Source organism: Taurulus bubalis, assembly GCF_910589615.1.
Source record: "Taurulus bubalis genome assembly, chromosome: 12".
In the NCBI taxonomy this organism is placed as follows: Eukaryota; Metazoa; Chordata; class Actinopteri; order Perciformes; family Cottidae; genus Taurulus; species Taurulus bubalis.
Window position 1 is genome coordinate 5,046,356 of NC_136600.1, and position 144,179 is coordinate 5,190,534.

The window sequence follows — 144,179 nt, forward strand, 5'->3', positions numbered from 1 at the left end:
CCGCCCTCGCTAAGCTATCAACGGATAAATAAATAAAAAGGAAAAGTCACGGAGGAAAGTGAAGCGTTTAATTCTGCGTGGACGTATTCATTTGCTTTCACTGCCAATGATGCTGCTGACCTGTCTGCTTGATATGTGGCGAGAAATTAGCAAAAAAATAAAAATGTAATGTTGAAAGACTCTTCCAGAACAATTTTACTTTCTTGATTCTTGTTGTTCTGAGTTTGTACTCAAGGTTGAATACATGTATTGTAAGTCGCTTTGGATAAAAGCCTCAGCTAAACACACACACTCACACTCACACACACAGACACACACAGACACACACACAGACACACACACACACACGTTGTATCCAAATATCTTTCTGGTCCCTCTGTCCTGCAGGTTGGGAACACCTCACGAGCTGAGCTCCTCCAGACAGAGCGTTTCCAACATGGAGGACTCTGTGCTGCTTCCTTCAACCCACTAAGAGCGAGATGATGCAGATCACCAGCAGGAGCTGCATGCCGAGTCCACACAGTCAGGTCTGAAGGGGGAATCCTCTCTCTCTCTCTCTCTCTCTCCCTCTCTCTCTCTCTCTCTCCGTCTCTCTCTCTCGCTCTCTCTCTCTCCGTCTCTCTCTCCCTCTCTCTCTCTCTCTCTCTCTCTCCGTCTCTCTCTCCCTCTCTCTCTCTGTCTCTCTCTCCCTCCCTCTCTCTCTCTCTCCGTCTCTCTCTCCCCTGCCTCTCCCTCTCTCTCTCTCCCTCTTTCCCTCTCTCTCTCCCTCTCTCTCTCTCTCCCTCTTTCCCTCTCTCTCTCCCTCTCCCTCTCTCTCTCTCCCTCTCTCTCTCTCCCTCTCTCTCTCCCTCTTTCCCTCTCTCTCTCCCTCTCTCTCTCTCCCTGTCTCTCTCCCTCTCTCTCTCTCTCTTTCTCCCTCTCCCTCTCCCTCTCTCTCTCTCTCTCTCTCTCTCTCTCTCTCTCTCTCTCTCTCTCTCCCTCTCCCTCTCCATCTCTCTCTCTCTCTCTCTCTCTCTCTCTCTCCCTCTCTCTCTCCCTCTCCCTCCTATCTACACTCCCCTGTTGCATGAATGCTCTGATGCTCCTCAGAGTCTCTCTCCAGCTCCTCTGAGCCGGTTGTGGGAGGCTTTCAGTCACCGCTGCTGCGAGAGGTGAGTCATTCTTTATTTCTGTCTCCCCTCTCATGATGGATCTCACCTCAGAAATTCCCCAAAATGTGTTTTGTCAAAACAGTCATTTAGAGAGTATCTGGTAACACACAGTGTGTGCAATTCTATAGTGACATCATCATAATTGATTATTGCTTTTGTCACTGAACTTGTCTCTCTGCATGGTATTTTCAAGGTTTTGTTGTTATGATATTTAGACGGTATTTTTCTTTTTGTGAGGGGAATCTAGTTGACCAGAATAATATGTCACTACAAACACCTTCATATAAACCTAGAAACCATGCTATGTATGAATCTTATTCTCAACTTCTAAATCCCCACATCACCAGTTAGGATATAAATTGGGAAGGCGCTCGTCTTACTCTCGTAGCCAACAGGGATCATTCCCATTGGGTATGAAACAGTTTTTTAATATCTTTTTGTGTGATGGACTGGAAGCTGTGCAGCGTGCTCTGATGTGCTACGCCGGCTCGTGGGCGACGACACTGTGTGGTACAGAAGCAAATGAGTGACAGTGAACAGTGAGAGCCCTCATTTATTGGCATTAAGAAAATCTTTCAAGTAAAACCCCCGTTACTAACGCTTTCCCTGCTCAGTCTAATTGTCACGGTGATAGCGGTCTCCAGAAAATATAATGTTCTCGCAAAGATTAGTCCGCACAGTGGCAGAGCAGTAGCAGGGAGCATCCTTTGTAGGCGCTGACCTGGATTTGGATCCACATCAACACACAGAAACCCACCTGATTTCAGCTATTATTTCGTGTTCGTTGTGAGAGTGTGAATGCTTCTCGGTGAGATGAGTTAAGTCCCTAAATTAAAGCTCTTATAATTAGTGACTCATAGGACTCAGCTGCTTTGAGCAGAACAGAACGGCATCGGCTCCTTGTGGGTCTCCAGCGGTAGTTCATCCAAAAGATCACCAAGACACACATGACTGGTTTCACGGATGGTTTTCAAGGAAATACCATCTGTGATCGTGTCATGATATAAGATTACAGACGTATCCATATTGAGCTCTTCTAGGTCCTCGTGGATCTATTTTGTCAAATATTTTTGTAAATTTTAACATTATATTGAGTTGTTTTCTTGTTGATGATGTTGCATTCAAGTTAAGAGAAAAGCTTAATCATGACTTGAATGGTGATTAGTAGGCCTGCTCCCAGTAAATGTATTGTTCCTTACAATCAATGTACTTCTTCAAATTAAAGAGGAATATTTGTCTTTTTGAGGAGGACAACTAGCCGCTGTAACACATTGAAACAGAGTGGCTATTGTGGACCTTAACTGTACAAGTGTATAAGTCTATCACATCAGATAACTTTAAGCGTAAAGTATCATTATGCAATTCCTTTCATATTAAAATAGTTTCAAACCGCAGGACCTTCAGTGGCCGTTCTGGTCACACCTTTTGAAAATGTCTGCGTCTCGGAGGAAGTAAATGCCATAAAACAGAGCCTTTGTGATCGTGTCCACAGCAGCCTTTAAAGAGGTGCTCGTGAACATAATGTTTTGTATCGTCCGTGTCATTATCATTGGAAACAGTCACATCATGAGATGGGCTGCAGATTGAGATCTGATCCGTGTGGATCAGATCTGCCCACGTGACGAGCCGCTGGATCCTGATGGACAGAAGACATCGATTGCCCTCGATTTTTAGCAATTTGGATAATACAATGTCATGTAGAAGAACCTGAAATGATACAGGCTTTTATAGCTGTAGCATATGGAGCCCCAAAACAGACAAAATGTATGATAATAATTTCATTTTTAAACATACTTTTCTTTCAAAAGAAACTCAGAGTGCCACAGAGCCAATATATAGTAAAAACTAATAAAAACATAGTTAAAACGTGGTTAAAGCAACCCCTAATAAAAATAAATAAAATCCAAGGTTATCAGATCAAATCCTATCAATATCAATCAATATACTTAACGAAATACATCAAATAATAGGCTCCTTATAAGTTAAATAGAGTGTGAAAATAAATACTCAGTTGATAGAATGAATAACAGCCTTCGCATACGTGTAGCATCAGTGGAGGGATCGGGAAGCTCATGTGAAAATATAGCTGATCGCTTAAAGCTAAAGCAAAGTCACGCTGCGTTCCATTGACCTCGGAAATTGGAAGTCTGCGGTGAGAATAATGTCACACTCAGCACAATACGTGGAGAAAAACATAATGCCGTTTGCTCCAGCCATGTTAGCCATTGTTAGCCATACCTGTTGAACGCATTACGCCAGTATTTTGGGCCTACAAGCAACAACATTTTCCAGCTGAGCTCCAGGCTGATGACCTGTTTCCTGAACCAGTGGCGAGGCCAGAGAGCAGTGAGGGTGACCTGCTAAGTGCATCGGGACACGAAACACAGTTGAGTTGATTGGGTGTCCCTGTAGCACTAGTCACTTCACGACAAACAAATGTGATTAAAGTAAAAGTATATATTCATTACACTCCAGCTACAGTCTCTCTGATAACCTTCATTACAGGTAGTCAGTCGGGTTCTCCTTCTTGCACATTGTACGTTCTTATGTCTCCATAAAGCCACATGAGAAGAAGCCTCGCAACACCCTGTGCAGATCACACTCACAGCGGCGAGATGATCTGTTCATTGTCATTCATATGCTTGTTAATATTAATATTAAAATAGGACACAACATCATACTATTGGCCTGTTAGCCAGTTACTTCATTGCCTTCCACATACTGTATTGTGGTGGATGCTCTCAAGTTGATGTTTTGGTGTGATTAACATTTCCAAGTGATTGTGTTGAATTATATGTGTTGTGCTGTGCATAGATGATGAATTCCTGCTCTCTGAATTAATAATGCAGAGAACATCAAACATAAACCTACACCTGGGATACAGTCCTCTGTTTTTTTAGATTTGGATTTCAATTCCCATGGAAATGAACCCCCACGTGTTCTATTCCGTGAGCCTTTCCATTCACAATAATAAAAAGTCTTTATTTATAAAAGCTTCATTTGGTCATAAATCCCATCCACATGTTCTTCTTTGAACCCGTTTTGATAACGTCTTTGAAGACAATAATTATCTGTCAGCAGCTTCAAGAGGTTCTCTTCTTGGTTCTTAGAAACAGGACCGATCTTGTGACGTCTTCTGTATATTTGGGAAGAATATCGTATGCTATTAATAATGAAAGATAATAAACAGATGTGAGAAACTGGTTATTCCCTCTGAAAAGACTATGAAGTAAATATGGCTCCACTGGTGAACATAATTAGACCTATGAGTCTTTCAAACAGCTTAAGATAACTTCTGCGTCAATTAGTGCCGGGACCAATTCAATTCCAATTATGCAGATAGGATTCATATTTCCTGCAATTATTGTGTTCAAAGTGCATACATAACAGCGGCCACATGTCATACGCATGTCTGAAACATAATGGCTCTTGGTTTGGCCGTGCAGCAGAGCTTAATGGCTCCCAATGCACTGCTCAGAGTAACTTTGAGAAGGGGTTTGGATAACTGCATTCTGCTCACACGCTGCAGTCCAAACAGGGGTTATGAGGCGCATATTGGAAAATTACGTTTATCGCTCAACTTTTGCTTGGATGGCTTTGGGTTGGCTTTCCACTCTTGATGTTTTCTTTACTAGTTTTCAGCAGCACACGGCTTGAGGATTGTTCAAGTAAAACAGTTTACATGACCTCTGTGCAAAAATTATAAGCAACTCTAATAGTGAAGGAAATACGTAGTTCACCCACAAAATGACCATTTGTGAACCAATTACTCACGGATTGGGGTAGTAGGGAAAAGACTCAGGCGCAGATGACATACACAGTCGAGGTGAGGCCAAGCAAGGTGTTCTCCTTGGCATAACAAAGTAACACAAAACACTGTTGGTCGAAGGCGATACACACGAGGAGTTTAGAAAGACAATCTGGCAAACGACAAGGGAAAGCAGGGCAGTATGTATGTGAGGGTTAACTACAGGTGTAGGGAATGAACAATCAGAAGACACACACACACGGGAGGCAGGGGCTGAACAATCAGGAAACACTGTGAAGACACACACATGGAATACACAGCGTGTTACACTCACGCCGTGTGGCCGTGTATCCAAAACAAAGTGGGGTGAGAAATAACATAAATGGTCATTATGTGGGTGAAATTCCTTAAAAGCTATTTATGGCTTATCTCATCACATCTCGTCAGCTGAGGCCGACACACTGAGGCTTCCTTGTGTCCCATTCGCAGCTGAGTCGTGTTTCACGACCAATAGATGAAAACAAACTTCAGTGCTTTTTGGTTTTAGTTGATGGCTCAAAAGTTTTGGAAAAGGCTATTTTATTGACTGTTTAAAGCCTGATTTATGTTTGCCGTATCCGCGAGGGTTGCAATGTCCACATGGCCAAAGTGACGTCACACCATCAGACACGCCCCTTTGACCCTTCTGTGCACATCTATCATTTACCTCAACGCAGACGGGTGGAGAAAAATGTAAAGCGTTGAGGACCTTTGTGATTGCCTGTTTGCCGCGAATAGAAACCGCTCAGAGTATAAAAGATGCTACCGTTTCCTCGTCAGCTCATGTCCGTGCCATCGTCCTCACGGAAGGTATCACCGCTGATATACTGTCATCGATGGCTGACTCCTCGCTCCTCTTAAAGGGCCAGTAGCGCAGCAAGTGATCAACAGCTGCTTCAGTAGCCAAAAGCATTTACAATGGGCTTGGCTATAAACAACCTCTTTCTAGTCCGCAGGCCACATTTCGGCCTTTGTTGTGGCTCAAAAACTGGCATCCACTGTTTTACATCATTTTATGAAGGGAATTACCCAGAAATGTCCATTTCCCTCGTCACTAAAACTATTGACTCCTGATATTTCAATTTATCCAACCAAATCCAATGCAACAGTCTCTAAGTCATTTTAGGGTGACAGGTTTGTGAATTGTGTAAATGGGAAAGTACAATAGGAAGTCTAGCCTCAAAGGAACAGGTGAGAAGTAGATGAGAAGATTTACCTCTGGCTTGTTAGTATATTAAACTGGACGAGTCTACGCATGTAGCTACCACCAGCAGTGGCTTAGCTTAGCATAAAGACTGCAAGTATATAATATATTGGCATCCATCAATCAAGAGAGGTGTGTGTCCTTTTGTAAAATAAAAAAAGTATAAGGGACAGAACATTTGATCTGAGCTTTAGTCAAAACCTGAGAATATGACACCGTCTCACCTTGACGTGTGTTTTCCTTTGCAGCCCGCTTGAAAGATGGCATCCACAAGAGAGCAGCAGTGATCTGACGCAGCCACAGCAGGGATGAATCTGTCTGATGAGTCCTCCTACCAAGAGGAGTTGCTGCTGGGTAACTTCACCTTGGGCTACTCCTACTACCACCAGAACTACACCCAGGCCCCCACGCTGCATCCAGACAAGACCATCACGTCCAAACCTGCGGCATGCGAGCAGGTCCACATCGCTATCGAGGTACGAACAGGACGCATGCCACTGAACACCAAAGGTTTTGTTTTGTTTCATTTTCTTTTAATGTAAAGAAGAGGAGACACTACAGGTGAATACAGTCAGAACGGTAACTTATAGAGAGCACCATGGAACTTAAAACATGAAAGTATTGTATTACAATTTTCCAAACTTTGTTTGAATCACAGACGAGGCATTATCTCATCAAATACGTGCTAATTTGTATACATTTCCAGAACGGAAATCTGAACATTGAATAAAGACAGGTTAAAAATATGTGACATATTAGAAGCAAAGGCGTTAATAGAAGAGCTTTTGGTTATCTCTTTTTATCAGTCCATAAATCAGAAGATACTGTCAACAACCATTTAAAAAAAAGCCATGTTTCAGAGTATAAATGAAGTTATGAATGCGTTGTGAACAAACCCCTCTGCATTAACCCTCAGAATATATGTAGAAATGAAAGAGTACAGTTATATCAATGAGGTTATGAATGAACAAACCCCTCTGCATTAACCCTCAGAATATATGTACAAATGAAAGAGTACAGTTATATCAATGAGGTTATGAATGAACAAACCCCTCTGCATAAACCCTCAGAATATATGTAGGAATGAAAGAGTACAGTTATATCAATGAGGTTATGAATGAACAAACCCCTCTGCATTAACCCTCAGAATATATGTAGGAATGAAAGAGTAAAGTTTGGTGATGTCAGAGCTGCTGAAGTGAGATTTCTGGATCAGAGTCTGAGAACAAACTCATGAGAGAAAACGAGATGTTTAGTTACATTACATCATGAATAGGGTAAAATATTTAACAAATTGGTATCAACATGAAACTTACCCAGTTGAAGACAATAATTGTTTGTGTCACAAGTTTTCTGAAAGGTTATATTTAAATATGCAAATGAAGCCCTATCTAATAGTAACCTCTGGTGCATTTGGGGGGAAAGCTACAGATGCAACTAGACACCTCTATGTGTATTTTGAATGTTTTATATATATTTAAAAATCTCTTGTGGTCCACAGTATTTTATTATTATTTATATATATATATATATATTATTTTCTGCTATACCCAATTGCCCATTCTCTATTACCACCTTTCTACTGTACCTCTTACCTTAATACTCTACTTCAGTGGTTGAGAGTGACTTGGCCCTCTCATATTGATTATTTGTAAAGTATTATTTTCTCTTGTTCGTTCCCATCTTGCTAACTGTCCCGTCATCCCTCAGATTGATCTTGCTGTGGGGGAGTAACAACGACTGTCCATTCTTCTCTCTTACGCAGTGTTCTGCTCTCCTCAGGTCTTTCTGATCCTCGGCATCATCTCCCTGCTGGAGAACATCCTGGTCATCACAGCCATAGTGAAGAACAAGAACCTGCACTCTCCCATGTACTTCTTCGTCTGCAGGTAAACGGCTCAGCTGTGGAACACACATCAAGGAATATAGAACGTAATAGATTAAAAAACATTTTAAGAGTCAACTTTCCGTGCTGTTACGATTCACCAGCGCTGCAGGATTGAACTCATCCTCAGACAAAGTACGACTTCTTACGAGAAGTTATTTAGTTATTTTCCTACAAAGGTCCAGTAACACGAGAGATCTGTCTGTGCACGAGCCCCAGCAGCGCTTAGGAAACACAACTATTGGTGAGGTAATAAAACACGTGGCTTCACTTTCATAGAGAGGTTTCTTGACAAATAAGCAACATTGTCTTGTGGTTCTTTTTGTCATGTTATCTGTCCTGGCTCACGCTTACGTGGATTACATATTAATTGATTACGTGGGTTATATATAAAGATTATAGTGCATTCTTTGTTATAGTCGTAGCTATGAACAGTGTAGTACTAGTTTATCAAACTTTCTCAAACTAGTTTATCCTATAACTTGATGTGATACGTCCAGTTGTACTAATGCTGTAATATGATATCATTATAATATATAATAATATGATAAACCACAACTTCCTTTGGGATTATGCACCATGTAAGAAAAACAATAAAGGCCTCAGTAATGCAGGTTTCACCTTGCCCTGGTCATCTCAATTCATATTGTGTGTGTGTGTGTGTGTGCGTGTGCGTGTGTGTGTGTGTTTTATGAAAGCATCACATATAACAATAAAAGATTCATTCACACAGTAAAGTGGGTTTATTTCTAAAAGTGGAGATAATTTGCAGCTTGACAGAAACAGAGTTTTAAAATATTGTGATATACTATTATAATAATATTGTGAATACTCTGCCTATTCGCTTCGCTTATAGAAATATCACAGTATGTGTTACCCAGTGGCGGCCGGCCAATAGAGAGCCACCCACCTTGAGCCACCACAAAAAAAAAAGATATTTATAATTTTATTAATGTCAATATTTGTGTTTTTGAGCTATGGATTATACCCGGTAATATTTGTAAAATAGGAAAATTGCAAAATATCTGTTTTTCCTGCTTGTCCTCTCTGCTAGTGCACCTCTCTGCTGCCCCGTGCACGTCTCTGCTGCTAGTGCACGTCTCGCTGCTAGTGCACGTGCTGGGGCCAGATCGATTTTTCCCAAGGAAGACGGGCCTAATACGCAGTTTAGCCAATCACTGATTAAAGATATGAATGATGGACATGTAATGTATCCAATCAGCTCCCTAAAAAAGACTTCCGGAGGGGCCATTCTCAGTTGGTGCGTGTTCACGGCTAGTCTCTCTTCTCAACTCGCGTGTTCTCGTCTTGGCGTCTCTTGTAGCGCCATTTTAACGACATGACAATGGAACATCCCAGTACGAGCGCTACTCTTGCAAGAAGACTCAACCCTAACTCGATCAAATCTATCCTCCAATACCCGTTTGAGAGAAGAACTTTTGCTGCGAAACTCCTGGTAAAACAACTGGGCCCAGATCAGCCTCCTGAACTCAGCATAAGACAACAGACCGGCGTGAAAGGGAAGCTAACGTCAACGTCAACATCACTATCCAGAATGCGACCGCGGACACCATCGCTACAGCGCTTATGGGCAGGCTGAGCACCATACGGACAAACTTATCGCCCAAGCTTACGACGGGCTGCTGTAATGAGGGAAGCCACCAGCGGAGTGCAGCGTTTTTCCTGCCATTGCCCTCCGGAACCAAGCAGCGGGGAGGCAGAGGCCAGGGCTAACGTTAGCTAGCGGGCTAACGTTAGCTAGCGGGCTAACGTTAGCCCGCTACCACTGCTACACAAAGAGAAAACGGTTGTTTAGTTACAGACGGGGCCACTGTACAGGATCATGCCAAATGTGGACATGCTTTTCAACCAGCTGTAGAAGAGGAACATCGACCCGGTCTCCATTAAAGGACTTGTCCAGAGGTTCACAGACAGCATTAAAAAGGTAAATAACTATATTTACTACTAGCTGATAAAGCTTTTGTTGTTAGAAAGATGAGTTGCTCACGTCCAACAGTCTGTAAAAGCCTAAATGGGCCTAGTCATCAAAGTGAATGATTATGATAGAAAACATCAATGATATTTGTTTAAATTTTTTAAAAGGAAAAAGATCAGATTTCTATATAAATGCAGGTAGTTATTAAACACAATTTATAATACCATGCTTATTTAGATGTCCACCAAATCAATTTCTAGAAGAGGCCTAGTTGTTTTTGAAGATGGCAAGTTGCCAACTTAAACTTTATTTTTTGGACCAGGGCCTCCATTTCCTCCCTGTGCATCTGACCAGCAGCAGCAGCCCAAAAGCAGAGGATGCTGGGACCAGAACAACAGAGGCTGGCTACAGAGGAAAGTTGTGATGTAGTTGTCAATATAAATACTTTATACACTCACACACATACATGTACTATGTGGGTGTGTATGCACAGCACATGCTAATGACAGAAGTAGTCAAATATTCAATTACATAGTCAACTGTTTTGTTTTCTGAAAGGGGACAAGCGGGTAACTTACCGTCTGATACATTTTGATGATCATCTAAAGTTATTTGTAAGAGTTTACATACATTGTATTTTTAAAATAATTGACTAATAAGCTTGTGTTCAATCAGAATCACTTTCATCAAAATAGCTTTATTGCAAATTTAAGTTGATTTATCTTTTACAGGTATGTGATACCATCCTGATGCAAGCCAAGGAGCGGTTCTCCTTCACCCAGCACGTCATCATGAGATTGCCAGCTGTGGAATGAGTGGTTGTCCCGTATCCACATGGTAGCTTGGCTATGCTCTCATGGAGAAGAAACTTGTCAGGAACATGCCTGACTTCAATAAGAAGGTCATTGAGAGGTTTGCCACTTAGAAGGGCAGAAGAGCAAAGTTTCTTTACAAATGATCTGTCATAAAAACATGCAGGTTTCCTCACCACACTGATTGGGTGTTTCCCCAACAAACAAGGTTCATAGGGGCATCTTAAAATATAAACTTGCTCTATTAGACTATATATATACATATGTGATATTTATATATTTTTTAAATATGTTCATGATATTTATATTGTATATTTATGACTATATTATATGGTATTTTATACTGAATATTATTATATGATATACATATATATATATATATATTAATATACTGAATTGTATGAATAAGATGTCCTTATTATGTCAGTGTTGGAATAAATGTTCAATATTTAACTGCAAAGTAGTAATGCGTGTTTGATACATATTTGTTGCATTGCATACTAGGATGTTTGCTGAAATTGATTGGATGGCCCTACCCAAAAAAGAATCCACCAGCCGCCACTGGTGTGACCAGAAGAAATGAATTAATTCCGGAAATTGTCATAAATCCCCAATACAAAGGGAAATAATGAAATGCCATTAAAAAGCCTGAGGCCTTTCTGAGATTCTTATTCTCTGCTCACAGTTCATACATCATTCTAGTTCTACACACTTTGATTTTCTTGTTTTCTCTCCATGGTAAATGGACTGTGCTTATACGGCACTGATGGGAGGAGCTACCATGAAGGTACCACCTGTCCATCAGGACTATCTAACATTCACACAATGTAGACACAGATAGGGAGACATTTAGGGTTAAGTGTCTCGCCCAAGGACACATCAACATGAACTAGCGAAGCCGGGGATCGAACCACCGATGCTCTGATTGAAGGATGACCCTGCTCACCACTCTCCTCATTGGGAATGAATGAAAAGAGACGATTGCGCTCATAAAATGAAAAAAAATTGTGACTTAATTTGTCCCAGAGCCTTATGACATAGAAGATTTAATCCCCTGCTCAAAACCAAGGCAAATGCCGTTTCTCAATCAGCGTTCTTCTCTGTACTCGTGTTCTCGTGGACTCGTGAAACGTCATCAGTCGCGGCCCAAGTACTGTTCCAATTCAAAAATCCGCTTCTCGCCAAGCACGGTGAAAATGCCCGGATGTGACTTGATCCTCCCATTTCACCGGGGACGCATCAGAGCAGACTTGAGCGTACTTGAGAGCCAATATCCCAGAATGCATTTCTGAACAGCAAACGGGGAACAATGGCGGATGAGAAAACTCATAACTGAGGGTTGACATTCTCTGAATACTTAAACCGCCAAGAGCCGCCTGATCTCGGCTGGACTTTTTGAAATGATCTGCTGGCTCCGATGTCTCCGTATCGATTAAACATGAGATATACTTCTGTTTTGAGGATCTAACAAGCAATCATTATTATTTTTTCACAGTCACATTAAATCAGTTTGACTGAGGGAAAGGTTAAGATTTATAACTTAAGATTTTAATTTCACTTCTACTTTGAACTACAGCGGTGTCTTATTACTTTTGACCGAATTGTTTGCAATTATATGTGTATCTATATAAATATATAAGTATATACATAATGCATATTTATAAAGATATTATATATACAATTATATGTGTATCTATATAAATATATAACTGTATATATAATGCATATTTATAAACACATATATATACACAATTATATGTGTATCTATATACGTATATATACAAAATACATATTTATAAACACAATATATATATACAAGGATCTGTGCATCTGTGTTTGTGTATATATATATATATATATATATATATATATATATATATATATATATACACACACACACATACAATGATATGTGTATCTGTGTGTATATATATGTACTGTATATAAAATATATATATATATATATATATATATATATATATATGTATATATATATATATATATTTATACACACAATATATGTACAGTGATATGTATGTCTGTGAAACCAGTGCAAAAAAAGCAGGGTTGTCATATTTTGTTTGACTGTACAAATACTTTACAGTGAAGAATCAGAGTTACTCAGGACAACAACAGCTGAGGTGGTGACGTCATCAAGTCAGCTGCTGTTCCAATTGCAGAAAGACCGTCCTGCGTCCTCGAGTCCTTCAGAGTCTGGACTTCTGAGTCCAAACTCCCAAGTCCAAACTCCAAAAGTACACAAGTTAGCGTACTAGGTATTGAGAAACGGCTAAAGAACTCTCAGCTGACACGCCAGAAGCGGGTTGGAGGACAGAGCAGACATGCAGGTCCATGCAGAGTTTGGTCAGCAAAGGTTACGCTTCCATTCATATGGTTTTGAATGATTTCTCTGAGGCGACGAGAGTGAGCCCATGACATGGTGGAGAGGGTCTAGACATGAACTCAGCATTTCTTATGTATATATTTATATCTAAGAATAAATAAGCAACTTTCCCACAATGAAACAAAATAGCCGTCGCAAAAGTAGCTGATTTAGTTTGAACTCGCTTAGGTGTGTTTGGTGCTACTGGGTTAGCTCGCTGAGCAGCGGCTCACACTGGTTCTCTACCAGTCTACCATAAATAATCATATAATAACATAGTTTACGTTAAAGGTTCCTTGGTATAACCACAGCAGCATGAAGACCCTCTTCTCATTCAAGAAGACTTTGATGTGTCTGGTGACCCAGACTCAGCGTTTGTTGTCTGGAAAAAAGCATACACTCTCAGTTAGAACAACATTATGTACACAGAAGTTCACATGAACAGTCATGTCTCACAGATATATAAAGAGATGTATAAAGAGGGTACATACCCTTTTTATACAATCTGTGAGACATGACTGTCTCCATAGTATGCTGTACTGCGTAGTGGCAGAGGGGTTAGAGCCTAGATCAATGTCCATTGACCTTGTGAGAATGACAAGGTCAGCTGTTCTGCAGTGCAATGCATTTGGCAAGCAAGTGCAATTCATGTTACATTTCTGCATTTCCAGTAGTGCTTAAAAATGCATTTTTAGCTTTCGGCATTCACAACGCATTTTGTGCAGGAATGCGTTTTCGAGTTAAGTTGTTGGTTTTCCCTGTGACATGAATGTGTCGTCATGCAGGAGGAGGGCTGGTACCCTATGGGCTCCTGTCCATATTTATGAATGTCTATGCATATGATCAGAGCGTAACCTAACTTTTTTGGTTGTTGCAGTCTGGCAGTAGCGGACATGCTGGTGAGTGTGTCCAACGCCTGGGAGACCATCATCATTTACCTCCTCAACAACCAGCAGCTGGTGGTGGAAGATAACTTCATCCGGCAGATGGACAACGTGTTTGACTCCATGATCTGCATCTCTGTCGTGGCGTCCATGTGTAGCCTGCTGGCCATCGCTGTGGACAGGTAATGATGGAGACAAAACCATCTGAATCAAGACTAAACCCTGACCAAGACCAGAGTGGAGACCAAAACCTTTAGGGGTTTAGACCAACTCAAGACCAGAGTAGAGACCAACACCTTTAGGGGTTTAGACCAACTCAAGACCAGAGTAGAGACCAACACCTTTAGGGGTTTAGACCAACTCAAGACCAGAGTAGAGACCAACACCTTTAGGGGTTTAGACCAACTGAAGACCAGAGTAGAGACCAACACCTTTAGGGGTTTAGACCAACTCAAGCCCAAGACCAGAGTGTAGACCAAAACTTTGAGGGGTTGAGACCAACTCAAGACCAAGACAGGGTGAGACTAATCCAAGACCAGACCAGTGCAAGTCCCACACTGCATGACAAATTTACAATAAAATGCGGAACATGCCAATCTGAGGCAATCCTCAAAAAGGTCTGAAAGATCCACATTCCCATAGAAGATTCAACTTCATTCACCTTTCTTATAATCAAAACAAGACAAAACAACAATTCAAGACAAACCCACCCAAGACAGTTTTGAGACCAAGACTGGATCACCACAACATCCATGAAATCCATGTATGACAAGAACAGTCTTAAAATAGTCAGTATGCATAATTGCATTTCTCGGCTTGTAATGAAACAAGAACAAGGTCTCTCTTTCAGTGTGAAGATGAAAATGTTACGTAGAGACAACTTACACAAAGTTTTCTAACAATCGAGGCTGTGCAGTGTAATTAGCAACAGCAGCATGGATCTCTTTAAAAAAAAATCTGAATTCTTTTCCACAAATTCCACAGGAAATCAATAACATTTCTCTAATCTCTGCCCAATGATAAACTACCATATAATATCCTGTGTTAGAGTTTGGTTCACTCATTATGGTTAGAACAGCTCAGTCTGGACCTCTTACACTTTCTGACCATTCTTTTTCTCAAAAGGTTGAACTGCAGTACTAAAGTACTGTATGTGTATTGCCTCAGAAAGTTGTTTCCAAGAAGCTTTCTATAAAATGAGTAAGAATTTGGAGGACCCAAAAAACAAAATGACACAGATTAGCCATAAGGCTGCCGTGACTTCACAAGGATACGTTCCACTCCTTGACCTCTAAAAGGTCTCTGCTCTCATTGATTTCTGCAATTTTCAGTGGCTGGGCAAAGTTGCTAGACAACCGTGGGCTACAGGTTACCTCAGAAATGTATTTATGTCGCCAGGTACGTCACTATCTTCTACGCACTGAGGTACCACAACATCATGACAGTGAGGAGGGCTGGCTGCATCATCGGGGGGATCTGGACCTTCTGCACGGGCTGCGGGATCGTCTTCATCATCTACTCAGACACCACCCCCGTCATCATTTGCCTGGTCTCCATGTTCTTTGCCATGCTGCTCATCATGGCCTCCCTCTACAGCCACATGTTCATGCTGGCGCGTTCCCACGTTAAACGCATCGCCGCTCTGCCCGGCTACAACTCCATCCACCAGCGGGCCAGCATGAAGGGGGCCATCACGCTCACCATCTTGCTGGGGATCTTCATCGTCTGCTGGGCTCCCTTCTTCCTCCACCTGATTCTGATGATCTCGTGCCCACGGAACCTCTACTGCGTGTGCTTCATGTCCCACTTCAACATGTACCTCATCCTCATCATGTGCAACTCGGTGATTGACCCGCTGATCTACGCCTTCAGGAGTCAGGAGATGAGGAAGACTTTTAAGGAGATCATCTGTTGTTACAGCCTGAGAAACGCCTGCACCAACATCTGCGGTCTGACGGGTAAGTACTGAGAGAGACTTGGGAGGCCAGTGGCATCTGTGGGATGAACCGACTGCAGCAGAACCATAAGAGACTCGGAGAACTGTTTCATAGCACCTTTCAGCCATTACAGAGTACGGTCAAGTCTTCTGTCCATCGTGGACTGGAAAGAGGAGGTTAAGCTATTATCTCCTAATGTTGCTGCACAAGTGGATTGTGTATTCGGTACATTAATTGGACAAACAGGACCATTGGAAAGTGCGTTGCATAAAACTGTTTGTATCCCGACTTTCCTTTTAGCTGACGTTTCTTTGATTGTTCTGCTTCGACCCTGTGTTTTTTTTTAAACACTTTATTGACAGGATGTTTTCATTTTCGTTTTCTATCTTTTGTAAATCTTAAATGCTGTTGTGTAAGAACACTTACATTCTTGCTGCCAACTACCATACACATTGGCGTGAGCATGATGGCTCCCCGTTCTCACTCCCGAATTGTCAGATCGTACTACGGTGTATTCTTTAGTGTCCGTATGAGACGCTCCGGGTGTTCAGCTAACTAATGTAGTCATTAGAAGACCGTCAGAACAAAGGACGTATTATAAAGAGTGAGAAAGTCCTCTTTTGGAGGAGGCCGGGCTGGACGGTTGGGTTTATAAAAAACACAGGACCGCTGTTTCCCGTGAGAAACCAAGTCAACTTTGACTTATTTCACAACATTCCGTCTTTATGGTTCACTGTTGAGCAGGCCATTTTCCTCATTGTGTTTTAACCAACCCGAGCAACCACACGACTGCTGCCTCAGATGTGTAATGCCTTGTTTGCAGTGGCGAATTGAGCCATCAGAACGGGACCTTTGATACAAAGATTACTAACGAAAAAGATGGGCGTCCTCGGCTGCTTTTCTGCTACAGGCAAAATATAATTTTACCGCTCCATCTTCAAAAATGACGCTGTTCTAATGATGCACACACATGGCAGTCACTTTATGAACAATCATTCAACTCGTGTGCAACCAGTTCAACGAGGTGCAAAACCATCAATAGCCTCTTTTGAGTTTCACTCACGTTCACGTGAAGACAAAACCCATCCTCCTGTCCTTTTAGATGAATTTGAATAACCCGGTCATGAAGCTGATCCCTGGTTTTCAGATCCAAGAGAACTTGCTTTTCAATATGTATGGAAGCTAATGCAGATTCGGGATTGTCCTGTTGTGTTCCTCGCAAATGTTATTATCAGTTTGAGGGCCCATGATGTCTTTTACACAGATGCTGTGGTGACAGCGATGGTTCAAACTAACATGTGATTGCATATAGCTGATGCCTGCGGTCACAGAGTCCTTCACCTTGGAGGAAGAGGAGGAGGTCTGACAGAATGCATCACAGACGGTTCGGTTTTCAGGTGTAGAAAGTCAAAGTGCGGTCAGGCTTGAGAAGGCCGATTCAGGGAATGTAGTCTTAGTGAATCCTGGTGAAGTTTTTTTGCGATTTTAAAACCGATTTTGCACTTGACTTGAAAATATGGTCCAGAATGTCACAGTGCAACTTTTTGTAGTGTGAGCGAGGCTCGCCGTCCAGCTGACACGCCGGTGTTCTGCACAGTCTCATCATATGATTGATCAAAACTCCCCCCATGTCATACAAAGCTGCTGGTTGACTTATTCTGTAAAAGGCCAGAGAGCACGTCTGCATGTGCAAAAGTTGAATGTAAAAGGCAAAATTAAAAGTTGCCCAGGTTTGATATGTAGCCGTCAGCACGGTGTACTGTCATGAACCTTGATGCACTAGCCTGGAGCACACACACACACACACACACACACACACACACACACACACACACACACACACACACACACACACACACACACACACACACACACACACACACAGGGGTTGAATTGGTATTTTAGATAAAGTTACAGTCTGATATGACAATCTAACAATGTCCAACATGTGTTATACTGTGGGAAAGATAAAACATAAAACTCTAACACAGGCATCTGCTGATGTTGACACTCACCTCTGCAGCAATCCTTCAAGCTCATCTTCCTTCATAGCCCGGCGCTTCCTCGGCTGCTCAGAGCCACTGAGCTCCACACTGAGCATCCAGCTAACCAGCTCCGGTTAGCATATAGCTTGAGGAGAAGCTCCGGACGTTCGGGTCCCAACTCTTTCAGCCTCTTCTTGTCAACATCTGACCGTCGGTTGAAAGGTGTTTCGCGTAGAGATACCACAGAGTTTTCAGTCGCCATACTGACACAATCAAAGTCTCTGCTAGTGTTGCTCGCGTAGATACGTGGTAGTTATATGGGCTGTGAGGGAATGATAAAGGTCTCTGATTCGACGAATAGTCTAATCACGTTGAAATAAGAAACGATGTCATGGCATATAGATTCTCGTTTCATCCGCCAATGAGAAGCTGTCCTTGCCGCAACGACCGTGAAATGTTTGCTCGCTTCCATAGACTTCCATTGGTCCGGCGCCCCGAGAGGGGAGGGGCTTTCCTCAGTGATGATGAACGGCGATATATTATATTTGGTCACATTTAACTTAAGTGGTTGTTGACAGGGGCGTACGGTCTCCCACACACATTTAGCGCGTCAACACGGTATATTTCTTATATAAATTAGTTGGTATATAATGTTTTTTGACAGTATATATTATATTTTTTTTTCTTCTTTTTTTTTTTCATCACAAAATTTTAAGAGGGGCGGCGCCCTAGCGTTGACAATATTATCTCCACCTGTTGCCATTTTCCTCAATCGCTTACTGCTTAATTTAGCAGTAAGCTATGTGTCATGAGCCGGTCTTTTAGGAAACCCTGAAGCTGTGAACATTCGGAAAGAATTTGCCCATTGAACACAAATCCCACTACGATTGGTTGATTGTCCAAACGTACACATTCAAGTGTGAGAGCATTTTATTTAAGGAAATATAAACGCCTGGATTGCGTATTTTCTCCTCTGAGACTCGTAGAAAAATGTCTGATCGGTTGCCTATTTGTCCAACACAAAACCACTCAAATGCACACAACAGAAAACAACAGACACAAGTTACCGTAATATATAATATTTTTATTTTATTTATAGAATAAATCAGATACGTTTTTAATTTTTGTATCTTCTCTGAATAACTCTAAGGCCCTGACATTTCACCACTGCTTGCTTGTTATCTAAGTGGGGAAACAGCCACTGTTCTGCCACTGCAGTATCTCCTGTCTGTATTTTCATATTAATTATAGCTGCTGTATTCTGTCAATGTGCCCCCTGATGTATGATGACTCCCTGCCAATGGTTTATAAAAGCTATGTCTTTACATTTGTTTCCCGGTGTTACACTGTAATATTTATTTAAAAAAAGAATAAGCCATTTGTATTATTTGTGTCTTGAGGCTGGTCCATGCCATTTTTTAATGCACAAACAGCGAGACAAGATACATATTTCGACAAAACATGAAGAAAACTGTATTAAAAGGATGTTCTGTGTAGTAATAATATCGCTTCCATACTTGCTTATTGTAAGTTTTACGCAATTGTGAGATCAAAATGAGCATATGAATGCGCACACATGGAAAAGTGCTTTTATTAAAATGCAATTCTTTTCCCTACAGGTGTATTTAATGCTCGCTGTACATCCACCTCCAACATGACATATCTGTGGAATAATGCAAAGTGATTAATTGTTGTTGATGTGAAGTACTTAGTTCTCATTCCCACAGAAACAGCAGCAGAAACACTGAATGTGATGTGAAGCCCACATGCTAACTGCAGGCTCAGCCCGATGTTTGTGTACAGTGAGACCATATTAACCATTGTGTTGACATATTTCATGTTAGTTGATGGTAAAGCCGTGGCATGCAATATAAATGTAAGCTTCACGTTGCTTCTCATTTTTAATTTTTAATTTATGTGAGACTGCAATAAAAGCAAGGTAAAGTGTTGAGCTGTTTCATGCTATTGTTTGCACAAGGAGCCGTGGTATGATGAAGTCACAAGGTTATGAATGATTCCTGTGAATAAATAACGTCCTTTGAGTGAAATAGGTTCTGGGAAATGTTCCCATGTGAATGTGGTGCAGAAGGATAATTTTAGAAGACACTTGGGGGGAGAGATTGCATCCTTGTCCTGAGAGAGACGGATGATGGGGTCAGCCATGGAGGTTAGACAGCCAGCGAGGCAGAGAGAGGATAGCCGAGTTATCAAATGATAAAACAAACAGAGAAACATTTATTTTCAGTCGGCAGCCTGGCAGCCATATCCCAATGCCAATCCTTTTTACCAGCTGCATGGAAACACAAGTCATTCACACTCAAGGGAAACAAAATGTTCTGGTGGCCGCAACTGTGGAAATGTAGCCTAGTAGGAACCTTTTTGCTACCGGACCACCCACAGCTATTCATTGGCATTGCAGGTACGTGTATTGTTGGCCCGCAGGTGTAAATAAATATATGCAACGGGAAGGGCGACGATGCGCTAAATCAAAGACTGAAAGAAAAGGCGTGAGTAGAGCTTCCCTACGAGCACCTCTTCCAATGGGAACAGAGCAGCATCTTCCTGAAGGTGTGTCTGAGCTCGGCGCTGCGGAAGGCGTAGATGGCCGGGTCGATGAATGCGTGGCTCATCAGCAGCACAACGTGCAGCTGGAACAGCGAGCGGTAACACTCACAATACGGGTTGGCGGGGCACACCATGATGATGATGAGGTGGAGGAAGAACGGCGCCCAGCACACCACGAACACCCCAAACAGGATGGTGAGAGTCAGGGCCCCTCTCATGCCGCTGCCCCACCGCCGCTGACGCCGGCCCTTCCCTCCACCGCCGGCGCCGACGGGCAGAGCCGCGATCTTCCTGGCGTGGAGGCGTGCCAGCATGAACATGTAGACGTAGAGGAAGCAGATAATCGCCAGGGAGACGACAAAGAAGACGACAAAGCAGATCATGATGAACTTGGAGTCGAAGAACCTCACCATGAGCACGGCGGACACCCCGCATGTGATCCAGATGACCACCAAGATGGCCTTTGTGCGCCGCATCGTCATGATGTTGTGGTAGCGAAGGGCGTGGAAGATGGTGATGTAACTGGAAGTGAAGACAAATCATTGTGTCATCTGACAGTCTGTTCACACTGAGCGTTTTAGCTAAGTTTTAACGGCAGCAGTAAATCTAAAGATGGTCGCTGCTCTGACCATCCCTCACTAATTACATGTAGCATCTACTCTGCCTATGTTAGAACACTGTATGCAAGATCTGATTGACCGTATTGAAATAAGGTCTATATTTACGTAGATGGATTACTTTCGGCTGCTCCAATAAAAAAAAAGGAATCAATTGCGACCTAATATTCAATTCAATTCAGTTTATTTTATATAGCCCAACATCACAAATACAAGTTATGTCTGTACACATAACATCTGACACATAACAATATAACACTGAGTTAATAACCCCATAATTTCTCATTGGGTTATTTCACAGATTTATCTCAGCTGTGTTTGGTTGAAATGATACCTAAGAACAGTGTAACATTTAATTCATTTAATTGCAACACAGCCAAGTAAATCTGTGACATGACCCGAGGAGAAATGCTGCTCTATGACCTACACACAAAGAGCTAATATTTAGCATGTTTTATTCTAGTATTCTGCAGGAGTGTCGGAGTTTACATAAATGTGCTTACATATTATGTTAGCTAAAGCTAACTACAAAGCATATTTTTTTAATTGACATTTTCACTGTGAGGGATTACAGGCATGTTTTTATGTAGCATGTTTTTAAATTAATGCTGTCATACATGACCTGACACGAGGGCTGGAATGGGAAGTGTTCATGTGGAAAAGCATTTGGAAAAATACCGCAGTGAGACTTTTAATAAGATGTGGATCTATGAGTCAGAGCCCAGATAAAAGTTCAGACTTTTATAAATTCTCCCCAGAGTCCTAGTCAGTGAGATCTGATGCTTTGAATTTAAATATGTGCTGAGGATAATTGGTTATAGGGTCCACAATCCACAGAGGATCAGTTCAAAACAGCCAGCACAGCAGTAAACAGATCAAAGAAATCCTTTGACTTTTTGTTTAAAGCCTGTACGAAACCCACCATGGTTTCCTTTAAAGTCCCCGAGGCCGCTTTCACCTTTTATTTGAAAAGGAACCAAATAGCTTGAAGCATCATTATGCCTCTGATATGGGGATTCTGTTGGATTACTGGGCCAGGGTGGAACACACTCATACCATCACATTCAAAACTATCCCTCACAATGTGAAAGGTATAAGTGGTTTAAAAAGCCTGTAAATGTCCAGGTAAAACATGTCTGTGCTACATACATACCGGTCTGCAGCAATAGCCAGGAAACTGAAAATGGAGCCCACGAACGACATACACAGCAGGGAGTCCATCACGTCGTCCAGGTTCGTCTCCGAGGGACCTTTCTTTTCCAGGTGTCCCACGTTGGCAAACACTATCATCAGATTCTCCCAGGTCTTGGTGAGGCTGGCAATGGTGTTGAAGGCCGCCAGGCTGCAGATGAAGCAGTACATGGGTGAGTGGAGGTTCCTGTTCCGTATGACGGCTACGACAACCAGCAGGTTCACGGCCAGGCTCACCACACCGATGGTGAAGAAGAGAGGCACGGGGACCTTCACCTCGGGACAGTCCGACTGATTCATAGTTCTGTCTAGCGTTAGGAGGTGATCAACATAGAAACTGCAGCTACCGAGACATTGATGTTCATGTTACAAGCTCAAGATGTGGAGAACCGTTCACATGAGATGTTCAGTATTATTATTGCCTCGAGGTTAGCCTTGAGTAGGCTATCAGAGGATCGCCATTTTTCATTCTTGCTTTTAATCTTCAGTGGAATTGTGTGACCAGCAATGACCTACTACCTGCATCTGGTTCGTCACCTGTCACAAAATGTCCTTTGCACATACTGCCCGCCCTATTTTCAGCTGGGGAGAGGGTGTTAGGGGTCTTGGCACAGCTCAGTCATTATTTACAGCCATATGCCTTCTTTTGGCTGTTTGCCCAAGAGACACGCAGGGACATGTTGGTGCTTTTTCAGACTGTGAGTTTGTCCAGGCTGACAGGAAGACGGTCAATTATTGCCAAGTGAGATCTGGATTGCTGGTCTTTTAAACTGTGTCAATGGAATCCTGCCTGCTGGTCTCGTAGAGCCCGTCAAGAATGTTTGCTTGATGCACCTGTGGAAAGACAAAAGAGAAATTCATTATAACCCACAGAGGTAGCCATCCTGCTCCTGATGAATGCTTCGGACCACCTCCAATCCAGTGTTTCACTCGCTGAACTCAGTGTGAATCATGTAGCATCTGAAGTCCTTCATTTGTAATGCACCTGTACTTTTTCTTTGATGAGCATTGTCACCTTTGCTCCCACATCTCACAGCTCATCTGATTGCTTCAACTTGAAAATGTTAGCTTCCACCTATGTAATTTCAAAAGGAATGTTTTCTCATCATCATAATTCAAATGAAGGAACTACTCTGTGATCCATGTTTGAGAATCCCTGCCAGGCCGCAGACTGAAGACGATTAGAATAATTATACCAAGTTCTTAACCAAACCCCTCTGATCCCTCTTTTCTTGTCAATCACAAAGCGGTCTCAGTGTTTTCAATGATCAAGGATTCTTCATTAAATCCAATGAAAGAACATTTTAAACTCCTCTGTCCCTTTATCTCCACATTTTACACAATTATTACTCATTATAGAAACGCAAAAGCATATAGTGAAGTCGTATTCACATTTGACTAGTCTTTAATAAAAGATCGATACACAGGCTTCTGTGTATCGATCTTTTATTATATCAATTATAAACTTTTTGGTCCTAGAAAAATAAAATCAATAGTTTTTTCAGTCCACTAGATGGTGCTGTGTTGTTGTCTGGTGAGGTCAGCAGAGGTCCCGGGTCAGCGTGATGGTAGGAAGTTGGTCAAAACAAAAATGGAGACATCCGAGAAAGGAATTAGAAATGCTCCGTCCACGTTTAAATCAAACGTCTGGACTTCCTGTCACTCGTAGTGCCGCTTCTCGCACAGCTGTTGCACAACACAGGAAAACATTCGCGACACAGCGCTGGTCAAAGACGTTTAAAAAAGCATCAATCAAACTGGCTACGGGTACTCGAGTAGCGCTGGAAGCGGCCGTCATCCTGACGTCGGTGAAATTGGTGAAATTCACCGAGCTGTGTGTGCCTACGGATAATATTATGAACTCAGACACGACCCAGACCCCTCTCCGACGCGAATGACGCGACTATGTAAACAATAATACAAACATTTCAGTTTGTCGGGTGCAACATTTATGACAGTGTTGGTCAGTTTGTCTGCTTGACAATCCCATTTTGCTGCAATGAAAATGATTAAAGTGAGATGAACAGACTGAAAACATTTGATGATCAAATATGTTGACAGAGGTTTCTTTTGAGGACAATTCGCGGTTGAAAAAAGGTAATAAATCGCAATTTATGGCAGTACTCAATATATCGCAATATCGTGATAATATGGCAGTATCGTGATAATATCGCAGTATCATGATAATATCGTATCGGGACTTAAGTATCGTGGGACCTCTGGTGATTCCCACCCCAAGTCGTGTTAGCGAGGCGCCAACCTTGCATTCGGTCTTCTGCCCAGCATGGGGCGACCCTCGGGTTGCAAAAAGAAGTCTGGTTGTATAGAAGTCTATGAAAAAATGACTCTACTTCTCTCTTGATTTATTCCCTCAGTAAACATTGTAAACATGAGTTTATGTCTCAATCTCTAGTTTCAAGTCTTCTTTAGAGTCAAACAGACCATAAAGCTGGGGATGCTTTAGGGCGGGGCCACAAGGTGATTGACAGATCGCTAACACAGACATATACAGCATTTCTACGTAAATCCTCCGTATTCCAAATATGGTCACTTTCGTTCATTGCAAAAAACAACAACATTATATTACAATTATAACAGATGATGTATGACAGTAAAGTCTTGACAGAAAGTCTTTGGCTCTAAGACTCTTCAGGGAGATTTGTACGTCTGCCCTGAGCTGCAAGGTAAATCCCCCCACGGAGTCCAGTCACTGGTGTTGAAGGTTGTCCTTCATTTGTTCAAAGTTATTACAATGTATCCTGAGGGCAAGGACGTCTGTACCAAAGGTTTATTGCAATCAATCCAATGTTTGTCAAGATGTTTCAGTTTTGACCAACACGGTGACCAACTTTGCTGTAACTAGCTTTGACGGACCGTTATTAGGTGTGACTTAGCCGCAAGAGCTCAAAGAGCCCTGCTGGCAAGCACACTTTACGGTCTCCTGCGGGCTTATTAGTTGGAATGCTTCAGCAGTGAAGCATTCCAAGTTATTGTTCTTCACTTCGCTAATCAACTTATTCTTCTATTTCTTCCGTACATATTTTGGACCTCTAAAACTTCTTCATATATTCAGATACAGAAACTGTTCAACTATTAAAATATTCAGCTACTTAAGGACACGATGGCTATATATTTTCATATTTCTAACTATTAAAATTGTTGAACTATTGAGCTTTTTATGATTTTTTTTTTATGAATGGGATCCAATGGAGGAAATCTTCAAATCCTCTTCAACTTTAAAAGCTTACAGGTTCTGCATACGTTCAACTGAAGACACCATTTAAACGTTTAAAATGCTGACAAAACCTTCAGCTATTATTCTATCATTTTGGTGTCTATGTGTCCACACATACACACACACACAAAGATACACAAACACCCAGACACACACAAACAAACAGACACATACACAAAAACACACACACACACAGAGACACACACGCGCACGCGCACACACAAACAAACACACAGACACCTCAATAAGCTCCAGTTGTCTGCCCCTTCACCCTGGTAACACAATCACCATGGTAACCAGTGACCTGTGTCGATGACGCAGTAGCTGCTCTCAAGTCCATCACAAATACAGAAATGGCTCCTCAATAACTCCAATAACACATCTCACTACTGGTAATGTCGGCGTTTATATATATATATATATATTTCGACGTCGCAGTAGTAGCCACACCATCGAAATTTCTTGCTAAATTTTCGAGTTCAAGATGCAAACTCACAGCGTGTTCCTCGGCTTTCACTGCACTTCCACTCAAAGAAAGAATCAGCTCAATCAATGAGCTCCTTGCAGAAAATCCTACCCACTGCTCAGCTTTCAACTGGTACAGAATGAAAAGTAACAAAGAAAAGCAACGCAACAACAGCAGCCATATCAGACGAAGATATTGACATCCGTGTTGTTCAGAGTCTCAGAGATTTATCGACAACATAATGACACAGAAGGAAATTATCTCCACTGGTGGTATAATCACTTCAGGAAATCATTTAATTTTGTCTGTGTGTGTGTGTGTGTGTGTGTGTGTGTGTGTGTGTGTGTGTGTGTGTGTGTGTGTGTGTGTGTGTGTGTGTGTGTGTGTGTGCGCACTTCTGTTTAAAGGACAGATGAGAAAAAAATCATACAGTTTACTTTTGCAGGTTAATGGACTAGTAAAGAGCAAAGGTAAACACAACAAACGCTGAAATAACAATGTTTGAAGGGCTGGAATAGCCAAAGATCTTCATCTTAACATGGTGGAGGGATATGCGTGGCCCTGTGAACCTGGAAGCTGTATTGTTGGCGCCGGATAAGAGCAATTCATAGGTCCCATATGAATTGGCCAAAAAAGAGGTGCAGCACCTTGCCAGAAAAGGGAAACTGAGGACCCCTTCTGCAGCCAGAACAGGTAGCTGGGCCTTGACCAATGGGACTTGGCCCGGCTCCTGGAGATGTAGAGGTTGGGGAGATGGAATCCAACACCATTTTAAGGAGGGTGTCAAGCTGAAGGAAGCCTTTCGGTCTTGATTGGCCAAAAGGGTCTCCAGGTGCCAGGGGGCCAGAAGGGCAAAGGTGTGATCGGCCATAGTGTTTTTCCCTGCTTCATAACATAGCCCCTCTGGATCACAGCTTCTAATGATCAGACATGATATAAGACATGAAACACACGTGACCAAGTCAAACATGCCTTCATCACCACAGCTACTTTTGCAAACACTTTCCTTCCACCCCCGGCTTTCCTCTCTCTCTGCCCATCATCCATGGGCTACGCTAAAACCCACACAGACCTTATCTCAACTGCCTTCCTCCTCTCTAATTAAACATTGCTGCATGTCTTCCCCTTCATGAACTTCCTCGTTTTTAATGTGCTGATGATCAAACAGCTGGCTTTACAAGGACGGACATTGTTATGCTATTGGATACGTCTCATGATTTTATGATCTATCCTTCCGTGCTGCATAATGAGGAAGATAAAGACCTTTGGTTTTCACAGTAGTAGCCCTTCACTGATGTCTTCTGGAACACAGCCGCACCTAATATCATTTGCTGGAAAGTGTAAGACTGTTTGTTAATTTAAAGCACAAGACACAGTTCTGGCACAAACATTGCCCAGTTCTCGTAACGGGGCTGCAGCCTTTTTGGTTCCTATTTCCTAAAGAAAACCCAATTCCTATTAGTTACAACCATTAGAACTCCTACAGTTGCTCAAGTGAGCCATGGCGATGGAAGACCTGTCACTTATCGGTGAGCTCCCATTGAAAGATTATCAAAGCCATATGAATCACAAAGTGGGAGCAGGGATGGTAATGTATGACTCTTAGTTTCATCCACAGAGTGTTCGTCCTATTCTGCTTGCCGTTCTTTCATTACACAGCCGACCTTTGTTGTACATTTCTGCTTGTATTTTAAGGTAAAATGTTATAGCAGTAGCTTCTCCTCATGTAACCATAATTGGTTGATTAATTTGGTCTCCTCTGCCAATATAGCCATGGCCAGACACAGCATTCTGAGCATGTTATTATGTGGCTACATTAGGCTTTAAAAACTCAGAACCGTGGTGAGCATGCACTTACAGTAATGCACTCCTATATTATATATCTGACAACACATAGGCAAGTCTTTAGTTTGAGAGTCCCTGCTGAATTCTTGATGAAACATTGTGAATGTAAAAGCTTGAATTAAATGAAGAGTAATGTAAAAAACCTTACTTGTTGCTGCCAGCTGCTGAAACAACCTTTTGATTTAGAGGCCTTTTAGAAGATTATTTGTCATTTTTTGTTTTGTCATAATTCTGGACAAAAGGCTCTGATATAAAGAGCCGAAGGGAACCTGTCCTCGAGGGGTCTTGTGCTGGGGATTAGATTCATGTGGGAGAGACAGGGAACGCTGTTGTTGGAGCCTTGAAAGGCTGCCTCACCAAGGCTGCGACACGTGTTTTTTCATCCATTTCTTTGTTTTTCTTCTTTCTTTTTTTTGTCAGTATGCTCATTTATGATATCAGCACAAGGACACTGAACCTCTCCCTTTTTCTCTCTGTTTTGTCATTCTGGTACATTTGATTCATTCAATATGTTTATCAACTTGATGCAGAAGAGCAGCTTGTTGCTCATTTTCTCTGCTGCATAGTGTGTTCTTCTGAAGCTCAAGTAAAGAGTCTTCTACAAAGGGATTTTCTTGGCAGAGCAAAAGCAACATTCAACTCATTTATTTCATTGTGGCTGCAGATCGATTCGTTGTACATCTATGGTTCGCAGACAGTATGTCCCTGGTGAATGTTATCAGTCTCGTTGTTTCCTTTTATAAACCATTCAACGAAGATGAGTAAGCAGCAGTTGGAAAAAACATCTTCTGCTGCGGCATTAAGGCAGTATGCCTAGAAAGTTAGGATACATTGAGGTCTCTCTTATATGATTTCCATCTAAAATTAAAACATTTCACACTTGTAATGAAGCATTTATGAAACTAGCCAGAATAACCTGACGTTTGAAGAACTTCCCTCATGACAGGCATGACGAATATCCCAAAGACTATTTCATTTTCTTTCCTCAAGTGTTTTTGTTCACATCTCTCTGAGAGTTTACGCATCGCTCCGCTGAGCTGATGTGCTGAGTGGAAGGCATTACAGAGAGGGCAGTGAGTGATGAACATGAGTCTGTCCGTGTCTGGACACATAGCATAAAAGCTCATTAGGCGTACACTCTGTCCCCACCCCTTCCCTTGGCTCCCTGCACGGCTAGAATTCACATAGCCCTCATTATTCTGCGTGGCGCTCAGCAGATGCATGTTATATCACAAGCAAATGATAAAGAACTCACTACCACATGAGCGTCTGAGAGAAAGGTGAATGTGCATTGCCATACGTCTCAGCAGAGACAGCTGTATGGAGGTTTGACAATGTGTTTGTGTTTTTTCCTTCTTTCCTCTTATGACCTTTGTATGGAGACAGCTTAGTTTGGGTGGTGCAGGTGCATGTCAGATTGTTGTATAGTTGGACGTACACCCACTTGAGACACAAAAACATCTTATTTCAACCCAATCTCGTGGGAGGGCGTATAAATTGCACAACATTCCCGCATGTCATTATTACACATTTCAGGCTCATTAAACGCCACGTCACCGAGAGACAGACGCACTTAGGTTCAGGCAACAAAACCACTTTGGGAGGTTTAGAAAAAAACACATTGTAGTAGGGGTTAAATTAAGTACTTCAACTAAGAAAAATGTATATGGAAACCACGTAACAGGATAACGCGTCACAAACATAACCAACGTAACTTAGAAAAACAACGGCATGGGACGCCTTGTCTCAAACATCGGAGTTCTGGTTGTGGATCCTGTTTGCTTGGCCCATCCACTTCTCCACACAACCCACAACCCCTCTCCTATTGCATCTCGAGAAACAAACGTTGTTAAAACAAGTAAAAGATGTTGCTTAGAGACCGTAAAATGTTTAGAAACAGCCCTGGTCACGATACGTAAAACTGTCCACGTCGGAGTTGAATGCTGATTGGCTAATCATAGCCGAGCATCGTCCAGCTGCAAGCGTTCTGGCAGCTATCAAGCTCCCTCCAAAGACTTTCATGCAGTGGTTTCAGATGTTCTTCATTTTCAGGCTTTGTGGGTTTGGAGCACGTCATGATTAAACGTAATGGCGATGCTCATTGGAGAGAGATACTGGTAGGTCTCTTAAATGTTACGTTTCTACTTAAAACCTGTGCAGCTAACATTAGCAGAGTATCCTAGCACATCATTAACTAGCTATAGCTCTTCTATGCTACGCTAGTTACTAAGTTTGACATATTGGATACATACTTCAAATGCATCTAGACAATTCTGTCTGCTTCTCTCTGAGGATATTTATTTAGTGTGCAGCTAGAGACAGTGTGGGCTGCATGGTAGCTCTGACAGTAGCAGCGGGAGGCAGTGCTTAGTGAAAGGTCAAGGCAGGAGTCCTCCTTGGTGATTGGTAACCATACGACGCTATGCAGTGCAAATCAATGAAGCACCAGCATGAAATTACTCAAAGTGCCTAAGAATAATTCTGAAGTCAGCTTGTTTCAATGTGAACAGGTCTTTTTCACAGTAGACATGTTGATCGGTCAGAGCAGGAAGGGCACAGGTTTTACATTAAAAGTGCAATAATCGAGATTGGGAGCATTTTGATTGCTTCTCAACGGCTCTCATCATGTTGACAGCAAGCCAGCGGGTCATCGCTAACCGTGCTAACCATGCTAACCGTGCTAACAGCACTGCAGCACATGGCGGTGTGACAGAGAGCCAGCATGACCAGCCAGCATGACCAGTACCAGGACCTAGAAACTGAAGCAGCTAAATGGAATTCAGCCATCAATAGTTTGATTATTTACACCATGTGCTTTTCCCGGTGTCAAAATGTCAGATATCACCAACAGATGAATGAGTAATGATGATTGCAATGAATATGTATAGGTGGGTATTTTAAATTGAATTCTCCATTAGTCGATATTGCCATTTTCACAGGTTGAAAAAGCCTATGGAATTATGTATTACCGCAGTGGGATGTAAACGTTGTCTGCAACAAACAGATGGCTAAATAGTTTCTAAGCAAGACCTAGTTGAGACACTATTGAGTAAGAAATGATGAGCTTGAAGAAGATACAAATAAACAACAAATCTTCTGAGAATATTGAGAAAATTGCACTCTGTTAGCCCTTCATAAGAAACTGATGAGTGTAATAGTGTTCTCCAAATCCAGTACCTGCTCTTAATGGGCCAGAGGCAATTTCCCAAAAGAAAACTATTGGCAAGAGGAAATAGGCAGAAAAGAACTACATTGTGATGGAAATGAAAAGATGCTTTTGGTGGCTGAGCAGTAAAATTTAGGGGTTTGATACGACGCAGCAGGCTTTACAATGTCCCACAGACAGAACCTCCTTTGTTGAATCCACCAAAGTTATCTTAACAAAGGGAATGGTATTTTGTTTTTGTTCATAGTATGTGTGTTTTACAGTTTTAAACTAAATGAATACATAGAAAATTGAATAAATCAGTGGGTTGGTCATGTACATGCTGCACAGTTACCGTTATATAAGTGGTTCTGGTTTGTTGAGAGATGGAGTGTGTTTTTTTGTCCATGTGAAGCCAGTAAATTGGGGCATTTCTGCTCTGAACCCTGGAGTGCAGCCACAGCTGCAATGCAATGATGAAGAAAAATCATATTTAGTTTGAAACCTTAGACCTTGCACCAAACATATAACAGTGAGGCATGCACACCAGCTTCCTATCTCTGATACATAGAAAACGCTGCGATGTAGACAAAGGTTAATCCAGACTCATTTTTATTTAGCTGCTCTATAATTACATTTTTTTAAATACTATTTATTATAAAAGGTCTTCGGGGGGTTTCTTTTGTCTGAGGAGGCGAGTTAATATTTTTCTCGTGGCAGACATAAGAATCCACAAGGACCCAATGTTTCACTTTCACCTTGAAGTTGCACAGCTACAGCTACATGCAACTTCAAGGTGACAGAACTCTGCTGGGTGTTGTGCATGGCGGGCAGAGGAGGTTCATATTTGCTGTGCTGCTCTCATATTTAATTCCATTCATTTTTTATATCCCAAAATCACAAATTACTAAATTTTCATCGGAGGGCTTTACAATCTGTACATACGACATCCATGTCCCAGGACCTCACATCGGATCAGGAAAAACTTCAAACGGCAGCAAAACTGTAAACTCAGAAAAAAAGTAGTTTAAACCACATTGTAAAAAAGAAAACATCTAATTCAAAATGTACTTAGAACACAAAATGATTAACAAAGTTTATATAAAATTATATTTTGGCACATGCCAAAGAGAGTCCAGGTGCGTTGCACCCAGCAGTAGTATAACTTCTAAAATAAGGTATCTGTTGATAAATATTGAAGAGGGGTACGATGATGATGATGTTGCTGCACCTTTGGTGTGTGATGGTGGTGGTGATGGTGGTGCTGCTGCTGCTGCACTGAATGGGCATTCACAGCAGGCCGGATGAAAGACAAAGGGGTGATTCTGATCATAGGGCCATTCATTCATTTTGACCCAGAAAATGGCAAAACAACTATTTTAACTTCTTGAATCCCAATGCAGACGTGACTGCGTTGAACCCGCAGCTACTGCTGCAGAATGCAGTGGAACTGTAGTTTGATGACTCTGCTCCGCACTCTAGCGTCTGTTGGTGGGTCCAACATACAGGTTACGGCTCTGCCTCCATGCTTATCTGTGCAAATGCTCCTTTGGAGTAAATACAATTATAGATCAATGCAAAAAAGCATGACGTTTGGGGGGAAATCCTGCATCGCACTTCATGTAACAAATTCATCCAATGAATATGTTGTAAATCTGAAACCAGCAACATTAATCACTGCAGAGCAATGAGTCATGAGTTATGAGTCATGAGTTATTCTGTGTGAATCTGCCCTCTTGTGACTGGCGTGATGATGGAGCCCTCTGTTTTTTATTCTTTAATGCTTCATTGTATTGTATTGGTCATGATTTATAAACAATAACACATCATAATTGGGGGTTTCATTCACCCAGCAAGTGACTTCACTGTCACCCGGAGTCACCCAATCAGATTCTCTGTCTCTGGGCCTGCGGCCTCGATGCATGTTTTACAAATACGCCTTCTAGCATTTGGAGAACAACGTTTCGAAACTTAATTTTGTAGGATTGTTTACTTGTCATTGAGGGAAACCGGCCCTCTCGCAGGTCGTGTGGGTGTAACGTGATCATCGAGTCTCCTTTGGTGCCAATTGAGAGACGAGGTCGTTCGCCATGGCAAACGATTGTTTGAACCACACTGTTACAGACAGTGTTGGGGGTAACGAGTTACAAAGTAACGGATTACAGTAACAATATTACTATTATAGGTAACGAAGTAAAGTAACGCATTACACTCAAAATATTGGTAACTACACTACTTTACTAGACCTCAGGAACGCGCTTTCCTGCGTTACCCAAGCCATTTTTACCAGTCCGAAAAGTTCTCTTTTAGTGGCGCGCGAGTCACACAACACTTCCTGCATGAACAATAGCAACAAGCTGCTAGCTAGCGCTGCTGCTGCTACTGCCCGCGACCCCTCTGCCCAAGTCGGGTGTCGAGCCTGCTCCCGCTATCTTCGGTGGTTTTCGGGGAGCTAGCGGAAGTTAACGGAGAGTTAGCGGAAGTTAGTGGGGAAGTGACGGAGCGCTAGCAGGAGCCCCAGCCGGCTACAGCGGGGAGCTAACGGGGACTCTGACTGAAGGTAGTAGCGGCTCGTGACCCGACATTTACGGTAGATTGTTCATGCAGGAAGTGTCGTGTGACTCGCGCGATTATTATTATTGGAAATTATATTAATTAATAATAATAAATTATTATTGAAAATGTAAAATAAAGTGATGAAAGGGCCATGATGTTTGTCCATGTATCTTTGCAGTCATTTGCTTAAAAAAATGTAAAGTAAAGTAACTAGTAGTGAAGTTACTTTTCAAATGCAGTAACTAGTAAAGTAATCTAGTTACAATTTTCAGAAGTAACTAGTAACGTGCAACTAGTTACTTTTTCTGAGTAACTACCCCAACACTGGTTACAGAACACCCACATTGTTTCACTCCATGCCTGTTGCTGCACTACCTACTAACTCATCTGGAAGGAGGCAACAACCACTTTATTACACCTCTGTTAGCATAAAGATGTCCAAAGCCATCCGAACAGAATCTATCTCAAACCCAACCCAGCTCAAACATGTACCCAGCAGACGCCACCAGAGGAAGGCAACAACAGGATACGACATAACGATGTATTAAATCCACCATGTGATGATCAGGGCATGTGGGGTCTCTCAGCCCGGTTTCTGGGTCGCCGGATCTCCAGGGGAGAAATGCTTGTCAGTGCATCATTGCAGATTACACATTGATGGCTAAAACAAAACTGTGATTATTACAATATCATTGGGCTTATTTATGCACAATAATGTTGAAATGCAAAAACTAGGTCCAAACAATATAATGATGGAAGCGGGACGTAATAGTGGTACTTACTACTCCTTATTCCATCCTAATCATCATGTCTGTAGCTACGAGAGAAAACATCTGATCCCTACTTTTCACTGAAATCCTATTTAGTGTGTTCGAGCCCAGCATTTCTTATTATAATTATAGTTATAATTACATGAATATAATGAACTCGTCGGCGCCTGGAGTGTGTTAAAACTATGATGAAGGATAAATAAACACACCTGGAAGATGGGCGTGTCTGGACGTGTCCTGTGACGTGTGGGAAGGCTTGAAACCTTTCCGGTGATCCCATTGGCTCGCTTCCCCTACGTCATGACGTCTTGTTGTTGGTGAAGGACCGGAAGCTGCGTGTATCGAGGGGGAGCGACCGAGCAGCGCCACCGAGGAAGCCCCGAAGGCAGTCCGTCTTTCAGGTGAGAGCCAGCGGGAGGTAACGCTCACTAAGCCGGCGCTAAGCAGGCGCTAAGCAGGCAGACCGCCGCGTCACGGATGGACGGAAGCCCGCTCACCGGAGCAGCACGCGGGGTTCGTCTCTGCAACATGCGCGAGCCAGCGGCTAGCTAGCTGTCTCACGCACACACACAGTCTCAGGCCTGTAAACGGTCTCACCTGCCGTACAGGGCTCCACACTGTCTCGCCTATCATACAGGACTATACACTGAAGTTGATTTTGCCATCAGGGGTTTACCACCTTGCAGTGCCCCCCCCACCCCCCCTCAATCACACTATGGTCTCTTCCACTGTTACTCTGTGCATGCACAGTATTTTGTGATCAATGTAAGAAAGTTCCGCTTGCCTTCGTCCACGGACCGGTTTTACTGGAGAACAGGAAAGTGCAGTGGGTGTTTCCGTATCTAGTGGTTCAGTCCTGACACACACACACACACCTGCTGCGTCACACACTTTGTTTTGGTGTCGCACTTTACGAGCACAAAGCTCACCTTAGTTGTGAGTTCACAGCCCACTGCTGTGTTGGACCTGAAGAGCGACCGGCCGACGAGAGCGGCAACAGTTAGTTGACTGACAAAAAAAAGAGAATGAATGATCAAAACAAAATTGTTGCCGGTAATTTTTTTTTTTTAGGAACTATTTAGTTCCAGCTTTTCATTCTGGATAAGAAGCCCACATCACATGTTTTAATGTAGAGCAGGAGAACCCTCACCAGGTGGTTCTGGCTTTCTACCCTAGTCTGCTGAGTCATGTACGTTATTACTTTATTTCAGGTGTAGCATTTTAGACGGCTTCTTTATTTAAAGATCCCTCTCCCCGGATGGACAGAAGCAATAGATGTCATGTGACCAGAATGAACAACGTAACAAAGTTACAGCACATTACATGAATATGACAGAAACTATTCATATAATGAGTACTAGGCATGGTCCGTGATCCAGATAGCCACGATCCATTAAGCAGAAGGAGGTTGAGAGGAAGGGCATCAGCAGGGCCATGGCAGCTGTCAGGCCTGGTTCCAGGCCGGTTCCATCAGCAGGGCCATGGCAGTAGGCAGGACCGGTTCCAGTCAGCCACGAATCCATGGAAAAAGAAAGTAGAGTTAGTAATATGCATTGAAGAGACAATCATTTATTCAGAAGGAGAGAAAGAAGAGGTGAAGATGACAGGAGGAGTGAAAGAGGACGAAAAGGAGAGGAGGCGCTCAGTGTATCCTAAGATGTCCCCCAGCAGTCTAGGCCTATAGCAGCATATCTAGGGGCTGGACCAGGGCAAACCTGAGCCAGCCCTAACTATAAGCCTGAAACAGCCCTAACTATAAGCGCTATCAAAGAGGAAAGTCTTAAGTCTACTCTTAAATAACGTGACTGTATCTGCCCTCCGGACTGAAAGTGGAAGCTGATTCCACAGAAGAGGAGCCCGATAACTGAAAGCTCTAGCCCCCAACCTACTTTTTAACACTCTGGGAACCACAAGTAACCCTGCATTCAGTGAGCGTAATGCTCTCGTGGGGTGATATGGCACTATAAGGTCCTTAAGATATGATGGTGCATCACCAGTTAAGGCTTTGTAGGTAAGGAGAAGGATTTTAAATATGATTCTCGATCTTACAGGAAGCCAGTGGAGAGCAGCTAGTACAGGAGTAATGTGATCTCTCTTCATATCATCAGATACTTGATTTCTGAGGTGTTCTGGGCCGAGTAAAATAACTTCAGTCTTGTCCCAGTTCAGCAGCAGGAAGTTGCAGGTCATCCAGGTTTTGATGTCTTTAAGACACGCTTGAAGTTTAGCGACCTGGTGGATTTCATCTGGCTTGATCGACAGATATAGTTGAGTATCATCGGCATAACAGTGAAGGTTTATGGAGTGTTTTCTGATAATACTGCCTAAAGGAAGCATATATAAGGTGAATAAAATTGGTCCAAGCACAGAATCTTGTGGAACTCCATGGCAAACGGCGGTGGTAATTGAGGCCTCATCGTTTACAAATACAAACCGAGATCGATCTGATGAATACGACTATTTCAGGTTTGTAGTGGTTCAAAGCTGCAATATGACTTACTGCACTTTTTAAATCACTAGATGGGTATTATTCAGTGTACAGTCAATACATAAATACAACATTGTGGTGCTGCAGAGAGACCCTGGCCGACACATCATATTTTAAACATTGCGTTAAACAGTAAACAATGTTTGGTACAGATTTACACAAAAACTCCATAATCATGTGAAAGTTTTTCAATGAAAATGAGATTATGTAAAAATGTTGAAAATCATATCAGATGAGTATTCTCAGTATTCTTTCAGCCCCATTTCAGGTTTCCTACTTTCACGTTTCAGCCTTCTTTGGCTGGCGTAGCAAGTGTTTGGTCCTGTTGACGAAAGGCTCTTCCCTTCTTCTAGAGGACCGGACCGTGGCCTCGGAACCGACCCGCCTCCTCCTCCTGCTGCTCCTCCTGCTCCTCCTGCTGCTCCTCCTGCTCCGACTCCTCCTGCAGTATGCGGTGACTGAGACTGAGTCCCCCAGTGGATCCGGTAGCAGCAGCGGGCGTCGAGCTTAGATGAAGGATGAAGAGCCCGGTGCACAGATGCAGGGATGTGGAGCACGGGCGCGGCCAGGGCCGGACCGGGTCCGGGGCCAGCTGCCTGCAGGCCGAGCAGCGCATCCCTATCTCCAAAGACGTCATCACCTCCTCCGCGGCTTCCGCCATGTGGTTCATCAGGGACGTCTGTGGCATCGTGTGCGCCGTCATCACCTGGCTGCTGGTGTTGTACGCAGACTTTGTGGTGCTGTTCGTGATGCTGCTGCCCTCCAAGAATCTGACCTACAGCATCGTGAACGGGACCCTGTTCAACATTCTGGCCTTCCTCGCCCTCGCCTCCCACATCAGGGCCATGTGCACTGACCCCGTAAGTACACATTTAGATGTTTATTGTAGTGTGTGTCTGTACCATTACACAATTACTCATATTGCATATTTAAACACAACATTTCAGAAAACTTGTAATGCAAAAATTATTGTCTTAGTCAGCTGGGGAAGTTGCATAGTGATATCTATTAGTTCCATAGTTTACCCCTAAATGAAGGGTCTTTAGCTTCATGTTCTCCTTCATAAAATAATAACGGTATGTTTACTTAATTCATTGTGAAGATTAAAGAGCCGTATGACATCTACTGTGTGGTCATGTTTCTTTTCTGCCAGGGGGCGGTGCCAAAAGGGAACGCCACCAAGGAATACATAGAAAGCCTCCAGCTGAAACCAGGCCAGGTGGTCTACAAATGTCCCAAGTGCTGCAGCATCAAGCCGGACCGAGCGCACCACTGCAGGTTGGCTAAGGAGAGGACTCGGACCCGGGTCACAGCACAGCTTTATCATGAATTCTGACTTTTGGTTCATTTGTGCCAGAAGAGCAGGCCTCAGAACATAGTGCCCGTCGCTTTCTACCATGTCTAACTTGTGCACAGCTGCTGCTGTGTTGGAAAGTCGAGTCGGTCTCCATTCTATTACAATCACTTCTTTCCCTTCTCTCTCTCAGTGTTTGCAAACGCTGCATTCGCAAGATGGACCACCACTGCCCCTGGGTCAACAACTGTGTTGGGGAGAACAACCAAAAGTACTTTGTGCTCTTCACAGTAAGTCTGCTATAAACTGAAGCAGGTTTCCTGTTTGCACCAACACGTTGCCATCAGGTTGAGTTCACTGTGATCTTGGCTGGAGGAGTCTGTACTAGTGGCGTCTGTGATGCTTTACAGATGCAGACAGGAGGGATTACCCAGAACATGACTGCAGTGAGTGTATGTGATGAATCATTTTGTATTGTTGTTTTTGTTCAACCCAGATGTACATCGCACTCGTGTCTCTCCACTCTTTGCTCATGGTGGTCTTCCATTTCCTCTACTGCTTTGAAGATGATTGGACAAGTGAGTGTTCTGTTTCTTTTTTTACTTTTTCCTCAAGTACTTTCTAAACTGACAATGTTCTTTGAAATGTTTGTGTCAAGATGCACATTAAATAAAACAATAAATGACTCTTAACGTGATACAGAAACATATATATATATATATATATATATATATATATATATATATATATATATATATATATATATATATATATATATATATATATATATATATATATATATATATATATATATATATATATATATAACCGATCCAAATGATGTACAGAAAACGCCTGTAGTTACGGATGTTCTCTGTCTCTGGGCCACAGCTGCAGAATCTGTAGTTCTTCCTCCTGCCATCTGAGAGGAGGATGAACTACAGAATGCTTCTCTCAGCTTTGGTAGCTCGGGGGCTCAAAGCCGCTCAAACGGTTCTCGTCCCTTCTATATGTTCCCAACGCCGAATATCTTTACAGTGTAGCTTTGGAAGTGTTTTGGCTGGCCGTATATTCAGACTGCTGCTGCTCTTCTGGAGGAACCAGAATCATTCTGCCGTATTGGGCAGTTTTTCCTGTTTGCTCCAGCAGCCCAGAGACGGAGAGGGCCGTGTTGGTCCTCCTCACTGGGAAGAGGTCTGCCGAAGACCTTCAGGATCCTGAAGATATGCTGGAAAAAAGACAACCAAGAGCAGCAGGTCATTGTATCTGGAGCCAGCACTGAGACGAGGCTCAGGGTCTTCCTTCCTCTGTGAATTAAGGAGTGATTTCAGTGATTGTTGGGAGAAGGGGAAACACGGACCAAGGCGTGTTTTGTGAGTTTTATTTAGTGTGTTCATGATGAGTGACAGGGCGATTAAGGTCTCGAGATCAAGAGATCAACTTGAATTGTGAAGATGGACAGTTACATTTACATCGGTTTAGGTGTGAGAATATTTCCTTCTGACTGTGTGCGAGTTTGTTTTAGTTTTCTTTATCAACCGTAGCAATGCATCCCGGTCCATGTAGGCACAGACGGCCTACATCTTCCTGGGTCAATGTACCTGCCTCCCCCTTTCCCTCGAGCACCATCAGCTGTGGTAGTGTGCTGTAGTTCCTCATGCGGCCATCTTCTTTTTGCCCCTTCACTTCCCTTCCCCACCAGAGTGCAGTTCCTTCTCTCCTCCAGCAACAGTCATCCTCCTCATCCTCCTGTGCTTTGAGGCTCTCCTCTTCCTCATCTTCACTTCTGTGATGTTCGGCACCCAAGTCCACTCCATCTGTACCGACGAGACCGTAAGTGACCCATTCGATCCTCCTCCCTCTTATCTCAAATACTTCCTCCTGCTCTTCTCCCTTTACATCGTCCTCCTCCTGAGTTCTGCAGCCGGGTGTAGAGTCCACTGGATGACTGCACGTCTGAACTTTGACTGGAAACACTGTCTGAAGGGAGTAACTGCCAAAAAGAAAGAAACGTTGATATCTATGAGTGCTTTTGAATGTCAATGTGTGAATTCCACTAAATGACTCCGAATACCCTCGGCATTTGCTCGGAATTTCCTCATTTTGGCAGTTACCTCAAAAGTACAGTCCAAAGAAGAAAAGGTTCCTCAAACTCTGGAAATAGAATACAGAATAACAACAAAATCTAAATAGTAATGTTATCTTATGCTATTCATGTTTTTTTTTTTATACCAGTTATGTTTTGAAATACGACAAAATGCTTATTTTGTGTTTTAGTCAAATAGTTTCATTATATATGAATATTACGTCCTAACAAGGGTCAAACAATGGAGCCATGAATATGTAGCATAACCCAGACTGGTCTATGCTGCTGTCACTTCCTCTGCTGCGGACGTCGCTGTTGGCCAGAGGTAGTGGATCAAGATGTGATGTTTAGTCTGTCCATGTATCAGTGGAAGAAGGAATCATTCAGCCCGCTGTGTTGAGCTCACCAAACCAAACTCCCTTTCCTGCTTACAACTTCTTTTTGTCTGCAACTCCAGGTGAGATATACAGGAGGCATGTGATCTCTCCATCAAGGAGGACGGGTAGGATCCTCACAAGCAGCCACAGGAGGCTGTGGAGAGCTTTAGGAGTTTAGAAAGGGTTCACGTTTATATTTAGTGGGCTGAAGAAAGAAGAAAGTCGGTCTTTGGAATTTGGTTTGTGTAGCTGGTCACCAAAAGCCCACCAACTGAAGTTTGGTTGTCTCTCATTTTCAGGGCATAGAGCAGTTGAAAAAGGAAGAGAGAAGATGGGCTAAAAAAACTAAGTGGATGAACATGAGAGCAGTATTTGGACACCCTTTCTCCTTTTTGTGGTTTAGTCCGTTCTCCACCCCTGACCATGGGAAGGCCGAGACCTACCAGTATGTGGTGTGATCGAAGCCCCGCCCACCCTGAGGCAGCCGGTGGTCTCGTGCTGACCCTGATCTCCACGTATGTCCCTCACGTTAGCCATGGACAGCTTCCATCTGCTGCTGGTTTGCCATCCAAGTGCGCTTTGCGTTTATTTTTATGTTGCCTTGTGCATTGAGTTGCAGAGAAAAAGAAAGCACTTTCATTTTGCCAATCGTGTTTGAAAACACTGTGATAAATCTGTTTTTATTGTTATCTCTGTATCAGAAGCCTGTTTCCTCTGGCTTTCCCTCTGTAGAGTTAGTTCAGTTAGAAGACGTCGTCTCACTGATCCCTAGTGATGTCTGGCCATGCTGCTAGTTTTGGGTTCCATACTATGGAAGAAAAAAATTCAATGTAAAGCTGCCAATAAGAATTTCATTATTCAGAAATCTGACATATTTTCTTTAGTTAATCTACAAAATGTCAGAATAGTGTTAAACCCAGACGATCTGCATGGCTACAAACCACTGGTGGTCAGTGGAAAGTCTTTCTGCAGTTTGGACAAGTTGACCCTTTTTAAAGCATGCTGGGGTCAGACAGGGATCAGGGATCCAGATGTGGCCTCTGGGATGGGTTGGGTGAAGGGGTGGGTTCCAGCAGGTCATCAGATCCATTCTTTAGGCCACGAACGCTCTGAACACTTCAGCTGCAACACGTATTCAGTAACCGGGATCCTATTGCCAGTAGGAGCAAGCTCAACTTGTTGCCACTAGTTTTTGCAGCTGCCTCTGTTTAATGGGGCCAAATACAACACCTAAAGGAACCGTGTGCCAGCATTACTGTGGATGTTTGGTTTAATATCTTAGATATACCACGTTGTGCAAAACTAAGTCATTTGTCTTTTACTTACCTCATTCATACAACACGGCCATCAGCTCAGGGCCTCGACCAATCGGTTCCCTGTAATACTAGTTTCCCCCTGGATCATTCCACTGCTGCATCCCTCTGGACAATACCAGTATGTACTGGAAACACTGGGATCCGAACGATAAGACATCAGCATGGAAGGCATAAAAGAGACAAATTGATTCAAATGTCAGTGAACTGAGACAAAGTGAACCTGAGTGACGGCCTGAGAGCGGCGGCCCTGTGAGGCCCCTGTGGGCCCCTGAACATGTGTGTCCCTTAAGTGTTGTATTGGAGAGAGGAGGGAGAGAGAGAGAAATATGGGAGTTTTATTTATTTGGGAAATCTTTAACATGTAAAAAAAAAAAAAGTATTCAAATGTAACTTGTATGATGCCAGAGGGAACGCCGTATGTATATGTGAATATGTTCTGCATCAGCTGGACATGAGCTGCTTGTATTCTGCAGGACAGGAAGGTGGAGGAAGGAGTCCGGATGCTTTCTGCATCTTTGCACTCCTCGTTCATATGCTTATAGGAGCTGCTTGATACACAGGTTTAAGGGATTTCACCGTCGTGTTCTACGACATTTAAATACGTCAGTAGTGTCTAAGTGAGACTAAGCGTCCTCACTAGACCGCTAGTCCTGTAGCTGAGTGGTGGAGACGTGAAGTCATGTGACCTGGTGAGCTCCTCTAGCCCTGTAACGGGTTCACTTCTGCCAAAGTGGTTTCCATTTGAGAAAAATGTCTTGCTGTTCCATAAACGTTTGCCGCAGAGCTTATTTTCTGCAGTAATCCAGAAGCCAATGGGAACCAGTGTCATGCTGGAAAGCAACAGACGTCCTCTCTGCACCTCTCTAGTCCAGCTGCTTCAACACGGTTCACTTGCGCATTCATATTTACACACGTGCTAGAAATGCTAACTGGCACTTTATTTCTTTGTTAAAGATGCTCTCCTGTGTGAACTGCTCTCTTTGTTTCCATGCTCTGTTCTGTACCTTTGTTATCCGGATGCATGGTGGCGGTTACTGTAGTGATGTATTGTGAACCGGCCGGGACGATGACGCCACGTCGCTGCTAAGAGGGATGGTGGTGGAGATGTTTTTTTTTTTTTTTTTTTTTTTAACGGACATTTTAATTCTGAAAAATATGTCGGCACATGCGCAGGGAATAAATACTTCTCAGTTGCAAAGCAAAAACATGTGTTTGCTTGCTCCCCCTCATGTGTGGTTCCACCTGCTGGGGGTGAAGGTTCCAGAAGGTTCTGCTCTCCTGCACACAGTCCTCACTTCCTGCATCCACTGGCCTGTCATTCTCCCCATATCTACTCTGTAAACTGCCTCTTCCCATGCCATGTTCTCTCTACGTCATGCCTTTGCTTGGGTTGATAACTCGCTCTGCCAAAAGCGCTCTGAAGCAGACAACTCTTTGTAACCTTGAGGAGAGGTAAGCTTGCCACAGAGGTCACATGAGCCGTCCCGTCGAGCCTCAGTCCCCAGCATGCTCATCTCACCTTTTAGGCCAAAGTACGCTTCATTTATCCTTCGTTTGTTGTTGTTTCAGATTCTACCACACATTCTGAATGAGTGAGCTCTGTGTCACATGATTCATGCCCCATTCTGACCATTTGACTTGTTTGCGTCTTCTGCAGGTTTTATTTTATTTTCAAAGTGCATGTGAGTCATTTTGTACAGTGTTATTCATTTTGGGCATGTTTCTTAGAAAACAAATGAATCAGGACTGATGCAAAAGTACTTAAAGGATCAACTTCTTCCTATAGTTTTACACGATGCACATGTTTTATCAACATTGAAAGAGTAACCACAACTCCTGTCTTCACTGGCCTTTCACACAACAGCCAAAGATGGAGGACGAAGTCCAGCTGGGCTTCATGTCTGGCTCTTCAGACAGCCGAGTTGGACAAATCAAGTGGGAATCTTCTCGGAGGGTCACTTTCAAAGAATCAAGTTCGCACAAATTAATTAATACTACCTGCTTTGTTGAATGGCAAGCTATGCTAAGCTAATGGTGCTACACATTATTTCTCAGATAGTTTGGTGTCATCATCAGGATACATCACGACAATGAAGATGGGACTGTGATGGGTTGGCTGTTAGCGAGCTAATGCTCGTAGATGTGTTAGCGAGCTAATGCTCGTAGATGTGTTAGCGAGCTAATGCTCGTAGATGTGTTTTTAATGTAGTTCTACTGCATCACATTCCACGAGAGCACAACCTGCATATTGTCAGAAAACGCTTCAGTCTCACTTACAGGGATAACATCATCCTAAAACTCACATTTTCAGCTTTACAGTTCTGATAGATTGTGCAGTTTGGAACCGGCTCTCAACTGGATCCAGTTCTCGTTCTTGTTTGAAAGGTGGCTCAGTTCGAGTCCCCCGTTACCTCGAGTCAGACCCCGGTTTGTAGCCCATGGTGCGTCCAAGTCCCCGTCCCCTATCAAGCGTTCCCTCTTGAACCACCTGTGTCAAGATGCCATGGCTCATTCTGGTGACGCCTCATGGTGGCTGTTCTTCATGGCCAGTGAGGACCGGAGGACTGATTAGTGGCCGCTAGCTCCTTCAACATACGTATAATTAAAGAGTCTTGTAAAAGATCCAAAACTATCCTTTAATTAAAATCTAAAGGCCTGATGTGTCTGAGAAACAGGACCCGTTAGCTAAAACCCAGTGCGTTGGTTCCCCCGGTGTCCTCGTTGTGTTGGATGTGCATGTTCACAAAGACATCCGGCCCTCTTCACGTGTTCCCCTCTTCCCGTGTTTCCCTCAAACCCTCTTCACATGTTCCCCTCTTCCCGTATTCCCCTCAGACCCTCTTCACGTGTTCCCCTCAAACCCTCTTCACATGTTCCCCTCTTCCCGTGTTCCCCTCAGACCCTCTTCACATGTTCCCCTCTTCCCGTGTTCCCCTCAAACCCTCTTCACATGTTCCCCTCATCCCGTGTTCCCCTCAGACCCTCTTCACATGTTCCCCTCAGACCCTCTTCACATGTGCCCCTCTTCCCGTGTTCCCCTCAGACCCTCTTCACATGTGCCCCTCTTCCCGTGTTCCCCTCAGACCCTCTTCACATGTGCCCCTCTTCCCGTGTTCCCCTCAGACCCTCTTCATGTGTCCCCCTGAGACCTCAGACCCTCACTGTTGTGTCTCCACAGGGCATCGAGCGCCTGAAGGGCCAGACCGGGCTCTGGGCCAAGGTTCCCTGCTGGGAGGCCCTGCAGACGGCGTTCGGCGGCCCGCTCTCTCCGTCGTGGTGCAGCCCTTTCTCGGGGCTGAGCTGCAGGAGGGGCCCGCCGGAGCACGTCCCCGTCCCCCAGGGGCCGATCATCGAGGAGGACGTCATCGAGATGCCGCTCTACTAGCTGCGGGAGGGAAGACGCTCGGTTCCGTCGCAGCACCCGTCCCGCCAGACGTTTGGGAATTGCTGGACTTCAGACTCTACCGGGGGCTTTCTAGAAAGAGAATCTACCTGGAAGTTGTATTTATATTTTTTTATACCTGGAAGAATTTCTGTACGTGAAAATATCACACGTACGACGTCATCTTTCTCTTCCAGCGCCGGCAGTAAACTTAGACTTTTGTGAAAACCTTTTCCAAACCAGCATCTTGGGTCCTTTTATGGCGATGAGGAGGCGGAGCACCATCCTTCACTTCTGCAAAGTGCTCCCTGACTTGAGGCGAGCAGGCGGTGACTGTGCCCAATCTCAATCTCCCCCCTAAACCAGGGGTGTCAAAAATACGGACAGCGGGCCAGATCTGGCCCGCCAGGGGGTCCAGTCTGGCCCGCGGATAATTGTTGAAATTGCAGAAAAAAAGAAAGAAAGCTGAGCTGGGTCTCGAACCACTGGGCACGCTAGGGCTGTGCGACCGGTATACCAGTCTCAGTTGTGCGTACGGTATGAATTGTTCACATACCGTCATACCGGTCGCCGTTGTTTAGCAGCAACAACATTTAAGTCAGAATTCATTAGACCACTGACATTACTATAAATATTGCTCAACTGCGAGGGAATCTGCAGAGGAGAGCCCAGGCAGGTAAACAGTGGGCTGATGTCTGAATTTTTGGTCTTTATGTTTCTAGTTTATTGTAAAAATACCTTTTTAAAATAGGGTTTATCATCCAAAAACCTTCACCAATGATTTAAACAGAGAAATATTGTCATTATGTATGCGTTAATATGCTTTGATTTTACTGGTCCGGCCCACTTGAGATCAAATTGGGCAGCATGCGGCCCCTTCACTAACATGAGTTTGACACCCCTGCCCTAAACCCTCAAACCCTGAACCCTCAGGGATTTACTGACGTCAGCCGCTAAGTGGCTGAGCGCGAGAGTCTGTGAGGGCTTGAACTGGTGCGAATATGAATGGGACAGCACTTTGCTGCAACATATCAAGTGACTACATAACAACATATTGTGTACAATTGTGTATTTATTTTATTATTCACTGATTTGAATGTCTTCCTTACAAGATGAGAAGTCATTTTAAATGTTTACTTGTTTTTGTCAAAACAAAATGTGTGATTTCTGGTTTTATTTCTCTGATTTCATGTGTCTTTATCTTTTAATCCGTAATGTTCTGGTGAAAATGTATTTTATCGGGCTGAACGCCCACGTGTCTCTTTGTTTAACTTTTTTTTTTTTTTTACGTCTTCATGCTTCCATTGGGAACTGAGTGTTTAACGTCACATTGCAATGATTTGTGGGTAATTCCCTTAGGCAAAGTCAGCATCTAATGCTGACTTATGGAAAGGGCTCAAAATGGACTCTAGCACTCTACGGTGTGATAATGGGACAGAACTAAACCCTCAATGACTTTGCGGGAGCGCGCCTCAAAGTCCGTAAGGGTGGTGATTGAGATTGTGCCTCTGACTCTGGTGAACGCCACTGAAAGAGGATTTTACTTCACGTTCTGCCTTAACACGGAGGCCCCGCCCTCACCGGCCGTGTGGAGCAGGTAACCGGTGAAGGGCTTTACAGGGGCTGCTGCTGCGGCGCTCCTGTTATCACGTTCACAGTATTTTAACAAATTGTGTTTCATTTTTTAAATTCTAAAATAGATATGCACATTTCATATGTCTGCACATTACGATCACCATTCAAAAAAAAGATGTTGCCCTTAATAAGAATCATAAAACAGCATTGAGTGACTTTTCTCTGTTTTTACAAACTTCCATGACAATTATTTACCATAAAAATGTATGAAATTCAACTTGATTGTTTGAATCAGTCGTCTGCACATTCATCGGGCCAAACAGGACGAGCCGCCACAAGCTGTTTGTTTTATTAGTTATTTGTTGTTTAGTTTTCAGAAATGTATTTTCTAAATATTTCATTGTTTCTCTGTGCATTGCTTTCTACCAGTGTCATATTTGATACCACCTCTAGATGGTGCCACATCTAAAATGTAACTTAATACATTTAACCAAGTTTTTTATTCTGAAATGTGGAGTTATAAAATATAATATTAAATATTTTTCCCACAACCAGGACTTGCATGTCTAGACATTTTGTGTTCCAGCAACTTCCTGTTTTTGTATTTCTGCCAGCATGTCGATATCCATGTCACTCACAAAAAGTGATGAACAATATCACTGGTTCGAGTCCCTCCAGGTCAGAGCAGGTCTGTCACTCCAGCTGAAGTAAAGCCACTTTATTTATAGAGCATATATACTGAAACAAACGTGACACAAAGTGCTTTACAAAGAAATGAATCAAACAGAAAGAATGAAACGAAAACACCCTTTTGACCTCTTTCATCAGACATTTTCCCGGACATTCACCGTGTTTCCGTAGAGTTGAAACTCATCGCCAGCTGACTCCACCTTGAACCTGTTCAGCCTCGATTGACGCAGAGCGACCGGTGTCTTCAGTGTGTTGCTTATCCTTGATGTGTGAGCCATCAGCTCTGGGACATGGTCCATTGTCTCATGGTCCACTATCTGTCACATGGTCCACTGTCTCTCAGGGAGCTACTTGTCCTTCTGGCCCTCCGGCGAGGCCGTCTGCACGGCTCCGTGGAGCAGCAGCAGTCCGCACAGCGTGAGAAAGAGTCCCGCCCACCACAGAGCTACATGGCTCTCTCCAAACATCAGCCTCCCCAGGACGGCCTGGACACAGGGACACAAGACGGACGTGAGACAACTGGTCTCTCACAGGCCTGTTAGGAAGTAGAGAAGGTGCAAGGGCTTACTGAGGAGATGAAGTTGGATGCAGCGGTGGTGACCGTGGCTCTGGCCGAGGAGGAGCAGTGCCGGAGGGCCTTGGAGAAGAAGGTCCACATGACGGCGTTGCAGGCGAACAGCAGGCCGGCGCACAGCAGCCGCAGCGGGATGTGGAGCTGCAGAGTAAGCGCATTCAGCCACGTTCACTTTGGACGCCATGTTTTAGCACGAGTCTACGCCATGAAGACGTGACCATAAGGGCCACCCCCTTCAGGAGGTCTGTTCCGGCTCAAGACGGCAGCTGCCTTCACAAAGTGGGTACCGTTGCACAGGGGCGGTTTTGGGCACGGGCGAACCCGGGCAGCCGCTCGGGGCGACACTTTTTCATGTCACGTGGGGGGGCGGCAAAATATATATCATCTGGGACACGAAGCGGACTGTGTGGGGAATTGGCAAATTGGCGCTCCCTGCAGCTGCAGGCGACCCTGCTTGCTAATAAGGTGCCGTCTACAGATCATGTGTGAGGGGGGGAAGGGGAGGGGGCGCATTTTCGCGGACCGGCCTTCACGGTGTGGGCGAAAAAAATGACGTAATACGACCGGCATAAAGACAATTCTAAAGTGCATAAAGACACATCTCACCATGACGCTGCATTAGTGGAGCCCTGAGCTTGTTTCTCTGCTACGAGCCGGTCCCATCTCGGGGTGACGGGAGAAAAAGACCAGTCTACTGACTCTACTCCGTAACTTAAACCTTTATGTGCACTCGGTCACTTCATTAAAACTAGGGGTGGGAATCACCAGAGGTCCCACGATTCGATTCTATCACGATACTTGGGTCCTGATTCGATACTATCACGATTCTGCGATATATTGAGTATTGCGATGTTATTCCCTTTTTTTCACCGCAAATTGTCCCCAAAGTAAATTTTTGTCAACATATTGTTGTATTGTCAAGCAGACAAACTGACCAACACTTTCATAAATGTTGCACCTGACAAAGTGAACTGCTTGTGTTTCAGTCTGCATAGTCGCGTCATTCGAGCTGGACGCGCCAGAGAGGGGGCGGGGCTTATCTCTGTGGTTTATCTCCGTGCAAAGAGTTTCCATTTCTGCCTCCACCATGAGAATAACTACTATTTCTGCGTTATACTTGTTGTGGAAATCCCAAAGAGGTCGGAGCATCAAACGCCGTCGTGTCTGGGGTCATAATATTACTTCTCCATGAACTGCGTCGGGACAGGCCTGGGACAAAAATTCGGCCCTGGACTTTTTGGTCCAGACTGACCCACCACAATCCGCGCGCAGATACTGTGCCAACTCGGTCCGTTGATGTACTGTACATATAATCACACAAGCCCTTAATAACACTACTATACTGGAATCGGTCATTGTCTCCTTGTCTCTTATTTGATGTAATTTAATCTGAAAATTTCCATAAATGAGTGTTGAAAAAAAAAGAAAAGCAAGGACAATAAACCATAAACACTGACAGAAACACTTAAAACACTTTAACTCTGGTGACCTGATTTGTAATTATAATTAATTATAATTAATCAGGATAGTATATTATTTTCCAACACTTTAGAACTAGATTTACACCACATGCTATCTATTATGTCAAGTAAAGTTCATAGACAACGTTTCTGAACATTTAGTGAATGAGTGTTTATCCACAACATGTTAGCTAGCACACTCACCTGCTATCACCACCACCAATCTCCTCCTCCCCCGTCTGTATGTTGTAACTTGTTTTATTACATTATTTACTCTTATTGTGAAGAGCATGGAAACAGGAAGTGCTTTTACTTTGAAGGCAGAAAGTACAATGATACGTGCTTGTTGACGCTAACTAATGTTGAATGTTACGTGTGGAAAATATATACATGTCGGGTGCAAGAGCGCGTTCTCAATGCTTTAACAGTTGTAATACTGCAGTTCACCAGTAGAGGGAGTCCGTTCATACAGACGTGTCTTGTCCTCATTAGAAGCTCCACACCTCTTGAGAGGGACCCGCCGCGTCCGGCGCAGCCAAAGCCCCGGAGCCGGAGGCTACGCCACCGCCGCCGGCCCCCGCAGCAGCAGACATGTTTATTATATTTCTGCTCTTAGCAGCATCAGTTGCGAGAGCTTTTTTTTTTCCCTCAGTTTTTCTGCACCACCTTTTCGTTTTTTCTCCATGTTTGCTTTCTCTTCTCTCTCACAGATTGCTAATGATGTGTCATTAGCTCATCATTAAAGGTGATTGGACGAGGGGGGTCTGGAAAATGCGTGGGTGGGACTACTGGGCCTATCATAGGGCCACTGGGCCTCTTATGCGTCTTTACATACACAAAAAAAAAGGTCAGCCACTGCCGGCCCATTACTGACCGGCCCACCGGGAGTTTTCGGTACTCCCTATGGCCAATCCACCACTGCGCCGGGATGACGGTGTTACGGATCAACAGGCGGCCGTGGTAACTGGCGACTTTCAGCCGGAAGTCACCAGTTAACACGGCCGCCTGTTGATCCGTAACACGGTCCGCTTCCAGCAGCCAGTTTGATTCATGCTGAGTTAACGTCTTTGACTAGCGCCGTGTTGCGGATGTTGTCCTGTGCGCCGTGCAGCAGATGTGCAGCAGCGCCGCTACGAGTGACAGGAAGTATTTTACCTGTTTATAACTATCAAACTCTTATGAAGAGGAGACAAAAAATAGTCATGTGTCGGCTACATTGAGATCAATTAAAAGCACAACTATGCAAACCTTGAACACTGTCTATAAATGTGGCTCATGTGGTAGAGTGTTCGCCCTGTAATCACAAGGTAGCAGGTTTGATCCCTGTCTTCACGTGAGTTTTACATTTTAAACGCATATCTTTTGCTATGTGAGCTCCTCAAACGGAGGAGGATCCGTCTTCATAGCGGACGCCTCAGTGTCTCATGAGCTGCCACAGAACCAGCAGCAGGAGTTTAGTCTGGAGACTTGATCAGCTTCCTGAAAGTATATTTACTTTGCTCAGTTTACTGCAGCAGTTGAGGAATCGCTCTTCTGCAGCTCGACACCTTTCAGCAGATGCTTGTTCTGGAAGAGTCTTTCAACATTACATTTTTAGTTTTTTGCTAATTTCTCGCCACATATCAAGCAGACAGGTCAGCAGCATCGTTGGCAGTGAAAGCAAATTAATACGTCCACGCAGAATTAAACGCTCCACTTTCCTCCGTGACTTTTCTTTTTTCCTGAAGCCAGCACGTTTTTCTGGATATTCTGACCCACAATCCTTTGCACAGCAAATATATGAGCAAGCGCATCATAGTTCAAGGTGCCTTGTAATGAGGAAGTAGAATGTATCAATTAAATATCCATCATGAACAGTAGTACTTTGTACATGTAAAAGTATGACTTTTCCTGGCAAACTGCATATAAAGCTAGTACGAGCACTGTTGTGTTGGTCCATTGAAGACCCTTGAACTGGACGTGAAGTTGGTCTCACCCAATCACAGGCTGAAGCGACACCGCGGGTTCGAGTCCCGCCGCTGAGCCCCGCCTCGCACATGTCTCTCAGGTAGTCCGCCCCGAGGGACAGCTTGGCGGACAGCGAGGCCGCGGCCCCCAGAGAGCCCGCCAGCAGCGCGCACACGGAGCCTGACACCATGTTGAACGGCACACACCACCGGAAGAGGAGTCTGTGGGAGATACACATCAACGCTAGAGCATGCGGATGCGATACCGAGATCTTTTCAAAATAAAATGAAATCAATAGCTCCGAAGCATAGAGCTCACCCACGTAAAGGGGACAATCAAATATCACGTGCAATTTGATGTATCATGTTGTGCAGTAATATCATAATAGCCTTTATTAGTCATGGAACTAAATCACAACAACAACGTTCTGGGGTGCCGATAATTACCACAGCACAGGCTTTTATTTTGAAGACAACTTCCGGTCACGTTTCCTCCGGCTTTACGTCTGAAGTCACGTGTTCGCAGCGGCCCGTCTTGATGACGTAGCTGTGTTTTGGTGAACCGTCCGCTTCTGGCCTGCTCTTCACTCCTCTCGACATGAACAGAAACAAGGCCAGCGGCGTCTCGTGGGTGAAGCCGGCGGAACCGAGCTTTCTGAAGAAGTTCAAAAGCGACGTGGGCTACAAAGCAGGACCGGACGTGGACACCAAGGTGCGTGGGTCCACTTCTGGCCACACGGAGCCTGCAGCGCAGCTTCTCTGCTCCCGGCCTTGTGTTTGTGTGGTTTAGTGTCAGTCTGCTGCCTACGTCATTCATGGCATCGGAACAAGACACGGCCGCGCGCATTGGACCCGCGCGCAGTGGACTGCGCGCCGCGTCGTCCCCTCCGGTGAATGAACGGGGCTCTCTCTCGGTGTCCCGCTAAAGAACCCTTTGTCTGTTTGATCCCTTCAGCGCGAGGCGATGCCGACACTGGACGACAGCGGGAGCGACCGCGAGGACGAGTTGCCTCAAGTTGTGGTTCTGAAAGGAGGAGACCTGAGCGCAGAGGACATGAAGAAGCTGAAGGGCGACCTGCGTGCTGGAGGCGCGGAGAAGGGTGAGTTCTACTAGATGTGTGAATCACGTTACTGCTGCAACATCATGCAACATCTCCACATGCAACATCTCCACAGGCAGCACTGTTGGTGACTCCTCCATCTTGTCTCTCAGAGGATGAACCTCCTGCTGACGGTAAAATCCTGTTCAAGAAACCCGCCAAGCGTTCCTCTGACAAATTCAAGGGCATCACCGCCAGTTCCAGCAAGAAGAAGAAAAAGAGTAATGGGGGAGAGAAGAAGAAGAAGGAGGAGGAGCAGCGTGAGGAGGGGGGTGAGGAGGAGGAGGAGGTGGTGGAGGAGAAGAAAGGGGAGGAGAAGGAGGTGAAGTCTGGGAAGACGGTGAAGAATACCAGCCTTCTGTCATTTGGAGGAGACGAGGAGGACGAGGAGGACTAGCTGAGCGTTTCACTGGACTTCATCACGCAGCCGGTCATTCTGTTTTTCTGTATTCCTGCATGTCTACGCCCACTGACTACATACAACCCTCCGTTCATTTTAGTCCAAAAACAATGTCTTGATTCATGATTAGTTTTTTACTCCACTTGGTCATTCAGATGGCGTAATGTTTACTACCTCAAAGAGTTTCACGTCAAAGCCCTTTGAGATGGTTCCTTCTTGAAATATTTAGCAGAACTGAGAACGTTCACGTGAAGTGATTTTCATACTGAAATAAACGGACGTATAAAAACAACGTGTCGGCAGAAGATTAGGCAATTTGTAGTCGCTGGGCTGAAAACACAGAAGCACCCGTTTAGTCCTCTTTCATCGAGAACATGAGGTGCTTCTACTCAAACTATGCAACTTATTCTGATCGATGGAAATCAGGCAAACATTAAATTATGAGTTCCTTTCATTCTTTCTTGCCAAATTTGAACAGTCAATCACTGGATGGCTGAAGTTATTTGCAATAATCTGTTGAAAAGGAAATTAAAAATAATACATTTGATCTTTTATGACTAATATTCTTGAGGTTGAATCCAAACGGACACACTTCCGGTGCTCTTGGTGCCCCCCTCACCCCGGGGGTCCCCTCACCCCGGGGGTCGTCACAACCCTGCGTGTTTTCTGCGAGTAGCGTGGGGCTCATTGTGGAATTTCCCAGCTCATTCAATGATGTATTGAATGTATTCAAAGTGAGCAGTTTGTGTAGAAACATGTGTAAAACTGTATGTTTTTTTAAAATGTGGATTTGTTTTTATTGTGTGCATTTTTTAAAACATGGCTGTAACATTTGAAAATAAAAAAAACATTAAATCAACTGTCCAACATCCTGTTGTCAGCTGCTTGTTTTAAATATATATCATGTACAGTCAGGTCCATAAATATTTGGACATTGACACATTTTTCATTATTTTGGCTCTGTACACCACAACAATGGAGTTGAAATGAAACAATTCAATTACTTTTGGTCCCTTAAAGAGGGTGGCCACATTTGAATTTGTTGTAGTTCCTACACCGTTCACCGGATTTGGATGGAAATACCCTCAAATTAAAGCTGAAAGTCTACACTTAAAGCACAACTTAATGTTGTCATTTCAACTCCATTGTTGTGGTCTACAGAGCCAAAATAATGAAAAATATTTATGGACCCGACTGTATATCATCTTTAATCTATTGTAAGTAGAAGCAGAACAATAACACACATCGTGCTTATGAGCTAAAAGAAGAAGAAACCAGAAGGCGTTATTTCAACCTCTTTATTCAGAAAAGGCATGTTTCATCTCACACCTCATCCAGATCATTACAATTGAAGGAAGAAACCGATTTAGAAAATCAAAAAGCGAACAACCCTTTTGCATTGAGCCGTCGCCGCTGCAGCTCAAATACTCACGGCCTAAACATCACTCGTCTGTGTTCTTTTCCTCTCCTGGTTTTGCTGGAGTTTACGTTCCTCAACAGAATCAAAGCGGCTTCTTGAGATATCGTCAAACCAGAATGAAAGGATTTAGAAGATACGGTTTCAAAGGTGACCAAATTACAAATCATAACTTGTGTTGTATGATGAGAAAAATATGACTGACAGAACTAAAGATAAAGCAAAGAATAGTGTCAAATGAGTGAAAGATGAACTGTAGTTTAAAGCTGCTGCTGTCAGCACTCAGGAACTCTTTAAACGCTCCGGGGGTTTAAAATGGGGCAAATGTTTTATACTTAAAATGTTTGTTGATATTAACGTGACGTTAGGAGCAACATGACAGAACGGACGTGACTCAGTGGAGTTCTCCTTCCAGGCAAAGCAGGAAGTTTATTAAACCTGCAGCCCGAGTGAGCATAACTATAATAATAATAAATGCACACGCATGCATTTCACCGCTTCGTGGCTCAAACAGTCGGGTTCTCACCTGGATCTCAGAATGCTCGTCCTGTTACATTGAGACGGGTTCTGCTGGACTGAGATGTAAAATGCACTCGGGGGGGGGGGGGGGGGGGGGGAGGGGGGGGGGGGGGGGGGGCGTCCAAGGTTTCCTGTTCATCCAGTTTTACAGAAGCTTGACCCAAACTAAAACCTCTGCTGCTCAATCTTTGGACCATTTTGTTTTTAAATTCGTCTCTGGTGACGAGCTGCTGAACTGACCCTTTAAGAAAAGAAATACTGAAAACATTCCTTCAGTGGAGGAACAAGAGCAACAGCGAGGACAGCTGATTAAAGTGGAACCAGGAAGCTCTGAACTGGGCCGACTACCCAGGTTTCTCAGACTCGCAGAGTAAAAGGTTTGGTTTCTTTTCTGACAAACTGCAAAGAAAGAGAAAAAAGACCAAGTTGCAATAAACGGGACGTGTTCAATAAAGAATGGTGTGCAGTCTTGTTCTAAAACAAAGTGAAGTCGCAGGACGAGGGACGGCTTCTGAGTAATGGAGAGGTTAAAGGGAAGGTACAGGCTGTGTGGGACAGGGCTGCTTCCTGTCGCCCCCTACAGGCTGTGTGTGGGACAGGGCTGCTTCCTGTCGCCCCCTACAGGCTGTGTGTGGGACAGGGCTGCTTCCTGTCGCCCCCTACAGGCTGTGTGTGGGACAGGGCTGCTTCCTGTCGCCCCCTACAGGATGGTGTTTCTGTAGCAGTCCGGCCTCAGCCCAGCGTTGAGGACGTCTGAGCACATTAAAGTACAAAAAGAAAAGCGGGTCAAAGGTCACAGTTAGGGGTGGATCTGGGACTAGTCAACATCTCACCTTGACCACGCTAATCAGGTCAAAGGTCAGCTGGCGTTGGACACATTCTCTTGGGCAGTGGTGACATCTCCAGCCTGGTGAGCTGCTGCTCCGTGTTCATCTCCATCGGTGGATTTTTTTTTTTTGTTGAAAGTTTTTTGTGTGTGTGTGTGTTTTAAGATATTTTTTTGTCTCCTCTCCCATCCCACAGTGTGTGTAACTTCCTATAAAGATTTCTTGGTCAGTTTCTTGCCCTTCTTGAGGGAGAGCTTGTTCTTGATGTAGCCACGCTTCCTCTTGGCCGTCTGCAGAGGAAATAAAACCAAAGCAACTGAAACTCTTCAGTTCCACAGGAAAAGACATTTTCTGCAAAACTAGATTCACAGTAAAAGTTATTTTTTTCTCAAATCCTCAACTTTCGTCCGTGATTAAAGTTTAGGGAAAAATGTAAAAACGTTCTGCATCAAAAGCCTCCGTACTGCTGAGCTGAAGCACGACAAGGGAACCAAGACAGAGAGGAAGCTAAAGACTTTTCTACCTCATTGTGCAGGTGGAGCTATACAATATATACACAACTAAATATTGTAACACACCTTGAATAAGGAAAGTAGCACCGTAGTAGCACTTTAATGTTACTTACTGATAGCACTTTGTAGTTTAACTTTATTGAAGAAATTGTACTTCTTGATTCTTGTTGTTCTGAGTTTGTACTCATGGTTGAATGCACTCATTGTTAGTCTCTTTGGATAAAAGCGTCAGCTAAATGAAATGTAATGGAATACATGAAGGTCAGGTGGAAGTCAAGAGAGGATTTCATCAGTGAGGAGACCCGTCACTTGTTACCGGTCACTCCCTTCACAATTCATATTTAAACACACGTCACTTTAACATACATGACTGGTATCTGTTTATCTTATACTTTATTGAACATCTATTGCACTGCTGTTGTCATTGATTGTTGATGGTCTCGTCTAATGTCTAATGTATGCACCTTCCGGCAAGAAAAATTCCTGGTTTGTGTGAACATTCCTGGTAAATAAACGGATTCTGATTCTGCCCTCAGGACTAGAGCAGTGGTTCCCCTCGCTGTCCCAACATCGCATCACAAGGGTTTTGGGAGGAGCAACAACCTAACTTCCTTTAGTCGTCAATCCTATCTGAATCATGCGGTCCTGCGGGTCCGTCTGGGCTCTTACCTTTTTGGAGGTGTACTTCTGCTTGGTGGGGTCGGCTCCTCGCAGCTGGTGCTCCAGGCGGTCCCTGTTCTCCTGCTTCTTCACCTTGTAGATCCTGACCAGCCAGTGCTCCGAGGTGAAGGCCTCCTCCAGGTGCTTCAGCTTGATGTCTTTGTTGCCAATCTCGGCATTGCGCGTCCGGTCGAAGCCCGGCGGCGTCCGGAAGTCCAGCTGAACAGAAACCAAGACCCCATGAAGCCGCTTGGGTCCCAACCCGACTCGCTACCCTCCACAATATTTGGTCAGTGATGATTTGACGGACTCGTGGTATTGTTGGACGTACCTGCATTTCTCCAAAGCGGTAGTAAGACATCTTGTACATAAGGCAGTTGAGGAGCGTCGGGGAACCAGCTTTGTCCACGCGGAACTCGCCCTGCGGTGTAAAGTAGTCACTTTCCTGGTGAGAGACGAGGAGGGAGAAAGGAGTGAGAACACACACCTGAGAAGTCCCTCAGAGCATCAAATATGAACTCCACTTACCTTATACTTAATTAATACTTAACGCTGCAGCGCTCTTACATTACCCCTAAAAGACTGTGTGTGTGTGTGTGTTCTCACCCTGATGTCTGTGTGTGTGTGTGTGTGTGTGTGTGTGTGTGTGTGTGTGTGTGTGTGTGTTCTCACCCTGATGTCTGTGTGTGTGTGTGTGTGTGTGTGTGTGTGTGTTCTCACCCTGATGTCTCTGGGGTGCTCCCCCTCTGCGATGCGCACCATCCACAGGAACTTGTTGATGTCGTCTCCCGAGTAGCCGATCACTCCGCCGAAGATGATGAGGACGTAGTCGACGTCCAGCGACCTCATGATGTCGTAGGCGGCGCTCTCGTTGGAGGACATGGCTTTGCCCACCTGAAGGACACGGAACTGTTTACCATCTGCATGCAGGAGGTCCCGTAAAGAACGACGTGAATAATACAAGTGGTTGATCAGCAGAGACCAACAGCCAGGTCTAGTTTTGTGATACAATGCTCCACAACGTTATGGCCACTAGGGGGAGCAACCAATCCACAAAGAGAGATAAACCAAAAGAACTCCACCAGGTTGTGACTCATCACTGACACAACAAGGCTGAAACTCTGTCGTGGTTTCCTGTGGATCTTTAGAGGAGAACCATCGCACACTGGTTTCATGCAGCTCACCACTAAAGCAAAAAGGCATCCCATAGTTCTTGGCATTTATTTAGCATTTCAACAGCTTCATTAAATAATAAAGCAAGTTTGGGGTATGTATCAGGGTATGTTTCAATAGGACTAAGTGTGTGAGGCGTTTTTGGCCATGACAGTGCCACCATGTGGGCAGCAGACAACCAACAGCCACGCTGGCATTAAAAAGGCCCGTGCGGCTCTCACCAGCGCTATGTGACTGTTGTTCCATGTGTTGTTGTCCACCAGCGTGGTTCTGTTGGCCATGCCCGCTATCTGGTAGCCGTAGTCCCACCAGGACATCACCCTGACATGCTCGTCCGTGTTCTGCCTCAGCCAGTAGTAGGCCTCCCGGAAGTCGTCCAGGATGTTACGCGAGCTGGAGGAGAAGGAGAAATATGTGTTTTTAAAACCCTTCATGAAACCTGCATCACTGGGCCTTAAAGGGCCAGCTCACCAAAATAACAACAAAAAAAAAATACAAATTCACTGCTACTAGTGCGTTTCCAAGCAGATGGTTTGTTTGATGTGACATTGACTTGATATCCATCTGTGAGACTCACAGAGTGTCTGCTGATACCAATCTGATCCCATTTCTGGTCATATGCTTTTGTTCATTTTCCCCTCATACAGCTGTACAGCGACAGCCTCCGTTTGATGGCCGATTATATTTAGTACATGAGGGACATGTCATGTCTTCATTGCTGTGAGAGGAAACTAAAACATCATGTGGGAGAGTGAAGGCAGACATCTCAAACCTCCATCGACATGGCTATGTCCTCACAGGTTAATGGTTCTATACACACACATATATACATATTACTACATATATTAGCATATCCACAGTATTCTTCTCACCCGTCGTTGTTGTATGACGCCAGTACCACACTGGGGCTGGAGTAGGCGTTGCTTGTGACCCAGGTGCAGTGGACGGCGAACATCATGAGCAGCATCAGCATCAGCATGGTGACGATGGACTTGATGTTGGGGCCCAGGCCCTCCTCGGCCTTCTCCTGCTCCGACACGTGTTTGCGCACCTTACCGGCCTGCGGGGGGAGGGGTGGGGCAGCTTTAACACATGAAGCATATACTTCTAGACAACCAGAGGAAGGAGTCGCCCCTGGTGGTCAGCAGAGAGAATGCAGCTTTAACACATGATGCATATACTTTTATACAACCAGAGGAGTCGCCCCCTGGCGTCAGGAGAGAGAATGCAAGTTGAAGACGCCTATACATTGAGCTTCTCTTCTCAGAACCGGAGGTTGCTGCTTGACTGGTTCTCAAGCTCCACTTTGACGACGCAATTCTGTCTACGACCCGTACAATGAAGGCTTGATTTATGGCCCAGAAGAAGTGTGTCAACCAAAACAGCCGTCGGTAGATACAAGTTACCAAAGCGTATCAATGTGCGTTCCTGTCCGCAGGTAGTTGAACAACAAAGTGTGGTAGCTGCTAAGCTTTGAGGGACGTGAAAAGCCATCCTGCCGTCTGCGGGACCAGAACATCGTTCAGCATCACGAACATCCATCTAAGGCCCACCTTGTCGTAGAGGTTGCCGGCGTTCTTCCTGTCGTCCTCGTCGCTGCTGTCCTCGGCGGGCGGGCTCTGCCTCTTCATGTCGTCTCCCAGGTAGTGCTCGAAGACGCTGGAGAAGGCCACCGCTGACAGCATGCACACCACCGGAGTCAGAGTCAGCATGAGGCGCACCATCACGCCAGCAAAGTAAACGGCACTGATGGCATACAGGGCCACTGGGGGGGCGAGAGAGAGAGAGAGAGAGAGAGAGAGAGAGAGAGAAGGATGTTAAGCTTGGTGTCACAAAAGCTTACATTAGATGCTCACAGGGATGGGACTCACACGGCAGCGACCTGTCAATCACAGTAAGGCCCGCCTTAAAGCATACCCTGCTTCATGGTCTATGTCACTAAATGGATCACTTTTCTGACGGTTAAAATGAAGCTCTAAAAACTTCATATTCATATTTGTAATTATTATCTTAACTCTCCAGCTCACAATGAAGATACATTCATTGCTTTTATGTTTCTTCTGAAAAGCGTCATACAAATACCAGTGCTATGTATCGTTTCCCTTCTCTATGATCTCCAGCCACACAAGATTCAGTGCTCACTGGGGTTTAAACTGGAACGCTGGAGAGACCGGCAAAGACCACCATCTTCCAACAGGTCATGACCTCCCCTCACATGAGTTCCATGCCACTGGATGGTTTGAACCTTCATGATCACATATATGAAACACAGCCAGAACAAGACAAAGTGCTCTGGCTCTTACCGAAGACGCGCTCGTCGTTGATGTTCTTAATGCAGAACCAGAGGCCTGCTGGGAAGGTGCAGACGAGGATGTGAAGGTCGAAGAAGAAGGACACCCAGGTGGTGGGCTGGTGCTCCGAGACAGACGCTATGATGGGGATGTGGATCTTAGCATAGCTGAGGATGACATGGAGGACAGACTCACGTCAGGCACTATGGAAACATGATGCTGAGGCCAAAAGAGGAGGATGTCAGTCTTTAATAAAAAAATATAATGTCCATCGTATTCCACTCTCTAAAATGAACCTCTCTGTGGGCCGAGGTCCGTCATCTTAAAAGAGGTCAGATTATCACCTCAGAACCTTTAGCGCACTGCAGCAAAACTTAAACTTAACTAACACACGGTGTGCAGTTGATTAGTCTTTAAAATTATCAGAAAGTGGAAATAGGTCACAACTCTCTAAATCATTATCCCGAGGATGTGTTTATGAAACAGTGGACTAAATCAAAAGTTGGACTTATGATGGAATAAATCAACCAGCAGACAGCTGGAAACATCTTTGAAGAAACGCACACCCCTTTCTGTCTCGCACAGATTCACAGATTTATAGGCCGATTATTATGATTAGATTGATGTGCTACTGTACATAATTCAGATCTAATTATCTTCAGCGCTGCTCTAAGGTACTTTGTCTGAGTACAAGTATAAGCAGACCTGCAAACTCAAGAGGGGTGAAAAAGGTGACACCAGTCAGTGCTAAACAGCGTCACTCGTCGAGAAGCTGACAAACTATGATCATTATGGGTTTTATTTCTTCTTTTGACAATACCCATGTGTGTGTGTGTGTGTGTGTGTAAAAGTGTGTGTCCATTCTCAGGAACGGCGGCTAGTTGACCCCTTCCTCCCTCCCAAAAACAAAAACTCTTCGGATCTACACGATTCACGTGGATGACATTTTGATTTCAAAACGGCGAATTTCGCCGAAAGGTGACAAGTTTGCAGGTATGTACAAGATACGAGCTGGGAGGACTTACCCAGTATCCCAGAGGGAGTAGAAGCGCCCACTCCACGGTGCGATGTAGCCTGAGCGGGAAACACACACACAGAATATTCACACAAGTCCATCTAAACACACAGTAGTTAACCACACACACGACGACCCTGGTGTGGGTGTGTGTGTGTGTGTGTGTGTGTGTGTGTGTGTGTGTGTGTGTGTGTGTCACTTGAACCAACCTGTGTAGGTGAGATAGATGACGGAGAGGAACACCACTCCGGCCGCCAGAGAGACTCCCAGGAAGAACAGAGTCTGGAACTCCTGCCTGGTCAGCCGGTCCTTCAGGTACTGCAAGAAGGCGTAGACCTGCAGCAGCACAAACACCCCTGCAGAGACACGGAGACCACTTGGAACATACTCAAGCAGTAAATGTGAAGCAGAAAATGTTCGTCCTGCCACTCTTTATGTGTGAGAGGCTGAACATAGATGTTGCACTCGGCTCCATGAATTAGGTTTAACCCCCGGTTACTGACCTGCTGCGGCCATGTGTTCACTGGTCCTGATCGGCTGGAAGCCCACAAAGGGGATCTGCATAGACAGGACCAGGCCGATGATGAAGAAGGTGCTGTAGGCTGCAGGGATAGAGGAGCCATTCAGAGCAGATCAAGACAAGACTTACTTGTGACCCTTTGTTTTACGTCATGTTTCTTAGGAAATGTTTGAATCATTCAGAAATATTAATGAATTGAACATAATGGCAGCATTTGGATAAAGTTTTTTTAGGACGGTATATTTGTATAGCTCAGCATGGGAGACGCGAGCCGGTACCGTGAACCAGCAGCCGAGCTGATGCCCATTAGAGAGCAGCGGCCTCCATCAGGAGTTGATATTCTATGTTTTCTATTCTGTGCTGAGATAAGGCCGTCCAGTTGGATGTCACGACGGTATTTGTGCTCTATTAGACGAGGGGGAGGAGGAAAGAGGGTCAGACCGGACTCCGAATCGCAGGACACGGTATGCGTCACGAGCAGTGAGCCATTACAACTTTGAAGTAACTCAATTACTGTGCTGCTGTAGGCAGAGTGCACTCTGCTGTCTTCAGAAGGGAGGTAGACGGAAGGAGGTGTGGGGATGGGAAAAGTCCGCTAAATTATTAATTTCGGGGAATAATCCTGTTTGAGGACGAAGAATCCACGGGTCAGCCCGTCTCATCTCCGTCTCGTCTTTCTTCTCTGGACCGACGTTGTCGCAGTCCTTTGATTCCACGTCTCAGCTTTCTTGCCAACCTCCCCCCACCCTGTTGTGGACTTTTTATATTTGCACGGGACTGTGATCTGGTACATACGTGTGGGTTATCGGTTTGGATTTGAAACAATGGTTTGGTGTTGCGGCACCAGTGTGGAGCGGTGAGCCCTGGGTCGGGACTTAGCTCATGATCAGTGAAGGAGAGTTCAGAGACGAGGCGAGCTCTTTGAAGGAAATACAGCTTTCATCTTTTTTCTTGCTTCCTGCATTTCTGTCTTTCCGTCTCTCTGACTTTTATCTCCTCGCTTCTCTATTTTCTCCCCTGGGTGGTTTGTGTAAACCTGACTCATTACAGACACAACAGCGGCGGCTAGCAGATTGTTATTTATTATCAGTAAGTGTACAATACAGTGCAGACATGACAAAGAATAACAAGCTACTCTGTGTCAGTACCCCCTGCATGAATGTGTGTGCTTTTGGGTCTTTTCAAAGTAGAGAAAATACACACAGAGTGTGTGTGTGTGTGTGTGTGTGTGTGTGTGTGTGTGTGTGTGTGTGTGTGTGTGTGTGTGTGTGTGTGTGTGTGTGTGTGTCTCACCTATGTAAACCCTCCTACTGAAGCGCTGCATGAGAAGCAGGACAAATACATGAAGGGGAATAAGGTTGATGATGAACACGTAACCGCCCCAAGCCGACACCTGTGGGACAAACGAAATAAGAGAATTTTCTGGTTAGCTGGAGCTCGGCAACAGTTGTTATTATGCACGGGTGTAACAATTTGGAATATATGCATGCAGGTTCGGAAGAGTGAAGCCAAAGTGTCTTAAACCCTGCATTCTCTATATCAGGGGTGTCAAACTCATTTTAGTGAAGGGGCCACATGCTGCCCATGTTGATCTCAAGTGGGCCGGACCAGTAAAATCACAGCATAATAACGACAATATTTCTCTATGTTTAAATCATTGGTGAAGCTTTTTGGATGATGAACCCTATTTTAAGTCTTTCTACAATACACTAGAAACATTAAGATCAAAAACTCAGACATCAGCCCACTGTTTATCTGCCTGTGCTCTCCTCTGCAGATTCCCTCGCTTTGTGGCGTGTTTGTGACGCCACTTTCATGACGTCATCCATTTTTAACGACTTGCAACACAATGCCTCCTGGTGCAAAATACAGTGAAATGTCCAAAAACTTAGATTGTATGACACGTAGATAACGTAATAAAGATCGAGGTCAGGTCTTATAGGTCGTACGATACGTAGATAACGTAATAAAGATCGAGGTCAGGTGCATACATCGTAAATGTCCAATATAAAACAAAGGGTTAGTGTGTATTCTCACCATGTAGAAATAGGAGAGGCAGCATCCGATGGACCAGAAGACAGAGCCCGTCTTCACCGACTTCACCTGTAGTTACAGAGGACAGCAGAAAGCAACACACTCAGAGGCTAATTTACATCATATCTTTCCACTAAGTTGAGCGGCTCCATTTACTTAATTAATTGAGGATTTGCGCCTTTGCTGCTTCCCCGACACAACTGTCTGACTTCATCATGTTTCCCTCGTTAATGACCTGCACAAAGCGCCGCACCTACACACCTTTACCTTGCGCAAGGGAAGCTAACGAGGGCTTAACAAGCCAGACTTATAACTGGAGGAGCAGAGCCAATGAGATTGAAGGAGACAAGGGATGAAGGTTTGGGAAAAGATTGGGTATGGATGCATCACTAGAGACGCTTATTAAACTCTAAATTCTGTCTGGTCAGATGTATTCAGAGGGATTTATTACTGATCTAGAGTATATAAACAAGGCTTAAAGTTAATGTAAATTAGGTTATGCTATTCCTTTAATGACATTAGCCATTATAGCCACATGCACAAACTACTGAGGACCAGAGGGATGAATAAATGAGTAGACGCAGATAGAAAAGGTCACATCTGTGTATGCATCATACGTCTATAAACACGAACAATGAACGATGACTTTAATATGCATCACCAACGAGACACTGGAACCTCTTGACTAGTAGGATGTTGAGAATGACATGCATTAGCAAGTTGGATTACCTGCTCTTAACACTAGGAAACATCTGAAATGAACACTGATGATGAATGAGGAGAATGCGAGCAGGCTTTTCCTCCCACCATGACCCTTATCTAGTTCATGGAGGTTCAACTTCACACTTGATGCATAAATAAATATTATGTTCCAGACTAAATCCAATGAACAGATTTATTTGTAGCTACTTGCCAGCCAAACCAGCTGAAAACACAACATCTGAAACATTATCACCATAAACAAGTCGCTGTGGCCAACATGGTAGCAAACAGTTGCCATCGAGCAGCTTCAAAGCAACCGTTAGTGTTTTGGCTCCTCTGACGAAAGGCAGAGACCAACTCCACCAAAGACATTGGTCTCTGTAGCACATTCCAGTTGAGTCAGTTATATTAGATTCCGTCCTGCTCGTGGAACAGTGGACCAGCTCTTTACCCTCAAAGATTACTGGAGGGGTCCTGGGAGTATGCCCAACCAGTCTACATGTGCTTTGTGGACTTGGAGAAGGCTTTCGACCGGGTCCCTCGGGGGTTTCTGTGGGAGCCATCCGGTCTCTGTACGCCTGCAGTAGGAGCTGTGTCCGTATCCTCGGTAGTAAGTCAGACCCGTTCCCGGTGGGTGTTGGCCTCTGCCAGGACTGCCCTTTATCCTGTTCGTTACTTTCATGGACAGGATATCTAGGCGCAGCCAGGGGGCGGAGAAGATCCGGTTCGGGAGTCTCGGGATCGCCTCTCTGCTGTTTGCGGATGATGTGGTCCTGTTTGCCTCTCGGACCGTGACCTCCAGCATTCACTGGGGCGTTTTGCAGCCGTGTGTGAATTGGCAGGGATGAGAGTTAGCACCTCCAAATCTGAGGCCATGGAAAACCGGTGGATTGCTCCCTCCAGGTGGGGACAGAGTGCCTACCCCAAGCGAAGGAGTTCAAGTACCTCGGGGTCTTGTTCACGAGTGAGGGAAAGGTGGAGCGGCAGATCCGACAGGCCGATCGGTGAGGCTGCAGCTGTAAAACAGGCGCTGTACCAGAAGGCGAAGCTCTCCATTTATTGGTTGGTCTACGTTCCAACCCTCACCTATGGTCACGAACTCTGGGTCAGGACCCAAAGAACGAGGTCTCGAATGCAAGCGGCCGCGATGAGTTTCCTCTGGAGGGCTCGGCCTTAGAGATAGGGTAAGGAGATGAGTTTCCTCCTTAGAGCTCAGTCTTAGAGATAGAGGAAGGAGATGAGTTTCCTCTGTAGGGCTCAGTCTTAGAGATAGGGGAAGGAGATGAGTTTCCTCTGCAGGGCTCAGTCTTAGAGATAGGGGAAGGAGATGAGTTTCCTCTGTAGGGCTCAGTCTTAGAGATAGGGTCAGCTGAGGTGGTTCGCCCATCTAATCAGGATGCCTCCTGGACGCCTCCCATTAGAGGTTTTCCAGGCTCGTCCAACTGGGAGGAGACCCCGGGGAAGACCGAGGACACGCTGAAGTGATTATATCTCCTGGCTGGCCTTGGAACGCCTCGGGATCCCCCAGAATGAGCTGGAAAGTGTTGCGGGTGAGAGGGAAGCCTGGGTCAGCCTGCTGCCACCGAGACCCGACCTCGGATAAGCGGCTGATAGTGGATGGATGCTATATTGATATAAAAAGGGTATACAATTGAAATTCCCCTCACAATCAGCCTTTACAAAAAGATCAGTGTTACAGTGGAGCTTCTATCAGCTGCAGTTCTATGGCTCCAGTGTCCCCAATGCATACAGGGCCACTACTCACTCATCAGTGCTGCTGCTTTACACCAAACCAGACTCCTGTAATGTGCGTCCTAACTTCATACCGTCAACACGGCGTGAAGAAGTGACGTGACCACAGCTCGTCTGAAGCCGTTCCAAACACCGTGCAGTGAACGACAGCGCCAGACTCCGTGGAAGAAATACCCTTTAAATGCTACGCTGGCTGTCAGCATCCTGTTCTGTCGGATGTTTAGGAGGCAATATGGTCTTGTGTGCTCCGATTAATTTGGCATGCAGTTAACAGTCATCTGGTTTTGATTAAAAAAAAGAAGGAAATAACGAGTGTAACAGACAAAGCAGCTTTTAAAAAAAATGAAGAGTGGTTCATGTGGATTTCAAAAAGTGATGAAAATATTAGAAAAACTTCCTGGTTTTTGGTTAACGATCTGAAAAGCCAACATGAAACAGAATTGTGATAAGATTACGGCTCCAGATCCAGCGTTTGCCTCATCGCCAACCTCTTTATGAAAATATTGATTATTGTAGAAAAAGAGTTTAGGATTTGCAGCCGGACCATTTCGCTCTATCCCCCACCTCCTAACAAAGAGCGGAGAGAAACGACTGCGTAACGGAGGGTCAGGACTGACGACCAACAGCATGTACGTACCCAGAGGTAGTAGGTGAACTGCAGGGCGAAGATGGCGATGCCCTCGTTGTCAAAGGAGCCGGCCACGGAGCGGGAGATGTAGCCGGGCACGATGGCGATGAAGCAGGCCGCCAGCAGCCCCGCCCCCTGGTTCCACAGCTCCTTGGTGAGCAGGAAGGTGGAGATGGAGGTCAGGCCGCTGAACACCGGCGCCAGGAACACGCACACGTCCCGGATGTGGACGGTGACGTGCAGCAGGTTGAGCACGTAGTGGATGAGGCCCGCTGTGACCATCAGGCCTGGGTACACCTGAAGGTAAGGGCAGGAGGTATGCAGTAAAGTGAGCTGTCAAGTGTCATCAACAAAGGCCCCGAAAAACATCTCGTTTTCATCTCTGCTCTCATGTAAAATGTACGTGATGTGATGAGAAGAGCACCGATACAGACAAGCCGGCAAGAGCTCAGAACGACTGAAGATGCTGCTTCAAACATCATTTACAGTTTGAATGAAGATTACAACAGTAGATAAATATATAAATAACAACCACATAACGTGCTTTTACCAGCCGGCGTCATCACCTCGACGACCTACGCTCTGGAGACAGCCAACGTTACACAGTTCCTGCACACGGAACAATCTCTGTGATGCAAAAGGTTGCTTAAGAGTACGAGTGGAACGCACTGATCGATCGGGAGTTAGTCCCAAAGTTAGCTACAACTTTGGCCCACACTTAAGATTAGGGTTGGGTACCGAGAACCGGTGCCAGTATGGCCGGTTCCAACACATCCGGTACCTACCAGACCGAAAAGCAAGGCAGATTTCGGTGCTTTCTTCCGGTGCCTGAGCCGATTTAAATACTTTTTTTTTTCCACTACTCTGTAATGTTGCTCGGTATATAGATACTAAAAAGGTAGCGCGGTACCCGCACGTTAAAAACGATAAGATGTTGATGTATCGATACTATTAAAATAGCGCAGATCAGAGCGAACTCCGCTCTGTTGTCCGCCTGCATGCAGAGCGGGGCTTGAGGGGGCGGGGCTTGAGAGGGCGGGGCTTGAGAGGGCGGGGCTTCCAGCGCTCACACACCACACATAGCAAGCGCACACAGAGATCGCTGCAGACACGAGAGACACGAGCTTTTGAACGTCCGTCCTCGGCTTGCTGGAAAAAATCTCTCCCAGTTGATATTAATGATGACGTGTAGTCCAGTAAAGCAGCAGTTTGTAGAATCCAACAGTCTCTGAGTTCTGTTGCACACGGTCCCATCAGAACACCTGATGCTTGTGTCTGCTCTTTTTTTGAAATATATATTGTTTATAGTTTGAAGTTTGAAGAAATTGTTTCTGTACATTACAATGCATGAAATATGATAATTAATAAGGGATATTATTATGAAGATTGTGTAATTGTATGCATATGAAGGTCACTGTTTTTATTAATGATTAATGTGTGAAACTGGGCAACTGGGGGACAGACTGTGAATCTGTGAGCAAGAGAGGGCCTCAATCGAGAATGCATAAGCTGTTTTGTGATCAACCTTTTATTAAATACTTTTTAATTATACCTCATCGCATTCCGGACTGTTACTTCCCATGATCACCCGGGATTTAAAGAATACTCTTCAATACCCATCCCTACTTATAGTCAGATATTGCACTTTCCGTTGTTTTCCGATTATTGTAAAATAAATGATCAAAGGAATTGAACTTGCTTTTTTTTCTTTGTTTATGATGTGTGGCATTGGAACGATGTTACACTGCACAAAATACATTTTTGATCTACTTCTAACCATGGTGAGCCGTCTCCAGAGCGGTGTAAGACTTCATCCTGCAGTAAGGGCCCTCTGGTGAACCGGTTAGTCCGCGATAGAGAGCTCACACGGAGCACCGCAAATAGAGGAGGAGGAGATAAGCATTCAGACGAGTCAGGGGGGTAATGACGTGGTAAGTGACCCCAGTCCGTCCGTCCTCCGGCTATTATGGAGACAAATCTGCTGCTCGCCAACTCCCCGCCTCCCCAGGAGCCTTGAAGCTGAACGCTTCCTGGGTGTGACACTCGGCAGTGAGAGCGAGCTGAAGAGGATGACTGACGATCCGTCACGGTAATGTGACTCGTGAGAAATGAGGACAAGGGAAAGGGCTGAGGCACCAAGAACTACACACATCTACACAATCAGAGCCCAGCCTCCCGACACAAGAAACACTCACCGTGCCCCCGACGATCCTCCCCAGAGGGTACCAGGCTCTCTCGTCAAACCAGTTGAGGAACTCATAGAAGCCATTGGTGGTGAGGTGGTGAGTCGCCCTGTAGTTGAACCTGCAGCAGAGAGAGAGGGTGAGACACAGGAGGGGCTACAGAGGACTTCAAACGGCTCAACCTTCAACGCGACTTTATATGATCGATACAATGAAAAGATTGTCCAGATGCGGAGTTTATAACGTTCACAAACTCAGCGCCTTGCCCGTTCAGTATGTATGTATGTATGTATGTATGTATGTATGTATGTATATATATGCAATGCACACAAATACAGATCCCATTTAAAACTGTTGGCTAAAGACAAACGTAAATACAGTAAGATTGTAATACATGTCGGCGGTAATGACTCCCGACTTTGCCAGTCGGTGGTCACTAAAATCAACGTGGAGTCGGTGTGTGCTTACGCCAAAACAATGCCCTCTCCCAAACACGGTGACTGATGAGATGTATAGCCGCATGTCAACTTTCCCCCGTTGGTTGTCACTAGTGATGTGTCCTTTCGTGTCGAGGCTTCGATGCGTGTCGAGTAATCCAGGTAGATTTTGGTGAAGCGCGTATCGAGGCTTGTGTCGATGACGTATGCGGTGACGTTCGAAGCCTCGCGAGCCGGCCGTACCACGTGACTGATTCAGAAAATGGTTCGTGGGTTTGCCGTGCGATTTGAAATATAAGAGGCAGCGAAACTAAATGGATTTCCCCTTTCTCTCTGTACCCAGCTTCATGTGTGCCTGTGAAAGGGTATTTTATAAAGCAGGCGAAATAGTCTCAAAAAGCCCAGCACTGTGGAAAAGTTATTTTTTTTACTTAAAAAATTGGACACATCAACATGGACTAGCGGAGCTGAGGCTCGAAACACCGATCCTCTGACTGAAAGTCGGATATTCTAACCACTGACCCACAGTCACATCACAACCCTCTCACAATTTGTTTCGAGTTTTGATTTTGACCCCGCCAATATATCATAAAGATAGACACAATATTAATAAGTAAATAATTGATGTATTGGCGTCACAAACATAACTTATTCAATTTAAAGCTTCACACACCAAAGCCATGGTGTCGTTATGATCACTCTGCTTGTTTTACATGTATTGTCCACTTGGTGGCGCAGTAGAGCAAATGAAGCTCCGTGAAGCTTCGGCTCATGAGCGAACCGATTGGATGGAAAGCTTCAATGCTTCAGGAAGCTTCATCTCACCATCACTAGTTGTCACGGTGGTGTCCAGCAAACAATGTGGGTTTCGTAGATAACTGGCGGTCTTTCCGGGGAAACCCAGGTCTGATTAGGGGTGACGGCATCCATCCCACTTCAGATGGAGCGGATCTCCTTTCTGCAAATATGACCAAGTTTATTGGGCGACCTCGTGCATGACAGACCAGGTAGCAGAAGCAGAGTTGTAGTCTTACACCCTTCTCTGCATTTTCTTTAGGGCAGCTGCCCACCTTTAACTCTATAGAGACTGTGTCTGTCCCACGGCCACTTAAATTAATTAAAAGTAACCAAAAGAGGAGTTATAGAAAATAACCTCATGAAGGTTAACACCACTAACACTAAATATGGACTCCTAAATATTAGATCTTTGTCATATCAGATAATGATATTGATGTGTTGTGTCTTACTGAAACCTGGCTGAGACATGAGGAATATGTCAGCCTAAATAAATCTACTCCTCCAAGTCATGTTAATATGCACATTCCTCGAGGCACCGGCTGAGGAGGTGGAGCAGCTGCCAGACAGACTCGGGTCTGTTAATGGGTCCTAAACCTGGATTGAACTGCAACTCATTTGAAAGCCTTGTTCTTAGTCTTTCACATCCAACCTGGAAAACAGTTGTTGTGGTATACCGAGCACCAGGGCCGTATTCAGAATTTATTTCAGAATTTTTGTCAAGTTTGGTCCTTAAGACTGATAAGGTAATTATTGTAGGGGATTTTAATATTCATGTGGATGTCAGCAATGACAGCCTTAGTGTTGCATTTAGCTCATTGTTGGATTCGATTGGCTTCTGTCAGAAAGTACAGGAACCGACTCACTGTTTAAACCACACCCTCGACCTTGTTCTTACATATGGCATTGGCGTGGAGCATTTAGTAGTGTTTCCTCAGAACCCTCTTTTATCAGACCATTGCCTTATAACTTTTGAGTTTATGCTACGAGATTGTACAGTATTAGGCAAGAGTTTTTACACCACATGTCTAACTGACGGTGCTGTTGCTAGATTTAAGGAAGTGATTCCTTCTGTATTTGATTCATTACCATGTCTCAATATAACAGAGGACTCCTGTGCTAACTTTACTCCCTCCCAGATTGATCAGCTCGTCGATGATGCTACTGGCTCCTTGAGAGTGACACTGGACTCGATAGCCCCTCTAAAAAAGAGGATCATCAAGCACCTTATATATGCTTCCTTTAGGCAGTATTATCAGAAAACACTCCATAAACTTTCACTGTTATGCCGATGATACTCAACTATATCTGTCGATCAAGCCAGATGAAACCCACCAGGTCGGCAAACTTCAAGCGTGTCTTAAAGACATCAAAACCTGGATGACCTGCAACTTCCTGCTGCTGAACTCGGACAAGACTGTTATTTTACTCGGCCCAGAACACCTCAGAAATGAAGTATCTGATTTCCCTGGATGGCATCGCTCTGGCATCTACCACCACCGTAAGGAATCTCTGAGTTATTTTTGACCAGGACATGTCCTTTGGCTCCCACGTGAAACAGATCTCAAGGACCGCCTTTTTTTCACCTATGGAACATCTCAAAGATCCGGCACATCCTGTCTCGCATTTGTTACCTCAAGACTGGATTACTGTAACTCCGTATTATCAGGCTGCTCCGGTAAATCCATTGGATCTCTCCAATTGATCCAGAATGCTGCAGCTCGTGTACTAACGAGGACGCGGAAGAGAGATCACATTACTCCTGTACTAGCTGCTCTCCACTGGCTTCCTGTAAGATCGAGAATCATATTTAAAATCCTTCTCCTTACCTACAAAGCCTTAACTGGTGATGCACCATCATATCTTAAGGACCTTATAGTGCCATATCACCCCACTAGAGCATTACGCTCACTGAATGCAGGGTTACTTGTGGTTCCCAGAGTGTTGAAAAGTAGGTTGGGGGCTAGAGCTTTCAGTTATCGGGCTCCTCTTCTGTGGAATCAGCTTCCACTTTCAGTCCGGAGGGCAGATACAGTCACGTTATTTAAGAGTAGACTTAAGACTTTCCTCTTTGATAGCGCTTATAGTTAGGGCTGTTTCAGGCTTATAGTTAGGGCTGGCTCAGGTTTGCCCTGGTCCAGCCCCTAGATATGCTGCTATAGGCCAAGACTGCTGGGGGACATCTTAGGATACACTGAGCTCCTCCTTTCCTTCTCTTCCTCTTTCGCTCCTCTCCACCTCTTCTTTCTCTCCTTCTAGATAAATGATCGTCTCTTCAATGCATATTACTAACTCTACTTTCTTTTTCCATGGATCGTGGCTGACTGGAACCAGTCCTGCCTACTGCCATGGCCCTGCTGATGGAACCGGCCTGGAACCAGGCCTGTCAGCTGCCATGGCCCTGCTGATGCCCCTCCTCTCTACCTCCTTCTGCTTAATGGATCGTGGCTATCTGGATCATGGACCATGCCTACTACTCATTATATGAATCATTTCTGTCATATTCATGTAATGTGCTGTAACTCCGTTACGTTATTCATTTTGGCCACATGACATCTATAGCTTCTGTCCATCCGGGGAGAGGGATCCTACTCTGTTGCTCTCCCTCAGGTTTCTTCCCCTTTTTCCCTGTGAAAGGGTTTTTACTATTTTTATTGGAGGAGTTTTTCCTGATCCGATGTGAGGTCCCAGGACAGGGATGTCATGTGTACAGATTGTAAAGCCCTCCGAGGCAAACTTGTATTTGTGATGTTGGGCTATATAAAATAAACTGAATTGAATTATTGCAGTCCCACGTCTTGCTGCTCCCTCCTTTAGGGGAACACACAATTTACACACGTTTTAAATTGTAATGCAGAAACGTGAGCGTATTGACATGCTCTTAGTTGGTTGTATTCTGCATGTTTAACAACATAGAGAAACTCCTTTATCTCCGGACAGAGCTCTACTAAGCCATCTCACATCAGTGTGTAGAACAGCTGTTTTTGAAGAGCTCTCGCTCGAATAGACGATCTTCGTCACCACATCCGTGATCTCTTTTCTGTCTAGCGCTGTAGCGCAGAATGCTTGTTGGTGTATTATGCAGTGGTAATTAACCTCTCAAAATTCCTGTAAAATTTGACGAAAAACGCCTATCCAAGTATACCCAAAGTAAATTGCAAGCTGTACTTGAACTATTTGGAGTAAATGCATGGTCTTGGTCTCTTTTGAAAGGTAGCAATCTGAAGCGTTTTCCCCTCAATAGTCAGAATCACTTTAAGTGCTGCTAAAACTGAGTTATATGAGTTTGAACACACTAAAGTATAAGGTTTTTATTTCCGTCTGAACATTTCTTTGTAAATAGATGCCTGTAGATGACTATAAATGGGACTTATGGACTGGAAAACACAATGGGACCATAGCCTGAAGCCTTTTCTAGTCTAAGTAAAAAGTTAGTAACAATATCACAGAAAATGAATATTTTACACATGTTTTTCGAATGAAATGTCTAGGCGTTTTTTCATTTTGAGACTGAAAATATTCCTGATATATATACACTATATACCTATTAAAAAGACTTATAGTCTTGCAAACTTATATAGGTACTATTCATATATACTACCAGTATTGCTGACACAGAGAAAATGAAGTATAAATGCATTTTTATGCTAATTTACACTTCAGACTGAAGCTCTACAGCAGCTGTCTCTTCTCATCAAATTGAAGGCTGTTGGGATTATTTGCCCCCCCCCCCCCCCCTCTTCCCACCTATCTTTGTTTAGGTAATTTCATTGGCTGTCCGAAACGCCTGTCATCTGACCTGTACGACGCGACAGACGTGAGCCACGTAAGAAAATAGAGGCTGAGCCTAAACTTCAACGTAGCTTCTGGTTGGGTAATGTAGCTTGTCAGTCAGGACATGAAGCTCCTATTGGTTCAAGTGGGGTCTCATTGGAACCGTTAGATTTCGGCGGACATGTTGATACTGAGTTTGTAGCTGTGCTCCCATGCAAACATAACTTTCTGCTAAAAACGAAACTATTTTCGTTCATAACTTTCAGCTGCAATGGAATGATGCAACGCCAGTTGGTGGATATTTATGGATGTAATCACGTGTTTTGGACTAAATCTTGTATGGGATTTATTTTTATTGGACCTTTACGACGAAACAACGCCGTTTTTGTTGGAATATTATGGATTTATGGATCAATATGAGGCGTCATCGGTGAGTTGTCTTGATTTTCAAATCGCTTGTTTGTTGTTGTCTGACAAAGGTATTGATTGTAGCTGCTGTGGTGGTCTGATCTTGAAACGGAGTGGACAGCTGGAATCACAAGAATCGTAGGTTTCCAGAAACATATGGCACTCGTACCGAACTATAAATAGATGTACAGTGTACAACGGAATGTACAGTGTATAGTTGAAATGGGCGCCCGCGCAACAGCAGAACGTTAGGAGGTTAAGGAAGTCAGGGGAAACATCGTCCTCTCTGCACTTAATAAATCCATTCAAGCGGCCGACCTTTGCGGGGGCAGCGTCCGTGGTGATTGACATTAATACGCGTCGACGATGCATGTGACATTGGTTCAATTCTGAGCAAGAAGAAAGACAACATGCTGTTAAGCAGCTAAACGTTGTTTAACAGCACGTGAACTACACAACACTGTGCTGCTACGCTCGGGCTGCAGAGGACCATTGAGCCGACGCGCTCACACGGATCAGGATGAGACGAACAGATCAGGGACAGGAAGCCAAGTCCGTCTGTAGCATCCCTGAGGGGAAGCTGGTCCTGGCACAGCCAGATATAGCCGATATAGATATATACCATCACAGGGCCGGAGGCCCAAACACACTCTGCAGTGCTGGTCACATGACATCTATTGCTTCTGTCCATCCGGGGAGAGGGATCCTCCTCTGTTGCTCTCCTGAAGGTGTCTTCCCTTTTTCCCTGTGAAAGGGTTTTTACTATCTTTATTTGGGGAGTTTTTCCTGATCCGATGTGAGGTCCCGGGACAGGGATGTTATGTGTACAGATTGTAAAACCCTCCGAGGCAAACTTGTATTTGTGATGTTGGGCTATATAAAATAAACTGAATGTGCAGAGAGTAGCACAGGGTGAGAGGCTCAGGGTGAAGTGGAGAGAAACTGCAGTATGTTTCTGGCCTGCCTTGTGGACCTGGTCCGGTCTCTGAATGCTCGATGACGGGAGCGGCCGACATCTCTCTCCGGCAGACGACAATCCGCTAAATCATCGTCGCCTCTCAACTCGGCTGGCCCCGATCTGAGTGAAACCTTTCACAGTCCATGAAGACTTCTCAGTTTGAGAACTGCTCGGAGGCCGAGAGGCGATCGACGAGAAAGGAGGAGACGTGTACAGATGATGTAGAGAGCGGTGGTCAGGAGGAATACTCTAATCTAATCTTGCAAAATGTAGTTTTTGGCAGGAAACCTGAATTAATACGGTTGTTTGAACGAGAAATATGAATATATATCAGAATCAACTGTGACCTGTTTTTAGAGCATTAAGTGTACGTGTTTATCGTTGTTGTGTTTACTGTGGTATCAAACTGGGTATGAAGAATCTTGAGTTTCACTGCCATTAGTCTGGAGTACCAGTGTCTGGTTCAGTGACATCCCTAAAAAGAATGGTTTCAAAATTATCATGCTTAGAAGAAGTAGCTTTGCCTACAACTGTCTTATTATTTTGTTTTTTTACCCCCAGAGGAGAAAATAATGCGTGAGCTGAGGCTGAGGGGAAGAACCGAAGCCAAACAAAACGCCCGCAGAAAACTAACGGAAATGCAATAAAAATGTGTAACCCGTCTTTGCTGCTTATTAAAACATATAAATTCAGTGTTCACGCATGTGTGTCGCTGAAGAAACAGCACAGAAGAGGAACTGAACCCAGCGGGAAAACACTGGTCTCCAAGATCTTAATTAAAGTTGGATGGAGAGAGCGCCGAGGGACGAGCTCATCTTACTTCATGATGGTCACTCAATGCAGAGGATCGGAACCCAACCGGCATGTTAGGCAAGTAAAGGGGGCATCATGCTCATTTTAAAGTTCATAAGTATTTTGGTATCTACTAGAACACGGTCACTAACAGTCCGGATCCAGATGCGGTCGTATCCGATCAATGATTGAGAATTATTTAAAGTTGACAGAACGCTTATATTTTAACGGGCGCAGCTTTGCCAGCCTTTACGGCTTGTTCAGCGGGCCAGGAAACACACTGACCAATCATGTGCATGCAAATCACATCACATGATGCTACTCGGCCAATCAAATGTGCGTATTCGGATAAGCATCACAGTCATTCTCTAAACCAGCGCCAACAGGCAAGGCAGCGGCAGCAGGGACCAACGGGACGGAGATGAGATGCACAGGCTCGGACCAGCAGCTTTTATTGGACTTCGGGCCAGCGCTCATGAAGACTTGCTTTAAATATTTGGGGAGCCAGAAAGTGGAACCAGCAGTGATAAAAACACTCACCGTGAAGAAAGGGGATGTTATTTTTGTTAGAGCTACCAGCTGTGTGTTTTCAAAGGGTCCTCTTCTCTTCTCTGATAAAACCAAGCACACCTCAAAAACTATATGCATTAAAAAAAAAGCCATTTCAGTTAGTAGCCTATTACATTACGATTCTCTGCTCTTCAAGTCCATTTCAGAAACTGATGAGAAGCAAAAGAGCACCTTTAATAATAAAACTAATCTTGTCACGTTAATACGATTCCTCCTCTTTGTTTAATGTTGGTATCAGAGGAGTAGTCTGGTGGAGAAGCCCAGAGAGTTGCTCAACAGAAGCATTGTGTTGCTCTACAGACCTGCGGAGAGCTGAACCTCTTGGGAACATAAACAGCCAAAGAAGTGCTGGTCCTTCCCTCACAGACTGGACGGGTTAGGTTGGAGAAGCAGCACTCTGAGGGGAAGGTGCTGCTAGGATTTGAAGCAGCTGTTCTCAAAATGTTGACGATTTAAGCTAGTGGATGCACAACCCAGAAATAAAGAAGAAGAAGAAAAAAAAACAGTCCCGTTTTCAGGAATAAAAAAAAGAAAGCCTTTACATAACAGCTATGCCTTGATGGAAAGCAGAGTTCACGGGTTTGGTTGGAGCTGCTCTTCTTGGCGCTGGTCGGTCAGCCAGAAGCACCAACAGCCCAACAACACTCAGCCCTTTGCGGTCATGATGATTATTTAATGAGGAGACGCTCGGCTGGCTCCGACCAGCTGCTCCACACGTCTCTCTCTCGGGATCTAGGGCAGGCGAGGCCGACCGGCTCCTCGGTTCACTGCTGAAGAATGATGCTGTTCAGCCTCTGGACGAGGGAACAGAAAGCCGCCCCGCCCTGATAAATATATATACTGTATATTAGGGCTGCAACTAACGATTATTTTAATAATTCAATTAATCGGATAAAAAAACAAACTAAAAGCATTAATTTAGCACGATTTACATCAACTCAATACATACCGTGGCTTGCAAAAGTATTCATACCCCTTGAACGTTTCCACATTTTGTCACATTACACGCCATAAATATATTTTATTGGAATTTTATGTGAAAGACCAACACAAAGTGTCACACAATTGTGAAGTACAAAGAACATTATACATGTTAAAAAAATAAAAAAAAAACACAAATAAAAAAATTGAAAAGTGCAGTGTGCAAAATTATTCAGCCCCCCTGAGTCAATACTTTGTGGAACCGCCTTTTGCTGCAATTACAGCTGCAAGTCTTTTGGGGTATGTCTCTACCAGCTTTGCACATCTAGAGACTGAGATTTTTGCCCATTCTTCTTTGCAAAACAGCTCAAGGTCAGTCAGCTTAGATGGAGAGCGTTTGTGAACGGCGGTTTTCAGATCTTGCCACAGTTTCTCGATGGGATTTAGGTCTGGACTTTGACTGGGCCATTCTAACACATGAATATGTTTTGTTTTAAACCATTCCATTGTAGCCCTGGCTTTGTGTTTAGGGTCGTTGTCCTGCTGGAAGGTGAACCTCCGCCCCAGTCTCAAGTCTTTTGCAGACTTGATTTCTTTCTCAATGGCAGAAAAATCGCGCTGTGAGGTGAGTGACCTCATAGCTGCTCGTGTGGCATTTTCGCGAGTTTTGTTCGGACGGCAAAAATACGATTGTTAAGCTAGCAGGCTAGCTGTCATTTGGTTGACTTTCTCTCCATTATATTTTTAGAACTTGCTGCGTAGTTTGGGCCCCCCTAACTTGATACTGATTTCCCCGCCTCCGCCATGTGTTTCAGAACAACGTTACGGTCTCTCCAATGGTCTTTCCTCTACCTCCGCGCTCAACTATTGAGTGGCGCGACACAACAAATCGATAATGAAATTCGTTGCCAACTCTTTTAATAATCACATTTTATCGATTCGTAGTTGCAGCTCTAATATATACATCGCTTTCTAAACGATTTTAAACAGAATACAGGAAGTGGTCCTTGCTAGCAGCCGTTGCTTTGGCCACAACACTGCCTTGTTAGTACACTTAGCCCCATTTAGAGTCACACAGACACGAAAGCAAAGAAGCAAAGATGGCGACGGACAAATTGCCAAATCAAGGCTTCATAAGGCCCCAAAACAACGGGTGAAGTCACCAGGGTTACGTCCACTTCTTACATGCAGGCCATGATGCCGTCCTGTCGTGTGCTGGATGCCAGTTGACCCTGGTGGCTAGCGCCGACTTGCAAAAGGGGGGTTTCCTCTCAAAAGGGACCCTAGTTAAATAAAAGGTTACATAAAGTTAAATGTGAACGCACAGCAAAATCAACACATTCAAGTCTCTCTTAAGGTCAGAGCAACATGCTCGTATAGGCCTCTGAAATCATTTCCCAACTTACGGAACACTAAACAGGGTCGTTGTACTAAATGAGCCATTTCGCGATCCATAAAACTGAATCCCTGTCCAGATTGTGTTTGTCAAACGTTCTGCTCTGGCAGAACGTCAATTTCCTGTGTCCTCTGCAATACCAGCAAAAGATTATGAGCAGGTGTGTGTGTGTGTATTAAATGCAGACCATGAACCCTGGGTCTTGCTTCCCGTATTACCTTGTGACCATCACTGCTACTCTTCCTCCTCATTAGACATCACACTATGCAAATACATTCAGAGCCAAGTAGAGCATTTGCAGTTTGTCACTGTGAGGCCTGGAGCTTTGCTTCTTAAATTAGAGGTCACGGTTCCATCTATGGTGGGAGGCTGCCCGCATGATGGAGGAGGCAGTATGTTTCCATGAGTCGGGCTTCTGGGGCGGGCCTGTCCTATTTGTCATTTGGCTCTCGGGCTGAATGAGGAAGTCGCAGCCAGCTCATGTACCGGGGGCTCGGTTATGAAGAGTGCTGAACTGCTCGTGGACTGGCATCGATGTGAACAGCACGGCCCTAAAGAGGAGTGTTTCTTCATTGAAAGAAGAGAAAAGAACCACATGAATGGCTTTGGATGAGCGCTTGATTGACAGATCAGATTGACAAAGATGTATTTTTTTAGGATTTCGTTTGAAGCAGTATTTCCTCCCCAAGTGGAATCCTTCTATTGGACGGACCTGAGATGAGCTCTCCTGTCGTCCTCAGGTCACCAGCGAGGATTCAGCAGCATCAGCAACACAGATCAGATACTGACTGAGTCCTTTTATCAGAGCCATACAGCAGCCACTGCCATCTCCTCCACCAACATCCTCATAGGTTCACTTTGCCATGTGTGCCACAGCCAGGCTAACGGAGAGAGGGAGAGAAAGCAGGGACTGCCTGGGGTACATCAAAGAGGAATGCTGTGCAGGAGCAACTCTCTGGGCTAATCCAACTGGCAACACAGTGAAGACAGGGAGGGAACGAAAGATAGGGGAGATGCAGGGGGGTGGGGGGATAGACGTTGTACAAGAAGTGGATGTAGTCGGCATGACGTCAGCCATAGGTTTGTGGAGAGACGTTTTGAAGCGGCAATTTTGGCCCTTTTGTCCGTCGCCATCTTGATTCTTTTGCAACTAGGAGTGACACGAGGGGGTGGAGCTGAAGGATAACCGAGCACCGACATGTTCATGTTCACACGGCGAAAAGGTTAAAGTTCCAAGACGAAAACATGAACAACTCGCAGACTGGTCGACGCTGTTAGAGACCCGTCAATCACCATGTAGTCCCGCCCTAAAGCATCCCCTGCTTTCTGGCCTGTTTGACTCTTAATGACCATAATTTACTAAATGAACATAATGCTGTATTGAAGACTTGAAACTAGAGATTGAGACAAACTCATGTTTACAATGTTTATTGAGGGAATAAATCAAGAGAGAAGTAGAGTCATTTATATAGACTTCCATACAACCAGAGGAGTCACCCCCTGGTGGTCAGGAGAGAGAATGCAGCTTTAACACATGAAGCATATACTTCTATACAACCAGAGGAGTCGCCCCCACAATAGGACTTCCTTTTGCGATTGCAAGTTTAAGGCACTTAAGCTTTGTATTCACTTTCTCAGACTTCGAGGTTGTCACCTGGTGAAGCCTAGCAATGAGTTCAGTAGAAAGGAGAGTAAGTAAGTAATATTTTTCAATAAAACATTCTCCCATGTCATAACTGTGCAGGGAATAGTTATGCGAAGTAACATAAGTCAAACAAGCTCTTTTGTCTATTTTTTTGTCAGAGAATGTGAAAATCCTGATGAATATTTATCAGCAGCCGGCCGCCTCAGAGACTCTGTTGTCGCATTAAAACATAAATCAGCTGTGAAAAGAAGGCCGGGCCATGATAATTCCTCGCTTTATTTGTAAATTTAATCAGGGTAACAACGTTTCTTTGAGGGGAGGTGTGCCGTGTAGTCAATTCCTTTAATTGCCCGTTTATGCAGATCTTAAGAGAGGAACAGTGGGGGTTGATCAAGGCGGAGCGGCGGGGAAGGGAAATCATCGGTAGTTTTCTCCGATGCAGCACTGACCACAGCTTTTCTGTGAGGTCTTAAATTGTCTGATACTGCCACGTCGCGATCACTCTGGAGAGTCCCGTCTGACCATCGCAGTACACACAGTGCTCATTGAACACTTACTACATGGAATCATGAGGATGATGTAACGCAAAACACAAACCACAGCACAAAAGACTTTGCAACTGCTGCACTGCAACAGACGTGCTGAAAAAGGTTATCAATCTGTCTATTGGTAAACCAACTGCCATACTGACCTTCCAATCAGTGCATTTATGACCTTGAACGATATTTTACACCCCAAATTGTTTGAAGTCTGCTTAAACCCAGAACAATGAATGTTCATTAAAAGGAAACATCTTAGAGAGGGTACAGGGCACTCGTGGACAGGAAATGGATGTATTTGTAGGTGTACATCTAAGAAACATGGAGATGCCAGAGACGTTCCCTGTGGTTGCCTTTTAAGTTGGGGGTTCTTCATTGACTGAATCTTCTGTCACATCTGTATCGTCCATTTCTTTGTATAGAATTAAATATATTGGGAGCAATCAGCTACATTTCTCATGACAGCGTAGACGTCTTAGAAGTAAGTTTCTAATTGGCTTCTTACGAGTGTCAGACTTCAGCCAAGCGTCCCTGTGACAACAGAGGGTTTTACTCTCAATGCTGAATACTTAGAATCAACAGCACTCGGTCTTCAATGGCATGGGACAATCTGCGAGTGATGCACCTTTTCTGTAAACTGGTGCAATCGGAAGTAGCTATATGCAGTAAAACCATCTTATAGGTTCACTGCAGATGATCATATAATTATTTGTGAAACCACGATCACAGTGCAGCTTCTCCTTTCTGCCACCCTCATTAAAATCATCAGCAATGATCCTCATATAAAGAAAAGCCCATGTGATATTGGGTGTTCAACCTTTTGAAACATTTATTGTTGCGAGTCCTCGTTTTTCCTGCAGTGGCATGAAGCACCCGTGGGCAAAAATGATGTCATTATTATATTGTTTGTTGTTTCGGAGGAAACCCATTTAAGATCAAACAACCATTCAATGCCCTGCAAATTAAATATCTGAAGAAGCAAAGTAAAAATCTGGAAAATTCTATATTTCCTAAAACATTCCTGCCAATTGATTTCCAGCATTGCCTGAATTAGTCGAATACACACAGAAAATGGCTCATGAATGTGAATCACCTTACAACATACAACCCCCCGAGGCCTGTCATGATAATTACGTTAGCAACGTTTTGTACAAAATAAATATATATTTCCCAAAAGAAACAAAAGGCTGTGTATTCAAGTGTAGTACAAGTAGTAAAAAGACAGCACATGGCCGCATGCATTCTGAATGTGTGATGTTTGCATAGAGAGAATGTGCAGGAGAGCAGTGCATCCAGTCAGCGCCCTATAATGAGATTAGAAAGACTGCATGAACTGATGTGTTGGCGGCATGCAGGCGCTCTGCCAGAAGAGCCGTTCAAAGCTGCTGCTCATAAAGAACGACTCCTTAAGAATGGACATTCACTCCATTTTAAGCTTCATATTCAAATCATCTCAAGTATTGGCAGGAGCTGAAAACAAGCCCAACCCCAGCAAGGAAGTCTTTCTCATCTCACGGTGGATGCTAAATGGAGCTTTGTTAGAAAGCAACCGTTTCTAATAAACCCTGCATTTTAAGATGTTTGCTACATGAGAAATCATGGGTAAAGTCATATAATAGCTTGTTAACTTCCAAACAGCCTCACCCAGACAGTAAGAACAGACGCTGAGACTTTCAAAGGTTCACTACGGGCCTCTTTATCAGCGTGACCAAAGACGGTCTGCACTGAAGTGCAGTCGGAATACAAAGAAACCAGCGATTCCAAACCCAACAGCAGGTGTTCAACACTTTAAAATGCTCTCACTGTGGGGAACTGATTTGAATCATTTTCATGTCAGGTAACATGAGGCCGGGGATGGGTGGGGAGTCAGATATAAACATTTACAAATGAACTGCAACATCTTAATACTCCTTCCCTAATGAATGAACTGACTGACCCAACACTGTCCTTTTATTATAATTAATCGTGCTATTTGTGGGCAATGCTCAATTTTTGTTTTGCTGCACTCAAAATTGACATGATGAATTCCAATGACAACAATTTATTAGGACCATCTCACAGCGTAGGTGGTAGAGCACCAGCAGACTGTTTAACACCAGCATGGTCGGACCCAAACACCTCCTCGCGCTGAGCAAATTCCCGGAGAGCCAATTAGCTGCTGAGGGGGTGGGGCAGGAAGAGGACGGGGCTCAAAGCGGGGAGAGTGCTGGGGTGAATGGTAACAAGTCCTCCGGCATTCAGAGGTGTGCACGAGAGTGCCACAAAGCTGGAGCTCTGGAGTTCCGTGGAGGCCGAGACAATCCAATGTGTAGACTTTTCTCCGTTGTGTGTCATTGCACATTTAATAGCATTGGGTTTGGGACTGTTGGTCAGACAGGACAAGTGTCCTGAAAAGGTCGCCTGAATCCTGGTTAATACCACGCACGGGCACGGACAAGGACAAGGAGAAGCTCATTCCTGTGAAAGTGGCTCAGCTGTTCTACCTCAGAGTATAAAATAACCCGGACCTTCTGCATCCCTGGGGTCCCACAGAACAAGCGCACTAGCGTGTCCTTTACCCTCGCCGCCCAGCCCTCGGTCCAGCCTTGGTCTCGGGCTCATTCATATGAACGGTAGTGCATGTTAAAAAATATATATATTATCCGCTGATTTACAGACGTCTCTTTTCCAATGTAAGTTAATGGGGAAAAGATTGTTGGTGTCACGTGAGGGACTAAGTGAGGCTGCAATCTCTAGCTTCAAGTCTTCTTCAATACAGCATGATGTTCATTTAGTAAATTATGGTCATTTAGAGTCAAACAGACATAAAGCAGGGCATGCTTTAGGGCGGGGCTACCAGGTGATAAACAGGTACCCTAACCCACTCTTCCACATTCCAGATGTGGTGACTTCTGTTCATTAAGTTGTGAAAAAAACACATGGCAAAACATTAGTCCACAATATTATATGCAGACTTTAGTTTTGCCACGATACTAAATTTGCTCTAAAGGCCGGCGCTGGAGGGGCTTGGCCTCCATATGGCGAGGAAGCTACTGGTAGAGCTGGGGTGACATGACCTAATAAAAGACATTTTCAGCAGATGAAAAAGAACGCTCAGTTTTACACAGAACTCTAGCTTTGGGGTTGAGATCGTCCACAGAAGAACCCAGAACTACTTGCAGATGAGCGCGCACACGCACACCCGCTCCAGGGAGGCGGTTGTACATGAAAAGATAGTGGTGGAAGGGGAACTGTCCGGCTACCAACAGTGTGTGATAAAGTGGCGCTCATAGCATCCACAAGCACAAAACCTGATCCACCAAGATAACGCGTTTACTTCCTCTGACTGCCATCAGGCCGTTTAACTGGTGGAGAGATATTACCAGAAAGAAACCCTCATGTATTTCCAAAAGAATTACATTTTACCTCAACGGCTCAATATCATTGAGGCCTAAATGTGGTCCAGTTGGACAGAAAGAGAATCACTTCCTGTCATCTCCCCCTTTACATAAGTAAAACAGTCAGTAGAAGGCTGAGTGACTCATCCCATTCTGGATGTTGCATAATGAAAAACTAGAATTTGTGTTATGTAAGCTGAATAAAGGGGATCTTCCACGTGTAGGCGGCGGGAAGGATTTCCTGGGGGAAAACAAATTACTGTAACAGAAGTGGGCTTCAACGGTCAGAAATGTTATTAACAACCGTTTTCTGATGCATCATTAATAAACACCTCGACAACAGCCCCATGTAATCCAATGGTGCTGCGACACAGCAGACAGAGTAGAAGACTGTGATAAGGGAGGCGGGATGTTAAAGTAAAGGCTACCTGAAGTTTCCAGCGGCTGCTTGATTGGAGTTTATAGGTACAAATGTGCAGCTCTGCAATCAACATCAGCTACTTTTCAGAATGTCTGTCAATCACCTTTCAAAAGTCCACACAAAGCACTCTGCACGTCGGCATGAATCAGATCAGAAAATACCTCACTTTTAAAGCAGGTTCGCCTGTAACTCCGGTTATTCCCTTCCACCAAAGACAGTGTGAAGTTGACCACATGACCGGTTGGTGACGAGCAATGGAGAAACTTAAAAGACAAGCAGGGTGCTGCAGTGTGAAGTCACACAGAATGCATCAGGGCTCGCTGCATCACTACTAGCATACTTCACTTCGACTCTGAACGCCATTCATATCCGTTTAAATCAAAACGATGTGTGAAGTTGAACATCTTGCTGCTCATCCCACAACTTCATCGTTACCGTACACCGCTGTTACACTTTCAAAAGATCACCCGTCCAGTGGGACAGCAAAGACTGTGCTGATAACAGGACGTCCAAGTTCAGGCATGAGAGAGTTATGTACAGTGGGTACGGAAAGTATTCAGACCCCTCTAAATGTTTCACTCTTTGTTTCATTGCAGCCATTTGCTAAAATCAAAAACAGCTAAAATAACAAAGGAGTGGCTTCGGAAAACAACTCTGTGACCATTCTTGACTGGCCCAGCCAGAGCCCTGACCTAAACCCAATTGAGCATCTCTGAAGAGACCTGAAAATGGCTGTCCACCAACGTTCACCATCCAACCTGACGGAACTGGAGGATCTGCAAGGAAGAATGGCAGAGGATCCCCAAATCCAGGTGTTAAAAACTTGTTGCATCATTCCCAAGAAGACTCATGGCTGTACTTGCTCAAAAGGGTGCTTCTACTCAATACTGAGCAAAGGGTCTGAATACTTATGACCATGTGATATTTCAGTTTTTCTTTTTTAATAAATTTGCAAAAAGTTCGACATTTTTTTCTGTCAAGATGGGGTGCTGAGTGTACATTAATGAGAAATAAAATGAACTGTTTGATTTTAGCAAATGGCTGCAATGAAACAAAGAGTGAAAAATGTAAAGGGGTCTGAATACTTTCCGTACCCACTGTATACTAGGGGTGGGAATCACCAGAGGTCCCACAATTCGATACGATCACGATACTTGAGTCTCGATTCGATACTATCACGATACTGCAATATGTTGAGTATTGCAATTTATTCCCTTTTTTCCAACTGCAAATTGTCCCCAAATGAAAACTTTGTCAACATATTTGATCTAATAAGATAAAGTTGTCAGTCTGTTCAACTCACTTAAATCATTTTTATTGCAGCCCTATTGCTCAGTTGGTCTGCTTGACAATCACATTTTGCTGCAACGATTAGTCGACAAATGAAAAAACATCGACGCGTATTTTGGTCGACGACTCACGTAGGTTACCTATTTTGGTTTCAAAACGGCGAATTTCGCCGAAAGGTGAGGGATTTTCATGTCTGCAGAATAACCCCACAAATGTATGACATGTTGTTTCCATGAATACGGTGGGCATCGTTCCATAAGCTAAAGGCTGAGAGCAGTGGAGCCGGTAATGAGCTCCTGTGGTAGGAGTCGTGTTACTGCAGTAAAGCAGCAACCAGTCCTGGAGTCAAAGGCTCAACATGTGAAGCTTCATGAAGACAGATTCATTGGAGGGCTGTTCAATAGGACTCAAGGAAATCATCATCATCACCATCCGCAACAACAGGAACATGGCAGCGGTCTGGCAGTAGTCCAAGCTGCACAAGGTGGCAGCCTATTCGGCCCCTTCGCTCCCCTGCCCGGTAGTGTTTGCAGTCGCGTTTCAGGTGGTCCGTCAGCAGAGCAGGCCACGGGCACCAACTGTCACGACCCCCGCGGTGCGCCGCTGAAGGTCCTTAATGGGGGACCTGGCTTGCTGAATCATCAGCCTCACATTGCACTGCTAACCTGGATCCAGTTGTTTGTTTACTCTCACCTACAGCTGAGAAGAAAACGGGGACTCTGACTCACGGTCTCCAGCGATGACATCAGCAGCAGTGGGGATTGAGATTGAGAGGATTGAGATGATTAGGCAGAAAGAATCACATCTGAGGAGGCAGTCGTGAAAGTGAAGCCAACAGGGCTAAACGTAGGATCTACTTCCCTATTCTGTTTCAAGCAGGCACTTTTCATTTCTCCTCCCTCCCCTTCCTTTTTAAAAGCACTTTCTTCCTCTCAAGGAAGTACAGAGGAACGACTAGATCTAGACTAGTCTCAGACACGAGTACCGCAGCAACGCAGCCCGGGTCAGTTAAGGATCACAAAACCTCTTGCTCCCGCTCTCAGAGCTGACGAGTCCCCCGGTCTCAGTTCACTTTGCTGCCATCAAACATGGACCCACAGCTGGCCGGAGATATCAGAACGTCTGCTAAAGAAATGGTATAAGGCCCATCACAACCACACATTGTTAGTTTATTGTCCCAAACATAACTGAGAAGAACAATATTATGGACTCTGTTGACAAGAATGTGCAAAGTCTGCACAATGACCAAGTCTTGCAGGGGCAATATATTATTCTAGCATATTCCGTTTAATATGAAATGAAACCGAGGGGAGCAGGAGATCGCCATAATTGAGAGGCTCAAAACTGTATTTTCTGCCATCTTTGCAAGAGAAATTGATTTAACGACGAGTCGACTATCAAAGTAGCTGGCTATTAATATTCTGTCTAATCAATTAGTCGTCGCAGCTTTATGTAACACATAGACCTATTAACTATTGCTGTAGCCTATTTATTTTTGCGCCGCATGTTTTATGAAAACAATCAGAGTGGAGTCTTGTTAACGTGCATCGGTTAGGTACAGTAGACCTGGGTCATCACAGGCAGCCAGGAAAGAACTTGGAAGAGACAAATGTCTAAAATGTTGATTTAAAGCAGAAATGACCTGCTCAAAGACGATACGATGACACTGCTGAGGACAGGTTTGGCTTTAATTGCCCACCCTTCATGCCTGCTTGAATATGTCATTCTTCATAAAAAGTACTGGAGTGACGCTAATTGCGTATAAATTCCCTTTCCGACATTATTCATGAGGTTGGAGCTTTGAGCGTGAGATGAGGGTGGATCAGACGCCGTCTCCCTGCCAGACCTCGCGCCGAGGACGTCCGGCACACCGGCAAGTGGATCAGATGGAGACATCAGCACTAATGAAGCTGCTTCACTCTACGTTCCCGATTCACAGCCCAAGCTCAAGGCCCAGAGCCTGACGATCGACACCATCCTGACTCCTGACTCGCCGCCTGACACCAGCCCCGGAAAAGGACTTTTAACCAGCCACATCAAACGGACACAGAGAGAGGGAGGAGAAGGACAAGAAACAGGGTGACTCAACTGGGAGCTCCCCGGCTCCTCTTTTAAAAGATAAAGACGACAGAAATGCTGCACGAGGGACCTGTCATCAAACAGGTCAGGAAAAGACTGTAAACTAAACTCTGCGGCTCTTATCTCCTGAATGCTCGACAACCCCCCAGGTGTCTTCAGTGCAGCCGAAAAACAAAAACTCCTTCCACAGGAGAGGGCCGGTCCAAAGTCCAGCACACACACACACACACACACACACAGTGGAGAGGACTCCAGCAGCCGGAGCGCTCAGGCTTTTATTCAGCAGACAAGACCCGGCAGTCTGATCCTCGCTGCCTGGTCTCACAATAACCGTTCAGATGCTCAGTGATGCAGCAGGGTCACTATATAATAGAACAATACAATAGGCTTGGGCCGAGGAAACAGTCCCCCGGAGCGCCAATACAAATAAATAAACCGCATGGACCGTCTCTGCCATACGTCACGCAGGTAGAGCTTTAGAAGTCAAACTAAGGGGAGAACAGGCGATGAAACTAGTCGTGTTGAACCTCCATTATGTGTTTGTAAGACCGTAACTAACGTGTGTTTGTTGATGATAGCTTCGTAGCATTAGCACGTCACTACATAGTGCCGTGTTGGATGCTTCCTTCCGTGTCTACGACTGAACGGTGCATACTTAACTGTTGTCTCTATCATCGTTAACTTTCTTACAGTGAACTTAGTAAGACTAGTAGCGTTGGATCTCCGTTAATCGTTACTACAGCAGTGTTTATGTCACGTTAGGTGCTGCTAACACGGCGCGAGCTAACGGAGATAGCTGACTAGAGCTATGAACGGTGGGTAATCAACTGTTGTCTCTATCACCATTAACTTTATTTCAGTAAACTCATACTGACTTGTATTAATGTATTTGGATTCAGAGCTGCGAGGGTCCAGAGGCCAGTGGTGTGTAAAGTACCCAAAAGCCGTAGTAAAAGTCACCTATTAAAATACTACTTGAGTAAAAGTCTTAAAGTATCTGATATTTTCTGTACTTAAGTATCAAAAGTATTTTTCTGATATAAAATGTACTTAAGTATTGAAAGAAAAAGTACATGATTTTAATAAAAAAGCAAAGGGTCTGAATTATGAAAGTATGCTCATTCCGCCCGGCACCGGTCCGTGGGGCCCTTGGTACCGGTCCGTGGGGCCCTTGGTACCGGTCCGTGGGGCCCTTGGTACAGGGCCGTGGGGCCCTTGGTACAAGGTTTGTGACCGCTGGACAAGAGCATTCTGTGTTCCACCACAGTCCCCGATGTTTTTTTCTTCTTCTAAAGATAGATTTGTTTTTTATAGTGAGTAACGAAGGTTTCAGGGGAAATGTATCGGAGTAAAAGTATCAGTTTTCTTTGCAAAATGTAGTGAAGTAAAAGTAAACAGAAATATAAATAGTAAAGTAGAGTACAGATATCCCAAAAAACTACTTAAGTACAGTAACGAAGTATTTCTACTTCGTTACTATACACCACTGCCAGAGGGCAACATGCAGCTGCAGCAGTCTCCTGTCCGTCTGCCTGCCAACACATCACCATAGCAGGCCTCAAAGCCAGCCACAGCTCATCATCCCCACCATATAATAATACATTTGGTTTTTGACATTTATTTACATGTGTCTACCATTTTATTCATATATTCCACTGCTTTTGTGAACCTAAGACCTTTGGTAAACCAATTTCCATCACCAAAACCGATATACCACATGAATAAAGTTATGTTTTCACAACAAATATGAAACATTTCCAAAATCAAGATTACATTTTTCAGCTTTAGTCATATTTTCTCTTTACACTTGTGCCTTGGGACAATGGTGCCTCATTATATAGATAGCTGAGATTATTCTGTAATTTTTGTATGTATGTATCATATGCAAGTGACTTTAAAAAAATGGAAATTTCAAAATTATGTAAAATCAAGAAAATGACCCAGACCCCAGAGTGTTAATACCCATTGCACTGTTGTTGTCGTTGATTGTTGTTTGTCTCGTCTAACGTCTCATGTCTAATGTCTAATGTATGCACCTTCCGCCTAGAAAAATTCCTCGTTTGTGTAAACATTCCTGGCAAATAAACGGTTTCTGATTCTGATTCATAATGAACCATAGACACGCAGGCGTCACGTGGTACAGAAGAGGCGAAACCACAGAGAAGTGGGCGGTGCTTCTCAAATCACCACAAAGATATACACACACACAACACAAAGATACACACACACAGCAAGTAACAGTTTGAAGTTTGACCCCCCCCCCACCCAAAAAAAGCAAGATGTCTTTTGTGTCTGTGTGAATTAAGGCGCGTGACAAACCGTCACCTGACATGTTTGGAAAGAACCTCCCGACTCATCCGAGGCTTCATTTGTAGCAACATTTGCTCTCTGTCTGTGTGTCTATGTGTGTGTCTGTGTGTGTGTATGTATGCTCGCGCAGCGGACTCACCAGGGGTCAAACTCGTGAATGATGCTCTCGAAGCGGATGACGGCGAAGAGCCGCGCGCTGAAGCCGGCCAGCCAGGCCAGGAACAGGATGGTGAAGGACAGCAGGGACTGCCAGCCGGCCGGCTGCGACAGGCCGGACAGCCCCGCTGCTGTCCCCGCTCCTCCCGCCTCCTGCCCGGCGTCGCAGCCTCTCTCCGCCACCGCCGTGCTGCTGCGTCCGTTCCCCGAGTACGACGCTCCGGATTTGTGCTTGTTGTCGGAGACCGGGTGATGCTCCGCCATGTTCCGTCCGCCCCGCGGAGCGAGCGCTCTGCTCTCGCGCAGGAAGTACCTCCCCCCCCCCCCCCCCCCCCTTTCTCCCCTTCTTCGCGGCCAAGCACCTCTTCCCAACCCTCTTGCTCCACCTCCCCTTCTACCCACGTGCCCCTGAAATGCCGGCTGTAATGGGAAACTTTCAAACCGTACTTCCCACCAAGCGCAGACCAGCTCAGTAATGCCGGAGCCACATAGCAGGAGCGCTGCAGCAGAGTCACATGGAGCGCGAGCAGTTCCTCCTTCCTCCTTGGAGCTGGATGAGGGGCGGGAGCTGCGCGCGAGCAGGAAGAGCTGTCAGCCTCTCACAGCGAGACAGGTACGGCCGGGGGCGGGGCCACGGTGCCGGGGTGAGCCCAATCACACGGGCGAGCGAGCTTGACAGACAGCCGGAACGACCAATGACAAGAGAGCCGCCTGAAGACGTCGGTTGACAGACAGCGGGACGCGTGTATGGCGCGCGAACAGCGCAGGGGCGCTGAACCACGCGAGCCAATGAAATCAATGAATATTACTGGACGTACATTGGGTACATCCCGAGACTCTAAAGCCTAGTTTATGGTTCTCCGTCAGGTCGACGGCGTACGCCGTAGCCTGACGCGCACCTCCAAAAAATCCTAAAGTCCATCCCAATCTCCACCCTAAACCAAACCCTGAACCCTAAGGGATTTACTGACGTCAGCTGCTAAGTGGTTGAGTGTGAGAGGCTGTGAGGGCTTGAACTGGTGTGAATATGAATGGGACAGCACTTTGCTGCAACATATCACGTGACTACATACAACAATATTGTGTACAATTGTGTATTTATTTTACACTTTTTATTCACTGTTTTGAACAGTGACAGTCACGAGATGAGAAGTCATTTTAAATTATCTATTTACTCGTTTTTGTCAAAACGAAATGTTTAATGATGATGATGATAATGTAAAAAAATATATATTATATATATTTTCTGCTTGCATTCCTATGATTTCATGTGTTTTTATGTTTAATCCGTAATGTTGTAGTGAAAGTGTATTATACTATATTATCGGGCTGAACGCCGACGTGTCTCTTTGTTTACCTTTTCTTTTTCTTTTTTTTACGTCTTCATGCTTCCATTGGGAACTGCGTGTTTAACATTGCAATGATTTGTGGGTAATTCCCTTAGGCAAAGTCAGCATCTAATGCTGACTTATGGAAAGGGATCATAAAGGGCTCAAAATGTCTGCCAGAGAGCCCTCAAGCACTCTACGATGTAACAATGGGACACCCCTAAACCCTGAAGGACTTTGCGGGAGCGCGCCTCAAAGTCTGTGAGTCCGTAAGGGTGAAGATTGGGATTGGCCCTAAATGGTTATTGTTATTGTAATGGACATTGTTAGTGTGAGAACGTATTTAATTCAGCATGTTTGAAACTGAAGAGACAGTTTAGTAGCTTTGTGCTCTGTGAAAAATCCCTTGGTTTCACTTTCATATTCCTTCTTTCATTTCTATTCCAACCTCGTTAATAAAGTAATACTATGAACCGGGTTGTTTATGTTAATAAAGTAATACTATGAACCGGGTTGTTTATGTTAATAAAGTAATACTATGAACCGGGTTGTTTATGCTAATAAAGTAATACTATGAACCGGGTTGTTTATGTTAATAAAGTAATACTAGAACCGGGTTGTTTATGCTAATAAAGTAATACTAGAACCGGGTTGTTGTGCTGCAGACCGACATCACTAACATCGCCTGCCGTCGCATCATAACTACGTCGTTAGTGAAAGTGGAGTCGGATTCTCTAAACACCGCAGTTGTCTTTTCCTTATCGGTTAATACACAATTAGCTATTGCTTACTGTTGAACCATTATAAGCCATTCAAGGGTTAATTCAGCAGTGTTGTACTGCACTTACTTAAAGTTGGGGGACATGAAAAAGTGTTTAATTAGACCCTCTTCTTTATTTATATATTATCAGTAAATAATTGTCTATTAAACATTAATAAAGCCATTAGATACAACTTAAATAAATAAAAATAGTGACATAACAAAAAGTTGTACACTTTGTTTCTTTGTAACTCGATAGTTCAATCCATCACTCTTGCTGTTCTATTCTCTCACTCTGAACGTGTAGCAATGAGCCAAGACATTACTTTTATTCAGTGAGCAGGAAACACCTCCACTGGCCCCATAAGAGAATGTGAGACGTCCGTCCTCACAGAAAGAAAACGAGGAGGGGATAGTCCTGAGATGAGAAGAGCTCAACAGGATTGTGACTCCAACGCGCATGACTAGTTTTACCGAGAATTAACCTTTGAGTATGTGAACATATCATAACTTTCTGAACTTTTTTTAAAGGATTCGTCATTCTGTGAGGGTTTCCCTCACAGCTTCCTTTGAAGCTTCCACGGCTGATCTCCATATTCTAATATAATATAATATAATATTATATTATATATATATATATATATAAAGACTTAGTGGCTGAGGTGGTCCATCAGGCCTTCCTGTGGACACTGGCTCTCTGACAAAAGCCCTGAAAGGCTATTGTCTCAATCAGCTTCTTACAATAAGAACCAGTTCTTTGAGTTTTAAACTTCTAGTAACCTTTTTACTTCATAGGAAACAAACTCCTATGTTTCTATCAGTGAATTTAAATCTGTTGAAAAAAAATCTGTATCAAGAGTTCCATAGGCTGATGTATTGATTTAAAAAAACTAAATGTACAGTGAATAAAGACTGAGTGCTTGAAATAAGTCTTAAAAACCAGAGACAGGAAATGGGTTTCACCCTGAGAGTCAGTCAGGAACCTGTGAGTGATGTCCTGATCTTTACCTGAAAAGGGACGTCAGTAACTGGCACAGCGTTTCTCTGTATATCTGGTGGCTGCAGGTTGTGCCGTCTGTGGATCGGTGGCTGCACATGCATCGTACTGCACGAGCACACTGAGCTATTGCTGATTATAACGAAGGAGCCAAACGTATCTCATGCACTATAGGTTTCCTCGCATGAATTGCGTTCCTCTTCTTTGCAGTGTCTGCAAAACACACCCAACCCGCCACAAACTGTGGCACACTGCAGGAGAGATGAGGGAGGGTTTAAGATTGACACGTATCCTCTAGTGCAATATATCCCCAACTCCGCTCTACAGATGATATGCAAGGTGCATAGTTCAAGTTGTTCTTATACTGTACTTTTGCAGAAGTCAGCAAAAATAGAAGTGGGGCAAATCTAATCTAAAATAATCTAATGTAAGATCTAGGTTACACCAACTGCACATGTCCTGTCTTCACGTCTGAAGAAACTAAATTACGGTTCCAGATTATCGATTTAAAGGAAGAGACGAGAAGGTAACCCAATATGTTCCCCTCGCTCATTTTGCATAATGTGGTGTATATGAAAGTAACACCAAAGAGATTGGTTTCATTTTTCAGATTAGATGGTCGACAAATCTTCTTGTTTTCGAAACTAAAAATGCAGGATGAACCTCTAACATCTTCCGGTTAAGCGAACCTGTTGAAACTAGAGTTTGAGATTGTAGAGTCACTTTCTTTATGGAAATGTGCCCTAAATCCCCTGTGGATTTAATGCAACAGCTGCATTCTTCCTCTGTGGTCTCTGTTAACTTGAATGGCCTCTTGATGTTGAGAAAGAAAAAAAGAAAAGGAGCTTAAAGGGGACATACCGTGAAAACTCACTTTTTCGGTGCACATACCAAAAAAGAGCATAGGCTCATTGGAATATAATATTCTGCCGACCCCATGTCACCCTTTGGTTTGTGGAATACGGTTTTGAAGCCTCGAGTTTGGCATTTTGTCCGTCGCCATCTTTTTTTTTTTAGGCGATCAAAATGTTACAGTGAACTTGCTCGTGAATCGATTGTTGTTACGTCATTTTCATTGTGTTGCTTCTGTCTGAGTTGCGTGAGTCCTTCTGTAGCTTCATGCTGCCCACTGACGTTATTGAAGGTGGGCGCGTCTTCCTGCTCCAATCTCAGTTTTTTTCAACAGGCACCTGTTTGGGTGATTTTCACCCGACGTTAGTGATAGAGGGTATCCGGATGGGTTTTAACATTGAGGTGAGACTTTTTCTTCACAGAACAAGGCTCACATGTCCCAGGAACATGTGGACCAAATAACAAGTTCATAGCTCTTTTATTTATATTTTTAATATTTTTTTATTGACTATTCCCTAAGTTTTCACCGGATTTTGAGCCTTTTTTCAGGGTCTCCTCGTGATACCTGTTTTCTATAGGGTAAAATAATAGAAGAGTACGTCAACTTGCCTTGTATTGTTGTATTTGTATATATTTTGATGAGAAGTATATTTAATCAGGTACATGATATCGGGTGAAATTCACCCGACGTCAGTGATAGTGTAACTATTTTTAACGTTAGTGTTCTAGGGTTAAAGAGAACATAAAGCATATAAACATGTAGAAACCCCCAAGACATATTTATGCACCTGAACATTAGCTCTATATGTCTCCTTTAAAATATCATTCCTATCTCACTAATCGCAGCTTGCAGGCCCACATGAAAAGACTAATAAAATGCTTAAATAAGCAAGCTATGAACCATTGTATTAACCCTCCACTACATGTTGGATCAGCAGCTGCTGTTACAGTTAATGAAGTGGTGGAGGGTGACCTTTTGCGGCTAATGAGACACATTAATTCATTTGTCACTTCCATTCATCTCTGTGCTCCGATGTTGCAGTCAGCGACCATGTTCTGAAACACATGACGCAGTTTGTGGTGAGCTGTGTTCCTGCTGCTCATGCAGTGGTAAACCATTGCAGTTAACACTTAGAAGTGAAGGTGTGACAAAGCTTTCAGTGAGATCCCTCTTCCTGAGAGATGAGCCAGATTTGAGTTCAGCTCATTCTACACATACAGCGTCAGACGGCTCGGTAATACCATAAGAGTTGTGTTTGTTTGTCTGTTTCTGGCTTTAACAAACAAATAATTCATTCCTCATTCACCTTCTCACCCCAGGTCTGGGCCCTACTTCTCCATCATGTGTATCAAACTCAAAATGTATCTTGTAATTCCTCTCAGCAGCATATTCTTTATTCTACATTATGGTATTGACTTAAATACAGAGTATATCTCATATTATACATTCTGTATAATCTAAGGGCCAAATGGTACATGTTTGGTTTTGTAAAGGTTATGTAAAGTCATGTTCTGCATGTACTTAATTGCATTGTTAGAGCAGGTTTTTCCAAATGTTCTGGTCCTGACCCGATGCTTAGGTCTTACCCGATGCTCAGGACTGACCCGATGCTTAGGTCTGACCCGATGCTTAGGACTGACCCGATGCTTAGGTCTTACCCGATGCTCAGGACTGACCCGATGCTTAGGACTGACCCGATGCTTAGGTCTTACCTGATGCTCAGGACTGACTGACCCGATGCTTAGGACTGACCCAATGCCTAGGACTGACTGACCCAATGCTCAGGACTGACTGACCCAATGCCTAGGACTGACTGACCCAATGCTCAGGACTGACTGACCCGATGCTTAGGTCCCACAGTGTTCATCTCATGAGCTCAGCAGTAAGAGAGCTTGATCCGATGCATTTGATATAAAGAGCATGACGCATAGACTAGAAATTATGTTTCAAAGCACATCCTTGTATTTGATAAAAAACAAATATCAACTTATCGATGGACTAAATACCACAGATGTACAGCACGGGGCCCAGCCTATAAAGCTGAGAAACTCAGTTTAACTTTACAATAACTCCTGTGGTTCCTTTGGATTCCTTCAGAGATGAATACTGAATGATCATGGGGCCGTTTCCTGGAGCTTCACCTCTTTTGTTCTCTGTGTCTAAAGCGTGAAACAGACCTTGATGGTCTCGGGCTCCTCTTCCTGGACATAACTTCCGTTATTGCACTTGATAAAAAACTGTTTCTCCTTTCTGAATACATAATTTATGAATAATGGTAATATGGTGTGTGCCATAATAAAAACATCACAATTGTTTAGTCTTTTGAATTAAATGTAGGCAATCTTCAGCCTTTTTAGGGTTTGTAGCATGTTGACAAAACAAACAAACTACCACATATTGAGCATTCAAAGCAACCTGGGTACTTTACAAAGTACTCGTCTGTCATAAGCAAACAGGAAGGAGCTCAACAGGTACTTTCACTACGGAAACTGAAGATCAAACGTTTGCATCAGTTCATCTTCGTTGCTCTGGTGAAGTCACTTGAGCATGTGCAGTCGTGTGGAACACAGCGTCACTTTTTCTCAAGGTGTCACCCAGAGACAATCAAGACATTCTGAGGTAGGAGTGACAGGAAGTCCAGACGTTTGATTTAAACGCTCACGAGTAACGAGTGGTTGTCCGTGGTACTGGACGCCCTATGTTCGCTTCTTGAAACCTTGGCAGAGGCAGAGCTGAGATGGCTGGCGGCAAAGACTGTTGTCTTCTTCTTCTCCTTGCCATCACTTCGGCATGCGAGTAAGCGAGCTACACGCCCTGTTGGTGAGTGACTCCTGTCTGAGGTGGAACGCTGCGTGAGCTCTCCCCGAGTCCAGAATGGCGCTTTGTAAATGCACATTGCTCAACGGGAGTGTGCGCTGCCTCTCTTTTTTTCTCTCTCAAAGCGGTGCAGCTCCATGGTTCGGTCCCCACCAGTGGCGGCTGGTGAAATTTTTTTGGGGGGAGGGTGCAGTTGGGCGGCGCGGTTTAAATAGCACTCAATAACACCTGAAGTGGCACCCCTCATTACACTGGCACCGTCATATGCCTGGCAGATGAGTTTACTTTTCTGCTCACCTGGGAGGATGGCAGCAAGGCGTTCTTTTAATGCCACGGCAATGGCCTCTGCTGTAGCTGACTGCAGAGGGATGAACTCAAATAATCTTTCCTCCACATTAGCACCATTGATGTAGCGAAGCGCAAGCACAAGTTGGGTTTGTGTGCTAATGTCCATGGTCTCATCTGCTTGGATCGATAGAAAATCGCTGCTTTGAACTTCACTTATGATCTGTTCCCTCACAACAGACAGCATACAGTCAAGAAGCTCATTCTGGACTGTTTTGGATGTTCCCTTAAACACAGTCGCGCTCTTGAGATGCTCTTTCAGTGCACTGTCAAGTGAGGCAACGACGTCCACCAAGCCACGGAATATCCCTGGGTTATCAGAGTTCTCGCTCTCATCATGACCACGCAGGGCCAACTCAAATGCACCACAGAACTTCACACAGTCCATTATTCCAAACAGGCTTAGCTTCATGCTGTTAGCTAGATGGCTGCGGCAAGATTTGTGCTTCTTACACTTCTCGGTGAAGTGCTTTAGATCCCTCATCCCCGTTGTAGTCCAGAGTGTTTCAGTCCCAGGACTTTGGAACAACAGACAGGGGAAACAAAAAAACGCATTACTCACTGAGCATCCAGCTAACCAGCTCCGGTTAGCATATAGCTTGAGGAGAAGCTCCGGGTGTATGTCCTCCCGCGGTCAGTGCTTTGCTGCTGAATTTTTAAATCCGGACCTTCGGGTCCCAACTCTTTCAGCCTCTTCTTGTCAACATCTGACCGTCGGTTGAAAGGTGTTTCGCGTAGAGATACTACAGAGTTTTCAGTCGCCATACTAACACAATCAAAGTCTCTGCTAGCTATGTTGCTCGCGTAGCTATGTGGGAGCTGTATGGGCTGTGAGGGAATGATAAAGGTCTCTGATTCGACGAATAGTCCAACCACGTTGCAATAAGAAACGATGTCATTGGCTAGGGCGCACTTTTGTGCGCCCAAGGATTCTCGTTTCATCCGCCAATGAGAAGCTGTCCTCGCCATAACGCCCCTGAAATGTTTGCTCGCTTCCATAGACTTCCATTTGGCCGGCGCCCTGAGAGGGGAGGGGCTTTTCTCAGTGATGATGAACGGCGATATATATTTGGTCACATTTAAGTGGTTGTTGACAGGGGCTTACAGTCTCCCACACACATTTAGCGCGTCAACACGGTATATTTCTTATTTAAATTATTTGGTATATAATGTTTGTTAAGAATATATATTATATGTGTCTGACAGTAACTCCTGGGACCCCCCCCCCCCTAGCTCGCACGCTATTAAACAGCTGATGAAGGCGTATGTAGGAATACCACGGCCCGCCACTGCTAAAATTACATTCCGTGACTCAACAACTTTCAGTTGTGTGTTTTCTCATCCGCCATTGTACTGGTGCGAAATGCATTCTGGGATATTTGACTGTCCCAAGTACGCACGAGTCTCCTCTGATGCATCCCCGGAAAATGGGCGGATCAAGTCACATCCAGGCATTTCCACTGTGCTTGGCGAGAAGCAGCTCATGGTCCAGGTTTCAGTTGTTTTCTGTGATACGTCCTCTGTTACGTCTGTTTGTCTCTGCCTCTTCATCCTCTTGATATTAACCTCATTAATCCCCCCCCGCGCTGCATTAAAGCTAAAACGCTTAGAGGTCGACAAAGTTAATGGATGATGTTTCAGACCGGGGTCATCCATTAGTCACCTCAAGTTAGGAAGAGGGGGGGGGAGGAGAGGAGGAATGACAGATGGGAGAGTTTGGCTCAGTCTGGCTCCGACTTCTACGTGAACTTCAGAATCTGGTTGATGTGTGATGACACATTTGAATGCTGGGACTTCACATCGTCGTCTGTACATACGACTGGGAATGAGTCTGAGACAACAGGAGGATTTGGAATATTCTGAATGCCATCTTGAGGGGATTTGTGTACAATGACACCAATTTAAGGTGAGTTACAGAACCTTTGAGTACAGCACTATTCAACACTCAGTCATGAATGATACTGAAGTACAAGTCTTTAGCCTCCACATATGTACTATAGATATTATAAAATAATTACAAAAACTGAATTCTGAAACTGAAGTCACAAAATGTTAATGTTAGATGACTTGTTCGGTATTCAGTGATCAGGGAGTCTCAGGATCTTTAAATGGGGAAAGTGCATTCACTTTTGAAGTAAAAATTAGTCACTGGAACTTTACAGGGGACATATAACGCTCCTCTTCAGATTCATACTTGTATTTTTGATTTCCACTCAAAAACATGTTTACATGCTTTAATGTTCAAAAGAACACATTCTTTGTATCATACTGTTGTATTAATGAATCACGTTATTTCAGTTTGTGGGTCGGTCGGGTCCAGAGACCCAAATGGATGAGCTAGAGTAGAATTTTTTTTTTGGTGCATTCAATAATGTTTGGCCACTTAGGACATTCAGAAGTCATAACGTGACATATTAGCTTATAAAGTGGTCATGGTGAAGCCATTATTCACACTCATTGGCTGTTCAATGGTCGAAATGCTCAGCAGCTAACTTTGACCCACGTTTGCTGCTCGGAGTGTGCTGTATCAGAGCGTGTTCTTCTGCTGCTGGAACTTGATGGTGGTTTGCTGGGATGGAAAAGCAGTGAAGCGCTCCATAAAGCTCGAGAGAAGATAAATAGAACATAAGATACTCATCTAAAACCTTATGATTAACAAATTATTCCATAGTTTCAATTTTTTTTCTTCGACAAATCTCCAATCATACATCATACTGTAATTACAGTTTAGTTCTTCGGTCAAATCCCGAACCTAAACCATGGCCATCATCGGCGCTGGCTTGGATGACCACTCCTTCAGTAGCGACGAAAGTTACGACCACTTCTTCACGGACACAGAGAACGCTTCGGTCAAAGGCTTGTACTTCCAGCGTTCTCGGCTGCTCTATGGGCCAGGGGGGTGCGCCGGTACTTCGATCCTTCCCAGCAGGCCCTTGTCAACGTGGGGGGCATTCGGTAAGCCTCCCCCTGGTCCACCTTGGAGGATTTCCCCAAGAGGGAGATAGCCGCCTGCGACTCTGCACCATCCTGAGGGAGATAGCGGAGTTCTGCGACGACTACGCCAAGATGCAAAACGAGTTCTTCTTCTACTGCGACCCGTTTGCCTACCGGGCCATCCTCAACTTCCTGGCGAAAGGGAAGTTGCGTTTGCTGCGGGAGATGTGCAACGTGGCCCTGCACTGCGAGCTGCTGTACTGGGGCATCGACGTGGAGCAGATGGAGCCCTGCTGCCGCCAACGCGTGATATACGCCAAGCAAGGAGGACGAGTGGCGGGAGAGGAAGAAGGCGTTTAGGACTCTGCTGGTGGACGGCAGCCTCTTCCACATGCTCATAGAAGCGGTGGAGAACCCTCATTCGGATTTAGCGGGGAAGGTGTTGGCCTTCCTGTCCGTCCTCATGGTGGCGGTCACCGTGTTCAGCCTGTGCATCGGCACCATGTCGGGCCAACAACAGGAAGAAGCCATGGTACGTATGAAACCAAAGCAATGCCATGTACTGTACAACTGCCAAGCTCTTTCTACATCCATGAGGCTTAGCCAGTCAACATTGTGTTTACATTATAGCTCAAGTACTTTAAAGCTGCATACACTCTTCTGACCACCAGGGGGCGACTCCTCTGGTTGTATAGAAGTCTATGCTTCATGTGTTAAAGCTGCATTATTCAGTGTCCGGTTGTAATCAAGATGGCTTATCCTGGTTTCTGAACCCATGCAGGGTGCATTTGATGTTTGCATGCACAACGTATGACCTGGAGCAGTTGGTCATCAGCTGGTCTAGTTCCCCAGGGCTCCTCAGGGCTCCCGGGCTAGAAAAGCTGGTCAATGCACTTTTCTCTTTTTGCACAGTCCACCTCCGTTTTCTGTTGCTTTTGCACCTTCACACCTCCACAGCACACATCTTTATGTGGCTTAAACTTCTGATGTTACAGATCTGCATTCCATATTGTTTTGGAAACATTAGTTCTAATTAATTATCTTTGTTTTAAATTAATCTTCTGCATAAACTCCATAAACTAATGGTAAATGGTACATCTTTTCTAGTCTTCTCACCACTCAAAGCTCTTTAACACTACATACTTAATCATTCACTGATTCACATCCATTCACACACTGATGGGAGGAGCTACCATGAAGGTGTCACCTGTCCATCAGGACTAACTAACATTCACACTGATGGGAGGAGCTACCATGAAGGTGTCACCTGTCCATCAGGACTAACTAACATTCACACACTGATGGTAGGAGCTACCATGAAGGTACCACCGGTCCTGGGTCTGGGTCTGATCCTGTGCGTCCTGGTCGTGTTGAGGCTGGCCCGCTACTCCCTGGGCCTGCAGAGCTTAGGGCTGACCATCCAGTGGAGCATGACCGACTTCGGCCTGCTGCTGCTCTTCATGTGCGTCGGCGTGGCCCTCTTCTTCCCGCTGGTGCACCTGGCCGAGAGCGAGCTGGCCCCCAGCGGCGCCAGGGCGGCCCAGCTCAGCTTCAGCAGCATCCCGGCATCGTACTGATGGTCCATCATCTCGATGACCACGGTGGGCTACTGAGACACGGTGCCACGCAGCATCCCCGGCCAACTGGCGGCGCTGGTCAGCATCTTGTCGGGGATCCTCCTCCTGTCTTTCCTCTCCACCTCCATCTTCCAGTGGAAGCATGTAGATGTTGAACAGAAGAGGCCCCAGTATTGAACCTGGGGGAACACCACATGTCATCCTAGTCAGCACCACATGTCTCAACTCTGATGTGTTCGACACGGTTGACCATGACATACTACTAGACAGACTGAAAGTCTGGGTAGGACTCTCTGGCGCAGCACTTAACTGGTTTGAATCCTACTGGAAGGATCGACAATACTTTGTGTCGGTAGCTAATTACATATCAGAGCTGACTAGGATGACATGTGGTGTTCCCCAAGGTTCAATACTGGGGCCTCTTCTGTTCAACATATACATGCTTCCACTGGCTCAGATTATGAAAAACAACAAAGTGTGATATCATAATTATGCAGATGACACACAACTCTACATAACTATATCACCAGGGGACTATAGTCCCATACAAGGGCTGGCTAAACGCATTGAAGAAATCAATAACTGGATGTGCCAGAATTTTCTTCAATTAAATCAAGATAAAACAGAAGTAATTGTTTTTCGTCCCAAGGACGAACGATTGAAAGTCAGCGCTCAGCTTCAATCACTGATGTTAAAAACCTCAAACCAAGCCAGAAATCTAGGTGTAGTTATGGATTCAGACTTCAACCTGAACAGCCATATCAAGACAATTACAAAATCAGCCTACTATCACCTGAAGAATATATCAAGGGTTAAAGGACTTATGTCTCAACAGGATTTGGAGAAACTTGTCCATGCATTTATCTTCAGTAGACTTGACTACTGTAACGGTGTGTTCACAGGTCTCTGTAAAAAGTCAATCAGAAAGCTGCAGCTGATTCAGAACGCTGCAGTTCGAGTCCTCACTAAGACCAGGAAAGTGGATCACATCACTCCAGTTCTGAGGTCTTTGCACTGGCTCCCTGTCAAACAAAGAATTGACTTTAAAATCCTGCTGCTGGTTTATAAAGCACTGAATGGTTTAGGGCCTAAGTATGTTTGTGATCTGCTGCTACCTGATGAACCATCCCGGCCCCTCAGGTCGTCTGCGACGAGTCTACTTTCTGTTCCAAGAGTCAGAACTAAACACGGAGAAGCAGCGTTCAGCTTTTCTGCTCCACAGATCTGGAACAAGGTCCCTGAAAGCTGCAGGTCTGCTGAGACCCTCAGCTCCTTTAAGTCATAATTGAAGACTTTTCTGTTTGCTGTTGCCTTTAACTGATCCAGATTCAATTACTGCATCTCACTACTGCATTTTATTTCTTAAACTGCACTGCAACTTTTATTCAACTTTTATTTTTATTTTGCTTTTTGACTGTTTTAACTGTTTTTAAATCTGCATTATGTTTTGATACTTTTAATGGTTTTATGTAAAGCACTTTGAATCGCCTTGTTGTTGAAATGTGCTATACAAATAAACTTGCCTTGCCTTGCCTTGCCTTCCACACGTTCCACCGCACCTACAACGAGCTGAGGGAGGAGCACAGGTGGCTGTGGAGGGAGCAGAGGGGGGCAGAGGAAAGCCTGAAAGACAGAGCATCTTGGCCCGATAACTGGCCTGAGAAGGATTCTTTACCTGGTTTAGGTGATCCTTATTACCTCTTCATGGAAGACATTAAAGTGCTGGCTCGGAGCAAATCTCCAGTGACCTGTTGACTCCACAGAAATACATCATATTACTCTTATAACATGCAGATATGATTCAAAATGCTGTCAAGTCTTCCAGAAGAGAGGAGTCTTTATGGGATAGACGATGCAGCTTACTTACATCTTGCAAAGGGGACACGACATACTCATCTTCAGGTTCACACTTTCTACTAGAACATGTTTACATACTTAAATGTTCTGGAAAAAATAATCTCATACTGTCTGTCTGAATGTACCTGTATTCATCCTCTTTGAGTGTGTGCTCATCTCACCCAAATGTGTGGTCACAAGTTCTGAAACCTTCCGCCTGCAGGTTGGTTTGCCGAGCTAGAGAGGAGACAACATTCTGTTGTCTTGTGAGAAGTTATGCTATTCTTTGACATATGTTTCACCTTTGCAGCTCTGTGTCTTAAATAATGAATAGCATTATTCACTAAGTATAGCAGCTTTTGAATGCTATTATAGGATAAGTGTATCTGTGAACACTTTCATGTGTACAATGTGTGAACTCATGAAGCAAACATTTGCCAGCTGCCTGTGTGTCGAAATGTTGGACAAACAAATAAGTGGTGCATTTAACATGAATATGAACTATTCCTATATATGATATACAGTGCTGTCTATCATTTATTTACCTTTATTTTCACAGCTTTGTTGTCATTGTTCCTAGCTGGTATGTTTCTGTTGAAGTATGTTGAGAGAGATGCTTGAATGTGTTGTATGTGCACACTCGCTCGGCCAATAAATGTGATTCTGATTATGAAAAAAGAAACTTTGAAGTAAAAATGACGGTCCAGTGGAAGAAATGCAGCCGGGAAGCTCAAACCAAATCTGAGTCTGAGTGTCGTCTGTGTTTCTGTCCACCAGAGAGCAGACGTGTTCTTTCTCCCAACAGAGCACTACTGGGGAACGCCTGGAAGTCTTTAGAAGGGAGAACACAAGTTTCAGTCTGCAGTACAATAATACATGATAATAATATGATTACACCCCGAGGAAGCGCGGACAAATCCAACTTGCCCACATTCTTTTCAGCTTTCCTGTGTTGAAGAAAATTAAGCTTTTAGTAAATGATGGTCCATTTAGAGTCAAACAGACCATAAAGCAGGGGATGGTTTAGGGCGGGGCTACAAGGTGATTGACAGGTAGTGACCAGAGACATACAGCGTCTCTACGTCACTCCTCCTCATTCCAGATATGGTCACTTCCGCTCATAGACTGCAAATAGAAGTCCGACCACCAGGGGGCGACTCCTCTGGTTGTATAGAAGTCTATATAAATGACTCTACTTCTCTCTTGATTTATTCCCTCAGTAACATTGTACACATGAGTTTTTGGTCTATTTTCTCGTCTTCAGCCTGCACAGCATTTTTTTGAATAACGTTTCTTTTCTTACCGGTGAACGATTCTGCCGGTGAACGATTCTGCATGGTACTCACATGGTACTCTGTGTAGCAGACCCCAGCCGGACGATGGTAAAAGCGTACTGATGATTTCAGAGTCAGCTTGATTGATGAACATAAGTTTATTCCTTCCTCCTTTATTCTCAATCCATATGTCCCAAAATCAACATAAGAGCTATGGAACACATAAAATAAAAATGAGCTCTTATTAGTGTGAAAAAGTTAGCTAACATTAGCATCTTATTACATACATGCAATTACACATTGACAGGTTAACTAAAACAAAGTCACAAAACATATAATAAAAACCCAATAAAACACAAAGTACCTTGTTCCCGTTCCAGCTAGGTGCTTGGCCGTTCCTACATTGTCTTTTCTACGTCGGACACCGTTACCTTCATTATACACCGTCATTTTGACCTGCTTCTAAAACGGAGTCAAGTTACTAAATTGACATATACTTCCGGTCTCGCCGGAAGTGCTTCAAAATAAAAGGACCCGAAACATACAAAGACACTTACAAAATAAAAGCTTGCAGAAAATAATCACCCTATCAAAAGAACCTCTTCAGGGTCAGTTACACTCTGTGATGATGTATGAAGACCACCGACCGATAGAAGACAAGGACCTCGTGATCATGACGCCGCCCGTTGGTTTATGGACTGACGCTTTTCACCGCCGCCATCTTGGACCGCGGCCGTCGCCATGTGACGTAGAGACGTGTGTTGGTGAGAGTTATTGGGAGGTTTTGTCAGTAAGTTGAACATTAAAATGTCAGGAACAGCATCATGTTGTTTATTTCGACATGAAAATAAAATGTGTTTCCAATTCCTCGTTAGCACTGTGATGTACTACCAAAAAAATGAAAACATTAAATTACACAAGAGAAAAAACGACCCCCACTAATGAAGAACGTCTGTTGGTACGTGAGCGACAGACAAAAGGAAAAACAAACTCTGCCTCCTCCTCCTCCTCCTCCTCCTCATCCTCCTCCTCCTCATTGTGGTTTCTATGTTTTAGTGAAAGGAGGGAGAGCCTAATCTCAGTATACACAAATATCTTTAATTTCATAAAAAGATTTACAAATATTTTACAAATGACACACTATGTATGGAAGGCAGGTGCAACAGATATTCGACACACCCGTTGATATAGAAACAATACAAAAGTTTTATTTTTTAAATACATCTCTATGAAGTTAATCTCTGCGTTCAATAGAAGGAGACACGTTTCCCTTTTGTTTGTTTGTTCGTCTCTTATGTACATCACCAATATTTACATGCTGCTGGTGTATAGCTGGGAGAACCACACACACTCACTCACACACACACTCTCACACTCACAGACACACTCACACACACACACACACACACACACACACACACATACACACTCACAGACACACACACACACACTCACAGACACACACACAGTCACAGACACACACATACACTCACACACACACACACACACTCACCCACACACACTCACAGACACAGACACACTCACACACACTCTCTCTCTCTCACACACACACACACACACACACACTCACCCACACACACACTCTCACACTCACAGACACAGACACACTCACACACACACACACACACACACACACACTCACACACACACACACACAGACACACACACACACACACTCACAGACACACGCACACTCACAGACACACACATACACTCACACACACACACACACTCACCCACACACACTCACAGACACAGACACACTCACACACACTCTCTCTCTCTCACACACACACACACACACACACACACACACACACACTCACAGACACACACTCACACTCACACTGACACACTTGTGGGTGGAGTCACCAGCCTGGTTGTGAGTTGAAGGCCACGTCGTCTCTGACACCCTTGGACTGCAGGAAGCCGAGGTGTCTCCCGGTAAAGTGCACATCACATGTCTTTGGTGATGCCGCTGTGGCCGCTTGGTTTCTCGATGAGAGAGAGACCTTTTTGCTCAGAGAAGCCAGAGACTAAATAAAACTTGCTCTGTGCATCTTTGGAAGCTTCCAGTTAACTTTGGCTTTGGGCTCTTTATCTTTTCAACTGATGAAGGTTAGGTTGTTACGTGTTGTGAAGTCCAGTGCTAGAATAAGAAATGATGCTGTTCTAGGACGTCCGCTGACTGAGATTCTGTTCATCAGTCTCATCAAAGCAGAATAAGTGCCCTTGTTGGGAAATAAACATTGTTTAGTCTGGTTCCCCCTCCTCACTTCTCGTCGCTCACTGAGCAGTCCGCGGCGGGAACGTCCTGTATTTGGGAGATCTTCACCTCCTCCCCGGGGATCCCCACCTCCACCGGGATCTTCAGCTCGGCAGGGATCTTCTCGGCCGACGAGCTGCGGCTGGACAGCTTGTCCATCTCGTCCTCCAGCTCCGAGAGGCGCTCGGCGACGCAGTGGGCGGTGAGCCGGGCCTCGGGGTCGTGGTCCCAGCACTCCGTGATGGTGGCGCAGATCACCGCCACGCCCTGAAAGGGGAGGAGAGAGAGTGGGAGATTTACCGACTGTTTGGGGGAAGGAGGCCCAACCAACGGCGAGCTAGAAACACCTCTACTTCCCTTCATACAAAACCTTGTGGCCACGTTGCTATTGAATTTAATTACATTGTATCCAGTTGAATTGAACTGAATGCAGATGTTCATAAGCTGTTTTTTATGTAAGTAGATGATGTATCAGTCATATACAGCAGCTGTGTCAGAGGCCGGGTGAAACAGTCCAGGAGTTGAGTATTTAAAGTGAAAACATTTCCCATCTTTCTTGAGTCAAAGTGACAAATTGACGAGGGAGGAGTCTGCAGACGTCCTCGCCGTCCATCTGCTAAACTAAACCTTTTTCTTCACTTTTTCACTCGATCTGGTTGGTTGTTATAGTGTCATGTGACTTGTTGTTGAGCGAGTACATGAGTACAGGCAGCGTAGCTCGGCGTTATTTCAGAAACTAATACCTTCACCATCGGTTGATCAGCAGCAGCCTGCATGCAGTGTCCGTGGAAGTCATATAATAATAATAATTTTGACGAGTGTGTTTTCATTCAATGAATAATGTAAATAAGGGAATTCCTAGCAGAGTGGTGGTTGAGTCTCACCTGATGCTGGATCCAGCTGTCGGGGATCTCGGGGCGCCCCCGGTCCCTCAGCACGCTGTCCTTCATGCTCTCCACACAGGGGTGCTCTCGCACCTTTGAGCCGTACGCCGGCTCGTAGTCCTTCACCTCTGCGGACGCAGACACAGCCACAGGTGAAAGGAAGGGTAATAAATACACAAATACACAAATATATAGTATCGCGAGGGGAAATGCTCGCTCTTGCATTTGAACAATTACTTTAAAAAAAAATCGTTTTTTACTATTTCATGCATGCAGGAACATGCATGGGCAAAACATATTCAATAAAAAGAGAGATAGAGTGTGAGAGAGAGAGCATGATGTCGAAAACCATGAAATTTCAAAACAAAGTTCCGGGACCGGGTCCAGACCTCATGAAGCCGAGCTCACAGCAGCTGCAGGCCGTCTCTCAGGCTCTCTGGATCCTCTCAGTGAAACGAGACACTAGCTGCTGCACAGTCGTCCATGAAAATGATATGCAAATATCTAACAAATAGCCTCAGGGTCTTGTTCTATGTGCCTGTGTTGTTCTTACGGTTCATCATTTCTACGTACCCTATTTCACAAGCTGTCAAACTGAGGATTATTAACTTGTTTATCTAGTTTCTTTTTCGGTGTGATGTATTCACAGCATCTGCTTTTCTCTGGGCATGTTAATCAAAATAAATGTATGTTTCCTGTCATGGGAACGCCTCGCTGCAGGACTACAGTAAATAATAAATAATAATTTCAATTTATATAGCGCTTTTCTAGATACACAAAGACGCTTTACATTATGGACAAGAGACAATGACAAACGGAACAGAACAAAAATGAAAAGACAAAGCAAACAAAACAAACAAACAGGACATTTTTGTGACAAAGAAAGAAAGGAAAGAAAACTGGAGAAGCTGAGGGTCATAGTGGAGGATAGGTGTAGGGTTTTAGCAGGTGAAAGCGAGTTGGAAGAGGTGTGTTTTGAGGGCTTGCTTGAATGATGATAGGGTGGGAGCCTGACGGATGTGGATGGGGAGAGCGTTCCAGAGGGGGGGGTGCAGCAGCTGAGAAGGCCCTGTCCCCCCAGGTCCGGCACTTGGTCCTGATGGTCTTCAGAGTGTTTGTACCGGCGGACCTGAGGCAAGGGGTTGGGGCATGGAGGGGGAGGAGGTCTGAAAGGTAGGGAGGGGCCAGGTTGTTTAGGGCTTTGTAGGTGATGAGTAATAGTTTGAAGTCTATCCTGTACTTGACCGGAAGCCAGTGGAGGTTGTGTAGGACCGGGGTGATGTGATCATAACGGCGGGTGGAGGTGAGCAGTCGGGCGGCAGAGTTTTGGACATATTGAAGTTTATTGAGGATTTTGTTGGGTGAGCCGTAGAGGATGCTGTTGCAGTAATCAAGTGCAATGTTCCTGAGGTGAAAGAAGGCAGTTTTGGTGACGTGGTTGGCGTGGGGGAGGAAAGAGAGGGTGGGGTCGAGGATGATGCCGAGGTTGCGGACGGAGGGGGTGACGATGGAGCCATCAATGTTCAAAGAGAAGATCCGGGCTGAGCGGGTGAGGGAGATAGGGCCGATGATGAGTATTTCAGATTTGTTGGAGTTGAGTTTGAGAAAATGTTGTTGCATCCATGATTTTATTTCAGTGAGACAGGTGGTGAGAGTGGAGTGGGTGACAGAGGTGATGGTCTTGGAAGAGAGGTAGAGTTGGGTGTCGTCAGCGTAACAGTGTAAATTGAGACCATGACGACGGATGATTTGTCCAAGGGGAAGGATGTAGATGATGAAGAGGAGGGGACCAAGCACCGAACCTTGGGGGACACCGTGGGCCACTGGGGAGGTGGAGGATTTACAGTTATTTATGGCAATGAATTGATGTCGGTCTGAGAGATATGAGGTGAACCAGGACAGTGCCAGTTATGTCAAGGGATTGCTGGAGACGTGAGAGGAGGATGGAGTGGTTGATGGTGTCAAAGGCGGCGCTGAGGTCAAGGAGAATGAGGATGGTGAGGAAGCCAGAGTCAGCAGAGAGAAGTATATCGTTTGTGATTTTCAGTAGGGCAGTTTCAGTGCTGTGTTTTGAACAGAAGCCGGATTGGAAGGGTTCATAGAGGTTGTGGAGATTGAGGTGGGATTGGAGTTGAGATGCAACAGATCTTTCAAGGATTTTGGACAGGTAGGAGAGGTTGGAGATGGGTCGGTGGTTGTTGGGGATGTCGGGGTCAAGACCAGGTTTTTTCAGCACAGGGGTGACGGCAGCGATCTTAAATGGGTGGGGGGGGTATGAGACCAGAGGACAGTGAGGAGTTGATGATGTTTGTGATGAGAGGGGAGAGTGAGGGGAGGCAGGCCTTGACTAAGGAAGAGGGGAGGGGGTCGAGGGCACAGGTGGAAGTCCTCATGCTGGAGACTATGGAGGAGAGGTCCGTTTCAGTGATTGAACTGAAGGATGAGAGTGAGTAGCTTGGAGGTGGGGGAGGGTCATGTTGAGGGGTGGGGGGTGAGGTAGTGGAGGGGGAGGGGGCAGTGTTACGTTCGCCAAACCTGCTCGCGACAGTTTAACGCTCCCTCGGAAAGGTGTCGTTTGAGACTTTAGAGGCGGAATGAAACGGACAGCAGATGATGTGCTCGCTCCTTTGATTGCGCTGGCCACGCTCGATGCTACACATCCTTGGGTGCCGTAAAGACCCCCTGTGACTCCTCTGGTTGTATAGAAGTCTATATAAATGACTCTACTTCTCTCTTGATTTATTCCCTCAGTAAGCATTGTAAACATGAGTTTATGTCTCAATCTCTAGTTTCAAGTCTTCTTCAATACAGCATGATGTTCATTCAGTAAATTATGGTAATTTAGAGTCAAACAGACCATAAAGCAGGGGATGCTTTAGTGCAGGGCTACAGGGTGACACCAGAGATGTATACAGCGTCAATACTTACGGCAAAAGTCGGAAAAAATCAAGATGGCAACGGCCAACTTGTGGCATCAAAACGGCCGTCTAAAAACCGATGTGTGATGTCACGATGACTAAGTCCACTTCTTACATACATTGGATGGATTGTGTTTGTGATGCCGGGATAAATGCTCACACAAACACAATGCAAGTTCACGTTTATTAGTTGCAAAAGGAAACGTTGGTTCAAATGAGCAATTTTAAGGGGGTGTATGTACAACACAATCAGTTGGTCCTCATCCTGATCAGTACCAACTATATTAGGACTAACTAGCTCTACACTGCAGTACCAAAACAAAGTGTCTTTATGTCTCAAATGGTGAGGATGCTAACATTTAGCCTGGGACGTGTAGCTTTAGCTTAGCATGTCATCTATGTACGTATTAAAGGCCCCTTTTTTCATCAACCAACTCTCTCTTAATTAGCCAGCTAGCTAAACTAGCCTGCTAGATTCAAAGTTATTTCAGCTTCAGTTATTTTCTTCTGGCCATAATCTGAGCAGCTGCAAATATATTTTGAATAACATGTGTTGTCCATGCTAATTAGCGGTATGGTCTGATGGGATCTAGGAAATGTTTCATTTAAGTGGTCTATGCCGCTGTGTCCTCAAATACAGAAAGTGGGATGGTTGGAGTGGAGCCCTTGGACAGGAAGTTGGAGGTCTGGGATTGGGACTGTGTGCTGACTCTACAGGCCCACACTTCCTGTTTTTTACATGTGGAACTTCCCTAACTGTTTTTAGTGTTTTAAAAGCGGACCCAGCCGGGCCAGGCCCCGTTCCCCTGGAAGTTATTTATGCCAACTTCTCTGCTGTTTAGATCTCCTGCTGTGGAGCTGGTATAAATACCACACATTTTCCTGGACGGGATACAGCTGAAAAACACAGAACAGCGCAGAGCGAGCTGACCTAAAAATGAGAACGCTGGAAACAGAAATAAAAAGAGGTGGAGTGTTTCTAAACATCAAGACCGTGGCGGAAAAGGGTCCAATTTCATGCTCGGATGTTGATTTGGCCCCTACAGCCTGCACTTGTCCTTGTAGTTCTGAGCGGCATCTGGAACACAGAGAAGTGGACAGACCCAGTCCATACGAGAGAGGTGCCGCCGGCTTCCATAGCTCTGGACATTTATAAAGTTATGAGAAGAATTTCCGTCTTTGGTTTGAGAAAACATTTCTTAAGAGACTGCAACCAGAGCCTCAATCTCACTGTCCCCTCTTTCACTGTCTGGGGGCCCATGGTTTAAAGGCCGCTATATACAATCTGAGGGGGCGGAAGGCGGTTTACGACAGTTTCCTTTGCAGATTATCTGTCTGAGACCTTTTGTGGCCTGGAGGTTCGCAGGAACCTCTGTGGCTGGAAACGCTGTCTGGGATTTGCTATCTGGAAAGAAACACAGCTCTGAAGTTTTGGCGCTCAAGAGACCCAAAACTCTGAACAGGTGTCTCAACACGAGCCTGATCCCATATCGATGGCGGGCGAACGGCATCGTAAGAAGCACAAGTGAACCTGCGTTTAGCTAAAGAACCACACCCTCTGGTCGAAAGTATTTTCTCTATCCAAACCAAGCATTGGCCAAAGTCCAGGGGTAGCTGTGTGCTGAATTTCCGTGGCAAGTTTGTGGCGAGCCCATTGGGGTGCTGTTAAACTTTAACGTCTTCGTTTAATGGGAGCCGAAAAGCAAGAGGGGGTGGCGCTTTCTCTAGCAACAGGTGCATCTAGTTGTATCGGTGTCCAGGCCTGAAAATGACTCCTAGTTGCTGATTCGAAAATTGACGAAGGACTCGACTACTTTTAAAATTACTATTAAATTTGGGGGATGAGCAATCAGTTATCGTTCGTTCTTGGTGGCAATCGATGGGGACAACATCTTGCATCTGTACGTGGAGCACAGTGTCGGAGCCACGGCAGTTAGCATAGCTTAGCATAACCAGAGGAGTCGGCCCCTGGTGGAAACTAAAGAGAATGCAGCTCTAACACATGTTTACTGAGGGAATAAATCAAGAGAGTCATTTTATATAGACTTCTATACAACCAGAAGAGTCTCCCCCTGGTGGTCAGGAGAGAGAATGTAGCTTTAACACATGAAGCATAGACTTCTATACAACCAGAGGAGTCACCCCCTGGTGATCAGGAGAGAGAATGCAGCTTCAACACATGAAGCATAGACTTCTATACGAATAGAGGAGTCGCCCCCTGGTGGTCAGGAGAGACCGGAAGTAGTAGAGAAAGCTTGGCTCGATGCACAGCTGAAAAATACACCCACCGACAAGTCCGCTGTTCTCAAAATAAAAGTCGTATGACGTTTATTCAAACGCCAATGTAACAGTCAAGAAATTATCCCTTTATTTGCTGTTTTTGGATTAAACGAAGATATACAACGATAATTTAAGTTATTATGATGAACTTGTCGATTTTGGCGGTCCCTGTGGACAAAAGTGATAATGCTTCCGAGCACCGCAGTCTCTTTGGAAAACCTCAGATTTTACTGCAGCAGGGCGTTTCATAACCAGTTAAAAGTTCCTCATAATAACTTTATTAAACCCCACCAGCTTTCTCTTACGCTATCCCTCGGTTACCCCATGTAACACTCCGTTACCGCGCGTAACACTCCGTTACCGCGCGTAACACTCCGTTACCGCGCGTAACACTCCGTTACCCCATGCAACCCTCCATTACCCAGCGTAACCCTCCGTTACCCAGCGTAACCCTCCGTTACCCCATGCAACCCTCCGTCACCCAGCGTAACCCTCCGTTACCCCATGCAACCCTCCGTCACCCAGCGTAACCCTCCGTCACCCAGCGTAACCCTCCGTCCTCCAGACAGAACACGCGGGCCCCGCCGCTCGCGCCCTGCTGGCTAAATCAGGATGTAAATGAAACGCTCCACAAGAGAATGTGCTATAACCGACCACAACAACAATGCCGGTTCAGGAGTATGCTGGAGTATTTCTAGCCAGCATTCTGTCCCCCGTTGTTGGGGGACAGAACACACACACACACACACACACACACACCCACACACACACAGATTGAGACATAAACGTGGGCAAGATGAGTGCGTTTGTGCAGCACCTCCCTTTCTCTCTTCCTCGGTTTCCAAGTTTCTGCGTCTGAAATAAACACACACACACACACACACGTGTTGGAATGTGACTGTCTGGTTCTAAATGTCTCAGACTGTCTAGAAAAAAGCCCAACTCGGCAGAGGGAAGGAGGGAAGGAGGGAAGGAGGGAGGTGGACCGGAGCGAGTCCCTCGCTCCTCGCAGGTCAGCAGGCGGGAGGAAACAAAAACGTGTTTTCTTTGTGCTTCTATCCGCGTGAGAGCTGACAGATACCAAGACTGAGAGGGAAAGAAAGGACTTCTTGTCTTGTCCAAACGGTTGTTTGAGATGTTTGTTGTTTTAGATAGAACGATAGGCTTGGATTCGCTCCCCCACTTCATACTCAGCTTGAAGCGTTGGCCATACAACGATTACATCAGTTTTACGCCCCTTCTGGCAATAACAACCACTTGGTTCATTTATCAGCGCCCACGTTCATCAAATAAAAACTACTGATTTGTAAAATACTAAAAGTGTTTATTTTAGATGCTGTAGTGTGAATAATATGACCAGCAGCAGCAACTGGGCTGGAGGAAGCATTCAGTGACCCGGTACTTCTAAGAAGAACAGATAACAGTTGTGATTCATGAGACACGTCCCGGAAGCGACTGCGCTTTGATGTTGCGCTTTCACGTTTTATTCTGTGCTCTTGTTTTGCACTGCAGTATAACATTAGTGGGAACAGCACCATCACTGCTCGAGCAGAGAGGACTCATTCATGTTTTTAGTGAGTAAAACCCAGTTGTAACAAACTGGAATATCTTTGATCATTTATTTATAAAAAACAATGGAATCGATACATCCAACATTTTGTGCCCACAATTGCTAACAATATAGGGAAAAATATATTGAGGCTCCCCGTGCTAGTTCCAAGGCTTCTGAGCTGAGGATTTTGGATTTGGTTTGTGCGAATGGCCAATTTTTTTATTAGACATGTAGAATTAAAATTGTCAGCGTTCGTCATCCATGATTAGTATAGTCAAACAAGTAGAAAATGTGGAGATAAGTTCTGTTTTACAGTTTCTGGCTACAGTAAAATGTTTTGATGAAAAAAGAAAGAAAGCACACACACACACGCACACATACACACCACACACACACACACGCGCACACATACACACCACACACACACACGCGCACACACCACACACACACACCACACACACACACACCACACACACACTCACACACACACTCACACACACCACACACACACGCACACACACACACCACACACGCCACACACACCAGAACGCACACACACGCGCACACACCACACACACACACACACACACATACACACACACACCACACACACACGCACACACACACACACCACACACACGCGCACACACCACACACACACCACACACACACGCACACACACCACACACACACGCACAGACACGCACACACACACACACACACAAACACACACACACCACACACACCACACACACCACACACACACGTGCACACACACACGCACACGCACACACCACACACACCACACACACACCACACACACACGCGCACACACACACACGCACACGCACACACACACACGCGCACACACCACACAAACACACCACACACACCACACGCACACACACACACACACACCCCATACACACACACACACACACACACACACACACACCATACACACACACACATACACACACACACACACACCATACACACACACACACACACACCATACACACAGCCAGCTAAAACAGGTACACTCTCTCCCTGATTTCCTGCCCAAAGAAGGGCAACAGCGGAGTTGAGATCGTCTCCCTCACACATCAGAGATTCCTCAGATTCCTGCTGCAGACCTGGAGCTGAGGTCGAGGTGCGGTCCGACGGACGTGACCGCCAACCCCCCAGCACCGCATAACAGGAAGCAGTAGCCTCAACCTGCTCTACGTAGGTCCCACATAGCATACAGTGGGATGTTGTATATATGGACTCTCAGATTAGAGTATGCACAATCATGTGCAATAATTCAACCAAGTGCTCCTCAAAATTTGTGGCAGAGAAAAAAGGTCTTAAGAGTTCTACGGACATGACATCACACAACCAACGAATGCATACTCCAGGATATGTCACACGCATTGTCTTTAACACATGAAGCATAGACTTCTATACAACCAGAGGAGTCACCCCCTGGTGGTCAGGAGAGAGAATGCAGCTTTAACACATGAAGCATAGACTTCTATACAACCAGAGGAGTTATAAACAGTCTGTTCAGTAGTAAGGGTCCCTGTTAGAGACAAGCCACTCATTCTTTTGTCCATGTTCAGTTTGTTGCTTACCTTAAAGATGTATGTTAAAGACCAGCAATTGATTAACTTCATACGAAAGCAATAAGTGCTTTTGATTCTAGTTCAGTTTTTCTTACTCAGTGAGAAAAGTCCAGTCTGTGTTGGTTTGAACAAGTGCACTGAAGTCTGGTTGAATGAGGTGTGAAGGACAGCTGACAGGTATCTCGGCAGCGGCTCTGCGCGATTAATTTTCACTCTGGATGTGGACACTGCAGCGCGAGGCTCCTGTGAGCGCTCTGTGCTCGTTGAGGACAGAAACTACAGAACAAGACGTGCTTCAGTCTGATGGCAACAAGCCGATCGCTGAGGCTGCGGAAGCGCAAACGTAAATCAGAATCAGAAACCGTTTATTTGCCAGGAATGTTTACACAAACAGGGAATTTTTCTAGGCGGAAGGTGTATACATTAGACATGAGACGTTAGACGAGACAAACAACAATAAACAATCAACAACAGTGCAATGGGTATTACATTTAGTATTAGATAAAGTGCTCAGACAAACAGATAACATTAATTTAAGTGGATGTTAAAGTGACACGTGTGTTGAAGTTAAAGTGTATGTTAAAGTGACATGAGTGTTTAAATATGAAGTGTGCAGGGGTGTGACCGGTGAGAAGAAAGAAAAAAAAGATGAAAGAAAAAAATAGTCCTGGGGTGACAGAGTCGGTCAGGGGGACCCGGGTTCTGTTGATGAGCCCGACTGCCGACGGGAAAAAACTGTGAGTGTGGCGTGAGGTCGTGGTCCTGAAGGACCGCAGCCTCCTGCCAGAGGGAAGGGACTCAAATCGCCTTCAAAGCAGTGCCGTTGTATTGCATTTATGGCGTGTATTTATTTATTTTTATTTTTTGATTGACCTCACGCGGGCTGGACTGGGAGAGCTGTAAGATGCCCAGGTCTGAACTACGCCGTCTGGGAGAGATTTAAATGCAAACATGCAAAAAACAAACAAACGAGTTAACGCATGATCAAATAATTAACGCCGTTTATAGTTTGCGTGCCCAGCCCTAATTTTTTTATATGATGTATAGGTCTTATATAAAAGATTGTGGCCTCACCTTAGAACGATAAACAATCATGTTTCTATTCATATAGTCCAATATTTGGATATGTAAATAGGCAACTGTTTGCTTTGACAATATTTTAAGGTGATAATATCCAGTGTCCAGTGATGTACAGCGATAAACATTTCCTTTACATGTTTTCGTGCATCTGGGCACCGGAGTGATGGGAGTTAATTATCAACAGGAGCACATGCTGCCTTCACTGAGAACCGGTGACATCGCCACCGGCCAACCGGATCGCCCGCTGAACTTGTTGTGATAACCCCAAAACGTATGACGGCATTTGTTCCTGGTGAGTCATCTCAGCACGATCTGTTTTGTTCTCTCAGTGTGTGTGCTTGTGTGTTACATGACGTCGTACTTCCCACGGGCTGAAACATGTCATTAATGAGTATGTGTGCGTGTGTGTGTGTGCGTGTGTGTGTGTGTGTGTGCGTGCATGTGAGTGTGTGTGTGTGTGCTTGTGAGTGTGTGTGCGTGTGAGTGTGTGTGTGTGTGAGTATGTGTGCGTGTGAGTGTGTGTGTGCGTGCGTGCGTGCGTGCGAGTGTGTGTGTGCGTGTGTGCGTGCATGTGAGTGTGTGTATATGTGTGTGTGTGTGTGTGCGTGCATGTGCGTGCGTGTGTGCGTGCGTGCGTGCGAGTGTGTGTGTGCGTGTGTGCGTGCATGTGAGTGTGTGTATATGTGTGTGTGTGTGTGTGTGCGTGCATGTGTGTGCGTGTGTGTGTGTGTGCGTGTGTGTGCGTGCACTGACCTCCGACGGCATCACACCTGGACGTCATCTCCCAAAGCACCAGGGCCATGGAGTAGATGTCGGTCTGTTTGAAGGACTCGATGTTCTCCAGATTGAGTCGGGCCTCGAGCACCTCCGGAGCCATGTACCGCGCCGTGCCCACCTGAGACCAGAGACACCAGCAGGGGTTTAACACTAGTACACACTCGGGTCGGGCCGGTGTTCAATAATACTCCAGCTGGAGGAAACCCTCAGCTTGTCGCCTCGAAAAGCACACATGTACTTTCTACACCAGTGGTCACCAACCTTTTTAAGCCCAAGATCCCTGACCTCTGCCTCGGTGACAGGCAAGACTATATTTACAACTTGAGGCTTTTTATTTGGCCTGATTGTAATTGAATGAAATCAACCACTTTGGTCCAGCTTTCAATTTGATGTGAGGAAATTATTTGTTAACCGCACACAGTATGAACAAGAAAAAACGCATTTCCAATGAGCAGGAGGCTGGATGAAGGACCAATATTAACTGTTGTTTTTATCAACTGTTTGAATTGAAACATAATTTTAGCAAAATGCTAGAAATTATGTATTTGAAAGATACAAAATCATTTCAGTTTGTACTTTGTAAAATATCTCAATTGGTAAAGTGAAGATATTTTTATTTGGATGTGGTCAGTAATGTCCTGAACACATAAATATCAGTCAGATATAACTACATTAATTATCTTTCCATTAACCCTCAAATTAAATAATAAATACACTTCACGTACAATTTAGTTGTATTTTCTCACTAGTTGAAGGTCACATGTTTTACTTAATGTGAATATAATTAATTTAATCTCATTTCCATATGCTAGTATACGATTTGTCGATATCTTATTTTGAAAACCGGATGTTGTGTTACGTGGATCTTTCCGCTAACTTCGTAAAAACCCTCGCTCGCTCCCGATCTGTGCCGTTTGAATGTGTTTACCGTGAATGTCAGTACAGAGGTGCAATGACATTTCAGTGTCTGCTCATTTTACTACGGAGATCCGAGTATCTGCTGAGTTGACCGCAGTTTGCTTTGACATGACTTTAATCAGTCTGGAGTTGCTTTCGCGTGGCTTGAGGAGTCTGTCCATTGTGCAGAGGTCTCTTCAGTTGCATGCCCTTATAAGGAGCGTTTCTGTATGCAAATCCAGGTCCACGAGAAATCCTCATCGGGGCGCACAGCTGAAAACGCTTCGGCTGTGTATGAACCCATTTTCTGGCGTTATGAATCAGGCGGACATCTTTTCTGACGTTGGTCTTCCGAAGTTCGTACGAAAACATTTCAAACAATACATTAGAAAAATGTTCGAGAATGTGTTTCTGAATTTATTTTTCATTTTATTTTGGAGAGCGACGGGGAAAGTCTCCGAGATCGACCGGTAGATCGCGATCGACGTGTTGGCGACCGCTGTTCTAAACGAACCCAAGGTGCACCTCTCCCATCACGATCATTATTGACGCTGTCGAACCTGAACCCCAACCACCATGTTGGGCGCCATGAAATCAGCAAGCTGCTTGTGTTGATATTTTATGTCCCTGTGAGGATCTGTTGAGTGATCGAGGAAGAATATGAAAGTAACTATTATAAACGTATAATCATTTTCTGTTTTTGTATAACCATTAAACATGTATACTGTTTGGTTTTTATTTCAATTATAGTTTGTAATTAGACCACATAAAATGCATAGGATGCTATAAGGTGCTATGTTTTATAATCTTTTCTATATTATGGGTATTGTAAAAAGCTCTCCTGTGTAATAGGATCCAGCAGCCAGGGTTACCATATTAGGCAACAAACCCTCAGTGGTTGACCTTAGAGACAGGATCTAGGATTGACCCTTGAAGAAAAGGAGGAAGGGTTAAGTGTGTCTGTGAGGTACAAGAGCTGATGCACAGAGCAGAGAAAAAAAAAAAGGATTTTCACCAGATCTCAGTCTGAAAAAGAATTTCATCAGATCTCAGTCTGAATAGGGATTGCACCAGATTCTGAGAAAACTGGACTTAATATGCATCTTTACTAGAAAAGGAGAAAAATCAGATTGGACCTGTCCCAGCCCTTAGGGCAGGGGTGGGCAATTCATTTTCCCAAGGGGCCACATGAGAAATTTGGACCGTTGTGGAGGGCCGAACCAATTCTTCAATATTAATGTTATTACTTTATTAAAAAACTGTAAATTATATGGTTTTGAGCTGCAACTGGTAAGAATGCATGTTATAATAAGGCTATATTTTTTTAAACCTTACCTTAAATATGTATGTTAAAGACCAGCAATTTATTAACTTTAAACAAAAGCAATAAGTGCTTTTGATGTTTTCCAGTGGAGAAAAGTCCAGTCAGTGTTGGCTTGAACAAGAGCATGAAGTCTGGTTGAATGAGGTGGAGATGAAGTACAGCTGACAGGTATCAGCGATAGAGGATCTGATCTGTTGAACTTCATCACTAGAATGTTTGTTCTCATGTAGGTAGATCCAAAGAGAACCAAAATCTTCAGAACAGGCCTCCTCATGTGAGGAAAGTTCTCCTCTTTGAGAGAAGAATAAAAATCCAGAAGTGATACTGACTTAAAGTGCTCTGCCATAGTGGATCAGACCGCAGGTCAGATCCGCGGCGGTTTTGCGTGATTCATTTTCAATTTGGAGGCGGAGACTGCAGCGCGAGGCTCCTTGGGAGGCGGGGGTCTCACCGCAGCAACCGCTGCTATACGCAATATGCAATACGCTTTCACTTCAGTCTCCAAGTTGGCAACAATGCCCGTCGTGAGGCTGCGTAAGTGCGCACACATATATAAATCGCCTTCAAAGTAAAAGCAGTGCCGTTGTATTGCACTCATGGCGTGCACCTTATTTATTTATTTATCATTTTTGATTGACCTCACGCGTCAGACTGGGAGTCACGTCCCTCCTGCTGGTGGATGGTGTTCCGCCCCTCTATAGGTTTTGAAAAGCATATATTATATTTGCATATATTTTGTATACATGATACCTGAGCACCTCAAGAAAATGCAGTTTAAAGTTGTGAATGGATAGGACTCAAGAGAGCACAGGGCCAGATGCAGAGAACCACCAGGTTCCTTGTTTGCATGTACCAAATGTCAAGTATTTGACTTTCTAAGCTTCTTTTGAGGTTTTTAAATGAAGATATTTTATGAAGTCATCATGATTAAAACATTTTAAAAAGGTAGGAACAAAAATCTAAATTCAGATGTCTCAAAACTCGATTTCCTCCTCCCGGCATGGCTAGAAGTTATCCGTGTGGCCATGTGGGGAACCGACGGGTTCCTTTCCTCTTTTTATGGGTTATTTGTGAGAGACAGATATATAATATTGAGGCCAACTGAAAACTACATTACTGCACTACACATAGCAAATAGTTGTTTGCTGATATATTAATAGTCTGAATGTTATCGAGATATTATCTTTATTTGGAGAGTTTTTCCTGATCCGATGTGAGGTCCCGGGACAGGGATGTTATGTGTACAGATTGTAAAGCCCTCCAAGGCAAACTTGTATTTGTGATGTTGGGCTATATAAAATAAACTGAATTGAATTGAACTCCCTCGTGATGGCAAGCAGGGTTTTGCCTTTGACTGCTAAATGCCAACAAACTAAAGTTGGCTAATTTGTTGGGTAAAAATGATTACATATAATATTATATTACATTATATATATTTTATACAGTTATATATATTTTTTGATACATTCTGACTTTTGGGCTTTTTGACCCTCTGTGGAAATGTATGGATTTCACAAGTCAGAAACAATGCGCAACCAACCACTGGAATATGATTCTACAAATAGTAAACTACTAATAATATTAGCCAGATAGCATGTTTTTAAACATGGGGAATTGACTCAACAAAAGAGGCTGTCCAGTAGGGCTGCAACTAACAACTATTTTCATAATCGACTAATCTATCGACTATTTTTTCGATTAGTCGACTAATCTAATGACTATTTCCCATTAAAATGACTCAAAATGTTGGAATTTGAACTTCAAATGTATTCGAGTAACAAGATCTGAACATCAGAACATCATTATAACAAATAAATTAAATAGTAATACAAATTAAAGTGCAAATATGCTTTAAAAGTAAAGAAAAGGTACAAATCAAGTTTTAAAAGTAACTCAAAATAGCAATCAAGCCTCTGAAAGTGCAAAATAACTGACATTCAAAGTCCAAAAGTAAAAAATAAATAATCCATCCTACCTGACAATTAAAGTGCAAGGGTTTAAAAGTAAATCAAAAAGACTTATTGCAGTCCCACGTATTGCTGCTCCCTTCTTCAGGGCAACACAATTTACACACGTTTTAAATTGTAATGCAGAAACGTGAGCATATTGGCATGCTCTGGAGCAGGGGGGCCCACACTATTTAAAAGCTACTTTTAAAATGACCAAGTCAAAAAAAAAAATATATATATATATATATATATAGCTGCTGGTGAAACGATGTTTGGACTTAATATGTTTCATGTGGGGAAAAGGCTGACCCACATAAATAAACTCTGACAGACGCTTATCAAGTTCCTCAAACCACGGTGCTGCGGCGTTGAGGACAGATGTTGCATTTTCCGTTTGAAAGCATTAACTGAGCTGATCATATCAACCACGGTCAAGCTCATTCAACAGATCGGTTAAAAATGCCAAGTCTAGCAGCCACTGATAGTCATTTAGTTGGTTGTATTCTGCATGTTTAACTACCTTTATCTCTGGACAGAGCTCTACTAGGCCGTCTCACATCAGTGTGCAGAACAGCTGTCTTTGAAGAGCTCTCGTTGCAGCCCTACTGTCCAGCCCTAGCTGCAGGTTTGTGAGAAGAGCGGGTCGGTGTAATAAGTTAGTCGGTGCTTGTCTATGATTCACCGGCTGGAAATGCAGCAGCGACAAAGTCCCAGTGACCGGCTGAGGAGGAGGCGGAGCTTGTATGTCACAACAAAGCCTCTCCCTCTCCGTTTATCCCTCCATCGCCTGTCTGTCTCTGTCAGACATCTTCCGTCAGCAAACAAGTTCTCTTGTGCAAGCCTTCAAACCCCCAGAGGGACTTCAGTCAGCTCGTATCTCACCAGAACCACTCAGAAACAAAGCTGATGGAATGCACGTGGCTACCAGTAGATAACAGGCTCTTCAAAACCACAGATACAACATACTGCATTCAACAGCTTACAATAGGCTCATTCATTGGCTTTACTTTTCGCAACCGGAGGTTGCTGGCTGATTATGACATATTTGATATGATATGTTCATGTTCACAATGATCATTTTGGGGGAGTGGCTTTGTGGGACGGGCTGTCAGTGATGCCGACTCTGCGACTTTCTGGGTTTTTTGGTCAGGTACATTTATTAAATCTGACTCGTTACCTATCCACCTTGAAGCAACTTATTTGAGTACTTCTTCCACCACTGGTCGTACTGGTTTACGATGGCGATGGACAGGTTGCAGTTGACTCTTTGGATAATTTGCTGCCATTCGGATATGGAGGACTGCAGGTAAGTTCTGTACATTCCTCAAATGTGCTCTATGAGCTAAGTCACAAAACCAAAAGAGACTTTTTATCTGACCTGTCCACTGTTGGCCAGGTCATCCACAGACAGAGTGCTGTCCAGACGGAGTCCCAGTCCAAAGTCACACAGACACAGCGTCAGGTCGTTCTTCACCAGGATGTTGGAGCTCTTCAGGTCTCGATGGACGATGGCCACCTGTAGGGTACATCATTTGCTCATCATTAGGACATAAAATAACGACTGGGCGATGAGAAGCGTTATGACGATTAGTGGCGATGCATGGTCGTATTCACACGGTCCTACCTTCGGGCGCCCGCAGAGGAGACGGTCACTGTGCAGGTGGGCGACGCCCTGGGCCAGACACATGCCCAGCACCTGCAGCTCCTCCCAGCTGATCACGTGACGCGTCAGGTGCTCCTGGAGGCAAACAGTTTAACATTGAAACTTCAGAATAAAAAAAATTGCAAATCACCTTTGGCGGAATCTCCCCAAGGACATATTTGAGGTACGTACACTTTTGACGATTGGAAATATTGTAGTTTTGACTTCTTACAGTTTTAGTTATTAGTTACTTTAAAAAATATGATTTTTGCACAAAGAAATAAGACAATGTAAAAGCACAGCTGGGTTTAGAACATTTAAAACATTTCGTGGGTCCAGCTGCTGCCTGCTCTTTTAGTAATGTTAACAATTATAATGTAGTTATAAGTCACAGGGGACATGTTTCTACTTGTATTACTTAAAGCAGAGTTTTCCTTATTGTACTTGCATACTTTTACTGAGGGAACATTTTAATGCAGGACTTTTTACAGTGTAGTAGTGGTACTTTTACTGAAAGGGTACCTTTCCTACGTTCCCATGTGTTTGTGTCTAAGTGACTAATGGGCACAACATTTTGTTAAAACTAGTCCAGTACTGAGACAGTAGTCGCCTAAAGGGGTGAGTTACCCTGCAAGCGTCTGAATACCTCCCCAACACTGCCCTCAGGTAACACTGCCCTCAGGTAATATTGCCCTCCTCATGTTCAGTTACCTTCACGTGGCGGTCTCACCTGGAGGTTTCCTCTGTGGTGGAAGGCGGTGATGAGCCAGTACTGTTTCTCCACCTTCCTCTCCTCAGCCGTCAGGAAGTGGAGGATGTTCTCATGCCGAAGGTCCGAGTTGGAGAAGATGTCCTTCTCGTTCTTCCAGGAGGCGTACTCCTCATAGGGGAAGATCTTCACAGCCACCGTCTCGAACTGATCCGACGTGGTCTGCTTCAGCTTGGCCTTGTACACCTGGGCGAAGCGGCCCTTTCCCACCTGGGACGGGACCAAAAGCGATGACTGGTTAGAATGGAAGCTCGGGTAGTTTAGAGCAGAACCCATCTGAAGTGCCCCTCGGTGAGTACCAGCATGTCCAGCTCTATGGGCAGCAGCTCGGTGTTGTGGTTCAGGTGGTTGGCGTGCGTCGAGCTGCTGTCCGACCCGTCGTCGTCCATCATGATGGCGCAGGCATCGCTGCAGTCCAGCCCGCCGGCTTTCGGCTTGCGCTTCTTCATGCTGCTCTCCCACTCTCGGCTCACGCGTCGCCGGTAGGCTCGGTACCAGTAGAACATACCAGCCACCACGACCCCCATCACCAGCAGGGGTAGCAGGCTCACCAGGATCACCGACACCAAGGGGTCGTCCGGAGTTGGATCCACGGCTGGAAAAACAAGACGGATGATGAGACGGAGCCAATCGGAAGAGGTCTTTGTAGCCGTGCACCAGCGGGACAAAGTGAGTGCTAGAGGACCTCCAGAGCAGCTGCTGCCATGCGAAGGCACTTCCATTGAAGACAGCTGACTAGTCGGGAGCCGGAGACTGGCTGAGGTTGGTTCGGGTTAACCAGAGAAGATGGTGTGAGTCTACTTTTCAAACTTTATTACTGTTGGTAAATTACTTTTACACAACTGCCGTGAAAATAGAGGCGGGCGCTAACATTACTCCAACACTGTTCCGATAACGCACATGGCCATTGATAAACCGCTATGGTTACATTTAGAATCCTTCAGACTTCAGTCCTGCTTGATTTGGTGACGCCTGGCACCAAAGTCTGGTTTTATACTCTTTATACTATGCAAACATATTCCCACAATGCCATGAGCAACCACAGGGAAGTCATTCTTTAGGCCTGTGCTATGACAACACACAACACGCTGTAAACGGCACAGATATATATATATATATATATATATATATATATATATATATGTATATATTTGTGCTGTCATATTAGTGCGTTATTAACGGCATTAACGCAAACCAATTTTAACGGCGTCAATTTTATTAACAACGTTAACGCATTTTAATTTTTCAATTTTTTTCTCGTGAGCACCACGCCAGATGTAGCTCAACCGGAAGCAAAACAATAGGCACGCCGTTTGTGCTTGGAAGCTAGGCTAACGTTACGGTTTGAAATAAATGAATGGTGAGCGCGATAGGGCAAAATGAATGATAAGACGCTAATGAATGGAAAGTTCACTTTCAAAAAGTTGTCAGATGGTTCCCTTGACAAGACCAAAGTGGTATGTGCCATTTGTCATTGTGAACTGAGCTATCATCGTAGCCTATCCAGTCTGAAATACCACTTGATGGCCAAGCACACAGCTGATGCTAACTCTGCACCCCCTCGTCATAGCCAGACAAGAATGGATGACTTCGGACAGAAACACATGGACACCACAACGAAGAACAAACTTATTGCAGCGATAGCTAAATGGGTGGCTACTGCGTGTAGGCCTGTTCACGTTGTGGAGGACGAGGGTCTAGCTGATATAATACGCATCGCATCCAACGACAGGACAGGAGCTTCACTGTTGTCTGAAAATGTCAACAGGCTTGTCTGTTTGAGTAGCTGGCTGAAAACAAAGAAGTAGAAGGCTTACCTTTTATTGGTAACCTAACTGTTACGGTTCATTGTTCCGAAATAAGATGAAATGTGCATTTATAATTTTATTTTGTAAGCCTTTGTTCACCTGAAATGTGCACTTTATAATTTTATCTTGTACCGCCCTGTTTGGCAGTTGTTTTTCAATAAAATAAAACATTTGCATAAAGCAAGCCAATCCACTTTTTCATGTAAGAGCATTAAAATGAAGAAAAAAAAATTGCGATTAATTGCGATTAATCGCGAGTTAACTATGACATGAATGCGATTAATCGCGATTAAATATTTTAACCGTTTGACAGCACTAATATATATATATATATATATATATATATATATATAGAGAGAGAGAGAGAGAGAGAGAGAGAGAGAGAGAGAGAGAGAGAGTATATACATGAGTTTGTGAACTCAGCAGGGAGAAGAAAAAAAACTCAATAGGCCTTCTGTGGACCTGCCAACAGCCTTTACAGCTTCATGAGCTATTTTTCATTAGCTAGCTCGGACTAAACGTCAGCCAACCCTCAGAGCTGCAGCAACGGGGAGAAAACAGTCGGAGCCTGTCTGCCTCGGCTTGGCCCGGCCCTGGTCCGCTCTGGCTGGGCTCCTTTTCGATGGGTCTCTCGCTCGGGTCTCTCTGGGGGAGGAGCTCGGGACCGAGGACTGACCGTTGACTTGCGTTCAGACTTCCCTCACAACGTTCTCTGATGAGCCCTTCAAATGGTTTCAAGGTTATCAAACAAGTCACAAGCATCATGGAATGCATCAACAAATAAGACCGTCTTTCACCAGCTCATCGAATTGATCGATTTCCCATTTTCCTCACCATATTTACCGTTTGCCTAATACCAGTGGTGAAAAGTACCTAAAATACATCGTTACTTTACTTAAGTAGGAATTTCGGGTATCTATACTTTACTGGAGTATTTATTTTTCAGACGACTTTTTACTTCTACTCCTTACATTTTCACGCAAATATCTGTACTTTCTACTCCCTACATTTTAAAAATAGCCTCGTTGCTATTTCATTTTGGTTTGTTTGATAGGCAACTAGTTATCATGTCTTCCGCTCCATTAAACGCATGTTAATGCTCAGTAGTACACATACTTAACGTTCTGCCGTCCCGCGGGCGTCCTTTACTGGACATTCTATTGTACACTGTGCCCCCTATTTATAGTTCGGTACGAGTGCCATATGTTTCTGGAAACCTACCTATTCTTGTGATTCCAGCTGTGCAATCCGTTTCAAGATCAGACCACCACAGCAGAACAAGACTTTTGTCAGACAACAACAAACAAACAAACGATAGCAAAATCCACAGACAGACTTTGACTTAGCATGAAAATGCATTTATACTTAATTTTCTGTGTCAGCAATACTGGTAGTAAATATGAATAGTACCTCTATAAGTTTGCAAGACTATAAGCCTTTTTAATAGGTATATAGTATATATATATATCATGAATATTTTCAGTCTCAAAATGAAAAAACGCCTAGACATTTCATTAGAAAAACATGTGATATTGTTATCTGCTTTTTACGTAGACTAGATAAGGCTTCAGGCTATGGTTCCATTGTGTTTTCCAGTCCATAAGTCCCATTTATAGTCATCTACAGGCATCTATTTGCAAAGAAATGTTCAGGCGGAAATAAAAACCTTATACTTTAGTGTGTTCAAACTTATATAACTCAGTGTCAGCAGCACTTAAAGTGATTATGACTATTGAGGGGAAACAGCTTCAGAGTGTTACCTTTCAAAAGAGACCAAGACCATGCATTTACTCCGAATAGTTCAAGTACAGCTTGCAATTTACTTTGGGTATACCTGGATAGGCGTTTTTCGTCAAATTTTACAGGAAAGCTAAGCGGTTAATGTATTTGCATTGTAATAAAATGTGATCATTTTCAATGGGCATATATGCAGCTGAAACGGGTAGCCTAGTGCATCCCACATTTTTCAACATAACATTTTAAAACATTATAGTCATTATGGCCTTTAGAAAAATTATTGTTTTGGGGGGAGGTTGGGTAGTGACGCGGCTTAAGAAAAATTCCCCTTACATTACTTTTACTTTTATACTTTTAAGTAGTTTTGAAACCAGTACTTTTACACTTTTACTTAAGTAAAAAGCTTGAGTTGATACTTCAACTTTTACAGAAGTATTTTTAAACCCTAGTACAGGGGTCGGCAACCTGCGGCTCTTTAGCCCGTCTGTTGCGGCTCCCTGAGGCTTTGACAACAAAAAAAAACAAAAAAAGAACGACAACTTCTTTTTCTTTCTTTTTTTGCCAAGTGGAAAACTTTTAAAGGGAAGACCTCTTATCTTGGAGTTTTAGGTGATATTGTGTTACTGAAAATCAAAATAAATGTTTAAATATTTCTTTCACTAAAATGTGCGTCACGTCGCTGTCAAGCCTCCGCCCCTGCAGCTGCTACTCGTGATTCAGAGTGCAGAAGAGCGATTCCTCAACTGCTGCAGCAAACTGAGTAAAGTAGATATACTTTCAGGAAGTGGATCACGTCTCCAAACCTCCGTTTGCGGTGCTCTAGTGAGGAGGACGCTCAGTGTAGCAAAAGATATGCGTTTAAAATGTAAAACTCACTGAAGAGGACAGGTATTGACCCTGCTACCTTGCAGTTACAGAGCAAACACTCTACCACATGAGCCACAAATATAGATAGACCTGAAGGTCTGTATAGTTGTGTTTTTAAATAACCTTAATGTAGCCGACACATGACTATTACAGGTAAAATAGCAATACAATGTAAAAAAATGTCTTTATTCTTGTTCTATAATTTCATAAATACAACAAACTCTAATTTTTTGTATATATAATATCACTATATATAAAACTTCAGAAGCTGTGATATCAAATATTTTTTGCGGCTCCAGACAATTTTTTTTGGGTGGAAAAAGGTAAAAATGGCTCTTTGGATACGAAAGGTTTCTGACCCCTGCCCTAGTATCTATACTTCTACTTGAGTATTGAATGTGAATACTTTTGACACCTCTGCTTTTACCCGAGCAATCGAGTGCAATGTTGAGGTACTGTACTTGAGTATTTTAATTTGAAGATGAAGATAATATAAGCAAGTTGTGCGTGGCCGTCTCATTAGCATAGCTAACGTTGTGTCTTTGAATCCTTCATGGACGCTGCGTGATCGTCAGAGGTGGAATATCTCCCTCTGGAGTTGGAGTGTGTTTGAGTGTGAAGCAGTAGATCTCACTGAAAGCCGCGGACGCAGTGAATCAAAGACACTGAACACGGACCTGAAAGTGGGTTTTGAAATACGACCGCCAGACAGTCTACACACTTGTTCTCAGATTCCACATGTCTGTGCATGTGAGTACGCCTTCAGGGTTTTTTAAGATCGCTTCGAGGTTTTTAACGCTTATTTCCTCTGCTGTGATTGGAGCGTAGGACTGTGTTCATGTGATCAGACGCTGCCAACATAAACTGGCCTTTTCCAATCAGAATGCCAGCGTGTTCTCATGCAGCGTTCAAGGAGGTTTGACACATCATTCCAACTAATAGAGGGGTCCTCCCCTTCTGGCTGGCAATTACACACGCCATGTGTGTGTGTTTGTGTGTGTTTGTGTTTCAGGATGTGAATGTTGGCTTTTCAGACGCTGCCATCTCTGACTCACACTCTTAAATGCTCTACCCGGTTGCTAATTACTTGGATCCTCTCACTGTTTGGTGAATAACAAAGTTGTGAGTTGGATATTAAAAAAGGAGGAAAACGACACAGCCAGACATGATTTCATGTTAGAAGCAGGTGATGGGTGGCGAGATGGAAGCACACTCCCCCGTGCCAGTCCAATTCCAATGAGGCTCTGGTCTCATTATTCACGTTGACTTGGTCAAACACACACACCTCAGACATTGTTGCTGATGATTCAGACTTCTTTCTGATGTGTGCTGGGACTTCATCTTTTCTCAATCTAATGAATCGCTGAAGTTGACTCCTGGTGTCCACAAACTGAACCAATGATATGGAGATCATGTCTGCAGCTTCCTGATGTCTACAAATAGCAGCTAAGTGCTGATAAGATGCTGCTCTAGCGGAACCACGGGCGACCTTGTGGCGCTTTGATTTCTCATGCAGTCCATGATGCAAGAGGATGAACGGTAAACAAAGGTAAACCTGTCTTCACACGGAGGAAAAGGAAAGCGCTTCTCTGGGCCGATGTCAGAGGGCTTCTTCAATGAGAACATCAGCATTTAGAGGTGTGAGCACCGGCTATCTAAGAAATGGAAGTGCTCACTGTCATTGGTTTTTTTGGCAAAGCTTTTGAAGCTTTGAGTTGGCGCCATCTTGTTTTTTTGCAACCAGAATTGACCAGAAGATAAAACAGTAATAAAATCCTAAATACCGTATGTTTTCGGTGGCTTGACCTCGCCGCCGGACAGCCCTTGCCGACGGGAAAGCCACAGGACTCCATTGACAAAAAGTAACTTTACCTCGCAGAGTACACATACAACCCCACTTAAAAAAATTAGTCTGCATTTCTTTTTGAAAAAACGCCGCTGGAGTGAACCTTTAAATATTTGCTGCCGGTTAAAATCCAGTTTGTCTCTGCACGGCCCAAAAGGGCTCCTAGGTTTATGCTGCGTTAGCATTATGTATGGCTTATATGTCATTATGAGCATCATAAAAACTGTTGTTTACTATCTTTCTCTGTGGAGCTTTTATTCTGGTGAACGTATATAAATAACCGGCCTTTATCCAGGCTGGTATCATATTATGTTGGAGCAGTTGGAGGAATCCTGCTGACACAGACTCAAAGTGATTATCACACTCACTATTTACTTGTCATGGTAACCATCCTCTCCCTCCAACATCTCTCTGTCTCCATCTACTTCCTCATCACATCTCAGTGATCTGGTTTTTTTTCCCTCTTTCCCTCCATTTCATGCTTCTTACAGTTGGCCTGCTTCCCTGTGAAGCAGTCTGTTGTGTGACTGAATGACAGCAAGCCAAGATTCCACAGTGAAGGAGGAACTGTAAAAAATAAGAAAAAAAAAAAAAGATCTTGGAACAGACATTTTTTCCTTTCTTGCTCCATTTCCATCTTGTCCTCTTCCTCTGTCGGCTGCACCAATAAGTGTTTCTGATTTATTCTTCCCTTTTCTTATTTTATCTTTTATCTTTTTATCTCTTCCTTATCATCACCTCAAGGTGTCAAAATTCCCCCACTTCATGTTATGGGGACAGTATTATTCATCACGAAGGATACCAAAATAAGCCACGGAACGACTTGGGGGACATCAGGCGACGTACGAGTGAAGGAATGTCGGCAATGAATTGGCTCAACCTCCAAGTCATTCCTCACATAGCGTGCCTCCAAGCATGCAGAGCTCACTTTGACTTTTGGCTGCACAGCTGTAAATGCACTGAAACAAATAGCATGTTACTGTGACAAGGCACTATTTACTATCGATACCTCCCCTTCCCACCGAACACTATGATCAGGAGCTCCGAGACACATGTGTAACTGACACTGGCTGGGAGGCGGTCTGCTCCGAATCCTCTTCACAGGATCCTAATTAGAAACAACTGCCGTGTCACAGAGGCCCAGGTCTCATGGATCCCGTGTATATCAAAATGCACGCACTGATCGACGATAGTGATGATTGGCTGCGACGAACCAGTTTTTTTTTTACATACCTTAATTCTGGCCAGAATTTCTACTAAATTGATGAATTATCAATATATGATTCTAATGCCATCAGTTTATACTGCCATCAGTTTCTTATTTTTTGTTGTTTGCTAACCTGCTTTTGGTTAGCAAACAAAAAATATTATTAAATCTACTGATTTCATTTAGTATTTACTTGTGCCAGATGCCGATGCTTCATGTGTTAAAGCTGCATTCTCTCTCCTGACCACCAGGGGACAACTCCTCTGGTTGTATAGAAATCTATGCTTCATGTGTTAAAGCTGCATTCTCTCTACTGACCACCAGGGGTGACTCCTCTGGTTGTATAGAAATCTATGCTTCATGTGTTAAAGCTGCATTCTCTCTACTGACCACCAGGGGCGACTCCTATGGTTGTATAGAATCACTGTGCCACTCAAAGCTATCGGTTCAATGTTTTCTTGCATGACACTAGATACATGAGTTACTGTCGAGAATCATTCGACACTCCCTTGTGGCGACATTTGTAGCATTTTTGGATGCACAAACACCCTCAGTCACATAAACCGCACAAACACGATTACGAGCACGTCACAAGAATGTGAACACTGGGGCAGAACAATGTGAGGCATTCGTGGAGAAATACGCCATGGCAGGGGTCCAGCAAACAAACAAGGACTTCCTGCTGCATGTGTCCTCAATGGGAGGAAGGAACCACAACCCTTACCCTCAGGGCTCTCTCTCTGTGTGTGTGTGTGTGTGTGTGTGTGTGTGTGTGTGTGTGTGTGTGTGTGTGTGTGTGTGTGTGTGTGTGTGTGTGTGTGTGTGTGCGTGTGTGTGTGTGTGTGTGTGGGTTTTCAGTAGAAGATACACACTGACAGACACAACGATAGATCACTATTACACAAACCACCATCATCTCAGCCTTATGTGGTGGCTTTTCTGCATCTACACTTTATATATAGTTAAGTACGTTTGCTGGGGGTGTAATCCCGCCTACAAAGCTCTGATTGGCGGACAGCTTCTCCCAACAAGTCATCACTGGGCACAACACCCGAGCAGATCTGAATCTCTGAACGAATCGAACGAACATATCGTATAGAAGTCTATGCTTCATGTCTTCAAGCTGCATTCTCTCTCCCGACCACCAGGGGGCGACTCCTATGGTTGTATCGAAGTCTATGCTTCATGTGTTGAAGCTGCATTCTCTCCTGACCACCAGGGGGTGACTCCTCTGGTTGTATAGAAGTCTATATAAATGACTCTACTTCTCTCTTGATTTATTCCCTTAGTAAATATTGTAAACATGAGTTTATGTCTCAATCTCTAGTTGCAAGTCTTCTTCAATACAGCATGATGTTCATTTAGTAAATTATGGTCATCTAGAGTCAAGCAAGGGATGCTTTAGGGCGGGGCTACAGGGTGATTGACAGGTCAACACCATGTTAAATTCACTTTTTAAACCAGGCCAAATAAGCGCACTGTCAGTCAGAACAGAGGTGTTCTCTGTCGAGTTCACCATGTGCTGGAGATGTTTCTGATTTCAGCTAAACACAGACAGGAAACCATATGTCTGAGCTCTCCAGGTGGCTGGTCTACACCACACACACACACACACACTGAGACAGACACTCAACTTTTCTTCTCAGCAGCTAAACACACGGCTCTAAACGCACGCAGATGCCTGTCTTGAGGAATCCCCGACCTGTGTTTACGTGTGTTGCGAAACACCACGTTTCCACTTCCTGTTTGTGATGACGTTGCAATATCCATCCTGTGCACACAGCACAGTAGAGAAACATCAGTGTGACCTAAAAGGACTTCTGAAACAGCTTTACACGGTGCTATACAGTTCCCATGTGGGCGACCACAAGGAGGGGAATAATGACTGACTGATCAGTGATAGACCGCCAGCAGGAGGAAATGTGACGGAGGGTTGGAGATGTATTGCTCTGCTGAGACTGAGAGTGATCAGAAAAAGATGACTACGTCCACTTTCTGCATACAGGCCATGGCCCCAACTTGGCAGAACTCAAGGTTTTAAACGTTCCATCGAAAAGCTCCAAGTCTTGCCCCCAAAATGGACGAAGTTAAGAGAAGAGCAAATAAAAGGCAATTCTTGAGTCACGGTTAACTCTACTATTCCTAGCTCCTTCTCTCAATAGAAAATGTCTGTAGATTGCTTTGATAAAAGTGACACTCAATAACACAAATAAATGAGAGAGACAATGCAACTGGTTGTACGTACCTGTCAACATGCATGATTACTAAAAACCACGGTATATAGTAGTATATAGTATATATTTGGGTTCATTGAATGTGTTGGGGAGATATAGCACTGCCAGCCTCATCCCTTCGCCTTTAACGCATTCATAATTGATCTTACACATCCAGACACGGGCCAACATTATCTTTGTTTGGACACCTTTGCTCTCCTCATAGCTGTTATTATCTCCACCAACTCTCTCTTTGGTTATGTAGCTGCTAAATGCTCCACTATGGAAACCTTTGTTTATCCGCTGTTTGATGCTGGGAACAGTATACAGCGGATTAATCAGAGGTCCCGCCAGTGAAAATAGCTGCATAATGTGGAAACAAAGCAGATACGAGCAGTGAGACTTACCCAGAAGTGAAACCAAAGCAGTGAGCTGAAAAATGCTAAAAGGCTGAGTTCATTAAAACCCGTTCACATTTGATGTAGTGGATTAGTCCACAGGTTGAAACCAATGCACTGACAGGTGCAGCTTTACCTTCAGGAGAGGGCGTGAGCTTCACCGTGCACTCACCGGGGGTGAACAAGAGTTGGTCGTTGCACTCCTCCTCGTCCGTACAGGAGCAGACGTGAGCCATCCCACTCGTGGTGTTCTTCTCCTTCATCACGCAGGTGGAGCTGTTGTAGTCGTCCAGCATCACACCGTAGAGCGGCTTAGACGGGTCGTGGCACAGGGTTTCGACGGAGAAGTCGGTCTCGTTCTTCCTCCTGAGAGACGGGCAGAGATGAGACTGTTAGGGCTGTGTCCATTGAGACCGATCTGGTTACATCTCAGAGATGAGCGGCAGCGTTCTCTCTCGGGTACCTACCAGAGGGAGACGCAGACCTCGTGGCTGTCCATGCAGGTGGACGTGATGGAGCAGTTGGACATGCAGGTCCCTGTGCCGCTGCAGGAGGAAAGCTCGACGTCGCAGAACTTACAGAGCTGACTCATCGGGAAGTAAGGGGGCATACCTGCAGAACACACACAGAGAGCATCCGTCAGGTCAGCTTCATGCTTCAGGCAAGTGCTGTTCTCAAACTGGAAATACAGACATTTTAATACCACCTCATCGGTGCAAAAGTCTTAATTCTAACTTCCTCATTGACTTCACTCGGATAGAACTGGAGGTTGCAGCTGGTCTGAATGCACCGATTGGATTTCTCATCCGAAGCCGATACCTGGACTACCTACCTGGAAATAAATACATAGATAGAAATCTATTGATTTATCCTGACTGCAAACTACATACTGTACACGACCGCAAGAACCACAGGCCGGCATCAGCTGCCTGGATGTAAGGTGGTCCGGCCCATAGAGCACTGTCGACGCAGACACACCAGCGAGGGAAACACCTCCACGGGCTGATGGGGCCCGAGGAAACCCTTGAGCCATACAGAGCGCGCACACTGAACCACCAGCACAGGCAACCACAGCTGAATCAATAGGCAGCCTGTGCCAAGCTACAGCAAAACCACTTGGATACATAAACCCCAAAACCTCATGAAATATTCAATGCCTTGAAAAAAAAACACTGTGCACAAGGATTTCCTGAAAAACGCAATAAATCTTTTTTGTTAGTCATTCACGCATCAAAGAAAGAAGTGTTTTCTGATCTGTCCACTGTAGATTTTCAGGATGAGTGGACAGACCTGTCTGCTGCGGAGGAAGAAAATGACTAACGCGGCTATTCATAAACTTATTGCTCTTTCATGTTTGACGAGTTGAAGATCTGCATTTGTGATCCATAAATGGCTAGTTGGACAGCATTGCATGTGGTAGCTCTAATCTGCAAAATCATCTCACCGCTGTCGTTCTCCTTGGTCTCCGGGACAGGTTCAGACCTGCCCGTCTGACTCCAACCCCCCTCACAGATGGTCTAGCGCTGTGTTGAAAACCCAGGTATTGGAGGTTTAAGAGCTTAAACATGCAGAAAACAAGGTTTCTCCGTGTGACTTTTGAGTTCTAGTAAGGGTGGGTTGGAAGCAATGTATAGTACCCAAGTGTTGTGGTGCAGAACAAACCCTCCTGCAGCCGGGAGGTCTGACTTTAAAACTCTGGTCCAGCTCCACTGGGCAGAAGTCCTTCCGGCTCTGCACCACATATCAGTTTTTCCCTCACTTCTGGTTGAAATAAACAGCAGTGAGCTATTTGTAGCTGTTCCCCTAGCGCAGTGGTCACCAACCTTTTTAAGCCCAAGATCCCTGACCTCTGCCTCGGTGACAGGCAAGATCTACCTATTGAGGCGTTGAGAGAAAAAGACTGTCCAGACTATATTTACAACTGGAGGCTTTTTCTTTGGCCTAATTGTAATTGAATGAAATCAAACACTTTGGTCCAGCTTTCAATTTGATGTGACCAAGAACACACTAAATGACTTAATTTCAGTGCAACATAAAAAATAAATTATTTGTTAACTTATTTATAAACCTGCTTATTTAGTGCAGCACATATGAACAAGAAAAAACACATTTCCAATGAGCAGGAGGCTGGATGAAGTACCAATATTAACTGTTGTATTTATCAACTGTTGTATTTAACAACTGTTTGAATTGAAGCATAATTTTTGCAAAATGTTTGAAATGATAGATAAAAAAAATAAAAAAAATCAGTTCAGTTTTTACTCCGTAAAATATCTGAATTGATAAAGTTAAGACATTTTAATTTGGATGTGGTCAGAAATGTCCTGAACAGAACGCTTTGAAATGGGTCCACTCATCCTCTGTCTGTGCCCGGCATGGAATCTTACAATGTAAAGTAGTGCACAGGGTTCATTGGTCCAAGATTAAACTGGCTCGTATATTCCCAGGTGCAGACTCACGCTGTGACCGGTGCCATTTAGGACTGGCCAGTCTTGGCCACATGTTCTGGGATTGTCCTGTACTCGCGCCGTTCTGGAACGGTGTCTTTGACACTCTCTCAGCCGTCACTTCTACCAATATCTGTCCCTCACCATTAGTTGCCCTATTTGGTATACCTTCTGGGAACTCACTACCATCTTACTTCTGTGAACTTGTGGCCTTTCTGTCACTTTTAGCAAGGCGTGTTATCTTGCTACATTGGAGGAATTGGAACAATTCCTTTATTAGCATCCAAATAAAGCTGACAGGTCACTGTTTCTCCGTCATCCATCACATCCTCACACTTGACTTTACATCTGCAGCTGTGCCCCTTGTAATGTATAATGTGGCAGATCTTCCACAGACCCAATGGGTGACGTCATGGTGACTACATCCACCTCTTGGATAAAGTCTGGGAACAAACTCCAGTCTGCACACACATCCCTCCTTTTTTGCAAACAACAGCAACGGCCCCCCAACACGTCCAAAATCCAAGATGTAGTCAAAACAACTGCACGCAGAGCAGTCCGGCTATCGCTCAATCATTTGACTCGCAGCGACGTCTGCGGAGCCGTGAAACCCGACCAGAGTTGACAGAGTGACTCCATGAGTTCTCCTGGGCCTCCCTTGTGTCGTCAAACTCCACGCTTTCTCCTGTGAGGCTTCACTGCTACGGTTGTACGTCTTTGTGGGTGGATGTGTGCGTGTTGGTGTGCATTAAGCAGTTAATATACTTTGGAGACGACGCACTCCGTCACACGGTAAGAGTGTAGTTTGGGGACAGGGCCGAGAGTGTGACGTAGCCGGGCGCTCAAACCCACACACCACCCCAGAGACAGATAAACCTGCTGATTTAGTGCAGCACAGTGCCACAGAGAAGGAAATACATTGTGAATGAGTAACAGCGGTAGAGTTGTACCGAGCAGCCAGTGAGCTCAGTCAGTTCTTTATGGTGTTGATTCATCTTTATTGCACTGTTGTGTAATGCTGATTGCACATTAAGAGCAAATGTACTGTCAACGTTCTGATAGTCGGTTGTTTTTGGCTGGTAAAGAGTTAACTTTGATTAACAGTCTGAACCCAGGCCACTGTTGCTTGGGTTATCACTAGTTATTGCAAGTCCTTTAAAGTGACTGTTCAACCTTTTTAGGAACTAAACTTTCTAACTTCATTTTCAAGAAGGAGATGAGAAGAAAAACACCAATCTGTTGTCCATGTGTTAAAAAGATTCAGAGTATTGAAATAGAGCATCAATAATAGTAATAATAGAGAGGAGTAATGTGATGTAACGCCTCTGACTCAGGCTGGTCTCATCCAGCCATCGCAGCAAAAGCTACAAAAAATAATATGGCAAAATTCGTAGATATTCAATGACGTCTCTTACGTATATTATCCACGCCATTATGAAGGAGGAAGTAAAGGTTGAAGCACACATCGGGCGGGAGTGGAGGGGGCTGGGTACGTACTGTCTAGCTAACCACTCTGCGCTGACTGGCTAGCTAACGGCCGCCGCTATGCACCGCACTGACTGGCTAGCTAACGGCTAACCGGTAACAGGTAACCCCTGTGAAGCAATATATGTCCTCTGAACTCCATACAGAGAACCTTTCAGTACAGATCTGGAACCGGGGTGTGTGTAGCCCAGCTTAGCAATATGACTGGAAGCGGTTTCATGATAAATTCTATAGAACATGTTTTAAGACACTTTACGACATTTTTTTAAAGTAATTCTTTTTTTGTCATCGTCTACAGGTTTTTTGAAAATATGTGTACATGAATAGATAAGACAGCATGTTCAGGGATGTTAATAACATCGAGCTATTCATATGACCAACGGCTATCAATCGAAAGAGTTCTGTTGATTGCAGTAAATGTGTAAAAGGTTTCAATTTGACTCTGTTATGACTGTAAGAAGATGAGACATATCTTTCTTTCATCGGTACAAAGAGTTAACCAAGACTAAAGGTAAATGTCCCCATTTCTAGATTAATGATGAAACAACAGCGCTGTTGATCTTCGATAGTTAGAAGCTGCTCTACTTTGAAATCCCACCACCAGAAAGTGAACGGGTCACTGTGCATGAAGGTCTATGGTGGTATGTGGGTCATTGTTCCAGCTGCAAAAACGCTTTGACTTTCTCCCCTGCACTTTTTCCCTGCAGCTACTTCATGTGTAGGAATTATAGTATGAAAACAACGTCGACCTCGGTGTGTCACGGGAAAACGTGCACTGTCATTAACCGTGCTCCTGATGGCTCCTGAAGGGGCTGTGACTGTGATGGGAAGCCGTGCTGCTGCGAGCTGCTTCCGGCTGTCAGATCGACGAATTACATTGATAAATACCTGCGTTTCACCAGAGAAAATGCAGAAAAGTTCAGACAAAGATTCTCCAGTAAATAACAAAAATGTTGTTTCATGAAGTGAAAATCTAAAATAATGAATGTGGCAAAAAACGTGTTGGTATATATTTTGTATATACCCCCTCTAGCCCCGACCCTCTGCCCACATCCTCAGCGGTTTGTAAATCAACTGAGGATGTGAGCTCAGCGAACGGCAGAACAGGAAACGGGACAGCAGTTTATCACCCGACCAGGAAAAGACTCTGAACTGCTCCAACGGCAATGGAAAAGGGGGACGATCTGCACACCAGGCCGACTGCAGGGCAGCGTCCCTTAAAGGGCCTGAAAGCAACTCATAAAGGTCCTGAAAGCGTCCCTTAAAGAGCCTGAAAGCCACACTTCTTCCCTCAGCTTCTTACGGAAGCACAAGTTTGGGTTTCAGGGGATGTCGGTCAGGAATTAGCAATATTTGTTTGTTTGTGTGGCTGTGTCAGAGTGCAAAAAACTCCCAACATATACAATTATGATTATATTTGAAATAGTATTATATTCAATATTATATCTTGCTGAATCAACAAAATGAATAATATTGTGGAGCGGTCTCTGCAGGAGCAAACACGATTGGAAATCCCTCTCTGCACCCGTGGAGAATGACCCGAATGCCTTGTTCCCATTTATTTAGTTGTGGTGTCCACATTTGATCCCTGTGTGTGTGTGTGTGTGTGTGTGTGTGTGTGTGTGTGTGTGTGTGTGTGTGTGTGTGTGTGTGTGTGTGTGTGTGTGTGTGTGTGTGTGTGTGTGCTGCTAAATAACTGCCCCAGCAGACGGCCCAGCTCCCTCCCTACGCTCCTGAAATGTACCCTCCCACCTCCACGACGGGTTTCTCCCTCTTAACACGACTCCCTGCGACTTGTGTGTAACCCTCTCGTTCCTCCTCGTCTTTATCTGCCTCCCCTTGACTCGCTCCACTCCTTCGCCTCCACCATCCTTCTTCTCTTTGACACCGCGAGTCGGCGAAGCGAGGCGAGAGGGGAAGTCGACTAATATGGTAAAGAATCAAAGGGAGACCCTTCAGTGAGGTCAAAGTGGGTGACCCCCATCTGCTCTCGTCTCCCACACTGAGGCCCAGTGGAGTCTGTTCCTTACACTTGAATACTGAACTGATACTTTGCTACCAAATCACTGCCGAAATGTTTTAAACGGAACGTTTTTAACCGAGCGTGAGAAACCGTCCCAGTAGTGACATCAAGTGTCAGCAGCCGGTAGGCAGCGGAGTCCTGCTTAGCTCGATAACGGAGCTAATGGCCAACGCTACCAGAGGTTGCATTGCATCGTAACGTTACCATGAAGACTGTTATCTATGAATCAACAGGCTATGCAACGTAGTAAAGGACCAACAAGGACGTGCGCTCCCAGTCCTTGTTGAAGTTCATTACCAAAGGTACAACCAAAGTATTGTCTCCATGTTAAACAAACATGCCCACGTTTCCTGCTGGAGTTCATGGGAGGTATAGTATCCCATTAGGGATCAAGGTAAAAAAGTATATAAGGTATCCGAACTGCCATCTCTTTCTCACACCGGTGTGGTCGTGAGGCGGAGGCCCTGTGCACAAACACTGATTCCCTGGAAAGGAAGGAAAAAGGAACCTTCCTGCGATGGCCAACTGAGCGGACGGTTTCCACATCAATTGAAAGGAAACACTGAAAGAAGAGATTGAAAAACAAAACAACCGAGTCCGGCTGGTGTTTGGATAAGCAACATGTCGAGCTGCTCGGGGGCAGAGGAACTGGGGTAACAGTGTGGTGGGCATGTGGGTGGAGCTTTGCGTGTCTTCTTGTGCGTGTGTGTTGATGTCTATTTGTGACACATATAATGCTAGCAGGACCACACAGTCTTTTCTGGTATGTGGGATTTCCAGGTTGAAAATAGGCCCAATGCATTGTGGGAGGAGGGCAGGAACAGACAGCAGAGAAAGAGGGGAGGGTGATGTGTGTGCGTTCACAACGAGTTGTGCTTGCCATCCTCATGCTGTGTTCAATCCACCCACCTGTCACACACAGAAAGACGCGTGGGGAGGCTTTCTGTGGTGGACTGAAGTGGGCGGAGCTTGGTTAGACAGACGGAAAGTCATGTTCTCACATGAGGTCCAGAGGAGCGAGCTCACCGACAACACAGTAAATTCTCCAGTGTTAAATATGCATTGTCAAAGTGTATGAACTCTTCCAGAGTTATTACAACAACGTCAAGAGTAATTACTACCAATGTCTTGCCCAGTGTTGGTGTAAATAATTTAAAGTTTTAGTTAAACTTTTCAGTGTAAACATGCAGTGTCAAAGTACAGTTACTCTTTCTGAGTAATACAACAACAGCCAGAGTAAAACAAACCCCAGTGTTGATGTATGTGTACACTGCTACAAGACGTAGAGTACTCTGGAAACTACTCTGTACTCCGCCCATCTCCTCTCCGACGGATCAGGAGTCTCCTCACTGTCCATCTTGCACTTCTCGAAAGACTGTGGTAAGTTTCTTTAAATCACTTATGGAACAGTTCAACTGAATTCTCATTTTTTAAAGTAACGTGAGCATTATATTGCTGTCTGCTGACGTTCAGTCCTATCTCATGTGTTTATAGCTGCAGTGCTGCACCTCTCAGGCTGCTGAGGATACGTCAGCCCTTCCAGAAGAAGGCAGAGGGAAGGTAAGTTGATGTGTAAAATGTTTGCTGTGAACTTCCTTTGGGGATTGCCTCATTTAAAAAAAACAATGTCAATCTTTGTATTTACGGTCATTTCTTCAAAATCATTTCATATTTAATTTCATTGTCTTGTCCTCTTCTCTTTCGTTTCACAACAGATCTGTTCTGGTTAAGAAAGCTGGTGGAGACGTATTGTCTGGACTACAACGACCAAAGGTCTGACGGATGGGAGTTACACTGGCATCTCAGAAACATAAGTGAACATTGTATGCAAACTAAACTAAAATGTTTTTATTTTTAATAAATTGTTATTAAGATCTGATATACTGGTGTTTGTTGTTTTTTTCCCCCTGCAGACATATTTTAGTTGTATTGTTTTAAGTGTTAGCTGGACATGGTAAAGTGAGAAAATGCAAAACACTTCATAGTTATTCTGTTGAAGAGGTAAAAAGGAGTGAATCATTAAGTAGGTAAGTGTTGGATAAAAAGTACACTAATAGGGAGTAAATACAAGAGTAAATATTTTTTAACAATGGCAAGAGTCAGTTAAAACAACACTTAGTGTTAAGTAGGTCTAACACTAATGAAGAGTAATATTTGAGTCTTAGATTCAAACAAAAATAAAACTATTAAGTGTTATTTACATCCTAGTGTAAAATCTGAGTAACACTTCTCAGTGTAGTGTAGTGTAACCAGAGTTACCAGAGTTGAATTGACTCTGAAATGTTAACACTATGTTCAGTGTAACTTTAACACTGTAG

General features: G+C 44.4%; 7 protein-coding genes and 1 pseudogene across 8 annotated transcripts in view; 4 read left to right on the forward strand and 4 right to left on the reverse strand.

Moving 5' to 3' along the window:
- Positions 1-6,450: 6,450 nt before the first annotated feature.
- On the forward strand, positions 6,451-16,011 carry mc5ra (melanocortin 5a receptor; the record flags this gene model as incomplete). Its single annotated transcript, XM_079227114.1, has 4 exons — positions 6,451-6,618; positions 7,925-8,031; positions 14,036-14,224; positions 15,441-16,011. 4 exons carry the CDS (start codon positions 6,451-6,453, stop codon positions 16,009-16,011), a joined length of 1,035 nt encoding a protein of 344 aa, XP_079083240.1.
- Positions 16,012-20,486: 4,475 nt separating this feature from the next.
- Positions 20,487-22,637, reverse strand: mc2r (melanocortin 2 receptor; the record flags this gene model as incomplete). The annotated part of the gene is made up of 2 exons (XM_079227960.1): positions 20,487-21,051; positions 22,300-22,637. The coding sequence occupies 2 exons, from the start codon at positions 22,635-22,637 to the stop codon at positions 20,487-20,489; spliced, it is 903 nt and encodes a 300-aa protein (XP_079084086.1).
- A 14,723-nt stretch (positions 22,638-37,360) lies between these two features.
- On the forward strand, positions 37,361-47,423 carry LOC306744943 (palmitoyltransferase ZDHHC3-A-like; the record flags this gene model as incomplete). The annotated part of the gene is made up of 6 exons (XM_079227650.1): positions 37,361-37,702; positions 37,996-38,120; positions 38,330-38,426; positions 38,633-38,714; positions 39,839-39,969; positions 45,094-47,423. The coding sequence occupies 6 exons, from the start codon at positions 37,361-37,363 to the stop codon at positions 45,298-45,300; spliced, it is 984 nt and encodes a 327-aa protein (XP_079083776.1). The 3' UTR covers positions 45,301-47,423.
- Positions 47,424-47,575: 152 nt separating this feature from the next.
- LOC306744812 (transmembrane protein 42-like) lies at positions 47,576-52,112 on the reverse strand. The gene is made up of 4 exons (XM_079227499.1): positions 51,990-52,112; positions 51,572-51,764; positions 48,131-48,277; positions 47,576-48,047 (listed from the first exon to the last, which is right to left on the reverse strand). The coding sequence occupies exons 2-4, from the start codon at positions 51,731-51,733 to the stop codon at positions 47,910-47,912; spliced, it is 447 nt and encodes a 148-aa protein (XP_079083625.1). The 5' UTR covers positions 51,734-51,764; positions 51,990-52,112; the 3' UTR covers positions 47,576-47,909.
- Positions 52,113-52,126: 14 nt separating this feature from the next.
- On the forward strand, positions 52,127-53,897 carry kiaa1143 (KIAA1143 ortholog). Its single transcript, XM_079227500.1, has 3 exons — positions 52,127-52,254; positions 52,498-52,642; positions 52,756-53,897. The coding sequence occupies exons 1-3, from the start codon at positions 52,141-52,143 to the stop codon at positions 53,037-53,039; spliced, it is 543 nt and encodes a 180-aa protein (XP_079083626.1). The 5' UTR covers positions 52,127-52,140; the 3' UTR covers positions 53,040-53,897.
- A 1,173-nt stretch (positions 53,898-55,070) lies between these two features.
- LOC306744983 (dolichyl-diphosphooligosaccharide--protein glycosyltransferase subunit STT3B-like) lies at positions 55,071-91,407 on the reverse strand (the record flags this gene model as incomplete). Its single annotated transcript, XM_079227701.1, has 16 exons — positions 55,071-56,095; positions 56,987-57,196; positions 57,309-57,422; positions 57,698-57,871; positions 58,372-58,543; positions 59,023-59,210; positions 59,704-59,915; positions 60,454-60,608; positions 61,467-61,515; positions 61,666-61,812; positions 61,960-62,058; positions 63,270-63,369; positions 64,014-64,079; positions 67,102-67,389; positions 69,288-69,396; positions 91,127-91,407. 16 exons carry the CDS (start codon positions 91,405-91,407, stop codon positions 56,015-56,017), a joined length of 2,445 nt encoding a protein of 814 aa, XP_079083827.1. The 3' UTR covers positions 55,071-56,014.
- Positions 91,408-101,002: 9,595 nt separating this feature from the next.
- LOC306745210 (voltage-gated potassium channel regulatory subunit KCNG2-like) lies at positions 101,003-104,509 on the forward strand (annotated as a pseudogene). The gene is made up of 3 exons: positions 101,003-101,709; positions 102,500-102,898; positions 104,300-104,509. The product of its transcript is annotated as a voltage-gated potassium channel regulatory subunit KCNG2-like (transcript).
- A 2,431-nt stretch (positions 104,510-106,940) lies between these two features.
- tgfbr2b (transforming growth factor beta receptor 2b) overlaps positions 106,941-144,179 on the reverse strand; it is a 38,651-nt gene continuing 1,412 nt past the window's right edge. Inside the window, exons 2-10 of the mRNA XM_079227763.1 lie at positions 136,374-136,518; positions 136,079-136,272; positions 126,130-126,425; positions 125,792-126,040; positions 125,044-125,157; positions 124,798-124,935; positions 119,226-119,367; positions 109,036-109,163; positions 106,941-108,418 (exon numbers count right to left, since the gene is read on the reverse strand). Coding sequence (XP_079083889.1) covers positions 108,158-108,418; positions 109,036-109,163; positions 119,226-119,367; positions 124,798-124,935; positions 125,044-125,157; positions 125,792-126,040; positions 126,130-126,425; positions 136,079-136,272; positions 136,374-136,516 — 1,665 coding nt within the window. The 5' untranslated portion in view covers positions 136,517-136,518 and the 3' untranslated portion in view covers positions 106,941-108,157. The remainder of the gene's footprint in view (positions 108,419-109,035; positions 109,164-119,225; positions 119,368-124,797; positions 124,936-125,043; positions 125,158-125,791; positions 126,041-126,129; positions 126,426-136,078; positions 136,273-136,373; positions 136,519-144,179) is intronic.

Excerpts from the sequence above, each read along its gene's own strand:
- LOC306744812 (XM_079227499.1), bottom strand. The coding sequence starts at position 51,733 with ATGGTGTCAGGCTCCGTGTGCGCGCTGCTGGCGGGCTCTCTGGGGGCC. Across the intron at positions 48,278-51,571 it reads TCGCTTCAGCCTGTGATTGG|CTCCACATCCCGCTGCGGCT; the intron begins GTGAGACCAACT and ends CTTACTCTGCAG. Across the intron at positions 48,048-48,130 it reads CATCCAACTTCATCTCCTCA|GCCGTCCTGGGGAGGCTGAT; the intron begins GTAAGCCCTTGC and ends CCCTGTGTCCAG.
- kiaa1143 (XM_079227500.1), top strand. The coding sequence starts at position 52,141 with ATGAACAGAAACAAGGCCAGCGGCGTCTCGTGGGTGAAGCCGGCGGAA. Across the intron at positions 52,255-52,497 it reads GACCGGACGTGGACACCAAG|CGCGAGGCGATGCCGACACT; the intron begins GTGCGTGGGTCC and ends TGATCCCTTCAG. Across the intron at positions 52,643-52,755 it reads TGCTGGAGGCGCGGAGAAGG|AGGATGAACCTCCTGCTGAC; the intron begins GTGAGTTCTACT and ends CTTGTCTCTCAG.